The sequence below is a fragment of the Mustela nivalis genome, assembly GCF_964662115.1.
Source record: "Mustela nivalis genome assembly, chromosome: 14".
Taxonomy (NCBI): domain Eukaryota; kingdom Metazoa; phylum Chordata; class Mammalia; order Carnivora; family Mustelidae; genus Mustela; species Mustela nivalis.
The window spans coordinates 2149410-2293588 of record NC_139033.1 but is presented as its reverse complement, the minus strand read 5'-3'; the positions used below and the strand labels follow the sequence as shown (position 1 = coordinate 2293588).

Below are 144179 nucleotides of genomic sequence, written 5' to 3'. Positions count from 1 at the left end.
AAAGTTGCAAAGGGCTGGTGTCAGATCTCCTACAGCTTTTGGAGAAGTCTGAAGTGACTTTGTACTAGACAACAAAACTAACTGATTTTTTTTCCCCCCTCGGGGCAGAGGGTAGGAAAGTGAGATTAGGAGAGCCTGAAGAGATGGGAGACAGAGGAGACACAGCCAGATGGGGAGGGTTGGAGTTGAGTGAGGGAAAGGGGGCTTGAATCACCCCCATCACCACCACCAAACCCAAAAAGTGTTGATCCAGGGATTTTTGAAAAATCCTCATGCCTAGTGTTCCATTTGGAAGCTGTTCTCACTAAAGCAATGTTGACCTTGACTGTCTTCTACTCCGCCCCTGAAATCTGTGGAAAATTTACTATCCTCACAAATTGTGGGTTCCTTCCTTCCTTCTTCCTTCTTTTTCTTTTCTTTTCTTTTCTTCCCCTCTTTTCTTTTGATTTTTTTTCTTTTCTTTCCTTTCCTTTCCTCTTTCTTTCTTTCTTTCTTTCTTTCTTCTTTTGTTCTTTCTTTCTTACATAGAACTCAAGCAGGAAGCGGAGTTTCACCTCCGGAGGGATGTGGAACTACCAAGTGTGGAGGCAAGAACAGTAAGCACCTGAATCCTTCTGAGAACTGGCAAAAATCTTGAAGGAAGCTTTGAACTTCTCAGGCTGCTGCTGAGCTAGCATTGTATTAGGTATTGTATTATTGTATTATGTTATAATATAATACATTGTATTATAACTTCCACTTAAATACCACCCCCCCAGTCCTTCTGGCAAAGCAGACTGCCAGAGAGTTGGGGTCCTTCCTCTCTGTTGGTATCAGCTCTGTAACAAAAAAGCAGATTGAATTTAGCTCAAAAGCAAAGGGAGGGTAAATTGGAGAGTTACTGCAAGCTCACAGAATTGAAATATGAGATAAACAACAGGCCACAGAAAGGCCAGTAAGCGGGGCAGTCCCAGGGACCTTAGCAGCAAGAATAGTGGGCTGCCTCATCCAGATGGCCAACAGACACATGAAAAAGTGCTCCATATCACTCGGCATCAGGGAAATACAAATCAAAACCACAATGAGATATCACCTCACACCAGTCAGAATGGCTAAAATCAACAAGTCAGGAAATGACAGATGCTGGCGAGGATGTGGAGAAAGGGGAACCCTCCTACACTGTTGGTGGGAATGCAAGCTGGTGCAGCCACTCTGGAAAACAGCATGGAGGTTCCTCAGAATGTTGAAAATAGAACTGCCCTATGACCCAGCAATTGCACTATTGGGTATTTACCCTAAAGATACAAATGTAGTGATCCAAAGGGGCACATGCACCCGAATGTTTATAGCAGCAATGTCCACAATAGCCAAACTATGGAAAGAACCTAGATGTCCATCAACAGATGAATGGATCAAGAAGATGTGGTATATATACACAATGGAATACTATGCAGCCATCAAAAGAAATGAAATCTTGCCATTTGCGACAACATGGATGGAACTAGAGCGTATCATGCTTAGCGAAATAAGTCAAGCAGAGAAAGACAACTATTATATGATCTCCCTGATATGAGGAAGTGGTGATGCAACATGGAGGCTTAAGTGGGTAGGAGAAGAATAAATGAAACAAGATGGGATTGGGAGGGAGACAAACCATAAGTGACTCTTAATCTCACAAAACAAACTGAGGGTTGCTGGGGGGAGGGGGTTTGGGAGAAGGGGGTGGGATTATGGACATTGGGGAGGGTATGTGCTTTGGTGAGTGCTGTGAAGTGTGTAAACCTGGTGATTCACAGACCTGTACCCCTGGGGATAAAAATATATGTTTATAAAAAAAAAAAAAAAAAAAAGAAAGGACAAATACCCAACTTTTGTAGCAACATGGACGGGACTGGAAGAGATTATTATGCTGAGTGAAATAAGTCAAGCAGAGAGAGTCAATTATCATATGGTTTCACTTATTTGTGGAGCATAACAAATAGCATGGAGGACATGGGGAGTTAGAGAGGAGAAGGGAGTTGGGGGAAATTGGAAGGGGAGGTGAACCATGAGAGACTATGGACTCTGAAAAACAATCTGAGGGTTTTGAAGGGGTGGGGGGTGGGAGGTTGGGGTACTAGGTGGTGGGTATTATAAAGGGCACGAATTGCATGGAGCACTGGGTGTGGTGAAAAATAATGAATACTGTTATGCTGAAAATAAAAAATAAATTAAAAAAAAAAAAAAAAAAAAAAAAGAATAGTGGGCTGCCTCAAAGGACAAATAAATCCATTCCTTTTGTCCCTGGAGCATCTGCTCAAGATTCAAATCCCCAAGAAAGGGCCTCGGACTGGCCTACCTCAAGTTACTTGGCTACTCCAGCATCCGAGGGATAGGGCTCAGTGACATGACATGGTGGGGGTCGGGGAGGGACAGATAATTCCCTAAAGAAAGGGGATGGTGCTGTTCTCAGAATAATCAGAGATGGGATATGGGGTTCAAGTACGTGTGCACACACACTCACACACACATTCTACCCCCTGCCTGCCCAGCATCCATCCTCCTTCCCATATGTACAAATTTTAAGTCACCTTCCTCACCTGATGCAATTCTTCCACCTGCAGCTACAAACATGCACACCCCTACTCAATGACAAAAGGGCAAATGAAACAGCCCGTTCATCTGGAAATGCCACTTTCTGGAATAAGAGTCACAATTTCAGGAAATCTGTAAGAATGTTCAGGTAGGAGGTGAGGGGGAGAAGGTTGGGGGCCGCTCTCCGATGAGAATTACCCAACCCGTAGTCAGCCCATAGGAAGACTGCAGCTCTGGGGAAGATGGGGGTCCTCAGGCCATGTATGGGGGCCACTTGCTCCTCAGTATTTTTGGCTCTCAGAGTGGTTACATCAGAGAGGAAGCCGTGCCATCCAGTGGGTCTTTCCAGCCCTTGGAAGACACTATGTGGGGCACTTGGAACTGGCTGAGGAGGAATTTTGCTTGAGTTTACAAATTCCTCCTTGCTCCTGTGTCTTGGCATGCTCCTGGTCCTAAAGGAAGCAAGTGCACAGGAGCAAGTAGACACTGGGAGTAAAGAATATTGGCGTGAGGTAGAACTAGCTTCGAGTCCTCACTCTTCTTGCTGGTCACACAGCTTCGGCCCTCAGTCTCCTCAACTGTGAAATGGGTCGATGTCTCTCTCAGAGTGTCACTCTGATGAGCAAGGGAGCTAACGCATGTACTTGTAATAGTGTCTGGTAAAGGCTCCCTACATAGTAACTCTGATTTTTCTCTCTTTCTGCCTGGCGAGGAAGCTGAGACTCAGAGAAAGATGGAATTTGTCCATGGGACTGTGGAGGTCATCAGATTTCATGAAGCAAAAATATAAGAGGGAAAGGAAGCAACAGACCAGTGTCATTCAACAGAGAAATAATGAGAGTCACATATATAACTTTAGATTTTCTTATAGCCACATTAAAAAAACTAAAAAAGAACAGGTGAAATTAATCTGATGAACATATTTTTGGGGCACCTGGGTGGTTCAGCCATTAAGCATCTGCCTTCGGCTCAGGTCATGATCCCCGTGTCCTGGGATTGAATCCTGCATCGGGCTCCCTGCTCCGAGGGAAGCCTGCTTCTCCCTCTTCCACTCCTCCTGCTTGTGTCTCACTGTGTCTTTCTTTCAAAGAAATAAATAAAACATTTTTTAAAAAAGAATATTTTTACTTAACCCCAGTATATTGCAGATAATATCATTTCAACATGGGACCCATAGAAAAAGTTACTGAGATGTTTTCCACTCGTTCTTTTCTGGTAGTCACATTAAAAAACCTAAAAAGCATTTGCCATTAGTTTTCTAGTATATTTTATTTAATCAGATAGATCAAAAGTGTTGTTATTATTATTTCAACACATCATCCATATGAAAAAGCAATAAGGAGTTACTGTCCATTCTTATTATCAAACACCTTGAAACCCACTGTGTACTTTTATATTTGCCACGTGTCTCAATTTGGACCTGCTGCATGTCAAGGTCTGGGCCATGGTAGGTCGTCTGCATCTCCTTCGTTGAAACTTCCCAGGAGCCCTGTGAGGTATTAATAGACCCATCTCCTAGATGAGAAAATGGTCCCTGAGGTCAAGTGACTTGCCTAAACTCATACAGTCAGAAAAAGAGCAGAGCCGGGTTTGGGGCTGTCTGATCTGTTCCGATATAACCCTTCTGGGACTTCTGGAGCCCCAGTGCCTGCCTCCCGATTGCCCATCCCCAAACTATCGATTACCACCATGATTTATGACCCTCCGGCCAGGCAGTCCTGGAGATGGAAGTAATTTGTTTCTGACAGAGGAGGCGTGCCTGGACACCTGCACCTCCCCATTCTGCCTCGGCTTCCAGCCCAGACGATCGATGGATTCCCTGCTGGTCAATGGTGCCGAGGAGTAACCTACAGCGGCAGTTAGATTCGCTTAATCAGGCACTTGCTCAGAGCAGCCCATCTGACAATTTTATTGGGCCAAGAGCATCATATTTCAGTTTCTGTTTCCGCCCGGGGCTTTGGTTCCTAGATCAGCCAGGGTTGAGTCTGTTGCTTTTTGTATTACAGCAGAGTCTGCGCTCCTTCCCTGGAAGAGTAAACCTACCGGCTGGAGTATAATCGATCCTCTGACCTGGAAGGGGTCACCTGGCATCCCACTGGCATTTAAGGAGAAAAATCTGTGAGCTCAGCTCTCAGTGACAGTGTTACTGACAATAACACCAGTCGCTATAACAACAGTAATACTTAACATTTATTTAGCCCTTACTGTGTTCCAGGGACGGTTCTAGTGTGTTGCACACAGACACACAGTATGGTAGTGTTCACTGGAAAGCAAAGGGAGGCTTAGGAAGGTGAAGGGGCTTACGCAAGACCACAGAGCTGGAGAGGGATTTGAAATCTAATCTCAAGCAGTCTGAGGTTTTCAAGAGTTTGGTGAAGTGGCAAGATATATACCTCCCCCCCCAAAAAAAAAGTGTGATGAGTAATAGAAAAGAGAAAGCAACAGGGTCTACTATTTCTGGACCAACAATTATAGTATCACAGCAAATACTTACTGGAAAGCTTATGAAGCGCCAGCCTGTGTTATAAGAGCTCCACATACCATATCTCATTAAAGCTCTACAAAACTTTGAAGTAGGGACTATTAGCACCTTATTTTACAGATGGGGAAACTGACAAAGAGGTCAGATGGTTTGGCCAAGGTCATGATGATGTAACCGCAGTGAATGGACAGACGATCCCGCTGTGATGTTTACCTATATATTTGGCTTGTTTCTGATCCCTGGGCTATACACCCCAAGGCTGTAAGGTAAGGCTGACACCCCAAGAGAGACGTCTGAGTGGGAAGAAACTGGCATTGAACTGGGCACTCCCAACTGACACAGCTTGAGTAGTGATGACATTTTAGGATCCATGAGGAAATATTTCATTGGATTCTCAAAAAAATATCTGCTTTAAAGGGTTATTTGGAGGAAGAAGAGGGGTTTGCCTGTCAATGGAAAGCACTGAATAAAGCAGTAAAGAGGCTGTGGGACCTGGAGCCAGACCTGGGTTCAAATCCTGTCACTGTCACCAAATAGTCACATGAACATGGGCATGTCAGTTACCATTCCTAAGCCACGCCTCCTCCTCTCTCGCATGGGGGTCAGAATGGCACTGAGTTCATAGGGTTGTTGTTGTAGGATGTGCTATAAAATGATGTGCTGTGGACTGGATGTGTCCCCCACCTCCAAACTCATATGTTGAAATCCCAAACCCGATAAGATGATATTTGCAAATGGGAGCCTTAGGGAGGTAAGGAGGTCATGACAGTGGAGTCTTTGTGATGGGCTTAGAGCCCCTATGTGAACAGAGAAGAGCAGAGAGCTTGCTTCTTCTCACTCTCTCCACCATCTGAGGACACAGCAAGAAGGCAGTTGTCCCTAAAGTAGGGAGCAGGTCCTTAACAGACATTATACCTTTTTTTTTTTTTTTAAGATTTTTATTTATTTATTTGTCAGGGATAAAGGGAGAGAGAGCGAGCGAGCACAGGCAGACAGAGAGGCAGGCAGAGGCAGAGGGAGAAGCAGGTTCCCTGCCGAGCAAGAAGCCCAATGTGGGACTCGATCCCAGGGCGCCGGGATCATGACCTGAGCCGAAGGCAGCTGCTTAACCAACTGAGCCACCCAGACGTCCCTGGAATTATTTCTTACTAGCATCTTTGTACCTCTTTTTCATGGCTACTTTTGGTGAAGTCATTTTGTACCTTTATAGACAAGCAAAGGGGAGGATTAAAAAAATAAAGCTCTGTCCTCTCACTGATCAGAGTCTCCAGGGAGAGAAATTAGGCAAATAATTCTTACTTAAATATTGTCCTTGTGCTAGCAAAGCTCAGGATGGGTCCCCGAACGATCTCTATTCCTCGGTCATCTGAAGCATTCAGCTAATGCGGGAGAGAGAAAGCAGAGTCCATTAGAAACACGTTTGTATGTTATCTACGAACTTATTTACCTTTCATCCACCCAGCTCGGCAGGCTAGGTCTCCAGGTCTAACGACAGCTGTGAAATAGACACTATTAAAAACCAAGATCACAACTGTATTTAAAACTCACAACTCACTACACCATTACGTTACGTTCTGAAAGGCAAATGACTGTGTTTCCTTCCGCACTGGAAGAAAACCACTGACATACTCTGGCAGAGTAACTCATTGGCCTGACCAAAGTGAACAGCACCTCGGGCATGAACAGAATCATGCTGATTTGAGCCACCTCAACCCAGAGCAACCCAGAAGTTACCAGTCTTTAACATACTGAAGGAAGAACACTGGTGGCAGGAAAGTTCTAAGAGCTATGATGAAAAAATTAGTTAGACATTTTTTTCTTGCAATAGACAATATTTGCAACTTTGTAATCTAAGGGTATCAGTCCACTCTCAGAGCAAACAGATGGCATTCGCAAGTTCAGGGATTTGAAAAGAATGACATGTAGAGAGATTTGAAACGGCGGGGGGGATGGGGAAACCACAAGAGCTGTGCAACTCCTCTGCAACTGCTGGGACCCACTACCAACCCCAGGTCTTAAGAGGTGAGTGGGGGAGTGGTGCTCAGCTGGAGAAGGCTGTGGGATCTGCCCAGCAGGTGGGGATGCTGTCAGCCTGTGGTGACCCCCCAGACAGAACCAGGCACCGCTCTCCTTCTCCCGACTCCTGCCAGGGCCCCTATTGGCCAAACGTAACCGGGGGAACCAAAGGACAAGGCAGCCTGTAGTCAAGACTATTCAGCCTTCCAGGGCAAGAACGGGAGGGAGCCACATGGAGACGAACTCTGGATGGGCACGTGGAAGACAGCAAGCCACCAAGTGACCACTCACTGAGGCACCCCAGAGTGTTTGCGTGCAAGCTGGCAAAGGCAAAGAAAAATATCCAGCCCTACCACTGCCCTCTAGCTAATGCCAACTCAGGCCCAAATGTCGACTCTAGACAAAAGCCACTCGAGATATTTTGTCTGTTTCTTTCCCCACTTCCAGCACAGCAACTTACTTGTAAAGTAAGACAAATCTAAGAGAACTAAGAGACTCGAGTTCTTTGCAGAGTGAGAAGAATCCTCTTACTTACCTCCAAGACCATGGAGCCAAATTCCTTATCTTTGTACAGCTGTTTTGCACAGGCCAGGATGGTGGAGGTCTTTCCTGTCCCCGGAGGACCATAGAGAAGCAGGTGTGGCAGGCGGTCTTCACTAATAAATTTCTGAACTGAGGATTGGGAAGAAAGAGAGAGCCCATCAGTTTCCAAGAGTTGCCTTATTCACCTGGGCCCTAGAGTTGGCTCGAACGCACTTCAAGTCCACATTCAAATAAGAGGCAGACGCAACAATGAAAAATCTGAAGGGACTCAGCTCTTACAACAACATTCCATAAAGCTCAGTCAGATACTTCAAGGTTATTACTCAGCAGAGACATCACCAAGAAATTTATACAGGTCCTCCAACTAGAATGACAGCAACTGACACACGGATGCTTACTGGTACTCAAAATGTCCTGATGAGAAATCAGATCGTTCAGTGTCTGTGGCCGGTATTTTTCAACCCTGAAATAGAATGTAGCATGGATTACAATACACACAAATGCCAGAACATGCTGTCACATGCAAAAGAATCCTTTCATATCCTAATGAAAAGAGAAAGGGAAATAAAATCCTTTAACTTTGAATACAGACCACTGGTTCTCAACCAGGGACAGTTTCATCCTCCAGAAAACACTTGGTGATATCTGGAGACATTTTTGGTTGTCACATTTGGGTGGAGGGTGCTACAGGCCTCCAGTGGATAGGCACCAGGGCTGTCACTAAACATCCTACAATACACAGGACAGCCACCATGCCTGCCCCCAGCAAGGTTATAGCCCAAATGCCCACAGCACTGCTCTCATTTTACCTTTCCAGCTATCTGCCTATAAATAATCTCAACCTGGATGGGCACCTACTATTTCAAAGTAAATTAAAAACTGGACTCACTGGGGAACGTGGGTGGCTCAGTCGGTTAAGCATCTGCCTTTGGCTCAATTCCTGATCTCAGGGTCCTTGGATTTTGCCCTGCCTTGGGCTCCCTGCTCAGCAGGGAGTCTGCTTCTCCCCCTCATGCTTGCTCTCCCTTTCTCAAATAAATAAATAAAATCTTTTAAAAAGATTGACATCAGACATATACATCAGAAGATGAATGGGCAAGTAAGTGGTGGTCGATCCATACAATGGATTATTCACCCATAAAAAGAAATGAAGCAACCACACCCGCTACAACATGATGAACCCCAAAAACATGATGCTGTGAAAGCCGCCAGTCTCCAAAGGCCATACACCGATTCTATTTATATGACCAGCCACAATAGGCAAATTCAGAGACAGCAGATTGGCAGTGCAGGAAGGGGACGGTGGGGATGGACAGTAATTGCCCATAAAGTATGGAGTTTCCATCTGCGGTAAAATGAAAAATTTGGGAACTAGAGAGTGACACAGTAGCACAACATTCTCAAAGTACTTAAAGTCACGGAATTATACCCTTTACAATGTTTACAGCTGGAAACGGTATGTTATGTGTTTTTTTCCACGATAAAAACAAACTGATCTCCTTCTTAGACAAGACCAACTTGGAGCTTTCACAGACATCAGGACGGATCCCATCAGTTTCTAAAACAACACTCAGAGGCAACTATGAAAGCAGGATGGTTACAAGTGCAAGCTCTCACTTCGCCTGGGTTCAAATCCCAACCTGTTTCTAGCTCCGGACCTGAGGCAAGTCCTTTAACCTTTTGGGTTTATAACTAGAATAATAACTACCTCCCTTCTAGGGTCTTTGTAAAGATGGAACGTCTAACAGGGTCCCTGCTAATCTAATAAGAAGCCATTTAAATACAACTTAACTGGGAAGCCTTATAATCATCATGATCATTTCAGTTTAGGATTTGAGCAATAATTGCATCGAAGATCCCGGCAAGAGTAGAGAGCATTTTGGTACGGAGGCCGATGCAAAGTCAGAAGATGCGGGATCTAACCCCAGTGCTGTCACCCGCAGCGCGTAAAAGGAATGGGGGCGATGGGAGTAGGGCAGCGGGAAGACCTGGCAAACGTCCTAGAAGAACGGAGGGGGCTGAGGAGCTGGGGATGTCAAGGAGAAAATCTGGGGCTCCGTCCGGGCCAGGTCGGGGGCGGCAGGACGAGGTCCGGCGGGCGGCGGCCTGGCCGCTGGCCCACCCCGGTCACCGATCCCCTTTCCCGCGGCAGACAGGCCTCCTCCTACCAGGGCAGGTTTCTGATCTTGGCCGCCACCGGCTGCTGCTGCTCCTGCTGCGCTGAGGTCTCCATGGCGGGGTGATAAAGGTGTCCAGGTCTGCCGGGGTCGCCGCGGGCCCCGGTGACCTGCACAGTCACCAGCTGCGAGCGGGCCCAGGTACCCGGGCACTCAGAGTTCGCGCGCAAAAGGAACTCTCGCGAGACGTAGCCTCCAGCTTCCGACTTCCTCCCTAGGTCCCGCCCCCTCCCCGTTGCCAAGGCGCCGGTTACTAGGTTACCGAGAGGCGCCGGGCGCCCGACTCCCTCCGGGTCAGCCCTTTCAGCCCAGCGCTGCCCTTTCGCCGGTGCGACGGGGCTTCCTGAGGCCGGGGGAAGCAAGAGAGGCCGGGTCACCCCCTGCAGCGGCCAGTCATCGTTACAAACTAAAGTCCCACGGCGAAAGCCAGTTCCAGCTACCCCCAAAGTTAACACTTAGAGTTCGAAGGAACAGAGAGCCTCCAGCGCGGAAAAACCCCGCCCGAGGGAAAACAACCCGAAATGACGGGGCCAGGTCTTGAATATAGATGCCCTAGGGAAAAAAAAGGCTCGAAATAAGCTGGGAGGTGAGTACTTCGAATGGATAAACAACTGCAAACACGCACAGCTCCGGTCTACCTCCCAGTCCGTGCCCCTCACCCAACACAATGCGGAGAGCCCAGCTCCAGGAGCAACCCCAGAGTGAAGACCAAAACCAAGCTCCCAGTTAGTTTAATAGCGTGTAACTGGAAAGGGCTAGCTACCAAGCACAGAGGACAGGATCCCTAGGATCGGAAGATAGGGGAACGAGTATTGACATTTTAGTGCCTTTTTCTGCAATGAGATGATTTTGGACCACTTTTATTTCTTTCTACTTTGCTGGTCTGTATTTCCCAGCCATGAGTATGACGAGTATGTATTGCATCTTACAGATTACATACTTTATCCAGAATAAAGCTTTTTTTTTTTTTTTTTTTAACTTGTGAGAAAGACAATAGGGAGAAAAGAGGAGGCTGGCCTGGGGTCAGAAGGGTTCTGAATCAGAAGCGGCTGCTCCCTGCACCTGATTACATCTGTGGCAGCTGCTCTAGGAGCAGAGTAGAGGGGCAGTGAGGCAAACACAGGAGGGAAGTTATACTTGAGGCTGGCCCCTGCCTGGGAATTCGGAAGCGGAAAGGGTCATCTGTGGCTTGTGGTGTGACGGTGGCCAGCTCGGACTCTGCGTGTTCAGATCCTTCGTCTGCCCCTTTGCCACCAGCTTCTCTCCTCGTCCTGTAATCTCTACTCCAGAGGTACCTGCCAGGATCAAACAACCCGTGTAAAGCAGCCGGCAACCGCCTTACTCTCTCCTCCCCTTCTAGCACACTCTCCACCCACCCTGTTCTTGTTTCAAATGTTTCCTCTCAGGCAAAACCTACTCAAGAATCGGCGGCTGGTGTGACTATACCCGCGAGGGCTGATTTCATGCGTCCACGTGACTGGACTCTGGCCGCCCAGAGAGCCGGTAACATATTACGCCGGGGCTGTGTCTCGGAGGGTGTTTCTGAAAGTGGTCGGTGTTGGAATCGGTGCACTGAGCAAGGAGGGCCTCACCGGTGCTGGTGGGCATCATCCAGTCCACAGAGGGCCTGAATAGAACGGAAAGGCAGAGGATGGGCGAATTGGCTCTCTTTTTGAGCTGGGGTATCCATCTTCTCATGCCCTCAGACACCAGTACTCCTTTTTCTGAGGCCTTTGGATTCAGACTGAATCACATCTCTGGCTCCTGGGTCTCCAGCTTGCAGACAGCCCATTCTGGAACTTCTTGGCCTCCATAATCATGGGAGCCATTCCTAGGATATATAAAATATAAACAGGAATATAAAAATATAAAACATATTTAAAACACAAAATATATTTTATTATACATAAATGTTATTGACATAGAAAACATATATATCAATATTACATATACAATGTAAAATATATTGTAAGTCTACATAATAAAAAATTAATGATGTATATATAGTCATTTTGCTAAGGGACCTTTGTCTTAGAAACACGGTGCCACCACCTCTTTGAGCTGGAAGATGTGACTGAGACTAGACCGAGTTCTCATAAAATTCTGTGTGCAGCTGCTACTCGGTTTGCTTGGAATGCAGAATTCTTCTGTGTGGCGTTATCTTATATATTTACAAGGTCATTTGTTGTGTGCCTCCCCAGTGGGTTGTAAGCTTCTTAGAAGGCAAAGCATTGATTTATTTGCCACTATATTCCTAGTGCCTGATGCATGGCTCAGAGGAAGCAATCAATCAATAATTGTTCCATGAAGGAATGAACAATAATAACTAATACTTCTTAGAGAGTTGCTAGGGGCCGGACACTGTCCTATGTACTTTGCTTTACATTTATTATACCCACTCAGTTGTTGCAATAAGCCTAAGCTACTATCATTAGCTCCATTTCATAGACTAAGTAACTTGCCCAAAAGTTTAGTAGGTTTTCTGACTTGGTATAATGGTCACAACTGGATCTAACCAGGACAAGAGCCCAAATTCTTAGCGAGCTCAGCTAGTGTGGTCCCTGGACTGGCAGCAGCAGCAGCCCCTGGGAACTTGTTAGAAATGTTAATTATTCTTGTCCCTACCCCAAACCCACTGAATCTGAAACTCTGGGGGTGGACCCAGCCATCTGTGCTGTAACAGGCCCTCAAGGGGATTCTGATGCACTGGCGTTTGAGAACCACCGTCCTCCACTCCCACCGCTTCTCAGTCCTGGAGCTTGCCATCTCTTTCTAAGACAGAGAATGGGTACTCACACGCATACGCCAGAAAAACAGAGGTGTCCATTTAATGTGTGTCTCTGCAGTTTTGTGTGTTTCTGGTTTTGTTATTAATTGAATTAATTAAAGGCATAGCCCTTTGGGCAAGTTACTTAATATGTCTTTGGTCCTCAGTATTGGCATTTGTGAAATGGGCAGGCCGATATTCAGCCATGAGGAATGGCATCTGTAAGTTGCCAGGGTGTACAATTTTTTTAAGGGCCATCAAAAATTTAGATTTTTATGTAAATTACCGTATGTTAAACATTGGCACCTAATTAAAAAAAAAAAAGAACTGCTGGTAAAGCACAAATGTTGGATCATGTGAGTTTTTCTTTCTGAAATACAGATGATCAGGCAGAAGACGCAGTCATTCCTTCTGACCCTCTGCCTAGATTGTAGACCTTCTGGAGAAATAAGGATAAATAAAGCCGGTAGCTCCACGTGAATTGTGACACTGATGAACATGGGCACAAACTTTTCTTATGTAATCAGAACCAGATTTGGAAATGCTTTAATAAAACCGTAGGTCCTAGAGATGGCAGGATCAGAAGTTACAAACAAAATTACCAACGAAAAGCATTTGCTCTTAAAATTGACTTAGGGGAAGGGAGCCCTGGATTTTATTACTCTCAGCTTTGGAACAAACTTGGCTTTGGACACAGCACTTACTGCCTTAGTTTATTTTTAAGATTTGTTCTTATGAGAGAATGGGATGCGAGGCTATCTTTGGAAGATGCTGGCAGAAGAAAATCAAACTGGGTCTTTCTCCTGAGCATGTTTGTACTGGTGAAATCATGTTTAAATGAAGAGCAAGGACTTGAAGGAGGAAAAAAATCTCAAAGGGGAATTCGAAGAGTTTGTGTAGAGGAAAGGCCATTTTCTTTGGTGACCACAGCCAAATCATTGACTGATAAGGACTGTAAATTCCTCAGCTCTTTTGGGGGCACTCGCTGCCTTCAAGGACTTTGTCTTTGTCGGAAGCCCCAGAAAGCCCCTAAACCCGACAGGGTTTAGGGAAATCCATTCATTGTCCCCTAAAGTGTGTTCGTTGAATAATTAAGGAATGGTTCTTTTTTGATTCTCAAATCTGATGCTCTTTAACTTTGAGATTGAAAGGGTGATTCATATGAATTTGCTCCATGGGCTCAAAAAATTTCACATTTTTTAATTTTTCTAAATTCCATAGAATGTGGCTCAAGGTCCTCCACCGTCTCTTCCTCAAACCAAGGGAGTGTGGAAATTCATTCTGTGGGATTTGGGTTCCTTCGGTACCCTGGGGTCAAGAAGGCAAAGAGGTTGTAGGGAAATAGGCCAGAATATTTGAGGAAGGGCTTTTTGTCTTCAGCTGTTCCTAAAGTCTGTTGGCATAGATGCTCTTTGTCATCAAGTTTGAGGCTTAGACTTCCCTGGGCCCCTCCTTTGAAATTCTGCCACCTTCTCCTTCTCACCCACTTACTAACTCAAAGCGAGGTTCCAGAACCAATAGTATCAACACTCCTTAGGAGCTTGTTAGAAATGCAGAATCTCTGGACCCACTCCAGGACTCCTCAATCAGAATTGCATTTTAACAAGGTCTCCAAGCAGCTGGTGTGCAGATTTCAGCTGAGAAGCCCCAGATACCACATAATGTATCTCTCTCCCACCACCTTGTTCCTCACCACTGTTCTGCATCACTAAGTATGGAATTCTTCAGGGAGCAGGACCACTGGCCTCTCACATAACACTCCCAACCTCCTCCCTGCTAGGGGCTTAGCATTTTGATCATTCAACCCCAAGTCCAAAAGTTCCTAGGCGTCTAAGCTCCCCTGAGCCAGGCAAACCCAATGCTCCAGGACTCTGAGGCTTAATTGCTTGGGGAAAAGGAAAAAAATAAAAATAAAAAACAACCCTTAGTTTTTGGTGATGAGTCCGCAGTGGAAAGTAAGTCCATTAATTTCTCCATCACATTATTCTGTCACACTAATAATAGGCCCTCTGGGCTGGTGAAATTTTAAAAATATTTCTTCTTCTGGAGTCTTCTCTGTTTCCCTCTAGTTTGAGCCCAGCATCATTGCCCTGGACTAGACTCTGGGACCATCTTGATTGAAAAAGAGGAAAAGGTGTTAATAAGGAGGGGATGGAAGTGTAGTTCCATTACCCTGGCTCTGTTCGGTACTGGTCCAGGCATGGACCACACTGCCTTTGGTTCTATGGGACAGAATTGCAAGGCAAAAAGCATTTGGTGTGTTACCTGTTGTACAATCTGCGTGCAAAACAAAGGGACTGTTTCTCTCCCCTCTCTCAACATAGCAGGGACCCTGGGGATGTAGCGAAGTAAGAAATAGACCTTAATATTGGCAAAAGACTGCAGATTCAATTCGAGGATGAATAGTAATAAGAAAATGCAAATTACTTTCATTATTTACGTTGCATGGCAGAGTTACACAACACTTTATTATACAGTAGATGCTACAGAAAGAACTATTTATAGACATTTTTTCCTGTTCCCCCAACCCCCCTAAACTCACTCTTTCAAAGCATCTGGCCCAAGTTCAATGGCAATGTGTTTTAAAAAATACACTTATTTTAAATAAATGCAATACTGAAAAGTAAAGACAATAGTACTGAAAATTGAAGAGCCAAGGCTATCCCAAGTCAACATGAAGAATTTTTAAACTCGAAGATATTTTAAGTGTTTCAAAGAGATAGATGTTCAAAATATACTTTTTTTTTTAAAGATTTTATTTATTTATTTGACAGACAGAGATCACAAGTAGGCAGAGAGGCAGGCAGAGAGAGAGAGAGAGAGAGAGGGAAGCAGGCTTCCTGTGGAGCAGGGAGCCCGATGCGGGGCTCGATCCCAGGACCCTGAAATCATGACCCGAGCCGAAGGCAGCAGCCCAAACCACTGAGCCACCCAGGCGCCCCTCAAAATATACTTTTAATGAATCTTTCAACTTAAGAGAAATTGTTTGTTGTTTTTTTTTTTAAAGGACACACCTTAGAATTCAGTCTTATTCCAATCTGAAGATGTCCAATCTTGGCAGATGTGCAGGAAATTAAATTATCTGGCATGTTCATCAGTATGAAGATTGGACAATTGTGTCTTGAAAAAGTCTTAAAATTTAAAGATTGTTCAAAGTACAGATTTTTAAAAAATTAACGAAAGCAAATTTCCTTCTTAAAGGATTAAAGTTTCCTGAATCTCATGGGAGTAAATTATTTTGTACCCTCTGCTTTAATTTTTTTCTTAAAATTTTAAGGGATATTGGACAAAAACAACATATTCAGTATGTCCTATTTTGGCAAATGTCAACCAGAACTGGCTTGTTAAACATGGGTTATCTTCAGTTTGTGCCAATTAATTAACTTAAGATGTTTTCTTAATGCTAAATTCAAATAAGTTCTTGGTTTTGATATAGCTTCTAATTTTCTTCTGTTGTTCAGGTGATTTGAAATTATAATTGAGAATAAATTTTGCAAAATTAACACATAAAAAGGCATCACTGGAAACGTTTTCCATTGCATAATTCCAAATGCCATGGAAATAGTTGGCATATTTGGATAGTCATGGAACTTAATTCCATACGTACATATTTCAAAATTATCCATCTGCTTAACACCAGGAAGGGTTTCAATGGTAAGATCTTGGTGTACCCGATTGTGGAGAACTTGGTGTGATAAAATTTGCAAAATCAAAATCGTGTTATTTCTTTAAAAAACAATTAGTGGGATTAGAAAGTTGGTCCAAGCCTGCAATATGGTGTTTTGAGAACAAGAAAACAACAGCATTTATTCATGTCTCCCTGTACCCCACCAATGTGACCGCCAGGGAGAAGACATGCACCGAGGCAGTGAACTAAAGATCCCCCCCAGATCTTAAGGACTAGGTGACTTTAGCTTAAGCTTTACTGTTTTAACCAAGCAAGACCTTCTTACTTGAAATTGTAAGTGCAGATAAAGAATAGTGACATTCAAGCTCTGCCCTAAGCTTATTTATATTGGGAAAATACCTTGACGTCTTTAGTCTCAACTACAATAAACTGTCTCAATACTGATACTAAGCTATAGTTGATAAACTTCTCCTTTGATTTGTTTTGACTTTTTAATCAGAATGGGTGCCAGTTATTTATAAATGCATTAATAAAGTAACCATGGTAGATTGTCTGCAAAGATGGTTGCTGCCCATTTCTCCCATCCCTAGGGGGTGCATGCATCTTCCCCTCCCAAGAGCTGGAGTCTTTTTCCTCACTCCTTGGAGGCTGTTCTTTGACTTGCTTTTACCAAAAGAACTTGGCGGCAATGCTGTTCCAGAACTTTCAAGCTGAGGCCTGGAAGTTTACACGTTAGCTAGAGGGAATACCATCTGCCATGACTAGAAGTCCAGGCTTTTCTGTTGGAGAAAGGGGACTCCAGGAACTCAGGTGACAGCAGAGGGCCCCAGAGACATAAAAGAGTCCAGCCAACACCACAAGGAAGGAGGCCCAGCTGTCCTATGCAGTCCTCAATTGTTCAAGCCATTTCAACGGAAACCCTACGAGTGAGGCCATCTTGGAACCTCCAGTCCCACACGAAGCCACCTCAGCTAACACCATGTGAAACACAGGTGAACTGTCCCTTTGAGCCCTGCCCTACTTCCTGCAGATTCACGAGCAAATAACATGATTGTTATATTAATCCATTACATTTAGCTGTGGTCTGTTAGGTCTGTTACGCGGTAGCAATAGGGACCATCACAGCAACAATTTTCTCAAGTTTTTAAAATTGGGATTTACCAACTCTAAAAACATTTTAGAGGTTGAAAGGAAGAGGCAAGTAGAATATTCATTAACCAAAGCTGTCATAACTAAGGGAGTTTTTTAAAAGTCCTTTTGAAAAAGTTTTGTGGTTATGCTTATAAACTATCCTAGTTGCTGATATTTCTGTCACAGAGAGTGATTTATTTATAAGTCAGCTAATGTGTAACCTTGACTAGAACAATGACAAAAGTAGTTTCTTCAATACTCATCTCATTTTTACTTGGTTGTTATGTCAATGAGAAATTCCAAGGAAGCTATGAGTAAGGAGGAACAGCCTTACAAACCAGACCCTCTGTGAAGCACTCCAGGGCTGCAAATATTATCTGTATAAAGTACACTTGATGTACTTGCATATCAGTAGAAATACTTGTGTCGCATGTATTCCTAGACCTAAGACCAAAGGAAATTTATCTAGGCCTAGACCATGTTTTAAGCAAGTTAGAATTTTTATTCAAATTAGAAATATGTCTTGCAGTACTAGTACTGAATTTTAAAAAACTGGGCCACCTCATGTTACCAAATTTGCCAGCGTTTTGACAATGGTATGTATGGAAACATTGCTAGCAGTTTTGTCGACCTCAGGATTTTTTTTTTTATCTGCAAAATTAGGATAGTGTTTTGTTTTTTTTTTTAAGAAAAGAACATTTAAATTAGCAGGTGACATATGGATCAGATACTAGCTATATTTGGTGTCTGTTCACTAGAAAATTACATAAAAGGATAGTTAGGAAAGGAGGTGAAAAAGAACCAGTAATAGGAGCCAAATACTAAGGGGAGAAAAGTCTAGTTTATACATGAGACATTATTAGCATAAGGCATTTTGTTCTGTAATGTAACTGTTGTAAAAGTAGGGAGAGAATAAGAGAAGAGTGGTAAATATACAGAAAATAGCAGGAGAACAACGTGACTTTAAAAAAATAAAAAACAGACTCAAGCTCACAGATGGAGGGCAAGGTCTATAAACTAGTCTACTGGGTTTCTATTTTTGGGCATTATTTTGGACTAGATAATGTAAAAACTTTCCCCGGTTAATAGTCGTCTAGATAATGCTGGGTAAAATATAACACCACCAGAAAACAGGAATAATCTCAAGGAGTCAGAAAAACAGATGGTGAAAACTAAACTGGTAGGGTTTATCTGCATGAAGCAGGGGAGGGGTTTCAGTTGTAAAAGTCCCAAAGGACAGGGGACAGAACTTTGGGGGAAGGGCACTGTGGCCTCCACTCAACGACCCTCAAAGAGCTATACCCTTAAGGGAAAGGGTGGAAGGACTAGAAAAAGTCATCCAGCCAACACAGGGAGATAGCAAGAAAGCCTATTTCTTTTACTCTGGACCTTGAGTGGGAAAGAAACGCCCCCTTAGAATTGTTCACAGTAGGACTCTACTCATGTAAGGTTTAGGGTTCAAATTTACTTTGGGAAACCCTTAAGCCAAGAAATGAGCTAAGCAAACTCTTAAATGCAAACCTTCAGTCTAGATGTCCTGGATTCCCACAAATAAAGATCTCTGTGTTCGAAATTACAAAACACACAAGGAAACAATCCACCATGAGCAAGAGTCAACAGAAACAACAAACCACAAGATCAGATCCCAAATGCTTCAGATAACTGGTTTCTTAAAGACCCATTTAAAATAAACTGGTTCACAATGATTAAAGCCACAAATGAATAAACACAAGAAAAGAACAATCCTTAAAATAGATGAAGTGCTTTTGAAAAAGAAACTAGGATGTCTTCATCTTGGTGATTTTTTCTCTTTATCATTATCAGTGGAACCAAATATTCAACATGAGACTGCACCTACGCATTGTATATTAACCAGAAGCAGTAAAATTTCCCCATGAGTCATTCATTATCACTCGTTTAGCAAACATTTATCAACACCTGCAATGTGCCACCAACTGTGTGATGCCTGAAATGGGGGTGTGTTGGGGGGGGTTGTTCAGCAGGTGAAGAAGACAGACCTTCCAGTGGGGCAGAGATAATTGCAGGCAAAACAGACTTGCAGTTAAATTCTAGCATAACGTATGTACCCAGGATGAAGGAAAGAAAAGAAAGATGCAGGCTGAGAAGGGCCTAAGAAAACCTTAAGGAAGTGAGGCTTCAGCAGAGACTCAAAGAGTGATTAGAATTTATCCTGATGGAGGAAGGAGAGAATGCTGTCCAGAAAGGGAAGAGAAATATTGGAAGGCCTGGATTCAAGGCAGGCTGGTGCAGTTCAGAACCTGCAAGAAGACCACTATGGCAGAGTACAGAAAGCCAGTGGGAGGTCCGGTTTGTATGTGTAGGACCACCATGGGAGGCTGAATAGCTCTAGGGGCCAGATTCTGAAAATCCTTGTCTGTTAGGCCAACCAGAGCAGATCTGAGTTTATCCTTCAGGCAATGGGGAAATTTTGGAGAGAAGAGACCAGAAAATTTAGGCTTTGGAAAGACTATTCTGGGGATGGAGTGCCAGATAGTTTAGTACAAGGTAGACTTGTCACTCCTCAAGGTTGTTGTAACCAAAACAAAAGGAAGTTCTTATCCTGTAAGTTTTGGGGGAAAACACTTGAAACTAGTTTTGATGAGTGTCAGTAAGGGAACAAAACATTTAGTAGGAAGCCAGTTTGGAAATGCACCCTACTTTGCATTCCTAAGTGGAAAGACAAGCATAAGAATATATATAGAACATGCTTCCATTTTTAAAAAATGGAAACAAAACCTAAAATCACCCCTACATATGTGTGTGTGCACAGTAAATATATATTAATATGGAAAAAAGCCCCAAAGAGCTTCCAGCCTCCTCTTCTTGTTCTTCAGATTCCTGTTGTAGATAATTGTCCAGAAACAATAATAATGATGCTTCCTGTTTTCAAATTCATTGCTGATGGTCCAAAGGGATGGAACAGGAGGGAAATAAAAAATTACTCTAAGGTCAAAATCATAACTCCCTCACTGGAAAGTGAGCTCCCTGGAAATGAGCCACATGTTTTATTCATCTTTGAATTTCTCCAGTGCCTGGCACATAAATGCCCAATAAAAGTTTATTGGATGTGAGAATAAGAATATGGGAATTGGAGAATACCCTAATGGTTGTGTGGAAACTGGAAAGATTAAATTTTGGAGAATTCAATCTAACAAGTATTTATTTGAGCCTTTGTCGTGTGCCACCCTGACCTGGCATGTAGGGTGAGGGGAGGTGGTTGTGTTGAGCAGCTTAAAGACCTAATCTTAGCAACAAGCAAAGGAGGGTTAGAAAGATATGGTCTAAGGGTACCAGCTTTGGAGTCAGGCAGACCAGGGTTTAAATCAGGATTCTTCCATTTACTAGTGGTTTGACCAAAAGCAAATAGCTTAACCTCGATGGGCCTCCACTTCCTCATCTGCAAAATAAAGATTATAATGATAGTACCTACTTCAGAACTGTGGAGAGAAATAAGTGAGATATTCACATCAAGCACTTAGCATAGTACTTGAGTCAGAGGAATCTCTGGATTTACATGAGATATTATTGTAGACAAATGTAGGGATCAAACTAGGGTATCTGGTTGGTGCTACTTTTAACCAGCTACTCTAGAATGTCTCTTTGGTAATTTTGGTAGTCAGAATGATGTCCCCAAAGATATCCATACCCTAATCCCTGGAACCTGTGAATATGGTACCTCACAGAGCAAAAGGGACTTTGCAGATGGGATTAAGTTAAGGATCTTGAGACGGGAGATTATCCTAGATTATCCTAGTGGTCTCTGTGTCATCACAAGAGTCTTTATAAGGGAAAGAGGGAGGCAGGGGAATAGTGAAAGTGTGACAGTGGAAGCAGAGGTTGGAGTAATGTGTTGCTGGCTGGGGGTCATGAGCCAGGAATCGTGAACAGTCTTTTGAGGAGGGGAAAGGCAAAGCAGTGGGTTCTCCTCTGGATCCAACACCTTGACTTTAGCCCAACGAGATGATTTTGGACTCCTGACCTCCAGAATTGTAAGATCATAAATTTGTTGTTGCTTTGAGTCACAGTGTTTATGCTAATTTATTATAGCAGCTATAGGAGACTCAGACAGTAATGATGGACAAAGAGATGGGCTGCCCAGACCCTATTCAAGCAAAGACTTGCTGTCCCATTGCTGGGAGTACAGTCAAGAGATGGGCTCTGCTCCCAGCTCCTTGGGCTTCAAGCCACAGCTGTGGAGAGTTGTTCATCCAAGGTCACGTCCTTTCTGGGACAGTTCATACTGAGTGACTAAGGGAAGCAAGAGTGGGATGGGGCTACAGGAACTTGTTACTTTGGTCCAACTCCCACCAACCCCGACAGGCAATCATCACTGTAGAGTGTCCCGTGGTTTTGGCGGGGGCGTTATCGGGTGCATGTCACAGTTGGGCCTTTCTCTCTGCCCAGCTCTGCTTTGTTTAGAAAAAAACCAGTTCTCCCTCCAGTGTGTCTCACTGACTCTCGCAGGACTACCGCACTCACGACACATCTGACACCAGAGATGTGGGGGTTTTCCCCGCGCCAAGCAATTCTGCAACACCAGCTGGGTGTCCTACAATTCAACTCTGTTCTGACACTATCTGCGGATAGCATCAGATCCCACAAGTTCAGGGCTCGGTCCCACAAGACTATCTCCTCAACTCCCACTTCAGATGCCTGCTGCAAGTCTAGCTCATCAGCTGTACTTCTCACTGATTAGCTATAAATCAGAGTTCCCACAATCCCCTTCTCAGGTTCAATTAATTTGCTGGAACATCTCACAAAACTCAGGGAAACAGCTACTTATATTTACCAGCTTGTGAGAGGACACGATAAAGGATACAGAAGACAAGTCAGCTGAAGAGGTACATAAGGTGGGGTCTGGAAGTGTCCTGAGTGTAGGACCTTCTGTCCTCAGGAAGTTGGGGTATGCCACTCTCCCAGTGTGTCGATGTGTTCTCCAGCCTGGAAGCTCTCCAGACCTCAGAGTATTGGGATTTTATGGAAGCTTCCTCATGCATGACCAATTATTAACTCCCATTTCCAGCCCCTCTGCCCTCTCTAGAGAATAGGGGGTGGGGCTGAAAATTCCAAGCTTCTAATCCTGGCTTGGTCTTTCCAGTGACCAGCACCAATCCAGGAGCCCATCCAGGAGGCCAGAGTCACCTCATTAGATCAAAAAATGCTCCAAGAGCTCATCATTTAGGAAATAACAAGGGTTTCAGGAGCCCCATGTCAGGAACTGAGCGAGAGACTTGCATGTATATGTTCTATTATCTCACAAGCTTCCTTCTGCTGCTGCTTCTTTTTAAGATTTTATTTATTTATTTTACAGAGATCACAAGCAGACAGAGAGGCAGGCAGAGAGAGAGAGGAAGGGAAGCAGGCTCCCTGCTGAGCAGAGAGCCCAACGCAGGGCTCCATCCCAGGACCCTGGCACCATGACCCGAGCTGAAGGCAGATGCCTAACCCACTGAGCCACCCAGGCGCCCCTTCCTCCTGCTTCTTTTCACAGATGTTGAATGCTAACTCTTGTTCTTCAAACTCTGTTTCCGTATTCTTCCAGAAAAATCCACCTGTAGCAGAAACCCATCTGAGAGTGAAGGACAGTGCCTTTGAGATTACAGACCACTATTTAACTGTCTGGATTTTGTTTTGTTTTGTTTTTTTAACTCTTAAATTTCTTTAAAAATAGAGACTACTAGGGGCACCTAGGTGACTCGGTTGTTTAAGCATTCAGACTCTCAGTTTTGGCTCAGGTTGTGGCCTCACGGGTTGTGGGATTGGGCCCTGTGTCAGGCTCTGTGCTCAGCAGGGAGTCTGCTTGAAGATTCTCTCCCTCTGCTTCTTACCCACCCCCTTGTACCTCTCTTTCTCTCTCAAATAAATAAATAAATCTTAAAAATAAAAATATAAGTAAACAAATAAAAATACAGAATACTGGTATTTTATCCATAATCCTTTCACAAATGCATTTCACTACGCTTCTATCCCTTTCTTAAAAATAAACTAAAATAGAAATAAAAGCAAAAATCTGATTTAGAGCAGGGACCACATATCCTGCATATTTTTTAAAGCTTTGTTTATAATGTTTTTTGTTCATAATGTTTTTTAAACCTTTGTCTATAAACAGGAAAACCAAGTCTAATTGTGTTTGTAATTTTATGTGCATAGGAAGCAATTTCCCTTGTTTAGGTGTTAGCCAAGTTAAGCTGAGGAGTATAGCCCTCACAGGAGAGTATAAAGGTGGTCTTCTCTCCTCAGACAAAGAGAAAAGAGAGTACAAAATTCATCCTTTGGAGACCTCACCTCTGTTCATATGCATGAATATTTTATAGTATAGTATTTTATAAATAAGCCATTGTGGAATTTCCAATTAAAACCAGCATATTGGGAGGCACCTTTATTTCCTTTTCCTCCCCAAATCTGGCTAAAACACAATAAAGGGATGAGAATGTACTAACTCACCAGGATAAATAAAATGAGGGGAGACAATAGTGGATAAGAGATTTCAACAAATATTGGGAGACAAAAGGTTGTTGGAGGGATTTCCAGTTAAATACGAAAGGCTAAATACTTTGCCTTTTCCAAAAACTTTACTAAGACAATATTAAACCTGGCTGGCTCTGTCCATAGAGTATGTAGCTCTTGATCTTGGAGTCATGCCCCCCACTGAACATAGAGTCTGACAAAAAAATGTTGGGCCTCTCAGTTGGCTCCATCAGTAGAGAACACAACTCTTGATTTTGAGTTCAATCCCCATGTTGGGTATAGAGATTACTTTAAAAAAATCTTTTAAAAAATTAAGGAATAAAAAAATATGTGTTAGTTATAGATGTGCCATACCTGAGGGGAGAGCAGTCACCAGCTTTCCAATCTAGAATTCTATATCTAACCAAACTATCACTGGGGATTAACATCAGAAAAAAAAATTTTCAAATAATACACTATATGTTAATAAAAATAGCTTAAAAAATAAACAGAAAGGTCTTCTATTTCAAAAAAAATATTTTCAGGCATTCAGGGACTTAAAAAAACTACCTTCCATTTGCCCTCTTTCAATAAGCTTTTGGAAATGTACTCTAACAAAATGAGAGTAAAATAAGAAAGAGTGAGACAAGACTTGAAGGAAGAGGAGATTCACAATGGGCAATAGGCAAAGGAAATTCAGAGGACAATGGCAAAAAGATGATTCAAAATGACAGCTGTGCAGTAGGCCCTAGAGAACAACTTGTCTTGATTGGAGCAAGAAAACAGACTCTGAGAGGAGATCCCCAGGAAAAACATGAAACTGATTCTTAGAATGTAGGAAATATTGTTGACAGGCCTATAGCAGAGATGTTGGAGCCCTTGAAAAATTATATATATATATATATATATATATATATATATATATATATATATATGTATAAAACAATACTTGGAGAAATTAAAAACCAAGTCAATTATAAACTCTAGGAAAAAAAAAGGGTTTTATAAGAAAGGAAACATAGTCACAGTTCATCTACTTGGTTTGGTAGAAAACAAAATTTATCTGGTCATAATATAAACATTTCTACTCCCAAATGGCTGTATAATGATGTTGGAGAGATCCGAGGAGGGTAAGTAAGGAGTGGTGTTAATGTACAAGAAATGAATCAATAGGCGTTCTAAAACTGATACATCAAGAAATTGTAGTATTAGTTTTCTATCTAGAAGGACAGTAATAAGTACCAGGGGAAAAACTATATGGTTTGAGGGTGGTTGCCTCTGGGGAAGAGGACATGAAAGCTGAGATAGAGGAGGGTAAGATACAGGGGTCCTTTAAACCATGTGCTTTTCAACTCTATTCTTTAGAATAAATTATTAAATAATTTGAAGATGGTAGTATATACTGTATTTGATTATAATAATGAGTAAATGATATATTGAAATTTAAAACAATTAAAAAATTAAAATTTGCTTTTTTGCACTTTTAGGAATAGAATCATCTCATGAAACTGAAGACTTGACAAAGTGTTCTCAGCCTAGTGGTAAAGCACACAGACTTTGGAGTCTCAAACCGCTTTTTAGCTTCAACACTGCTATGTGTTATGTGATCTTGGATAAATTATTTAACTTCTTGAACCTTGATTTTTCTTGACAATACAGAGGGGATATCAATAATACCTATGTCATAAGAATGATTTCATAATTAAATTTAATTAAATTAAATGAGATAAAAATAACAAAAATAACAACTAAGGAACCTATGTACTTTGTATATATTATCTTTTTTTTTTCTTTAAAGATGTTATTTATTTATTTGACAGAGAGAGAGAGATCACAAGTAGGCAGAGAGGCAGGCAGAGAAAGAGAGGGAAAGCAGGCTCCCTGCCAAGTCAAGAGCCTGACTTGGGGCTGAATCCCAGGACGCTGAGATCATGACCTGAGCCGAAGGCAGAGGCTTTAACCCACTGAGCCACCCAGATGCCCCTGTACATATTATCTTATTATCTTATTGAATCTTATTGAATATCTACATATTACTTATTGAATCTTCATAACCTGTCTATTTTATGAAGAGATTTGTATCATAATACCTAATTATTTAATTACTAATTACTCAATAAACATTAGCAGTTTTCTGTTAGTATTTTGATGGGAATGAAGACTAATAAGAGAAACAATGAAAAAACTCGGGAACATTCTGGTTATTCTGAGACTAGATTGGTGATATCCCCTGTCCCCCTATTACACATAGTCTTGAACCTGAAATAAACAGAAAAAAGTCGCCATGGCATCAAAGTTCTATTCAAAAGTGACAATTGTTGGCTTAGCTCTACATTCTTTTTTTTTTTTTTTAATTGTAAGGATGCCTGGCTGACTTAGTCAATCCCAGGAACCTGGCATCATAGCCTGAGCCAAAGGCAGACGCTTAACCAACTGAGCCACCCAGGTCCCCCTGTTGCATAGATTTTTCGAAATAGAATTGCTAGGTCAAAGAGTAAATGCCCTGCAAAAGAGTTGTACCCACTTATACTACCACTCATTAGAGTATGAAAGTGCTTATCTGCTATTCTCTCTTTGTTCTTAGATAATACTGCTCTCTTTAATATTTGTGATGCCGATGGACCAGAAATACCTCAATGTGTGAATTTGTATTTTTCTTTTAATTTATTTATTTGAGAGAGGGAGAGAGAGAGCGAGTGAGCCTGAGTGGCGGTGGCGGGGTTGGCAAAGGGAGAGGGAGAAGCAGACTTGATCCTAGGACCTGAGATCCTGACCTGAGCTGCGTGCAGCTGCTGAACTGACCAAGCCTCCCGGGCATCTCGGTATTTTTCTGATGACTGTTAGAGTATCTTTTTGCACTTTGATTGGCTACCCATGTAATTTTGCTGTGTTTTAATCCGTTCTCTACTGGGGGGCATTTAGCTTGGTTATCAGCCCACTGCACATGTGGAATGCCCGAACAAAGAGGTGACTATGGGAAGGTGTTAGAAATGCATCCAGTGACAATAAAACGACTGCAGAGACGTTCAAAATGATAGCCTTGAGTCATCAAGTTTCACTGTATTTAGGAAATAGAAGAGCGTTCTTCAAAGAGTTCTATCAAAAATGGTTAAAAATATGAAGTCTTGGTAATTTCTGAAAGCTACCATTTATTGAACAGCAACCATGCGTCATCCTCTGCGTTAAGGCTTTTCAAACGCCATTTGATTTCATCTTGGCGTGAGCAAGTATCATGTCATTTTATGTTGTAGAAAGGACAGTTTCTGGAGACTAGCCCAAGGTCACAAACCACAGGCAGTGGGTCGGTGGATCCGAATCCAAATCTGTGACACCCTCACCCTTTGAGAGGGCCTTCTGAGGGAGGTCCTGGAGACTCACGGACTGCGCATACCATGCTTACTGGTGTCTCAAGTAGCCTGGGTCATTGTGTTTGTTTTTGTTCTTACTCTTTTTTTTTTTTAAGATTTTATTTATTTGTTTGACAGACAGAGATCACAAGTAGGCAGAGAGGCAGGCAGAGAGAGAGGTGGGGGAGCAGGCTCCCCACTAAGCAGAGAGCCCGATGTGGGGCTCGATCCCAGGACCCTGAGATCATGACCTGAGTCGAAGGCAGAGGCTTTAACCCACTGAGCCACCCAGTGGCTCCCTGTTCTTACTCTTGCAAATCCAGAGTCAGTAGACTTCAGGAGAAGGCTTTATTGGAGTTCTGTACCAAGTGCGCCATGACTCACGAGGAAATGACTTTAGGTGGTGCTTAGACACAACGTTCAATGGCACTGAATCACCCGGTGAGGAAGTTACTCTCCTTTGAGTCCCTCTCAATCATGTCATCAAGGAGAAAGTCTGTAAGCGGAGCTTCTAGTTCTGGAACACCTCTCTGGTGCTTGCTGATTTCTTCCTATTTAACAAATACTGCAGCAGATTTCAGAGCTCCAGCCAGTAACAGTGTCTAGGTAGAATTTAATAACATTATTTTAAAAAATGATATTTACTCTTGCGGTTATCATCTAGTTATGGCAAGATGTCTGTTTCTCATTTGCAGTAATGAAATAAATTTCCCCTTTAAAATGAATTTGCTTTCGTAAAAATAGTGAGTCACGTAAGAGAAAATTGTAGGCATACGCTGTTACCAGTTGTCAAATAACTGGGCAAAATTGTGAAAAAACGTAACGTTTGAATGGTGTTTCAGAGACACTGCTTTCCTAGATTCATGAGAGCAGGCTCTAGGCTCCACGGGTATCTCTGTTTGTTGATTCTAATAATACTTTCCTGACTTGAGGGTACATTATATCACATGAGATGTTTGTTAAGAATTCAGATAGCCAGGCCTTGAACCCCAAAGAGCCTCTGTAGGTCTGAGACAGGACCTGGGCTTTGTAATTTTGATTAAGCAATCCAAGTGGTTCTGATGCGAACTAGTCAGCACATGGCACTTGCAGAAATTCTGAATTGGATCTTTCCGTTTTAACCCAATATCAGAAAAAAAAAAAGTTTATTTGTTTGTTTTGGGGGGGCAGAGGGAGAAAGAGAGTCTTGAAGCAGACTCCCCACTGAGCACAGAACCCCATGAAGGGCGCAATCTCAGGACCCTGAGGTCATGACGTGGGTGGAAACCAAGACACCCCATTTAACACACTGAGCCACCCAGGAGCCCAAACTATAGATTTTTTGGAAACAGATGAGGAAGAATGCCACATGCCTCTAAGTCTGGCAGGACACAGTGTGCTTCTGCCTTTGTGGGACTCCAGTGGGTTTGGTTTCCCGGGCAGAAGCAGTCACATCTAATTTTCAGGCGGTGGTCTAGGCACTTCACACGCATTGAGTCATTTCATCCTCAGCACAATCCGAGGAGGCAGATACTGTTACCTTCATTTTAAGGGTGGGGAAACCCGGACACAGAGAGGTGAAATCACTTGCCTAAGGTCACAGGGCTGGGAGGTGGCAAAGTTGGGATTTAAACCTGACCATCAGCTCGTGCTCAGAGCTCACATTCTTCCCTGCAGGGGAAGTTCCCTCCCCTGGACCCACCTCTATGTGTGATGATGAAGGTCCTGCACCCCCTCCAATTCTGCAGATTCCTGTTGTCCTATCAGTAGATCAGACTCTTTGCTTATAATCAGAAATTAATTGATCATTGAGTTAAATGAATACAAGAATACGAACGAGGTTAGGGTCCCTGGTCCGAGGTCTGTAACCTTTCTGCTCAGTCGAAACCGTGGACTAGGCCTGTCTTTCAAAACAAAAAGCCAACATTTGTACTTCCTATGACAAAAATAAAACACGTTCTCAATTTACCAGGTAGACTAAACTGGTACTGATTTATCTGATTCTGTGCACAAAAGCCCAAGACAGGGGAAAACTTATGATCTGCCCCACTCAGCATTTCTCATTTTTTCCCCATTTCTTCAAAGAAAAGGAAAGTCGAGAAATCACAGAGGAGACTTCTAAAGGGCCATCAGCTCCCGTGTTCAGACTCAAATACAAAAAGAGGCTCAATGAACTCAGGGTCTGTGCCTTCCAGAAGGCAATCGAATTGTGGAGGATTTGAGGCTCGTCCAGGACAATGCGAGCAATTTTGGTCATTTCTTTCTTCTTTTTCTTTTCCTCCCCCCCAACCCCCCCAACCCGAAGTCACAGATGGGTGCTAGAACACGGGCCAACCCTGGGCCACGAGATGCAGCCGACCAGCTGTGGTACAGTGTGCGTAGCAGGTGCACGAGGCGTGGCCCGCGGCCTGAGCTGGCCGGGCGGGCGTGGGTTTCTTCTCTGGCTGGGAGAACCGCGGAATGCGGGAATGGCATGGGCCAGGGAAGGTAGCACACCTTCAGGATGTCCAGACTAGGGTACAGGTTTTGTTTGTCCTGCCAGCAGCTGCTTTTTCGTCCCGTTGGGAGAGCCTGGTGGACCGCTCACAAGCAGGGGCCCATGGAAAATGCACGGCCAGGATGTCAGTGACAGCCTCACAGTGGCACTCTGGAAAGGGGTGATCACTTTGAACAATGCACACAGGTTCATGTGACAAGCCATTAAGACTCCAGCCCAGGTAAACAGCATGTGTTCTTTTTTAAAATTTAAAAAAAAATATTTTTTTAAATTTTTTTTAATTTATTTATTTGACAGAGAGAGAGAGAGAGATCACAAGTAGGCAGAGAGGCAGGCAGAGAGAGGGGGGAAGCAGGCCCCCAGCTGAGCAGAGAGCCTATTGTGGGGCTTGATCCCAAGACCCTGAGATCATGACCTGAGCTGTAGGCAAAGGCTTAACCCACTGAGCCACCCAGGAGCTCCTAAATTTGTTTTTTAAGATTTTATTTATTTATTTGACAGAGAGAGAGAGAGAGATCACAAGTAGGCAGAGAGCCAGGCAGAGAGAGAGGGGGAAGCAGGCTCTCTGCCAAGCAGAGAGCCGGAAGCGGGGCTCAATCCCAGGACAATGAGATCATGACCTGAGCCAAAGGCAGAGGCTTAACCCACTGAGCCACCCAGGTGCCCCAGCATGTGTCCTTTATCAGACTGTTTCCTTAGTCTATGGCACACTATGTATAGGCAGGAGCCCTTCACGTCAGTGACACAAAGGCAGGGTTCACTTTCAGGTTTTTATGAGGTGCTTTCGATGCTGTTGTTGATAAGGAGGCCACGGAGTCCCCTACCAAAACGTAGATTATTTAATTCCTCTGCTTTTTTGTCTCCGTCAAGATAACTTCGGAGCAGCTGAAGGTAGCATATGTTTGCCGGGGTAGCTATCCACAACAACAAAAGACACTTACTTTAAAGTAAAAGCTGTAAAGATTCTCAACGTGTGTGTGTCGTTTGCTCTGTGATGTCTGAGGCCAGAAAAGGGGCCCTTCTTGAAAAGGAAGATGTAAAGCCGTAGGTGTCAACTTGGGCTCAACATCAGAATTACCCTGGGGAGCTTTTAAAAATCCCAATGCCGCCCCAGACCAAATAAATCAGAATCTCTGGGGGCGGGGGTAGGATCTAGGCACCAACATTTAAGAAAAAAAAAGTTTCCCAGGTGATTCCTACTCATAGACATTGCATGAAGGGGAAATTTCCTTACCCTTTGGAAAGTCGTGTAAGACTTTTGGGAAGCGGAATTCACTGACCTCTCATTTCTGGAGGAATGAAAATGGAAATCACCACATCAATTGCCTGATTTCCATATTTTAGCATCTGCCTTTCTTCTCATTGTTCTGTGCAAGTACTGGAAGTCCTGCCCTCTAGTGCCTTGGGACCAGCAGGTAGAGCAGATGAGGACCTCAGGAGAAAGCTTGGGGAGCAGAGACTGGAGTGGGGTGGAGACTCTGGGCCCCAAAGTTGAATAGCCTTTCCTATGTTGTGCACCCATTACCTCTATCTAGTTCTAGAACTTTCTCATTACCCCAAACAGAAAACCAATACCTCTGAATCCCCTCCCCCACCCCCCCTTGCAACCCACCTGCTTTCTCTCTGTGGATTTGCCTATTCTGAATATTTCTTATCAATGTAATCCTACAGGCTGAGGCCTTTTGTGTCTAGCTTCTTTCCTTTGCATAATGTTTTCAAGTTCATTGCCCATTGTAGCATGCCTCAGTGCTTCCTTCCTATTTACGGCTGAATACAATTCTGTTGTATGGATATGCCACACACTGTTTGTCCAGCTCTTTAGGTGACAGGTAGTTGGGTGGTTTCCACCTTTCAGCTATTATGACTACTGCTGCTGTGAACTTTTGTGGACATGTTTTGTTTCAACAGAGGGATCATCTTTACATAACAGCTGCCCCCACAGCACTAACCCCAACTCTGAGCCCACTCATACGTGTCCACGAGGCAGGGACTTAAGAATAGGGGGACCAAACCGTCCCACTTTGCCTTGGATTGTCCCAGTTTTAACACATCTAGTAAACCAGTAGAGGGAGGTCTGGCAGTGGTCTCATCCACCAGCAAAAGCCTTCTCAAGGCAAGGCCAATAGTTTTAGTATTTTTGACCGACTTCAAAAATCATTGGGACAAGTCTGTTTCTTGCAATTGTGTCTAATGGCAGTGACTTCAGGAAGCTGGGCTTTGGCACAAGCTTCCTTGATGTCGTCTGGAGGATTCCTATTCCTTATTCAGTCGCAGCTTCAGACTCATGCCCACGACAGAGATTCCCAGAGTCTCTTCCCTTGCAAAGGGGTAATGGATTCCTCTCCTTTATTCCAGAAGCATCGTATAATTACAGGATGCATTTGCATGGGTATCCCCCATTAGACCATGACCCCCTCAAGGATAGTGGAATGTGGTCAAGGCTTTGGTCTGCCCAACATCCATTCCCTCTTCTGACAATAGCATTCTTCTTTTCCTTTAGGGGCGCCAGCCGTCCCCTAAGCTCAGACAACACACTTTGGGTGGAGTGGATACCAGTCCTCGGCAACCCAGACGTGGCCGGTCAGCACATTCCATCTCCTTGGTTGACACAACTGGCTCAGGAAATCGTGGCCTGAACCAGGTTAGTGTGCAATCAGTCCTGCAACTTAAGTTAACTGGAACTAAACCAGAAATAAGGAGGAAGGAACTCTACTTCTGATAGGGTTGCTAAGCTCTCGGTGGCCATCTTAGCCACGACCTGGGGGAGAAACCGCCTTGAAGGGAATCCTCCCTGGAAGAAAGCAGGACTGAGGGACAGGGACAGAATGGGAACAATGCCAGGCTGCAGCGAGTTTCCTCCCTTCAACTTCCTGGTGATGTGAATCACTTTTTTGCTCATTTTGGGTTTTCATCTCTTCCAACTGAAAGAAAACTGAAGAATGCACTGTTCTTTTTTTAATTAATATTTAAATCTTATATTATTGCACCATCCTGGCACGTGATAGGCACTCAAGAAATGCGTGTGTGCGTGCAGACTTTGCTAGGTGTCCCGTCACTATGTTTTCTCAAGAGATGCTGTCGATGCAAGAAGAGTCAGGAGGGGAGGGTGTGGAAAAGTTGGAAGCCTCCCACGTTGCTGGGGGAATGTTAAATGGTGCAAACAGCTATAGAAAATAGTTTGGCGGTTTCTCAAAAAGTTAAACTGAATTATCGTATGACCATCATCCCTGCTCCTGGATATACAGGCATATATCGTTTCATTATCCTTCCCTTTATTGAGCTTTGCAGATATTGTGCTTTTTTCTAAATCGAAGGTTTGTGGCAACGCTGCATTGAGCAAGTCTGTGTGTGCCATTTTTCCAACAACATTTGCTCACTTTGTGTCACCGAGTCACATTTGGATAGTTCTTGTAATATTTCAAGCTTCTTCTTTTTCTTTCTTTTTTTTTTTTAAAGATTCTATTTATTTATTTGACAGAGAGAGATCACAAGTAGGCAGAGAGGCAGGCAGAGAGAGAGGGGGAAGCAGGCTCCCCGCTGAGCAGAGAGCCCGATGCGGGGCCCGATCCCAGGACCCTGGGATCATGACCTGAGCCAAAGGCAGAGGCTTAACCCACTGAGCCACCCAGGAGCCCCAGAGGCAGAGAATCTTTAAGCAGGCTCCCTACTGAACATAGATCCAGATGTGGACTCAATCACATGACCCAGGAAATCATGACCTGAGCTGAAACCGAGGCAGAGGCTTAACGGAGCTACTCAGGCATCCCAGAAATAAAGTATTTTTTAATGAAGGTATATACATTGCTTTTTAAAGACATAATGCTATGACACTTAATATCTGCAGTCCCCTGTAAACATAACTTTTATATGCACGGGGAAACCAAAAAATTCACGTGACCGGCTTTATTGCAACATTTGTAATATTTACTGTAGTGGTCTGGAACCAAATCCATCTCCAAGGGATGCTTGTATGCCCAAAAGAATTGGAACAACTTGTGCACAAAGTCCGTAACAGCACTATTCACAATAGCCAGATGATGGAAAAACTTAAATATGCACCAGCAGATGGCCAGGTGTCAATATGGTCTTCCATACAGTGGAATATTACTCAGCTGTAAAAAAGGAACAGAGCACCGATCCATGCTGCAACATGGATGAAGGTCAAACACATTCACTAAGTGAAAGAAGCAAGACACAGAAGGGCTGATATTGTAAGATTCCACTTCTACGGAAAATCCGGAAGAGGTAAACGTCCACAGAGAGAGAAAGAAGATTAGTGGTCCCGAGAGGCCCGAAGAAGGCAGAAATGTGGAATGACTGCTAAATGTGGACGGGACTTTCCTCTGGGTGACAAAAACATTCTGGAAGTATAGAGTGGTGATGGTTGCACAATCCTGAGTGTAATAAATGTCACCAGTGGCAAATTTTATGTTATGTACATTCAGCTGCAATAGAAACCAAACAAAAGAATCTGGAACTTCATCGGGGCTGCCACAGATGGATGCGTGTGCGTTGTTTCCTTTGTCAGGGGCCCAGACTGGGGGCAGTGGCCATGGCCTCAATCTGTCCCACAAGCCGTGACCCCCAGTACCCAAGCAGAGCAGATGATTTCTTTGGAGTGCAAGATGGTGTAAGAAGTAAGCAAGTTTGGGGGGCACCTGGGTGGCTCAGTGGGTTAAAGCCTCTGCCTTCAGCTCAGGTCATGATCCCAGGGTCTTGGGATCGAGCTCCACATCGGGGTCTCTGCTCCATGGGGAGCCTGCTTCCCCCTCTCTCTCTGTCTGCCTCTCTGCCTACTTGTGATCTCTGTCTGTGAAAGAAATAAATAAATAATCTTAAAAAAAAAAAAAAAAAGGAAGCAAGTTTGGTCAATGGCCTCACTTTACTGCAACTTTCAGCGAAATCCTTCAATGTACACTAAGGAGTTGGCCGGTGTCACAGTATACATCGTCTTCCATCCTGAGGGTGCTGTCTCTGAAAAATTCACTGCATTGTTGAGTGCTTAATTTGTAAAGCTAGCATAAATCACCGGACTAAATTGTCCATTACCGAGAGCTCAAGTTATCTTGCCATCAAGTGAGGGATCCTGTTGCTTTGCCTGCACTGGAAAATTAAGAAACAAAGAGGCAAAAGGCCAAAAGGAGGAGAACTCTAGAAAAAGTCCATTTTCTGATGTTGGAAAGACTTCACAAGGTTAAAGATAGGAGCATTCTGCCGGCACTCCTCAAAGGTTTTTTTTTTTTTTTTAAGCCATTTATGTTTTGGGGATCACTGAGTTAGAACAGAACAATAATAGTCCTCTCACAGCTATGGAAGATTCGGTTGTATCCTGGGGGCTGGCGTCCTGAGATTGATCCCCCAGCAAAGAATCAGGAGGAAAAAGGAAAAAAGAAAAAAGAAAAGCAAAAAAAGAAAGAAATGCCCTGGGAAGGCGGTGTGTCGAGCCCTTCAAGGAGAAGTCATGTCAGTTTTGTTATGTTCAGGGGCGTCGGCCACCCCCCCTACTTCCTAACGCGCTACTTTCCAATTTGGGTCCCTATTCACCAGGCAACTTAGAAAATATTGGGGACAGCTTATCGCTAATATAACGAGATGTGGAATGAGACTTTTCCTGTTGACCCAGAACTTCAGCTAAAGCTTCAAAGCTGAGGGCAATGCGTAACAATACTTCCTCCTGTCAAGAGGTGACCAGACCGGTCCCTTGACCGTCAGTAACCATCAGCTTCCAGCCTATATAAAACAAGGTCAGATTTTATCCAGAGAATGTTTCTCTGACAGGTCTTTGTAGGTGGTTTTCTTCTCCCCTCTGATCTCCAAGCCAGGAGAGGAGAGCTCAAAGCAGAATCACTCATGAGACTGGGAACACCAAGGGGGGGGGGCGGTGACCGGCACCTCATTGCCACCTGAAGGTTGCCTGGGGCTGTCCATGACAATAGGGCAAGAAGCAAGGGCAGAGGGCAAAGGTGCACCCTATATCCCAGGGGCCCGAATATGTGTGTAGGTCTGAGTCATCCTGACTCACCCAAGAGGACTCAGCCAGGACCTCAGAAAAAGAATGTGGGGGTGCTTCCCAGGGTCTGAATGGAAACGAGGTGTGCAAGAGGTCACCCAGCAATGCACTGAGCGCTCACAAGGTCCCGACAGGGTTCTCCAAAGATCTCCCAGTGCAACCAGCCCTTGTCAGGCCAAGGCAAGCAGTGGGGGGCATCTGACACCCAAGAGAACTATACCCATTCTCAGCAAAGGGTCCCTTTTCCTCTTGCTCTCCTGCTCCTATGCTCCGGCAAGGTGAGTTGGGAAGGGTCAGGAGAGGACACACCTGCGCTCATCTCCACTGCAGATTCCTGAGCCACCTGTGGATCAGAGCTGAGGGGGTGGGCAAGAGGTATTAAACCGCATATGAGAGTACAGTTTTGATCGGACTGGACTGCACTTTTAATATGGCCTGTTCTTATAGCTGAAACTCAGAGCTATGGGGTCTGATGTGATATTTCCAAGCTCAGATCCTTTCATAGCCCAGTAAGAAGAATTTATTTCCACTATTGTTAAAGGCACTGTGAGGGGGGTGCCTGGGTGGCTCAGAGGATTAAACCTCTGCCTTCGGCTCAGGTCATGATCCCAGGGTCCTGGGATCGAGCCCCGCATCGGGCTCTCTGCTCGACAGGGAGCCCGCTCCCCGCACCCCACCCCACCCCACCTGCCTCTCTGCCTACTTAAGATCTCTGTCTGTCAAATAAATAAATAAAATCTTAAAAAAAAAGGGGGGGGGGATAAAGGCGCTGTGAGACATGCAGCATCCAAAGTGCCGAGCACTTTCCAGAATGAAGTCCCAGCAACCATAGCACAACGTGCAGCCGTCCGCTCCTGTTCTCCGACCTTGATATCCGCAAGATTTCTGTTGCTCTGGGGTGCAAACCACTGTACGCTATCCCAGGGGCAACCAATGCACATGCCAACAGGGGCCAGGCAGGAGATACAATGAATGAAGGGGGTTAGGTGGGGGGGGGTTAGGTGGGGTCCATGGTGAACTGGAGAGTCTGTGTCCCAGGGAGAGAGACAGCTATCTCTCAGATCTACCAGTTGTTGCCCAATGAGGCCACATCTTTCTGTTTTCCCAGATCCATTTTTGAAAGTGTCTCCTGATGTCAACATTATTGGTAAGAATATAGGGTTCTTTGTTGCAAAGGACACAGTGTACTACTCCAGGTGGATCAAGTACAAGTGGTTTAACGGGGGTACTCTGCACTGAATTGGGTCCCCTTCAAATTCACACGCTCGAGCCCTAACCCCCTCAATGGACCTTTACAATGTTTGGGAGGTCATTAGGGTTTTGTGAAGCCAAAGAGTGAGGCCCTAATTCAAAAGAGCGATGGCCTTATAAGAAGAGGAACCATGGGAGCTGTGTGGACTTGCTGTGTGGACACAGCAAGAAGACGCCCTCTGACCTCCAGGAAGAGGGCTCTTATCAGAACCTGAATGTGCCGGCACCACTATCTCCAGCCTCCAGAACTGGGAGACAAATAAATTTCTGTCATGGAAGCCACCCAACCATGGTATTTTGTTATGTTAGCCAAGGCAGCCTAAGACAGGTGGCGGAATCTCCAGGAATCTCCAGGAAGAGAGGGTTAGGCTCGGACTGTCCAGCTGGGAGTGATGCCCACACCGCTCCATCAGACGGCCCCTGTGAATGCCAGGCCATGCCCCTCAGCACAGATCCCATGCTTACACAGGGGCCGAACAGCCCGACACCGACGCACTGGCTGCCACGCTCACTATCAGATAGGCAGACTCCTCTTTGTCGTTCGCTTTCAAGTATAAAATCTCATGTGATGCATGGAATGGTAGAGTCCAGATCACATGAAACTTGGTTGCAAGGAAGGTTCTCGAAGAGTGCTTTGGTTTCTCTTACGGAGAGGTGGGACTCATAAGGTGGGCATTTTCAAACACAGGGAAGGTCTTCAAGGGGGCTGGATGGATATGAAGTGTAACAATTGTCCACTCTTGCAACTAATTGGAAAGACCTGCTGGTGGTGATCAGATGGGGAAAGCGGGGGCAAACGGAATGCCTTTGTGTGCTGCTTACAGCCCTGCCTGTTGATGACTTCTGAACTATGGGCTACCTCCATTTTTAAAACTTCTGCTTCCCCCGAGAACAACTAGGAAAGCCAAGTCAAATCATCATCATCATCATCATCACCTACTTAAAGGCGTGCAGAGAGCTGCCAAAGCAACCAGAACTAGAGGGGCCAAGATTCTGGAACGTTGACGTGGGGGGACAAACTGCAGCCACTTTTTCCCTGGGGCATTTGCAAATTTGGGCCTTGAAATCTAGACTTTTCCCAGGCAAGGATGCTGCTGCTGGGGGCCAGAGAAACCGGCAGAATTCTGGTGGTGTCTTAGGGCTGGAGAGACAAAATTAGGGACTATCCTAGAGAGAAGGGAAAGGTAGAAAAGTGGTTTTCCTCTTAAGATATTTGGCAATTCTGCCACAGTGCAGGCCAAGAGGCTAGAAGCCAAACAGAAAGCCCCTGAAGAAAAGCAGTGTATCCAGCATTCTTCCCATGCTACGGCCACAAAGATTAGAGCACAGGACCAGGGGAAGGACCTCAGTGAAGACCTAAAGTTCTCATTTGGAATCTCTGAAAGGCAAAGCCTTAGCGGTGGGAACCAGAGTTACATAGGAGTCTTATAAAAACTGCAGCCCTGGGGCTCCTGGGTGGCTCAGTGGGTTAAAGCCTCTGCCTTCGGCTCAGGTCATGATCCCAGGGTCCTGGGATCGATCCTTGCATCGAGCCTGCTTCCTCCTCCCTCTCTCTCTGCCTGCTTGTGATCTCTATCTGTCAAATGAATAAATAAGAATCTTTAAAAAAAACAAAAAACAAAAAACAAAAAACTGCAGCCCTGCCTCCACCCAGCTCAGCCCCTGACTGCATTAAAGTGCTCAGTCCCCATGCCATCTGGTTGCAAAGAAACGGTGAGCCCTCTCCAGGACTCCTGGAGATCACCCAGAGACTTGGTATATATTTTTCATATACAGATGTTGTATGGCATGCAACAAAAATTACAAGGTCTGCCAAGAGACAGGAACAAATCCCTGAAAACAAATAGAAAACAGGCTATAGAAACAGAGTGTGCAGGTGATCAAAGCCCTGAAATAAAATCAGGGCTTTAAAATAACCATGATTGGGGCACCTAGGTGGCTCAGTGGGTTAAAGCCTCTGCCTTCGGCTCAGGTCATGATCCTGGGGGCCTGGAACTGAGCTCCACATCAGGCTCTCTGTGAAGCGGGGAGCCTGCTTCCCTTCCTCTCTCTCTGCCTACTTGTGTCTCTGTCTGTCAAATAAATTTAAATAAATAAGTAAATAAATAACCATGATTAATATGTTCAAGAGACGCAAAGCCAAAGAAGGAGAAAAGAGTTGAAAAGTGAATTTTACCAGAGAATTGGAATCCATGAACTTCCTAGTTCAAAAGACTAGGACATAGAGAACTCACTTGAGTTTCTCATCGACAGAGGGCTTTTGAAAATGCTGATTCTGGGGCGCCTGGGTGGCTCCGTGGGTTAAAGCCTCGGCTCAGGTCATGATCTCAGGATCCTGGGATTGAGCCCCACATCGGGCTCTCTGCTCAGCAGGGAGCCTGCTTCATCCTCTCTCTCTGCCTGCCTCTCTGCCTACTTGTGATCTCTGTCTGTCAAATAAATAAGTAAAATCTTAAAAAAAAAAAAAAAGAAAAGAAAAAGAAAAAAAAGAAAAGAAAATGCTGACTCAGCTCTATATGAGCTGTAAAACCTCATGGTCCACAGTCTTAAAAAAAAAAAAAAAGCTTGCCATCACTGGCTGTCGTTCTCTTTACTTTTCAAGTGGCTTCCTTTAAGGGACACATATTTTACCATGTTTTCTGAGTCACTCTGCTCCATAAACCCAGTTGCCTGGCATGGAGCTCTGTTCACCGGGAGAAAGAGGAGCCTTTTGCTAATTATCCTGAACACATCCTTTGAGCAGTGGGTATTGGGATTGCCAGTAGTTAAGATGATCAGGAAGACGAAGGCTCTCTGGGATGACATTTGAGTCGACACTGAGTGACAAGGAACCAACCAGGAGAGAATTTGAGGGAAATGTGGTCTGGGCAGAGTGGATATAGAGAGCAAAGAACTCTGAGGCAAAAATATGTTTGGTGATTTGGTCAGGGGTGGGCAGACTTTTCTGGAAAGGGCCATAAAACGCATATTTTAGGCTTTACAAGTCATACAGTGCCTGTTGCAACTACGCACTTTTGCTGTGACAACACAGCAGTAAACAGACATAGAAAAATGTCTGTGCGATCCTACTGAACATGTTGATCATATTGTTGACAGGGTTGGTCATTCCATCTGGACGTGGAGGTTAGTGATGGCCCTGAAGATTGTGCTTTTTATAACATTGATTATGATGTTGGTGTGGACCGGGTTGGTGACAAGAACCATAATGTTGCTAGTGATGACAGTGCTGGAAAGAGCCATGTCAGTATTTGTGATGTGTCCACCGCCAGTTTGGATAGCACAGGTGTATGCTGGTTATGACGCTGCTATGGACTATGTCGGTTATCGTGACAATGACAGTATCGCTAACCATGAGTGATGGTGTTTACATTAAGACAAGAGTGGCAATAAAAATGGAAGTCGTTTGGATGGTAAAAAAAAAAAAAAAAAAAAAATGTCTGTGGACCACTGTGGCAGTGGTCCAATAAAACTTTGTGTATGGACACTGAAATTAAAATTTTTTTATAATTCCCACACATCACAAAATCTTTTGATTTTTTCCCCAACCATTTAAAAATATAAAAACCATTCTTAGCTCTGGAGCCACAGTTTGCTGGCCTAAGGTCCTTTAGGTAGGTGGGGATCAGATAGTGCAGGACACCTAGGGCATAACAGTCAGATTAAGGCAAAGCCCCTTTCCCCCTCCAAATGGAAAAGCCACCCCTCTGGGTAACTGCAGGCCGGGGTACCAATTCCGGGGTTGGGCAGCGTCCTACGGCTCATGGTTTGTTTTACTTTGCCCCAGTAACAAGAAAGGACAAAGGAACACACACACACACACACACACCACACACACACGCACGCACCCTGGGAAGCAGCAGCCTAGAGCTCATGGAAGATTATCAGATTTGTTCTATTTTTCTCCAGTAACAAGAAAGGACAAGAGACAGAGAGACAGACGCACACACGCAGGGCTCACGAAAGATGATCAGGTTTGTTTCGTTTTACACACACACACACACACACACACACACACACACACACACATCCCCGAGCCAGAAAGCCAGAGAGGACGTGCCCAGGTTCACGCTGACGTTTCCCCAGCACGCACTAAGGGTTTGAAAGTTGGGTGCAGGGGCGCCTGGGTGGCTCAGTGGTTTGGGCTGCTGCCTTCGGCTGGGGTCATGATCTCAGGGTCCTGGGATCGAGCCCCGCATCGGGCTCCCTGCTCCGCAGGAAGCCTGCTTCCCTCTCTCTCTCTCTCTCTCTGCCTGCCTCTCTGCCTACTTGTGATCTCTGTCTGTCAAATAAATAAATAAAATCTTAAAAAAAAAAAAAAAAAGAAAGTTGGGTGCACACCTGCTCCCAGCCAGAGCGCACCTGCTGAGCAGCACTCCGGCCTCGTCTCGCGAGAGCGTGCCGTAGTAGTGGCCCCCCCACCCCCCTCCCCCCACCGCCGCCCCCGCGCCCAGCCCCCGCGCCGGGGCACACTCCCCGCCGGCTCCCCCGCCGCGCGCGCCTCCCCCGCGCTCCCGCCCGCCGGCTCGCACGCACGCCCGGTAGTAATTGCACTCCGCCACACGAGCTCCGCATCCCCGCGAATCCCGCCCCCCCTCCGCTCCCCTTCCCCCCTCCTCCCCTCTCCCCTCCCCTCCCCTCGCCCCGGCCCGCGCCGGCCGCCGGCCCCTCGGCGGGCAGGTGCGCGAGCCTGCGCGCGCTGCGGCCGCCTCCTCCGGCGGGTCCCTGGCGCGCCGGGCCGGGGCGGCTGCGCGCACGGCGCCGCTCCACCAACCCGCTCCCCGCAGGTCCCTCGCTCGCTCTCCATCCCTCGCCGGCGCTCGCTCCCCCCCGCCCTTTGATTGACAGGCAAGATGTCGGTGTGGAGCGAGGCAGGAGCGAATGCAGCAGCCGTCACCCCCGGAGCCCGGCGGCGGCGGCGGCAGCAGCAGCAGCAGCAGCAGCAGCAGCAGCAGCAGCGCGAGGAGGAGACAGCAGCCAGCCGCAGTCGCCGCCGCAGCCGCGGGAGCAATGCAGACAGCATCTTGAGGACGCGCTAAAGCACTCCAAACGGTGGACAATGCCCTGTCACTGCAATTGGGAGGGGGGCAAAGCAGATTTTTTTTGACATAAAAGCCAGCCAGCCAAAAATATATACATTTGTCCTTCACGGAGCCGGTGTGTAAAGAGTGAGCGCTGTTTTCCTTCGCCTCCTCCTCTCCTCTCCTCTCCCTCCTCCTCCTCCTCCTCTTTTTCCTCCTCCTCCTCCCCCTCCTCCTCCTCCTCCCTAAGTGTACAGACAGCATCACATCACCTGGTTTGCTTCGGAGAAACAGCATCTCTCCTTTTCAGGGACCAGAGACTCAAAAAGAGGAGACATTCGAATGGAGTCTGCTTGATACCCCAAAATAAAATAATAAATTTTGGCTCTTGTCCCCTCCTCCCACCCCACCCCCTCAACCCTGTGTGAGATGTTGGGTTTCTTCTTCATGAGACATTGTTGAGAAGTCGCAGTGGTTGGAGAGCGTAGGGGGTAGACTACCTCTACGCCCCCCCCCCTTTTTTCTCTCTGGGAGGAGGAGGAGGGGAAGGGGGCTTGCCGAGCAAGCGATGGATGAGGAAAACATGACGAAAAGCGAGGAGCAGCAGCCTCTGAGTTTGCAAAAAGCCTTACAGCAGTGCGAGTTGGTCCAAAACATGATAGACCTGAGCATCTCCAACCTGGAAGGGCTTAGGACCAAATGTGCCACCTCCAACGACCTCACACAAAAAGAGATCCGGACCCTGGAGGTAGGTGTTGCCTGTGGAAAAAAAAAAAAAAAAAAAAAAAAAAAGCAATCTTTCCTTCCCTCTCCTTGCTCCCCACAACCCCCCTTTCCTTTGATTCTGTTTGTTGGGGGACGGGAGGGTGTGGGAAGGTATCGAGGTGGGCAGGATTTGGTTTTCTGTGATTTATCTTCTTTGCAAAGCCTGCCCTGGGTGTCCCTTTACTGTACCGCTGTCGTCTACGCTTGGCTGGGTGGTGGTAGTAGTAGTAGTAATTGTGATTCCTTATGTATTATTATTCTTGCGGCTGTTATTATCATTCGCTTCCCCTCGGAGGAGGGAGTTCTCTCTTTTTTCCGCTTGTGGGTTTGTTTATATGCCATGGGGGCTTGTGTGCTGGGTAAGGCATTAAGGCGCTGCAGAGAACCCACGTGACCTTGCGCATTCTGCAGGTGGTCAAAGGTGGTTTTTGCTCGCAGAATGGGGCTGCCTATAAATACAGACCTCTTCAGCGCTCAGCCTCCTTCCCTGGCTCGCTTTTGCCCCTTGGATTTTGTTTTTGTTCTTTTGTTTTTGTTTTTGTTTTAGTTCAGTGGTATCCATGTCAAGGGGTAAAGAGGAAAAAAAAATCCCCATTGAGTTTCCAATCAAACCGTTTGATGCAGGGAGCTGTTGCAGGCCTGAAACGTGTAAAAAGATAAGAGAAAATGTGCCTGCATCGGCACACGCAAGCGGTATGGGAAAATACTCTTGAATCCGTGGTGGGACCGCGGGGAAAGGGGTCGGAGGAGGAGTCATCTCTGGCGAGTTGTAACATTGTCTCCAACAGAACTTGAGGGCGAGTTTGAAGCAGTTTTGGGGGATGGGGTTGGATGCAAAGTTACTCAGAAAGAAGATGGCAGAAATTATTTCTTCCCAAGGCAGCTTGGTCAAAGGAGGAAGGTTTCAGGAGCTTTAGAAAATGTCTGGTGTGCACGTAACCACTGGGCATCCACGTCGTTGGAAACATCTGAAGGGTTCCTCTACTTCTCCCTCAAAACAGCTGTATGCATGGCTTAATTAAATTTGGGAACTCCCATTAGCTGGCCTTTGCTGAGGGTAGTGGCTGTGCAGGCTGGGAGCATAGGAAAGGGGTTCTCCCTCTGGAGAAGTGGGCATGTGTGGTGCTGGAGGTTCCCTCTGTTTCTACTCCAGGAGTTTCCAAGGCCCGAACTTTTCCGTCCCTGCTGAATCTTTGAGCCCTGTGCCCCCGTTCCTGCCTGGATAAGTTCCACTCTCTGATTCACTTTAAAGTTGTCCCCCCCCCCCCGCCCCATGATTTTAACTTTGGCTGTTTGGAAGGTCATCAATTTGAAAGGAGAGAGAGAGAGAGAGAGTGTGTGTGTGTGATATGCTGTTTGGTCCCCTAGAATACATGTCTGTGTGCACCTGTCATGTGGGAAAATGATCCTCAGAAATGAAATAAAATACGTGTCAAGAGGGATCAGAGGAGTGGGGACTCTGTTGGGAGACCAGGTAGTTGCTTTCTCGGAGTTTGGGGAGAATAGTCTAGGCTAGGACTTTGTGGCTGCAAGAAAAAGTGTGGGATGCCCTGGCCCACCTTTCTGTCTCTGTGTGAGCAGTGAACTCACAGAACGGCAGGCAGTAAATAAATAAGTAACCCAAAAGGGCCACCTCAGTCCTCTTTGGTCCTTTGAGTCAGGAGTCCCAAGTGCTCATTTATGTATCCCTGTGTAAGTTCCCCTGGTTTAGTTTTCAACTCTTCTCAACATGGCCCATCCTCTGATAGCTTCTGGAATGATGACGATGGTCCCAGTGGACCCTGGCCTCTGTGGCTTCTTTCCTGCACCGTGGTTTTCTTTGAAAACCGGGGGTGGAGTTGCAAGAGGTTGCAATTACTTGGAGCGCATCTGGTTGTCAGTTTCCTGGTCCCAGGACACCAAAGAGCATGCCCACCACTGCTTTACACATATTGTGCAGGGAAGGGTCTCCAGCAGTCTTGCCAGCTCTATGCTTCTCCCGGGTCCCTGGGGCGAGGGGGGGGGCACCGAGGAAGCGCTGGTGACTCCTGGTACAGCCAAATCTTGCCAAACCTCGCCTAGGTTTTGGACCAAGGTTCTTTATCAACCAAATATTTCTGTATATCAAAACCGCCCAAGGGAACTTATTAAAAATGTGCCTTCTCAGCCTCTAACCCCAGAGGTTCTAATTCAGGTGGGACTGGGGGTCGGGGGCCGGGGGAGAGGGAAGGCCCAGGAATCTGCATTTAAGAAACAGTCCAAGTGTTTCGATGCATGTTTTCACATTGACACTCTGAGGAATACCCACCGATTAGGACATATTTCTGCAGTTTGATGGTGAGAACTCCCTGCTCACAAACACTGAAGTAAGCAGTACATGGAATGTCCTGGAAAACTATGATAATAAGCAAAATTTGGTAGCATGCCTATGACCCCATGACAACAAAAATATACAGCGTGGACTGAGCCTTCCAGAAGGGTCCTGCATGATTAGGGAGACAAGGCTCACAGTATAGGTGTGAGAAATAATGATCAAGTCCAAACAGCAAATGATACGGGAGGGCAGCATGTGGGTCTGTGAAGAATATTTTCAAACTGCATGAAATGGAAATTGCAACCACATGTTCAAGGGAACAGTGGCTTCTTTTCCTTGTGTGGCATCAAGTCTGGAGGGATGTGGCTGCTTGAGTTGGCTCAAGTAAGATAGTAACGTCGGGGCTGTCGTCTCTTTGAGCTGTCAGTGGCCTTTTTCTAATGGTTGCAAGTTTCAGCCATCACACCCAGGTTCAAGGTAGGGATGGGGGACGCCAGGTGAGGAGTGTGCAGATATAAAGGGTTCATGTCTTTTTTTTTTTTTTCTTTTTTGCTTCCCCAGAATACCTCTTGCTACCTAACCCACAGATGATGTTTTATTTTATTTTTTTTAAAGATTTTAGTTATTTATTTGACAGAGAGAGAGAGAGATCACAAGTAGGCAGAGAGGAGGGGGAAGCAGGCTCCCCGCTGAGCAGAGAGCCCAATGCGGGGCTCGATCCCAGGACCCTGAGATCATGACCTGAGCTGAAGGCAGAGGCTTAACCCACTGAGCCACCCAGTGATGTTTAAGAATGTCTTATTGGCCGAAACTTGGTCGGATAGGTAGTCCCAGCTGCAATGCTGGGAGGTGGGGAAGCGGGAACAGCATCGTGAGTGGTTTAGATGGGTCGTGGTCCATTGCCTTGGTTGACCTGTTGTCACTCCATACACAGTCAAGGTTCTGTCAAGAAGGGACGTTGGGTGGACAGCCAACAGGACTGGCCATGGCATGTTATCAGGAGGTATTCTGGCAGAGAAGAAAGGCCATGAGCTTTGGAGTGAGACCAATACAGTTTTAAATTGTAGCTTTTCTGCTTTACTTTATCTTGGGCTAGTAATTTAAATTTTCTGACCCATGGTTTAATTTTTGGCACAATGGCAAAAAAAGATAACATTACCCACTTCGGTGGTTATGAGGACTGAAAGACAGGACATTTTCAAGGGTCTAGTGCTATCTCTAGCACAGCCCGCAGGGGTTGAATAAATCATAGTTATGATGATGATATGATTAGCATTATGTGGTGTGGGCTAGATGACATGGAAGGGAACAGCTCAGATCAGAGGGAGAGAAGGAAGAGTTTGAGCAGCATTTTCAAAGTATGTTCTGTGCAACCTTAGTTCTGTGGTCTGGTAGCATTTTCCATTCTTCTAGCACATACTAGTGATCTAGGCACTGTGCTAGATGCTGGTGGTCAACCAGTACTCTGAAGACAAGATGAATTCCTTGGGTGCTAACACCCGAGAAAGGTTGTGTTAAACAAAGGGAAACAGACTTCTCAGAGTCTTCTCAGAGTCTTACTATACTAACTATGGGCATGGTGACTCCAAGAGAGGGTTGGGTCCTTTTTCCAAGGATATCCCTTGGGTCTGATGTTCCATAGAATACACCCAGGGAAACATTTGGCAGAGCAGTTAGGGTAGCTTTCTTGGTTGGGGAGCTGGGGACCCTGAACGGAGAGAAGGATGGGGAAAGGCTTAGATCACAGTAGGTTGGGAGAGCCTGCAGCAAGACAACAAGCTGAAGGCGTTTCGTGCCAGTTGATGCCTTCGTGGGGCTTCAGGGAGACCAGTGGGTCCAGAATGGAGAGTCCCTGATAGAGTGTCCAAGGAAATGAATTTAGATCACAAGCTCTTGAGATCTGACTAAGGACAAGGGAGTCAGACTGACAAAGCTTCCCTCCTTTGAGGATGGAGGTAGAAATCTTCAAAGGTTTCGGAGTAAATACGATAAAAATTTGTTTAAAGGTTAGTCCGATGGCAGCCTGCAAGCAGGGCCTGACAGCCTTTTTTGTCAAGGGACAGAGAGTAAATAGTTTAGGCTTTGTGGGTGACGCACACCCACGGCCCATCACAGCCACTCAGCCTTGCTCTTGTCCCGCGTAGTAGCCATGGATGAGCTATATCCACAAATGAACGTTTCCCCGTGCGGTATCATTTATGGACCCTGAAATCCCAACTTGAAATAATTTTCCCATGTCCTAGAAACATTATTTTCTACTTTTTTTTTTTTTTTTTACATTTAAAAATGTAAAAACTATTCTGAGATTTGGGGACTTACGAGAACAGGTGGTGGGTCAGATTTGGCCCATGGACGATAGGTAGCTTGCTGATCTCTGATCTGTAGGGTGGACGGCCTAGTTCTGCTGATCTTTCCTGGATCACTCATGTGGTTGCCATCACTGGGCGGCTCAGCTGTGCTGGACGGTCCAAGACGGCCTTGCTCACACGGCCAGTGGTTGGTCGGGGTGCCTTGGTTTCCCTCCCCATGGTCTTTCCAGCAGGACAGGCAGATTCCTTCCCTGGTGGAAGCAACAGTGTTCCAAGACAATACACCCTGTCGCGCAGCCCCTCTCAGGGCTCTGCTTCCATGACCTTGGCCGGTGTCCCATTTGCCAAAGCAGGTTAAGTGGGTAAGCCCAGAGTCAGTGTAGAAATTACTATCTAAGGGCATATATTCTAGGAGGTGTGGTTCAGAGGGGCCAGTGAACAATCTAATGTAACAAGGTAGCGTTGCTATGGGAAAACCTCCCCCCCAAACCCAAAATAAAACCAAAATAGCATGGGAAAGAGGGAGGGTCATGGCATCATCTGCAAAGGGCCCCCCTTAAGGAGGTTTTACTGACTTGAGGAAGCAAGCCGAGACCTATCTGGGAAATGCACCAGGAAGAGGGAACAGCGGATGCAAATTTCTTGGGTGGGAACGTGCTTGGAATGTTAATAGAACAGCAAGGAGACCACTGTGGTTGGAGTGGAGTGGGTGGGCAGGGAAGGGGTGAGGGCACCGTGGGAGACAGAAGCAGGGCCCTGATCATAAAAGACTTTGATAAGATACTTGGATTTTGTTCTAAGCACGAACAGGGAGGTGACTGATCTATCTATCTATCTATCTATCTATCTATATTTTAAAAGATTTTATTTATTTATTTGACAGAGAGAAAGAGAGCACAATTAGGCGGAGATGCAGGCAGAGAGAGAGGGGGAAGCAGGCTCCCCGCTGAGCAGAGAGCCCCACGAGGGGCTCGATCCCAGGACCCTGGGATCATGACCTGAGCCGAAGGCAGAGGCTTAACCCGCTGAGCCACCCAGGTGCCCCTGAGTTATGTTTTTAAAAGATCTTTCAGACTGCTGCAGGGAAAATAGACTGTGGGGTGTAAGAATGGGAGCAGGGAGACAATTTGGGAGGTTAGTGTGGAAACCAAAGCCAGGAGTGACTGTGCTTTGGACGGTTATGCTGGTTGGGGGAATGGGGCAGGTGGCTGGATCCAGAAGGTCAGGTGGACGGAGGTGCCTGTGAATCAGATATGGGGAAAATAAAGGTTGGAGGATTATGCCTGGGCGTTTGGCTTAAGAACAGAGTGACTGGTGGTACCTCGATTTGAAATATGGGGAGTAGAGGTGGAGTAGGTTGGACTCGACAGTCAAGTCCTATCTGGACATGTTCCATGTGTCAGGTAGACAACTAGGTATTTGAACCTATAGCTCTGAGGAAGGCTGGAGCTACACAATGCACTTAATATGTCAGGAACTTCTCATAGTATTAAATATTTTTTAGTGGCTGTGGGATAATACATGGATGTAGCACGATTTAACAAATTCTACTGTCAGATGTGTATGTTATAACTTCCCATTATTATAAATAATACTGTAGTAGACATCCTTGCAGTTTGTATCAGTCCTTCAGTTCCAGGGGAATTGCTGAATTCAAAGATATGCAAAGTCTCAGGACTTACGATAGGTTTTGCCAAATTATTGTTCACCAGGCATGTGAAAAGGGCCTGTTTTCCCCTATCCTCAGTATGAGTTTATGCTTTTTTGAAAAAGATTTATCTGGGGCACCTGGGTGGCTCAGAGGGTTAAGCCTCTGCCTTCAGCTCGGGTCATGATGTCAGGGTCCTCGGATCGAGCCCCACGTGGGGCTCTCTGCTCAGCAGGGAGCCTGCTTTCCCCCTCTCTCTCTGCCTACTTGTGATCTCTCTCTCTGTCAAATAAATTAAATCTTAAAAATTTATCCACTTATTTTTATTTACTAAAAAATCTTTAATCCACTTATTTGAGAGAGAGAGGGGCGAGGGAGAGAGAGAGAGCAGAGGGGCAGAGGGAGAGGGAGAGAGAATCTCCAGCAGACTCCCCACTGAGTGTGGAGCCTGATGCGTGGCTCAGTCCCACAACGCATGAGATCAGGACCTGAGCTGAAATCGGATGCTTAACTGACTGAGACACCTGGGTGCCCCTGGCTTTATGTTTTATTTTATTCTTTGGTTGCCTTTTTTTTTTTTTAAGATTTTATTTATTTACTTGACAAACAGAGATCACAAGTAGGCAGAGAGGCAGGCAGAGAGAGAGGGGGAAGGAGACTCCCCGCTGAGCAGAGAGTCCCATGTGGGGCTCCATTCCAGGACCCTGGGATCATGACCTGAGCCGAAGAGAGAGGCTCCAAACCACTGAGCCACCCAGGCACCCCTGCCTATGTTTTGATGACTAAGAGCTCAGGGTTAAAGAGGCAGTTGCCTCGGGTTAGAATCTCATCTTTCTGTTTCTAGTTGGGAAGGATCTGGGGACTTGTGGACACAAGAGGAGGACTTGGTTTTCCACACCAAGTGGCCAGCCTGTGAAGACCTAGCCTCGCCCTTCTGCCTTGTTCTCATAAAGATATGGCTGGGGGGTGGTCTCACAACTCTGAGTCAGTGGTGAAAGTTGTTTCTGAAGGGTTCACTCTCCCTTTTGGGTTTTTGGAGTGGATTCTGTTCTGGAGCAGAAACTTCTTCTTCTAATGGACAGAAGACTGGGGAGTCTTTCTCCTCCCCCAGACCATCAGCCATTTTCTGGGCTCCCACCCACTGGGCTCCTACTGTTGGGACCTGGCTGTTCGTCCTCGCCCCCAGAGTGCCGCTCTGGAGCTGGGGAATGGGGAGGGGTTCGGGAGCTGAGGAAGACAAGGGACACATGGCAGCTGGGACGGAGGATGGAGAAGCCGAGGAATGGGGAGGAGACAGTCAAAGCAAAGAATCACTGTCAGCCGGACTTCTAGGACCCTTGCAACATCCCTCCAGTGGGCAGTGACTGCAACTGTGGTTCTTCCTGCTTTTCAAGTGAATTTACTGAGGTTTAAAGTCACTGATTTGTCCCAATCTGGATGCTAAGACAGCTGCAGATCCAGAAAGAGGTTTCCTGCTCTACTTTGGGTGCCCCAAAGGGGGCATGGCCTGGAAGGGAAGAAAGGAAAACGAGAGCAGATAGAAGGTGAAGGGGACGTGCAGGTGATCACGGTGAGCTGGTCGGAGGTCATGGCTCTTGGTTTAGCGAGAACCATCATGGTGGCGCATACTCTGTCACTCAGATACTTTCATTTCACGGTAGGCTTTTTTCTTTTTTTTAAAGATTTTTATTTATTTATTTGACAGACAGAGATCACAAGTAGGCAGGGAGGCAGGCAGAGAGAGAGGGGGAAGCAGGCTCCCCGCTGAGCAGAGAGCCCGATGCCGGGCTTGATCCCAGGACCCTGAGATCATGACCCGAGGCGAAGGCAGAGGCTTTAACCCACTGAGCCACGCAGGCGCCCTCGTGGGTAGGGGGACCCTTAAGATGAAAGCTATTGGGGAGAAATGCAGAACCAATGGAGACCAAGCAGGGCATCCACAGACACAAGAAAGGATGACAAAAAGAGGGAAACAGACTCAAGGATGTCCAACCAGTTGCCACCTTGGCTACTGAGCAGTTGAAACCTGGTGACTTCTGACTGAAATGTGCTGTTGGTATCAAATCCACACCAGGTTCTGAACTCTTAGTATGAAGAAGAGAATAGAAAATATCTCATTAATCATGTTTTATATTGACAGCATGTGGCCATGATGTTATTTCAGACAGATTGGGTTAATGAAATCTGTTCAAATTAATTTTACCTGTATCTTATTACTCTTTCTTTCCTGAGGCTACTAGAAAATTTTAAATTACGGAGGTGGCTCGCTGTGTATTTCATCTGGACAGTTGCTGCTTTTGGCCATTGAGGTGATTTCTCTGTTTTGTTGGAATAGAAATTCTGTTCTTGGTAAAGACTGAGAATATGGGACACCTGGGTGACTCAGTAGGTTAAGCCTCTGCCTTCAGCTCGGGTCATAATCTCAGGATCCTGGGGTCAAGCCCCTCGTGGGGCTCTCTGCTCAGCAGGGAGCCTGCTTCCTCCTCTCTCTCTCTCTCTACCTGCCTCTCTGCCTACTTGTGATCTCTCTCTCTCTTTCAGATAAATTAATAAAATCTTAAAAAAAAAAAAAGACTGAAAATATGCCACCCCCGCCCTGGGGGTTACTAGGCAGTCGTTGATTAAAGCAGTGGTTGTGTTCCAAAGACGCATGCCCTCAGTTTCCTGGGACCAGTGGAAAATTGAGATGAAGACTCAGAAATAATAATGTAATTGAGTCTCTAGAAATTTTCGTGGTTGCTTAAAGCAGTATAACCTAGTGATTAGGTGAGCTTGGGATCTGCCAATAAGATTGCTTGGATTCCAGTCTGAGTTCAAGTTACTAGCTAAGTAACCTTGGGCAAATGAGCTCTCCTTTCTCAGCTTCAGTTTCCTTGCTTATAAAATTAGGATCATGTTACATAGGATTATTATGCTGATTACATGGAATTGTGGATTAAGGAGCTGAGCAGGGCACTTGGCACACGGCAGATGCTTCCAGCATTCCCTTCAGTAGGTTGGCATGGGGAGGTTAGGACATCTCAGCCTTTGGGTGGGGGTGCCATGGTTGGGTGTATCATTCATTCATTCAATGACTCTTATTGAGCTCCTGGTGCATGAGAGCAAGGTGTGAGAAGAAGAATCCCATAGAAGCTTTTGATGGGATAATGGCACACCTGTGGGGCTGCAGGTGACGTAAGTGAACAAGATTCTGATACTAGGTCTGGGTCTTTGAATTCGCCCACAGATGACTGACTTCCCATCAGTGCCTGGCAGGCTTTAGTCTTTAAACCATGTGCTCATCCACCTCTAAGTTGGTTAACAGTTCTGGGGTTGGTTGGGCCTTATACCTCCTGAACTTCTCTTAAGCTTATGTGATAGAAAGAACCATGGTATTCCAATTGCTTGAAAATCTTATCTTTTAAAGGTAGGGGGACCCTTAAGAGGTTGGCTAGGGTTACCCCTTGGCTAGTGTATAGCTTTGGCATGGTGCTTTGGGGTGAGCCCCACCTCATAAGGCAGCCTTTAATTTTTTTTTTATGGTGGTAAAATAGGTATCACACAATACTTACCATTGTAACCATTTTAAAGTGTGCAGCTCAGGTGGCATGAAATACATTCACAATCTTGTACAACTATCATCACTATCTATCTGAGGAACTTATTCATGATCCCAGATAGAAATTCTGTACCGATGAAACAATAACTCTCCCCAGCTGCATGGTAACCCCCATTTCCTGTGTGCATGAATTTGATTATTGGAGGAAGGTTCATCCATGTTGTAGCTGGTGTCAGAGCTTCATTCCTTTTTTATGGTTGTCTAATATTCCACGGTACATAGAGACCACATTTTGTTTATCTAGTCGTCTGTTGATAGACACTTAAGTCATTTCCATCTTTTGACTATGGCAAACAATGATGTTTATGAACATTGATGTACAAGTATCTGAGTCCTTGCTTTGAATTCTTTTTGGGTCTGTATCTAGGAATGGATTTGCTGGGTCATATGATAATTCTATGTTGGATTTTTTTTTTAAAGACTTTATTTATTTGACAGACAGAGATCACAAGTAGGCAGAGAGGCAGGCAGAGAGGCACTGCCTATGTTTAATTTTTTTAAAGATTTATTTATTTAGGGGCACCTGGGTGGCTCAGTGGGTTAAGCCTCTGCCTTTGGCTCAGGTCATGGTCTCAGGTCCCACATTGGGCTCTCTGCTCAGCAGGGAGCCTGCTTCCTTCTCTCTCTCTGCCTGCCTCTCTGCCTACTTGTGATCTCTCTCTGTCAAATAATTAAATAAAATCTTTTAAAACATTCATTTATTTTAGAGAGACAGCCTGTGTCTGCAGGTGCAAGTGTTTGTGGGGGAGGGCAGAGGGAGAGGGTAGCTTGGACCCAGCAATGAGGCAAGTAGGTATAGAAAAGAACTCTTCCATCAAGTGGGACATTCAGGGACCTTGTTTTTACTGGGAGGCAGAGCAAGATTTTGTTTTTTAAAAGATTTTATTTATTTATTTGCTTGTTTGTTTATTCAAGAGACACAGAGAATGAGAGAGAGAAAGTGTGGGGGGGAGAGGCACCCAGGGAGAGGGAGAGAGAGAGAATCCCAAGCTGCCTCCATGCCCAGTGCAGGGCCCAATGTGGCACTTGATCTCACGACCGTGAGATCATGACCTGAGCGGAAACCAAGAGTGGGTCACTCACCTAACTGAGCCACCCAGGCGCCCCAAGAGGCAGAGCAAGTTTAGATGCCACATTTTTATTTTTACTTTTATCTGGCTTGGAGGAACAGTCCTTTGTGATAAACCCTAAAGGCAATATTATTCTTTTCATATGTTGCTAGATTTAATCTATTAATATTTTGCTGAGGAATCTTCGAGTCTGTGTTCATGAAGGATATTGCCTGTGGTTTCCTTTCTTGCGCCATCTTTGTTCAGTTTCAGTATCAGGGTATCAATGGCCTCATAAAATGAGTTGGGAAGCTCCCCCCCCCTTCTGTTTTCTGGAAGGCACTGGAAGCACAACTGATGTTATTTCATCATGTGTTGAATGGTGGTAGAATTCAGCAGTAAAACTATCTGGACCTCGAGATTATTATTGTTATTTTTGCACGTGGAAGTTTTTTTTAAACTACAAATTCAATTTTAAAAATGTATTCTTCGGTGAATTTTGGTAGTTTGTTGTTTTTATTTATTATTATTATTATTTAGATTTTATTTATTTATTTGAAAGAGACAGTGAGAGAGAGACTGAGAGGGGAGAAGGGCAGAGGGAGAAGCAGACTCCCCATGGAGCCCGGAGCCTGATGTGGGATTCGATCCTGGGACTCTGGGATCATGACCTGAGCCAAAGGCAGTTCCCTAATCAACTGAGCCACCTAGGCGGCCCAGTTTGTGGTTTTTAAGGAATTGTTACATTTTATCTAAATAATTGAATTTATGTGCCTAGATTTGCTCATGGTATTCCTTTACTATCCTTTTGGTGTCTGCGGGATCCTTTATCCCTGATGGTGGTAATACGTGTTTTTTTTCCCTTTGATTCTTTGCCTGTCTGGCTAGAGGTTTATCAGTTTTATTCGTCTTTTCAGAAAACCAGGTTTGGGCTTCATTTCTTTTTCTCTGTTTTTCTGTTTTCAGTTTGATTGGTTTTTGTTTTCGGTATTATTCCCTTCTGCTTACTCTGGGTCTCTTTTGCTCTTTTTTTTTTTCCTCTGTTTTCTTGAGCTAGATGCTTAGATTGTTAATTTGAGACCTTTCTCCTTTTCTACGTATTCATCACCATACATGCCCCTTGAAGGATTACGCTAACAGCATCCCACAAGTTTTGGTATTATATTTTCATTTCTTTGGTTTCTTACTCTCGGATGCATACATCCTTTAATTAATGAATTAATTAAAGATTTTATTTATTTACTTGACAGACAGAGATCACAAGTAGGCAGAGAGGCAAGCAGAGAGAGAGAGGAGGAAGCAGGCTCCCTGCTGAGCAGAGAGCCCGATGCGGGGCTCGATCCCAAGACCCTGGGATCATGACCCGAGCCGAAGGCAGAGGCTTTAACCCACTGAGCCACCAAGAGGCTTTAACCCACTGAGTCTGATGCATACACCCTTCAGACTCGCGTTAATTCCCAAGTGTTGTGGTTATTTTCTGGTTTAATTCGTTTGGGGTCCATGAGCACATTTTATATGCTTTCAATTATTTTAAAATGCTTAAGGTTTATTTTTAGGACCCGGAATATCTTCCCGCTCGGTGAACGTAACATGTGTCCTTGTGAGGAATGTGTGCTCTGCTGTTGACAGGCCCAGAGTTCTCCAGCCATCAATTAGATCCAATTGGTCGATGGTTTTGTCGAGACCCTCTACATCCTTGCTGACTTTCTCTCAAATTGTTTTATTGATTACACAGAGAGGAGTATTGTTAGCACCTACCCTCACTGTGGATTTGTCCAATTCTCCTTACAGATCCGACAGTTTTTGCTTCGTGTATTTTATTTATTTATTTTTAAAAGATTTTACTTATTTATTTGACAGAGAGAGTGAGCACAGGCAGACAGAGTGGCAGGCAGAGGCAGAGGGAAAAGCAGGCTCCCTGCTGAGCAAGGAGCCTGATGCGGGACTCGATCCCGGAACGCTGGGATCATAACCTGAGCCGAAGGTAGCTGCTTAACCAGCTGAGCCACCCAGGCGTCCCTGCTTTGTGTACTTTAAGCTGTTTTGTTAAGCGTATACACATTGGGGATGGTTTTTTTTCTTAGTGACTTGACTTTTTTTCGTTATGTATAGTTACTATTCATGCCTGGTACTCTTCACAGTGAAAACGATTTCTCTGATATTGATATAGCCACGCCAGCTTTTACTTTTTACTTTTTTTTAAAATTTAGGTAAAATTCACATAACATAAAATTTACCACATTGTCAACTTCACGGTATACAATGAGGTGGTTTTTGGTATATGCTTAATGTTGTACAGCCATTGCCCTTATCTAATTCTAGAACATTCCCATCATCACAAGCATGCACACATAAATACCTTGTACAGGCGCACCTCGGAGATACTGCAGGTTCAGTTCCAGACCATGGAAATGAAGTGAATATCACAATAAAATGGGTTGAATGATTTTTTTTTGGGTTTCCCAGAGCACCTAAAAGTTATGATTATGCTACACTGTGGTCTGTTAAGGGTGCTATAGCATTATATCTAAAAGAGCAATGTGCATATCTTAATTTAAAAAATCCTTTATTGGGGCGCCTGGGTAGCTCAGTCGGTTAAGTGTCTGCCTTTGGCTCAGGTCATGATCCTAGGGTCCTAGAATCAGGCCCCCTACATGGAACTCGCTGTTCCGCGAAGAGGCTGCTTCTTCCTCTCCCTCTGCTTGCCTCTCTGCCTATTTGTGTTCTATCTCCCTGTCAAAAAAATAAATAAAATCTTTAAAAAAAAACACTCTTAAAAAATAAAAAAAACCTTTATTGCCAGAATATGCGAATCATCATTTGAGCTTTCAGCAAGTCATCATCTTTTTGCTGTTGGACAGTCTTGCCTTCACGCTGATGGCTGCTGACTGGTCAAGCTGGTGGTTGCTGAGGGTCGGGGAGACTGAGGCAGTGAGGAAGTTTGCTGTATTGATAGACTCATCCTTTCACGAATGATTCTTTGGTTGCGAGCGATGGTGTTTGATAGTGTTTTACCCACAGCAGAACTTCTTTCAAAATTGGAGTCTGTCTTCTCAAGCCCTGCTGCTGCTTTATGAACCGAGTGTGTGGAACATTCTGAATGCTTTGTTGTATCAACAGTCTTCCCAGCTTCCTCACCAGGAGCAAATTCCATCTCAAGAAACCATTTTTCTTTGCTCATCCATGAGAAGCAACTGCTCATCTCTTTCAGTTGTATCGTGAGTTTCTAGCGATTCAGTCCCATCTTCAGGCTTCATGTCTGATTCTCATTCTCTTGCTCTTCCCACCCCATGTGCAGCTACTTCTCCATGAAGGTTGGAATCAGCTTTTTCCAAACTCCCATTTATGTTGATATTTTGGCCTCTTCCCACAAATCACAAATGTTCTTAATGGCATCTAGAATGGTGAACTCCTTCCAGAAGGTTTTTGATTTATTTTTCCTAGATCTATCAGAGGAATCACTGTCTATGACAGTGATAGCCTTAGAAAAGGCTTTCTTTCTTTCTTTCTTTCTTTCTTTCTTTCTTTCTTTCTTTCTTTCTTTTTTTCCTTCCTTCCTTCCTTCCTTCCTTCCTTCCTTCCTTCCTTTCTTTCTAAGATGCTCCATGCCCAGTGTGGAGCACAGCATGGGGCCTGAACGCATGACCCTAAGATCAAGACCTGAGGCAAGGTCAAGACTCTAGATGCTCAACCAACTGAGCCACCCAGGTGCCCAAAAGAATGTCTTTCTTAAATAATAAGACTTGAAAGTTGAAAGTTGGTTCACGGACTGCAGAATGGATGTTGTGTTAGCAAACATGAAAACAACATTAATCTCGTACATCTCCATGCCATCAGGGCTCTCGGGCAGCCGGGTACACTGCCAGTGAGCAGTGGTACTCTGAAAGGCATCTCTTTTTTTCTGAGTAGCAGGTCTCAACAGCCGGCTTGAAACATTCAGGCAGTCTCATTGTGAACAGAGGTGCTGTCGTCCAGGCTTTGCTGTTCCATTTACAGAGCGCAGGTCGGGTAGACACAGCATCGTGCTTCAGGGCCCGAGGGTTTGCAGAACGGGCAGTGGCTTCTGCTCCGAGGCTCCAGCTGCATTAGCCTCTCACAAGAGAGTCAGCCCGTGTTTCGCAGCTTGGAAGCCAGGCACTGACTTCTCCTCACTAGCTACCAAAGTCCTCCACGGTGTCTTCCTCGGATAGGAGGCTCTTTCTTACATGGACACTGAAAATCATGTTGAGTGGAGCCGCCTTCATGGACCATCTCAGCTGGAGCTTCTGGAGAACTTGCTGCAGCTTCTACACCTGCTGCTGCCCCTCACGCTTCTTTGTTATGGAGACAGGCGTCTTTCCTTAAACCTCGTGAACCACCTCGGCTACCTTCAGACATTCCTGCTGCAGCCCCTCCCCTCTCTCAGGTTCAGAGAGTGGAAGGGAGTCAGGGTCTTGCTCTGGGCTCGGCTTCGGCTTCCATCCAGACCACACACGCTTTCTCCAGATCAGCAAAGAAGACGGTTTTCTTTCTTTATCATTCGTGTGTTCCCCGGAGTAGCGCTTGTCATTTCCTTAAAAATCTCTTCCTTTGCCTTCGCCACTTGGCTAATGGTTGGCATAAGAGGCCAAGCTTTTGGCCTCTTTTGACTTTTGATGTGCCTTCCTCACTAAGCTTAATCATTTCCAGCTTTGGATTTAAAGTGAGGAGACGTGCAACTCTTCCTTTCACTTGAGCACTTAGAGGCCACTGTAGGGTTATTAACTGGCCTGATGTCAACATTGTTGTGTCTCAGGGAGTGGGGAGGTCCGAGGAGGGAGTGAGAGATGGGGTAACCGTCGTTGGTGGAACAGTGAGCACACACACAATTAGCAATTAAGTTTGCCATCCTATATGGGCGCGCTTTGTGGCACACCAGAACAACTCCAGTAGTAACCTCAAAGGTCACAGATCACCAGAACAAATATACTGATAATGAAAATGTTGGAAAAAATGTGACACAGAGACACCAAGTGAGTGAATGCCGGTGGCAAAAAGTAGTCTTGCTCTACATGGGGTTGCTACAAACTGTTAATTTGAAAAACAAAAACAAAAACAAGAAACCCACATCTGGGAGGCCCACTAAAATGAGGTGTGCTCATACCTACTTGTTAAAGTTGGTTCCAATTTCCCTGCCCTCCATCTCCTGGCAACCATGAATCAATTTTCTGTGGCTGTGCTTTTCTGTTTTTCTTCTATCCTGGGGAACTTCATGTAGATGAAATGATGCAGTATGTGACCTTCCTTGTCTGGCTTTTTTTTTTTTTTTAAGATTTTATTTATTTATTTGACAGACAGAGAGAGATCACAGTAGGCAGAGAGGCAGGCAGAGAGAGGGAGGAGGAAGCAGGCTCCCCGCCGAGCAGAGAGCCCGATGCGGGGCTCAATCCCAGGACCCTGAGATCATGACCGGAGCCGAAGGTGGAGGCTTAACCCACTGAGCCACCCAGGTGCCCCTGGCTTTTTTTTTTTTTTAAGATTTTATTTATATATTTGACAGAGATCGCAAGTAGGCAAGAGAGGCAGGCAGAGAGAGAGAGGGGGAAGCAGGTTCCCCGCTGAGCAGAGAGCCTGATGTGGGACTCGATCCCAGGACCCTGAGATAATGACTTGAGCCAAAGGCGGAGGCTTAACCCACTGAGCCACCCAGGTGCCCTTGTCTGGCTTTTTCACTCAACATAATATTTTCAAAGTTCATCCCTTTGCAGCATGTATCACTACTTCATCCATTTTTATGGCCGAATCGAATTCCCTCACATGGGTTTATCCTTACGAGGTTGTGTCCACCTTGGGGCTATTGTGAATAGTGCTGCTGTGGAATCCGTTTGGCGAAGGGAGTTGGGGCACTTCGGGAGTCAACTGACTTTCCTAGGCTGGAAACTAAGGAAACGATCCCGGGTTCAGGCTGGAACACAGTGAGGAACTCTGGAGTCCAGAGTTCCTTGCATACACTCTGTGGTTGTCCGTTACCGTCTTAGGATGCTTTCCTGGAGCTCTTGTGGGCGCTCATTAGGTTATCTATGCTGGTTGAGGAGTTGTTCACGCAGGCCTCAGAAACAGAAGTCATTAAATACAAATGTCATTTTAAACACATTTATAGACATCAAAGCAAATCATATTCATTGTAGGAAAAATGGAATACCTGCTGAATTAAAAAGAAAAATGCACACGCTTCTACTCCTGCCACCCACAGATGAACACTATTAGCACCTTGTTACACAGTCTTATAGGCTTCCTCTCATACAAACTTGGGTTTTTATGTGACTTTAAAGAATAGCTGTATTTTATGTATTTTGTAGTCGCCTCTTTTCATCTTCAAAGTCGATTTAAGGTGTGAATGTTTCTCCCTGTCAAAAGCATTTCAAATGACTAGTAACATTCCGGCATAAAGAGAGAGCATAACTGAGTCGACTGCCCCCCTTTTGTGAGTTATTTGGTTTTTTTCTTATTCTCATAAACACAGCCTTAATGACTACTTTCCAAATGAAATCTTTTTTTTTTTTTTTTAGATTTTTATTTATTTATTTATTTGACAGAGAGAGATCACAAGCAGGCAGAGAGGCAGGCAGAGAGAGAGGAGGAAGCAGGTTCCCTGCCGAGCAAAGAGCCCGATGCGGGGCTGGATCCCAGGACCCTGAGATCATGACCTGAGCCGAAGGCAGCGGCTTAACCCACTGAGCCACCCAGGCGCCCCAAATGAAATCTTTTGTAAAGCGCTTCTATTTGGTTCTTTAGGAAATATACCGAGAAGTAGAATTCCTACATGCTCATAAGGCTTTTCTACCTCTCTAGCCCGATGGTCCTTTAGAACGATCCCCGATTATAGCCCTCTTAGAGTTTCCAAGAGTCTGTCGCTTTGTGTCTTCAGGAATGACAACTGGAGGAGGGAAATGTTCCCAGTAAATCTGTGACTTAATAAAAAATACATAAAGTCGCTTTACGGCATGTGTGAATCAACTTGTAATGAGCTGAGAAGCTTGAGGCAAGGCTGGAGCCTGTAAACGCACCCTTTCTGCTGAAGGAGATGCGGAATCAGAATCAGGTCCTTGATAGGGAAGCCTAATGTGAGATGAAATCTTCTCTGAAATGACATCAGAAGGGGAGGCACGTGTTACAATAAATGAGGCTTCTGAGCTCCAGGAATCACCCAGTCGGTTGATTTCTGGGACCAGGCATGAAACAGAAAAGGGACAGAAAATAGGCCGGGGGTAGGGTACTTGGGAGGTGATGTCGGGGGCATGGTTAAATGGAGAGCTTGTGTCCCATCGACAGATATCAACCTTGCCAGTGGATAGGATTTGGGCCTGATATTGTGGGGTGTTTCCATTTTCCAAAGGAACCCCCAAATCAAAACTATAAATAAAAGCAGACGTTGTCTCACTTACCTGATCAAGAACTTTACCATCTCCCCCTTTAATTCACATGTGTGTCTATGGTTAAGACTGAGTGAAGAAAAGGAAGATACAGATAATCAACATCTCTGAAATAATTTGTGAACACCAGTGTTTTGCTAATTGTTTTTCAGGTGTTTTTCTCCCAACCCACCCACCTATGGGTTTCAAAAAATTAAGGTCATACTTCCAAATCTGGAGAAGTTAGGATGACAATGACCTCTCGATTTTATGATCTTTGCTTATTTTCAGTCTACAGTGAAGTAAGAGTTGTGCCTGGTCACACACACACACACACACACACACACACACACACTTCACACCTGTACAAAAATAGAAGAGTATAATGGACCCTTTAGGTACCTGTCACACAAATTCAACAATATCAAATTATTGCCAATAACTCCTCACACCCTCATCCATAGATTATTTTGAAGCAATTCCTAAACCATCATAACATTGCATCCTCAAAAAATTTCAATGTGTATTTCTTTTCTTTTTTCTTTTTTTTTTTTAAAGATTTTATTTATTTGACAGACAGAGATCACAAGTAGACAGAGGCAGGCAGAGAGAAAAGGGGGGAAGCAGGCTTCCTGTTGAACAGAGAGCCTGATGCAGGGCTTGATCCCAGGATCCTGGGATCATGACCTGAGCTGAAGGCAGTGGTCTAACCCGCTGAGCCACCCAGGTGCCCCTCCATGTGTATTTCTAATAAATACTGAGTACCCTGTTTTCAGCATAGCCAGACGACTCCTATTGTACCAACAATTTCTTAGTCAGATATTCCCCTAAAATTCAAATCAAAATACCCATGCACAAAAGACAACTGTGCTTTTTGAAATAGCCACAGCGGATGGCCTTAGCTTTTCCCCAGTTCTGCTGGCATTACTGAAGACATTCTCGAAAACCAGCCGTAGAGGTTGTTTTTTATTATTATTATTTTTTTGCAAGTGAACAAGTCTCTTTATTTTTTCTTTACCCTGAACAGAAAGGCCTTCGTAATGGATGTTGGATTTTCCAATGACTTTTGTCTATTTAAAACATGAAAGTATTCAAGTGTGCTCTCAATGCGTAAGAGGCGTTGCCACTGAAGCCAATCACGACTGTGTTCTGGGCACGGCGTCTGCGAGGAAGCTCAGAGAGGAGTCCTACCTTTGGTGTTGGGCTATGTCGTCAGTCATTTCCAGTGTCTGCTCTATAAGGGCAGCTGCTGGCTAGCTTCAGCATGTGTCCACCCTTCCTCTGTCCCTCCCGCTTCCTGTTAAATGCATCAGACATGCAGAAGCGTCTTGCCCCCACTGGGCTTATAACGTACAAATATGTATATTGCACATCAGGCACTGTGCTGGGTGCTGAGTACTAGGTACTGTGCTGGGTCCTGGGACACATTATTTGCTCATGGTTCTAGTGATGCGATATTTAGGCTAAGACTTGAAGGATGATGGGATTAACCAGAGATGAGGAAAGGCTGTTCCAGGCAGAAGGATGGTGTGTGCAAATGTCCAGGGGTAGAGCCATCGTGGGGTGTTGGAGGGACCAAGGAAGTCCAACGTGGCTGAAGTATAGGGTATTTCAGGTCTGTTTGAAGGTGAGGGAATGGAGCAGCTCTTTTTCCTTTCTCTAAACTGGGTTCCTTTGCATCCTTTTCCTGCCTCATCTCCTCCTCATTATAGAAAAATGAGGCGGTCTCATTTGCCAAATTGAATAAAAGTCTAATCTATGATCTCCCTTTCTGAAATACGATTTGAAAGCATAACATGAATTTATTGGTTCCCCCAAGGTGGAGGCCAGTCCTAACCACCACAACAAACACAGACCATCCCATAATAATAATATATGGACAAGACCTCGCAAGAGGGTGGGGGAGGGGAGGAAGGATAAAACCAGGATGAAGGAGGTGGCGAAATGGAAATACATTTAAAATCCCATGCTTTGTGGTTTATTATTAACAGCAGAGCAGAAAATGTCTCTACAGAGTTATGAAAAATTCATTAGGAGCGTGCTACAGGTCTGAGAAGCTGGTCATTGTTTGATCAGATTAACAATAATGAGAGCAGTCTTAAATGAACTCAGATTAAGAGGAGGGCTCTCCCCCTTACTGTTCAGTCATATGTGTGTAATCACATTTCCTCACAGCCAGTCGCCCTCGTTGTCTGCCAAGATGGGAACGGGGGGCTCTTTCCACAGGTGAGACCAGGCCGGCAGAGGGGGTGCTGAGCCCAGAAGCCACCTGGAAACCAGGGTCCCATGTAACAAGGTTCCCTGAACGCTCCCTTCCCTGTGGTCCAGGCTCCCTGACAGTGCTCTTCTGTTTGCTGGGCTTGTTTCCTTCTTTCTGGGTCACGATTTGTCGGCCTTGAGGGCCTACAGTGTGTCATGCAGTCTTCTAGTTTGTGTGTATGTGTGTGTGGGGGGGCACATCTTTTGAGGAAAACAAGCAAAGAGTCTGCTGTTGTGCTTCGTCGGGAGATAGACAACAAATAATCACAAGAATAAGGAAAACTAATAAATAAGAATAAGGAAAATTAATCAAAAGCACTAAGTATTATAGCAAAAAAAAAAAAAAAAGGAAGAAGAAAACAAAAAAGAAAGTAAAACAGGCTTCAGGCAAAAGGTGACATTTGAGCAAAGATTTAAAGGAAGTGAGCAAGTGAAGATATCCAGGGAAGGCAGAAGAAATTCAGGGTGAGGCAACAGCTCATGCAAAGGTCCTGAGGCCTTGGAGGAACAGCCAGGAAACGTGTATGATTGAAGTAGAGCGTTGAGGATCATAACAGAGCAGCAAAGTAAGACTAGTATAAAGAGTTTTATAGTTTATCGTATAAAGAGTTTTATAGTGAAATGAGGTATACTAGAGGTCTTTGAGGAGAGGAGTGACATGATCTGACTTGAGTTTGAATATTATCCTTCTGGCTGGTGGTTGAGAATAGACTGTAGGGTAGAAGCAGACAGAAGAGTCGGGAGACTATTTAGGTGAGAGACGAAGGTGGCTCAGGCCAGACTGGTGAGCCATGCTTGGATTTTGGATATATTTAGAAATTACAGCAAACAGGATTTCCAGATTAATTTTTTTTTTTAGTACAGTCGATGCACAATATTACATTAGTTTCAGGCATTTGACAATTCTGTATGTTACGCCTTGTTCACCACGAGTGCCGCCACCATCTGTCAGCCAGCCAACACCATTACAATATGTTGACTCCAGGAGGAGTCAAGATGGCGGAGAAGTAGCAGGCCGAGACTACTTCAGCTAGCCGGAGATCAGCTAGATAGCTTATCTAAAGATTGCAAACACCTGCAAATCCATCAGCAGATCAAAGAGAAGAAGAACAGCAATTCTGGAAACAGAAAAACAACCACTTTCTGAAAGGTAGGACCGGCGGAGAAGTGAATCCAAAGCGACGGGAAGATAGACCCTGGGGGGAGGGGCCGGATCCCGGCAAGCGGCGGAGCAACCGCGCACAAAATCAGGACTTTTAAAAGTCTGTTCCGCTGAGGGACATCGCTCCAGAGGCTACCCGGGGCAAAGCCCACACGGGGTCAGCGTGGCCTCAGGTCCCGCAGGGTCACAGAAGGATCCGGGGTGTCTGAGTGTCGCAGAGCTTGCGGGTATTGGAACAGGAAAGCCGGCTACAGAGACAGAGCCGACAGTAAGCTCGCAGCTCGGGGTGACCTTGAACCGGTCGCAGGCTCGGTGAGCTCGGAGCGTGGCCGGAGGTCAGGCAGACGGGAGTAACTGAGCGCGGTTCTCTGGGCGCGCACTGAGAAGTGCGGCCCTGGGCTCTCGGCTCCTCCGGGCCGGAGACCAGGAGGCCGCCATTTGTATTCCCGTCCTCCGGAACTCTACGGAAAGCGCTCAGGGAACAAAAGCTCCTGAAAGCAAACCCAAGCGGATTACTCACCCCGGCCCCGGGTAAAAGCGGTGCAATCCCGCCTGGGGCAAAGACACTTGAGAATCACTACAACAGGCCCCTCCCCCAGAAGATCAACAAGAAATCCAGCCGAGACCAAGTTCACCTACCAAAGAGTGCGGTTTCAATACCAAGGAGAGCAGCAGAATTCTAGAGGAGGAGAAAGCAAAGCACGGACTCATGGCTTTTCCCTGTGATTTTTTTTTAGTCTTGCGGTTAATTTAATTTTTTTTTTTTTTTTTTTTTGCCTTCGGGTAAAATTTTTTTTTTAACTGTTACCTTTTTCTTTTTTAACGATTTTTTACTAGTTTATCTAATACATATATATTTTTTCTTTTTTATATTTTTCTTAGGTGTTTTCTTTTTTTAAAAAAATTCTTTTTTTTTTCTTTCTCTTTTTTCTTTTTTTTTTATTGTTTCCTTTTTGAACCACTTTTTATCCCCTTTCTCCCCCCTCACGATTTTGGATCTCTTCTAATTTGGTTAAAGCATATTTTCCTGGGGTTGTTGCCACCCTTTTAGTATTTTACTTGCCCCTTCATATACTCTTATCTGGACAAAATGACAAGACGGAAAAATTCAACACAAAAAAAAGAACAAGAGGCAGTACCGAAGGCTAGGGACCTAATCAATACAGACATTGGTAATATGTCAGACCTAGAGTTCAGAATGACAATTCTCAAGGTTCTAGCCGGGCTCGAAAAAGGCATGGAAGATATTAGAGAAACCCTCTCGAGAGATATAAAAGCCCTTTCTGGAGAAATAAAAGAACTAAAATCTAACCAAGTTGAAATCAAAAAAGCTATTAATGAGGTGCAATCAAAAATGGAGGCTCTCACTGCTAGGATAAATGAGGCAGAAGAAAGAATTAGTGATATAGAAGACCAAATGACAGAGAATAAAGAAGCTGAGCAAAAGAGGGACAAACAGCTACTGGACCACGAGGGGAGAATTCGAGAGATAAGTGACACCATAAGACGAAACAACATTAGAATAATTGGGATTCCAGAAGAAGAAGAAAGAGAGAGGGGAGCAGAAGGTATACTAGAGAGAATTATTGGGGAGAATTTCCCCAATATGGCAAAGGGAACGAGCATCAAAATTCAGGATGTTCAGAGAACGCCCCTCAAAATCAATAAGAATAGGCCCACACCCCGTCACCTAATAGTAAAATTTACAAGTATCAGTGACAAAGAGAAAATCCTGAAAGCAGCCCGGGAAAAGAAGTCTGTAACATACAATGGTAAAAATATTAGATTGGCAGCTGACTTATCCACAGAGACCTGGCAGGCCAGAAAGAGCTGGCATGATATTTTCAGAGCACTAAATGAGAAAAACATGCAGCCCAGAATACTATATCCAGCTAGGCTATCATTGAAAATAGAAGGAGAGATTAAAAGCTTCCAGGACAAACAACAACTGAAAGAATTTGCAAACACCAAACCAGCTCTACAGGAAATCTTGAAAGGGGTCCTCTAAACAAAGAGAGATCCTACAAGTGGTAGATCAGAAAGGAACAGAGACCATATACAGTAACAGCCACCTTACAGGCAATACAATGGCCCTAAATTCATATCTCTCAATAGTTACCCTGAATGTTAATGGGCTAAATGCCCCTGTCAAAAGACACAGGGTATCAGAATGGATAAAAAAACAAAACCCATCTATATGTTGCCTCCAAGAAACACATTTTAAGCCCGAAGACACCTCCAGATTTAAAGTGAGGGGGTGGAAAAGAATTTACCATGCTAATGGACATCAGAAGAAAGCAGGAGTGGCAATCCTTATATCAGATCAATTAGATTTTAAGCCAAAAACCATAATAAGAGATGAGGAAGGACACTATATCATACTCAAAGGGTCTGTCCAAAAAGAAGATTTAACAATTTAAAATATCTATGCTCCCAACGTGGGAGCAGCCAACTATATAAACCAATTAATAACAAAATCAAAGAAACACATCAACAATAATACAATAATAGTAGGGGACTTTAACACTCCCCTCACTGAAATGGACAGATCATCCAAGCAAAAGATCAGCAAGGAAATAAAGGCCTTAAATGACACACTGGACCAGATGGACATCACAGATATATTCAGAACATTTCATCCCAAAGCAACAGAATACACATTCTTCTCTAGTGCACATGGAACATTCTCCAGAATAGATCACATCCTCGGTCCTAAATCAGGACTCAACCGGTATCAAAAGATTGGGATCATTCCCTGCATATTTTCAGACCACAATGCTCTAAAGCTAGAACTCAACCACAAAAGGAAGTTTGAAAAGAACCAAAATACATGGAGACTAAACAGCATCCTTCTAAAGAATGAATGGGTCAACCGGGAAATTAAAGAAGAATTGAAAAAAATCATGGAAACAAATGATAATGAAAATACAACGGTTCAAAATCTGTGGGACACAACAAAGGCAGTCCTGAGAGGAAAATATATAGCGGTACAAGCCTTTCTCAAGAAACAAGAAAGGTCTCAGGTACACAATCTAACCCTACACCTAAAGGAGCTGGAAAAAGAACAAGAAAGAAACCCTAAGCCTAGCAGGAGAAGAGAAATCATAAAGATCAGAGCAGAAATCAATGAAATAGAAACCAAAAAAACAATAGAACAAATCAACGAAAGTAGGAGCTGGTTCTTTGAAAGAATTAATAAAATTGATAAACCCCTGGCCCGACTTATCAAAAAGAAAAGAGAAAGGACCCAAATAAATAAAATCATGAATGAAAGAGGAGAGATCACAACTAACACCAAAGAAATACAAACAATTATCAGAACATACTATGAGCAACTCTACGGTAATAAATTTGACAATATGGAAGAAATGGATGCATTCCTAGAAACATATAAACTACCACAACTGAACCAGGAAGAAATAGAAAGCCTGAACAGACCCATAACCAGTAAGGAGATTGAAACAGTCATTAAAAATCTCCAAACAAACAAAAGCCCAGGGCCAGACGGCTTCCCGGGGGAATTCTACCAAACATTTAAAGAAGAACTAATTCCTATTCTCCTGAAACTGTTCCAAAAAATAGAAATGGAAGGAAAACTTCCAAACTCATTTTATGAGGCCAGCATCACCTTGATCCCAAAACCAGACAAGGATCCCACCAAAAAAGAGAGCTATAGACCGATATCCTTGATGAACACAGATGCGAAAATACTCAACAAAATACTAGCCAATAGGATTCAACAGTACATTAAAAAGATTATTCACCACGACCAAGTGGGATTTATTCCAGGGCTGCAAGGTTGGTTCAACATCCGCAAATCAGTCAATGTGATACAACACATCAATAAAAGTAAGAACAAGAACCATATGATACTCTCAATAGATGCTGAAAAAGCATTTGACAAAGTACAGCATCCCTTCCTGATCAAAACTCTTCAAAGTGTAGGGATAGAGGGCACATACCTCAATATCATCAAAGCCATCTATGAAAAACCCACCGCAAATATCATTCTCAATGGAGAAAAACTGAAAGCTTTTCTGCTAAGGTCAGGAACACGGCAGGGATGTCCATTATCACCACTGCTATTCAACATAGTACTAGAGGTCCTAGCCTCAGCAATCAGACAACAAAAGGAAATTAAAGGCATCCAAATCGGCAAAGAAGAAGTCAAATTATCACTCTTCGCAGATGATATGATACTATATGTGGAAAACCCAAAAGACTCCACTCCAAAACTGCTAGAACTTATACAGGAATTCAGTAAAGTGTCAGGATATAAAATCAATGCACAGAAATCAGTTGCATTTCTCTACACCAACAGCAAGACAAAAGAAAGGGAAATTAAGGAGTCAATCCCATTTACAATTGCACCCAAAACCATAAGATACCTAGGAATAAACCTAACCAAAGACACACAGAATCTATACTCAGAAAACTATAAAGTACTCATGAAAGAAATGGAGGAAGACACAAAGAAATGGAAAAATGTTCCATGCTCCTGGATTGGAAGAATAAATATTGTGAAAATGTCTATGTTACCTAAAGCAATCTACACATTTAATGCAATTCCTATCAAAGTACCATCCATCTTTTTCAAAGAAATGGAACAAATAATTCTAAAATTTATATGGAACCAGAAAAGACCTCGAATAGCTAAAGGGATATTGAAAAAGAAAGCCAACGTTGGTGGCATCACAATCCCGGACTTCAAGCTCTATTACAAAGCTGTCATCATCAAGACAGCATGGTACTGGCACAAAAACAGACCCATAGATCAATGGAACAGAATAGAGAGCCCAGAAATAGACCCTCAACTCTATGGTCAACTCATCTTCGACAAAGCAGGAAAGAATGTCCAATGGAAAAAAGACAGCCTCTTCAATAAATGGTGCTGGGAAAATTGGACAGCCACATGCAGAAAAATGAAATTGGACCATTTCCTTACACCACACACAAAAATAGACTCAAAATGGATGAAGGACCTCAATGTGCGAAAGGAATCCATCAAAATCCTTGAGGAGAACACAGGCAACAACCTCTTCGACCTCAGCCGCAGCAACATCTTCCTAGGAACAACGCAAAAGGCAAGGGAAGCAAGGGCAAAAATGAACTATTGGGATTTCATCAAGATCAAAAGCTTTTGCACAGCAAAGGAAACAGTTAACAAAATCAAAAGACAACTGACAGAATGGGAGAAGATATTTGCAAACGACATATCAGATAAAGGACTAGTGTCCAGAATCTATAAAGAACTTAGCAAACTCAACACCCAAAGAACAAATAATCCAATCAAGAAATGGGCAGAGGACATGAACAGACATTTCTGCAAAGAAGACATCCAGATGGCCAACAGACACATGAAAAAGTGCTCCATATCACTCGGCATCAGGGAAATACAAATCAAAACCACAATGAGATATCACCTCACACCAGTCAGAATGGCTAAAATCAACAAGTCAGGAAATGACAGATGCTGGCGAGGATGCGGAGAAAGGGGAACCCTCCTACACTGTTGGTGGGAATGCAAGCTGGTGCAACCTCTCTGGAAAACAGCATGGAGGTTCCTCAAAATGTTGAAAATAGAACTGCCCTATGACCCAGCAATTGCACTATTGGGTATTTACCCTAAAGATACAAACGTAGTGATCCAAAGGGGCACGTGTACTCGAATGTTTATAGCAGCAATGTCCACAATAGCCAAACTATGGAAAGAACCTAGATGTCCATCAACAGATGAATGGATCACGAAGATGTGGTATATATACACAATGGAATACTATGCAGCCATCAAAAGAAATGAAATCTTGCCATTTGCGACAACATGGATGGAACTAGAGCGTATCATGCTTAGCGAAATAAGTCAAGCGGAGAAAGACAACTATCATATGATCTCCCTGATATGAGGAAGTGGTGATGCAACATGAGGGCTTAAGTGGGTACGAGAAGAATAAATGAAAGAAGATGGGATTGTGAGGGAGACAAACCATAAGTGACTCTTAATCTCACAAAACAAACTGAGGGTTGCTGGGGGGAGGGGGTTTGGGAGAAGGGGGTGGGATTATGGACATTGGGGAGGGTATGTGTTTTGGTGAGTGCTGTGAAGTGTGTAAATCTGGTGATTCACAGACCTGTACCCCTGGGGATAAAAATATATGTTTATAAAAAATAAAAAATTATATTAAAAAAAAAAAAAACAATATGTTGACTCCAGTCCCTATGTTGTAAGGATTTCCAGATAGATATATTATTTAGCTTACCTGTTGATCGATGTGGAAAATGGTGGTATTTACTGGTTGAGTTAACCTGAACTCTTTTGGTCAGAAGTGACAGCAACATATGTGAAATTACTTATGCACAAAGTAGGCATTCTGCTTATATCCAACTGGGAAGTATATAGGTAGCAAAGAGCTTTAGCATGGCTGGACCCAGGGACTTAAAGAATGGAGGCAGGGCCCCTTCTCTCTGTTCTGGAGCTCTACTTTCTTGCTGGATTGCTTTCACTCCAACTGTCTATCCTTGTGGTGGCCCGATGGTCGCGGAAGAGCCACTCTGTCATCTCAAGCAGATTCCCTGCTGAGTGTAGAGCCCAACATGGGGTTCGATCTCACAACCCTGAGATCCCGACCTGAGCCAAAACCAAGAGTTGGTCTCTCAACTGACTGAGCCACCAAGAAGCCTCTTGACTACGGGTTTATGCTAAGCTGGAATTCTCGAATTTGACTGCATGTATATGTCAATCCTTTTATACCACATTTAAGAATGTTTATTTTGAGATAGGCTTCAGTTTTGGGTAACAGAGTCGGCTCTTCCAGGTTTGAGCCCTAACTTTGGGCTTCACCTTCTCAGCATCTCAGTTTCCCCATCCATCCACCTAGGAAAATGCTGTGCCCACCTCATGATGTGGTTATGATGGTCAGCTAAAATGTGCAAAGCACTTAGCTTAGTGTCTGGCCTGTGACAAGTGCTTATAAAAGTTCGATGCCGCAGGTAGAGTAAATCTATAGAGATTCATCTGGCTGGTCTAGAATAACTTGTGTTTGCTTTTCCATATTGACTTCTCAGCTCCATTTGAAAGATTTCTAGCTGAATTGCTCCTCTGGTTTGGGGTCACGCTTAGCGGGTCCAACCCCTGAAGTAGAATGACAGGATGCAGGGTTGAACTTGACATATAGAGGAGACTTTCAGCTCTGAGTTGGGGTGGGGAGAAGGGAGGAAGGGGAGGACTGTTGTTTCTAGACTCAGTGGGGTTGATTTTGACAGTCTTGACTCTACATTCTGCCCCGAGTCCCAGCAGACATGTCCTGGTTTGCAAGGTGGATGGACCTACGAGCGTGCCTTGGATCTAAGCCATGGACATGTGGTCCCCTTTTGAGTCCATGTCTGCAGCCCCGGTCTCTATTTCCATGTATTTCTCACTTGCAGGCCTTAAACAGATGCTGAGGACCGGAGTCTGAAAATTGAACTCCGGGGTCTTCAGAATTGTGTATGCGGGCTGTCCAAGGACAAGGGGTAGACAGGGCTAGCCCGAGGTTCACACTGTGTGTTATGCCTGCTTCTTTTTTGCTTGAGATCATTTAAAATGGAAATGTTTTTCAGGCTTGGTGTTTTTATCCATATGCTGCTTAGAGAGAAATGTTTTTAGATGACCGTGGGAGACACAGCCGCCGAAGTCTCTGTTCTGCAAGGCTCTTGTAGCTTCTGTAAAAAGAATGTGCTCGGGGGTTATGAAATTTCAGAGGCAGATCAAAATGTGCTCCTTTCTTCTTGAAATGAGCATTTTACCAGTGGAAGACAAAGTTGTTTGAAAAGTCTGTACCGACTTCCATGGTAATCTTGGAACCTTCGCTCGTACTTGCCTGGCTCCAGCTACATCCTGGGCGCGCGCGGGAGCGGCCCGTGCGTGCCTGCCCAAGGCATCGTCCGTGGGCGGGTGGCATCGGCGTCACGGGGGAACCAGCGAGAAACGCTGAGCCTCAGACCCTGGCTCTTTTTTTTTTTTTTTTTTTTTTAAGAATTGCATTTTTAACACGACCGGGAGATTTGTGTGCATGCTAATGTTTGAGAAGCACCAATTCAATCCTCTGAACGACACAGTGTTATTAATAACACGACAGGTCTTATGGTGGCAAAACACACACAGTGTTTATCATCTTCTTCTTTTTTTTTTTTTTTAAGATTTTATTTATTTATTTGACAGACAGAGATCACAAGTAGGCAGGGAGGCAGGCAGAAAGAGAGGGAAGCAGGCTCCCTGTTGAGCAGAGAGCCCGATGCGGGGCTCAATCCCAGGACCGTGGGATCATGACCCGAACCGAAGGCAGAGGCTTTAACCCACTGAGCCACCCAGGTGCCCCATATCGTCTTAACCGTGTGTAAGGGTATGATGGGGGGGGGCACCTGGGAATAGTATTCGGTCATAAAAAGGTGTGGGGTAACAATACACGCTACAACACAGGTGAACCCAGAACACAGCATGCTGCGTGACATAAGCCAGACAAAAGGGCAAATACTGTATGATTCCCCTAATACAACACGCCGAGAATGTGCAAGTTCGTAGAGACAGAAAGCAGAGGTTACCGGATGCTGGGGAAGGGGAGGGGAAGGTGCTATCTCACAGGGGCACAGAGTTTCAGCCAGGGATGACAAAAACACTTTGGACATGGCGAGTGGTGATGATTACACCACCCTGCCATTAGACCTCCCACCCCCGAATCATACCTTTTCCCAAAGCACCTGGGCTTTGGGAATAATGCTGTTACAAGCATGAGAGTACATGTATCTGACTCCCTGCTTTCAGTTCTTTTTTTTTTTTAAGATTTTATTTGCCAGAGAGAGCACAAGCAGGAGGAGTGGCAGGCTCCCCACTGGGCAAGGTGCCCAGTGCGGGACTCGATCCCGGGACCCTGGGATCATGACCTGAGCCGAAGGCAGACGCTTCACCGACTGAGCCACCCAAGCGCCCCAGCTGCTTTCAGCTCTTTTGGGTGTAATCCTGGGAGAGTTATCTCCCTTCACATATGAAGAGATGGGGACGCAGTGATGACAAGGACTTCCCTGCAATGACATGGCTGTGTGGGAGTGGCGCTGAGTTTCCGGATTTACACCGTCCCTTCCCTTGACCCCCAAGGCCGAATGCGTGTGTACCTTAAAGAGAAAGCTGGGTGTTCTTCTTCCTTTCTAGAGTGGACAGCACAGCCTGGTGGGAAATGCTGGGTTTGGAGTCTTCGAGATCTGAGTTCAAATCCCAGCATTTTGCCCTTGCTAAAGCTTTGTGTTGGACCCATCACCTACCCAATTTCAAGTAGGTCCTGAGGTCCATTTTCTCATCTGTTAAATGAGATGATGATGACCATTGCAATTGCTAGGAGGATTAAATGAGGAAAAAAAAAATAATCCGAGTGCCTGGCTTATAAGTATTCAACATGCAGAACAATTTTGCTTGCTAATAGAAATAAGGAGCTTCCTCAAAAAAAAAAAAAAATTCAACACAGAATTACCATCCTATGATCCAGCAACTTTAGTTCTGGGTATATACCCACAAGGATTGAAAGCAAGGGCTTGGACAGATCCCTGTACACAACTGTTCATAGCGGCATTATTCAGAATAGCCAAAAGGTGAAAACAGCCCGAACGTCCATTAAGGGAGGAATGGATAAATCGAAGGAGGTATAGACACACGGAGGAATGGTAGTGAGCCACGAGCAGGAGAGTGCCAGTGTGGAAGACCCAAGAAAACATTAGGCTAAGTCAAATCAGTCGGACACCAGAAGACATATATATATAGAGCTGACCCTTGAACAACGCAGGGGTTCGGAAAAATGATCGCCCTCCACGCAGTTGAAAATCCACTTGTGACTTCGACTCCCCTCAAACTTAACTACTGATAACCTCTCGTTGACTAGAAGCCCTACTGGTAATATAGAAAGTCAACGAACACACATTTTTATGTTGTATTATATACTATATTTATATTGTATTATACACTATATTCTTTTTTCCCCCAAGATTTTATTTATTTGACAAGAGAAAGAGAGAGAGTGCACAAGCAGGGAGAATGGCAGGCCAAGGGAGAGAGAGAAGCAGCCTCTCTGCTGAGCAGGGAGCCCAACGTGGGGCTCGATCCCAGGACTCTGGGATCATGACCTGAGCCGAAGGCAGACACTCAACGACGGAGCCACCCAGGCGTGCCTATATACTATATTCTTACAACAAACTAAGAGAAAAGAAAATATGGCAAAAATCACAAGAGAAAAACATTGACAATACTGTATAGTATTTATTGAAGAGAACTATCCATATGTAAGAGGGTCCACACAGTTCAAACCCATGTTGTTCAAAGGTCAGCTGTGCTGTATTCTTTTGTTCCTGTGAGATAACCAGCATGGTCAAGTCTGTAGAGGCAGAAAGGAGAATTTTGGATGCTTGGGGCAGGGGGCAGGGCAATGGGGAGTTAATGTTTCATGGGGACAGAGTTTCAGGTTGTTAAGATGGAAGGTTCTGGAGATGGATGGTGTCGCGTGATGGCTGGGCAACAACGTGAATGTGCTTCCTGCCCCCGAACTGCACACCTACAATCAGTCTGAACTGGGCATTTTTTGCTATGCATCTTTTACTACGATCAAAAAAAAGGAGAAAAAAGAAGGGAAGAATGACTTCTAGGTTTAGATTTTACACTGGCATGCACCCATCATCTTGCTTTCACATTAGCCATGTTTGGTTGGTGCCTGGGAAAATCCTGGTTCTTATTTCTTTTTTCTTTTGTAATAATAGAATGATAATCAAATCATTACCCGTCAATGATTGGTGTTGTTACTGGCCGCTGTCTGTGTGTCGGACACTGGGCAGAGCGCTTCCCATATATCACCCTGTTTTCGTCCACAGCTTGTTATTGGTGGAAGCAGGAATTTGGGGACTTGGGATGCACCATTCCACAGGCCACGCCGTGTTGCCTCCCAGGATGCCCACCCAAAGGCCGTTTACCAGGAGCCGTCTCCGATCTTAATCGTGCCTCTATGTCACAGGGACAGGGTAGGTGGTGAAGGCCACTGGGTCACTTCTGGCAAAAACAAGACCATCTGTGGCTTTCACCGCCGGTGGCTGAGTGATCTTTCTCCTCGGGGTTGGTGTAAACACAAGACGAGGAGATTGGATGTTCAGGGAAACTTCCTTGTTGCCGGAAAGTGCTCTTGGAAGTGCCTCCACTGGAGTCCCTTCTGGGACAGACCAACCAATTTCCTCCTTCTAAAGCAGCCCTGACATATGCAAATCCAGCTCATAATTCATCTCCAAAGCAGCTGGCCTGCAGATTCCTAATTGAGAGATGCTAATGAGGAATTATGGACCATCCCGGCATCCTTCGGTGTGCTTTGCACGTGAGGTTCTGCGCTCATAGCCTCCCTGTCGACCAGTTATCAAGACTCTCGCCTTTGTTCCAGAAAATATAATGGGCTAGTGAAGCATTGCATTGTTCCCCCAGGAGCAAAATCAGGGCTAGGATGGGGAGAGCGCTGGTTTTTCTTCTTTTTCCTCTGTTGTTTGATTCCGCATGTACAGGAGAAAGATCAAAAGGTAGGCATTACTTTGAAAAAGCGATATTGGGCCACGTTCCATAAACACGAACTTGGGAATCAGTTCTGCATTCAAATCTTGGATTTGCTGTTTATTAGCTGTGTGTCTGTGAACAAGTCTGTGTCTTTGTTTTTCCATCTGTAGAATACAGATATTCACAGGACCTTCCTCTCCGGGTCAGGATTTCATGAGAGAACACATGTAAAATGCTCGGCCTTGTATCAGGCACACAGGAAGTGATCATATCAATAGCTTATGGAGGCTGCCCTTATTCTATAATTATGTAAAATACCACCACATGTTAAAATGATCAGCATGAACTCTTTTCCCCTTTAAGGAGTAAGGCCCATGGGAGACAGTGTATTTTTTTTTTAAGATTTTATTTATTTATTTGGCAGAGAGAGAGAGATCACGAGTAGGCAGAGAGGCAGGCAGGGGAGGGGGGAATCAGGCTCCCCACTGAGCAGAGAGCCCGATGTGGGGCTCGATCCCAGGACCCTGAGACTGAGTTGAAGGCAGAGGCTTAACCCACTGAGCCACCCAGTCTCCCCAGTATATTATTTTTGAAGTCCTTTTTAACAGAAAGTTTTAACATGAAAGAAAAAAATAGGAGAACGAGCTTTGTGTATGTTTCATCCAGACTTGGCACTTGGCAAATCTTGTTTCATTTGCCTTCATCTCACTGTGTGTGTGTATGTGTGTGTGTGTGTGTGAGAGAGAGAGAGAAATTTTGAAGCAAATCTGAAAGATTATAGACTTTTATCTGTAAATATCTCAGCACACATCTCAAACAGATGAGGACTTTTATACAAACACAAAGCTTTTACCCCGGCTTACAAAATTAAAAATAAACACACCCTAATTTCTCAATATAATTTAATACACAATCCATGTCCAAATTTCTCTGGAGGTTTTGAAAATACCTTTTTGCTGTTGATGGGTTTGAATGAGGATTTGTAAGAAAATGTCACTTTGCATTTAGTTTCTATGGCTCTTAAGTTCTGAATCTTCATCGTTCCCACTCCCTTGTCCCCACAGCACTTACTTTTAGAAGAAATGGAGTCATTTGTCTTGTAGAGTTTTGGGGCTTCCTTGGTGTATGGTTTACCTTGTTCGTGTCTATTTCCTCTCTGATGATAGTGATATCCAGAAGTGGTTGACTAGATCCAGGCTTGTTTACTTATGTTTCTTTTGCAAGAATACGTCACCTGTATTTGTCATGCTCACACCAGAAGCAGTATCTGGATATTGTACTCCTAGTGATGCTAAGATTGATCCAACAGGATCAGGTTTTGTCAGTCTGATCTACCCATTGTAATGTGTCCCTACAGTCTTTTACCCAGCAACTGGCCTGCACTGACAAATGAATCTAGAGTTCTTATTCCATTAGGGGTTACAGTATGAGGCTTTTCGAATTGTCATTCCTAATGCATTTGAAGCTAGGACTACCTATAAATAACTTTTATGTCTCACCTTTATGGTTACCCTGAAACACAGTTTCTATGGAAAGGCAGGATAAATGCCTGTTCTTTTCCCTTAACTTGCCAATTTTTCAAATATAGAGTTGGTATAGTAGCACATCCCAAGATGACCAGCGATTTTTAAGAATGCTGTTGTAAGTTAATGGATTAAGAATTTTTACTTGTTATGTTTCAACCTATTGCAGTCATTATTCTTTTTGAAGCTCCAACTCTCCCATTTTTGGCCAATGGGATCCACTTTAAGTTGCCTTCCAGGTCTTCTGGATATTATCTCAGTTGGCTTGAATGGTTTCCATGCCTTCTGGTACGATAAGTTGTTCCAGGATTATTTTGTTCCCTTTACCTTGGGAATCAGCTGTTTCTCAAAAGAAGCCCTGATTCCAGGGCACCTGGGTGGCTCAATGGCCTGAGTGTCCTACTTTTGATTTTGGCTCAGGTCATGGTCTCAAGGTTGTGGGATCAAGTCCCATGTCAGGCTCCACACTCAGTAGGGAGTCAGCTTGAGATTCTCTTTCTCTTTCCCTTCCCCGGCTTGTATGTTCTCTCTCCATCTCTCTAAAATAAATGAATGAATCTTAAAAAGAAATAAAATAAAATGAAAGGAAGAAGCCTTGATTCCTTTTAGAGAGAATGGTGTTTAGAAACCACAGTTCGGCACCAGTGGTGCTCATTGCTACTGGGTTATCATTTCAGTAGATAGAGTTGGAAAAAACACACTTTTTAGAAAGAGAAAAATGAATTCATAGTGATATTTTCAACTTAAATGTAAGATTATATGATTTTACTTAACTTTTGATTTTCTATTTGTATCTCATTTCTCTTAAACTAAGAATCTTGGTTTCTAATTACATTGACCTGAATACTTACTGTATATGTTTCAAAATAATGATACTTCTACTGTCATTCTTAGAGAACTTTCTTTTTTTATTTTTTTTAATTTTAATTTTTATTTTTTTTTAAAGATTTTATTTATTTATTTGAGAGAGAGACAGTGAGAGAGAGCATGAGCGAGGAGAAGGTCAGAGGGAGAAGCAGACTCCCAGTGGAGCTGAGAGCCCGATGTGGGACTCGATCCCGGGACTCCGGGATCATGACCTGAGCCGAAGGCAGTCGTCCAACCAACTGAGCCACCCAGGCGTCCCTCTTTTTTTATTTTTAAGACAATAAACAAAACACATCCTCTTACACTGTTCTAATGGTGGAAATACAAAAAGTGCAGCATTTCCAAGGAACCTCAGACATTTTGTTATTATTTTATTAAATAAGAATACTTAATATAACTAAGATAATAGTATAATTGTATATGTTTCAAAATAATACTTATAGTGTTACTATTAAATAAAACATAATTAAGGTAATATTTAATATAATTAATTATTTTATAGTTCTTTTTGTCATTAGGATACATCCTGCTAGATACATATATACTCAAAACAGTGTAATTTTAAAAGAATTATCTGCATAGTTGTATCACCAAGTTGACATACAGATAAGCTCATTTGTTGAGTTTTTAAATTTAATTTTAGTTTTAGCCTTCATCAACAAAACAAATATACATGCATATGTTAAAACATATTAATTAATATTACCTCTTACACAAAATCTAGACTGCCATAAACACTCCATACTCTAATAATCTAAAGTAGGGCACCCCCTGTTTGGTTCTATTTCCACTCAGTTATTTGCTTCATTGCATTTATAGATTTGAATTACAGTCGATTCTCATTATTCACAGTAGTTATGTTCTATAAAGTCATCACTAAATTAATGAGCACTGAGCCATTGCTCTAGGGGATACAAGGTTGGGTTCCTGCAACTCTCTGGTCACGTTTTCACCAACAGATCGATACATAACCTTGTTATATGTGCATTTCTGTTCAAAGACACCTTACTTAATGTACATTAATTTTGAATTCATAGCCAACACTACTGCTACTCATGCTTGAATGAAGCTTCTCTAACACAAATTTTCTGTGTAAGGCACATCACAGCCTTCTTGTGCTTAGGAACACTAGACAACATGTCACCACTATGCTTGGGGACCATTTTAAACAGTGAAATAATTAAAAAAAAAAAGGCACAGAAATGTGGTTCTAAATAGACCATAGGAAAAGAGCTGAAACAGGAGGCCAGAGCATCAACTTGTTTTGACCTTAGTGGGCAAATCAAATTGTTTATTGCTCAGCATTTGTCCCCAGATGACTGAAAACACCATGTGTATTGATTTGGGGGTTACAAATCCATTTTAGCAAGTAGGCAAATCTGCTCTAGGAAATCTGTGAAAAATGGGGATGGATTGTATCTGATTTGCTTATATTAATTTTCTTTTCCCTCCATCTCCACAAAGTTGGAAGCCCCATGACGGAAGAGACCATGCTTGTGCGTGTCTCGTACACAGGAGAAGCTTACTAATGACAGATGAATGAATCCCCAAGTGAGAATGGATATTTTCTACTCTGGGTCTTACAGCTCTAAGTTTTTGGGTTTGATTTGCATTAGATGTATTTCTGTTCTTCTGAAATAGTAGTTCTTTGTCAATAAGATGCGGTCCAGCACGTTACTCATCAAATCTATGAACTCTGTTAATTCTGAGTCTTTAGAAATGACTTAAACAAAGTCAAGCTCATGTAAAATTCCCTAAGTCCTTTATTTGTAACTATTATTGACCCTACCATATAATCTGCCTGGATTTTCTATAACTAGGGAACTCTACTAATATGCGCCAACTGTGCTTTCATTTGCCTGAAGTTGACCAATGTGTACTTTTTCAGCCATTCAGACCCAGATCAAGAAGCTCATTGTCCTGATAGCTGATATTCAAGTCATGAACTTTAGCCAGTTAGAATTTCTTACAGAATTTTCTCTGAGCGGAAGTGAAAGCATTTGCATTAGATTGGCTGATGAGATTTTGTAGGATGTTGCTAATTTGAGACTCGCTGGGTTTGCCCTGTCTTCAGATAGGTGGGAACATTTCTGGGTGTGATTAGCAGCCTAAATATACCACATCAACATGCCTGCAGAGGAGCTAAGCTTCCAAAGAGCTTGGGAAGGAGCCCTGGCTTCTGTTTCTATTAGAGTCTTCATCATACTTTGTTTACATTTAGTGCATCAAATTCTAGGCAAATAAAAGTATACAGCCTCCATAAATATCTGTCACACAAACATACATTTGCAGAAGTCTTTAGGGATTTGCATTCTTATATGTAAGAAGAACATCTACAATTTACTGATTGCTTCTTGTTATTTTCAAAGGTTCAAACTACATTACTAAGGGGCACCTGGGTGGCTCAGTGGGTAAAGCCTCTGCCTTCGGCTCAGGTCACGATCTCAGGGTCCTGGGATCAAGCCCCGCATCTGGATCTCTGCTCAGCGGGGGGCCTGCTCCCCCCCCACCCCTGCCACCGGCCTGCCTCTCTGTCTACTGTGATCTCTCTCTCTGTCAAATAAATAAATAAAATGTTTTTTTTAGAAAAACAAACTACATTATTAGCTCTGCATTCTCTGTGGATGCCATTATCACATTATTTATTTATTATTATTTTTTAAAGTAGTCTTTTTTTTAAATAAAGATTTTTATTTGTTTATTTGAGAGAGAGACAGTGAGCGAGAGCATGAGAGGTGAGACGGTCAGAGGGAGAAGCAGACTCCCCATGGAGCTGGGAGCCCAATGCGGGACTCGATCCTACGACTCCGGGATCCTGACCTGAGCCTAAGACAGTTGCTTAACCAACTGAGCCACCCAGGTGCCCTATGACATTATTTATTATGCGAAGGTGTAGGGTTAAGCGAGTCCAGTGCATGGACTTAGTTGTTGATAAGAATTACTGTCACTTCATGAGTATATGTTATGAGCTAGGCATGGTGCAAAGAGCTTAATACTGATAGAATTTAATTCTTACAGCAGTTCTGAGTAGATAATACCAGCATCTCCATTTTACAGATGAGTAAGATGAGACTCAGAGAGGTAAAGTAATCCACCCAGAGTCACACAGCCTAGCAGAATCTAGGTCTTTCTGCCTCCAGAGCCAGTGTGCTAACCCTCTCCGTGACAAGTGTCTATAAAAGTTTCTTTAGGATAAGGGCTCACTGTGTGGTATCAGTGACAGCCTTATTCAACTTGCTTCATATGTCCCGAACGTTTATTATGTGCCAGACCCCACAGGTGGCATTGGTGCCATTAAGAATAAGAGCATCAGCGACCAGCACTCACTTCGTGTTTTATGTGCCCAGTGCTGTTCTGCAGATTTTATGCATATTGGCTCATGGGATCATTGGAACAAGCTTTTGAGGTAGGTCTGATTATTACACTGATTTTACAGATGAGGAGACTGAGTCCCAGCGGCGTTACACAAGAAATCAAAGTCACACCGTGAGTGACTAGCAGCCAGGATTCATACGCGGGTACCAGAGTCCCTGCGCTAGAACTCCACTGTGAACCGCCTCTCAAAGGCCGATAAAGCTCGAGCCTCAGGAGTAAGAACAGGACCTAAGTCAATGTCATTCACGGAGGTGGGGGTTGTTGGGTGCCCATATATGGTGAGTCCACAGGTTCCTAGGTTTGCCCTCCTAGAACTTTGCCACCTGTTATTCCAAATCCGTTTTGAAGAAGGTGGGCCCCAAATTCAGAAACTCTGCATCTTTTTTTTTTTTAAGATTTTATTTATTTATTTGACAGGCAGAGATCTCAAGGAGGCAGAGAGAGAGAGAGGGAAGCAGGCTCCCTGCTGAGCAGAGAACCCGATGTGGGGCTCGATCCCAGGACCCCGAGATCATGACCTGAGCCGAAGGCAGCAGCTTAACCACTGAGCCACCCAGGCACCCCAGAGACGCTGCATCTTTATGCTCCTGTCCTCCTCCCCTTCTACCCCGTTCTGGGCTATGGGCAGCCCCACGGGGAATCTGCCATCTCATACCCTAAGCACGAAGTTTACTTATTCAAGTTAAGAGACTGCATTAGAGAATGTAAACTCAGAAAAGGTGTTTCGCCTCCTCGAGTAGCCATGCCTTTATTTAAAAATCGCAGATCATAACTGCACCTCTCTCATGGGGCTGTTGGGTTTCAGGTGAATGCATGTGAAGCAGGATTAGTGCCTGGCCTCCAGTAGGTGCTCAATAAATGGCACCAATGCATTACTATTATTGATCTGTTTTATTTCATTATTTTTTATTTTTTAAAGATTTTATTTATTTATTTGACAGGCAGAGATCACAAGTAGGCAGAGAGGCAGGCAGAGAGAAAGGAGGAAGCAGGTTCTCCGATGAGCAGAGAGCCTGACACGGGGCTCAATCCCAGGACCCTGGGATCACGACCGGAGCTGAAGGCAGAGGCTTAACCCACTGAACCACCCAGGTGCCCCGTCATCTGTTTTATTTCAATATAGGCAGTGGTCTTCTTCTTCCTTTATTCCAGGTCAAAGCCACTATCACAGGACCTCCTTTATTTTTCATTCATCTAATTCATTAAAAAATTATTGATGGAATGCATGACTTATTCTCCTGGTCAACAATTAGAATATTATAAATAGTGCTAAAATATCCTTGACTGCTCTTCTAGTTATGGGGGCTTGTTCCCCATTCCCCTGGACTAATTCGTATCGCCTATTTCTGTTTCCTTCTAGACTGTTTTCTATGTATTTCTGTGTATACACAACCTTATTTTGCATGTAAATATATATTTTACACACTTATTATACACATCACTCCATAATCCTCTTTTTTTACTTAGTAACATTTCCTATTACTCCTTTTTCATGTCTTCTCTGTTCTTGCTGGTTTTGGCTAGTTCTTCTAACATTTCATTCTAACATTGAAAATAAATCAATAAATGATCCCAAGACCGCAGGACCCCGAGATCATGACCTGAGCCAAAGGCAGATGCTTAACCGACTGAGCCACTCAGGCACCCTCGTCACATTGGGTAAAGCTGATGATAATCTGAACTATTGCTTGTAATGCTCCTCTTACCTGTTATTCTGTTCAAGGCATTTAGTTGACAGCTGCAAAGAGACACAAGGTCTGCAAAGTAATCCTGTTCTTAGTACCAAGGTAGAAATTGTAACACTTTTGTGGGCCGGACATGGCCTGGGAGTAGCCCATTTTCATGCTGTGCTGCTGTGGGTGAGGGGCGGGGCAAGGGATCCCAGGCCACAAACACGAAGGACTCAGAGTATTGATTATCGTCTGATTCACCCTCGGGTCCATCCCTCCATAGGTGCCGCTCTCAAGTCAGCTAGCGTTTCTCAAACCTCTCGTAAAGGAAAAAAAAAAAAGACCTTTAGATATGTTCTAGAGATTTCATTGTTGTAATGTGATTTACGTCTCTACCAGCACAAGACTAGTTCTTAGCCAGGGCTGATTTTCGTCCCCTCACAGAGGTCATTTGGCAATGTCTGGGGACATTTTTGGTTGGTGCGGTTTGGGGGAGCACAGTGTGATATCAGCATCTAGTGAGTAGAGGCAGGGAGACTGACCAGCATCCTATAATGCGTAGGGCGGCCCCCACAATAAAGAATTATCTGGCCCCAAATATCAATAGTGCCCATGTGGAGAATCCCGACAGAAGCCTAGATATAAAAGTCCTTGGCTTAGAGATGTTAAACAATTATGAAGACAAAGCAAATTTATAAAAGTGAAATCTAAACTATTTTACAAGCCCAGTACATTCCAACAGATAACATCACTGAGGCAAATGACATTTTACTGAAAGTCACTGAAACTTGGATGGGACTCTGCCTACTCTTATGCAGGTGGTTTTGTCTTTGGTGAGTTTCGTGTGTGTTCCCTTGGTGGCTTAGTTCTCCTATAATACAAAGGAGGGAAGAGTGGTAGGCGTGACTTCATTTGGCCTTCAGTAGTGGGGGAAGGTGTTGCTCATTATCTATTTTGATTAGCTTGTGATAATTAAAGCAAAACAACTTGGCACCAAAAGGCTCCTAAATTACAGGCATTAAATTTACCAGGGTGGACTAATTTATAAAGTGGGCATCCAGACCATCCAGCAGGTGTATATTCTTTTTTTTTTTTTTAAGATTTGATTTTATTTTTTTGACAGACAGAGATCACAAGTAGGCAGAGAGGCAGACGGGACGGAGGCGGGGAGAAGCAGGCTCCCCGTCAAGCAGGGAGCCAGATGCGGGGCTCGATCCCAGGACCCTGGGATCATGACCTGAGTCAAAGGCAGAGACTTTAACCCACTGAGCCACCCAGGTGCCCCGGCAGGTGTATATTCTGTGTTCCATTTTTAAAAATTATCTTTGGCAGACCCCCGAGAATTCACCCCAGGACACTCTGGTTTCCATGCATCCTAACTTGGGGAGCACTAACATGGACAATATCAGAAGGCACTGGGTTGGGGAAAGAAAAAGGCAAGAAATGATAGTGGAGTTTTTGCTAATTGTTCAGTTGGCAGAGTGATAAATTGGCCATTTCCTCAAAGTCTGCTTAAGTAGTGGAGAAGGTTTTGGTAATTTTGAGTGTGGGGCAGATGGTGGGAGGGTGTTCTGGGTGTGTAGGTGAGAGAGCGTTAATCTTCTCTAAGTCTTGGAGAAGCTTCAAGGAGGAAAAGATATTTGAATCAGGTCTCGGGAGGAAAAAAACCCAGGAAAACTTTTTAGGATATATCTCAGGCTTAAACTTCTAAATTTGTCAGGATCCATGGACATACAGATAGGACAATGTTCCAAGGTTAAGTTTAGTCTGTGGTCAGACTAGTAGCAGAGGCCACATCAGTGTGGTGACTGTCATTCCCCCACTGCCTGGTAGGTATGTGTATGCAGTGTTTATAAGAATGCATGGTCATCTCAGCAAAGTTCTCTGTCCTAATGTCTCCATCAGGGGCTTGTTAGATCCTGAATCTTGATTCTGGGGGAGGAAAAAAAAATTCACTGCTGACATAGACTGTTCCTGCAACAATAATGACTTTGGATGACCTTGGACCCCTGCCTACATGCGATGTGCTGACTCTCACTACGTGATCTGGACTCTCTGAGCTGCTCTGCTGACCCACAGCCCTCCACACTTTGAGAATCGGTTCCTGGCTTTAGGCTGTATTTAGCTTATGCCTATGAAAATGCATCACTTGCCACTTTCACCCAAGTGATGGCAAAGCACTGAAGAGCCAAGCACTTGCTAACGCCAGGCACTGAGACAGGTGCAGGGGTGGAAGGGGCAAAACCCCAAAAATCTTGTCATCTCTTTACCGTAGGAGAAATCTGATCAGTGAGACAGCAGAAAGGGCACAAAGAGCTTTCGTTGAATCCAAATCCAGCACTCTGAGTTCTGTTTTTTCCCACCCATATAAGAGGGATAATGACTTCAACATCTCGGAGTTATTACGAGAATTGAACAGATCACAAAGTGGAAGTAGTTTGCAAACTCTGAGGGGGTAAGTAACATTTCTGGGATTTAGTATTTAGTAACTGTGAGTTTTTCTACACTGTTCCTGGAAGCCCAGAATCCTTCACTATTCTCTCAGTTCTGCTTTTGTCCAAGGCTGTGCAGATGGACCCAGGAGGAAGTGCCAACAGCAGGGGCATACACAACTGAGTAAAAGCATTACTGATTACGATAGGTAAAGTCAGTTGAGTGTTTCTGAAGGGTCAGGGGCCTCGCTGAAATGCTTTGTGTGGATTACTTCTTTGACCCGCTCCCCCATAGCAGCACATGCCCAGAATACCATGAATGCTGGTTTGCAGATAGGCAGTCTGATGGCATGCCTGAGAGTCTGATGGTATAGATCCAGGGCCACACAGCCAGTAAGTGGGCAGGACCTCCTCAGGATCCTTTTGGAGCCACTGGCCTCACTGAGTGTGAAAAGAGGAACAGAGAAGAAAAGTCAGGAGAGAGAATGATGTGTAGGAGTCAGTTCCAAGAGGCAAATCATTGGTTGGGGGGAGACTGTGGGGGAGGGTAGGTGTATTCATTTCCTGGGGCTGTTGAAACAAATTCCACCCACTGGTGGCTCAATACAATAGAAATGTGTTCTCTTGCAGTTAAGGTATCTGCAGGACTAGCCTCCTTCTAGAAGCTGTAGAAAGAGGATCCTTTCTTGGATTTTTTTTTTTTTTTGGCTCCTTCTGGCTCCTGGGGGCTCTCTTGCCTTCTGGCCGCCCTCCATCCAGCGTCCTCCTTCGTCCTCATATGCTTCGCTCTGTGTGTCCTAGTTCTGTCTCTCTTATAAGGACACTCTCACTGGATTTAGGGCCCATCCCAATTTAATACGATCTCCACTCAATTCTTATCTTAATTACATCTGCAAAGATCCTATTTCCAAATAAGGTCACATTCTGAGGGCCCAGGGGGACATGAATTTTGGGGAGACACTAAATTGTGGGGAGGTTGGACAGATTTCAGGGGACCAGAGGCGCGAAGGGGAGGGGGCCACGGCATCTGGCGGTGGCGACTGCTTCCTGGGGGAACTGAGGGAGGCTCGCAGCAGAAAGAAACCAGGTCCCCGCGTCCTGGTCTAGAAACTCACTGTACCAATCGCAGACTGTTTCTGCTTTGGGGCCACCTGGGGATCAAGCACTCTGCTTCCAAAGCCAACTTGGGGAGGGGTCAGGAGATGCCATTTATTTTCTACTCTAAGATACCACAGGCACCCCATCTTTATTCCCAGCTCCCCTGCCCCGGGTAGGGCTTCTCACCTCGGGGCTACTGGAGACTCTCATCAAAAGGTTAATTTGGAACAAACTGTTTTCAGAACTGCTGGAAACAGTGTCTACCCTGAGGGGACTGACTGCCAATGAATTTTTTTAAACTAGGTAAGCCTCTCTGGCTGGCATTTCACTATCTTTCCAGGCCCCGCTCGCTCGCTCTCTTCCTGAAATACAACATTCAAAGAGCCGCGATCAGAGGAAATTCTGTCCTCTGGGGTGCTAAGCCTCCCCTCTACTAGAGGGTGTTTTAAAATCCGACGCCTTGTTGAGCATTTAGACAGTATGCAGAAGTGTGAAAAAGTGCAGAATGGCCCCATAATCCCACCACCCAAAGGTCTTCACTGAACAATTTTGGTAGTTTCTCCCTTTTATATATTGGGGTCATTGACATGCAATGCTTTGTGTCGGTTTCTCTGGCTTAACCTCACCTTATTAGCCCTCCTGTATCATTTCAAAACTCGCAGACAACTTTAAAGTCCTGTGGGCAAACAGAACTACAGTTGCCATAAGGGTATCTATTAGAAAGCTGTCCTTTCCTACCGGCGTGGTTTTGCTGTTTCCAGAGTTCCAAATGGTCAGAAGGTCCCAGGTACATGTTTTTGTGTTTCTCAGAACCCTAGAACATACCATTCTTTGAATAATATGAATCTCTCCTTTCATTTTTACTAGGAGGCCAAAAGATAGCACTAAGCCAGGTTCAAGATCCAACCAGTCAGAAACCAGTGAAGTAGGTTTTCTCACCACGGGGGCTGCTTTGTTCCATCTTTGGAGAAGTTAATTTTCATATTTAGTCCATGTGACGTTGGAAATCTAAGACGCTTGTTTACTGCACCCCCTTCTAGAAGTGGAGAGAGGCCCAGGCCACTCACATTCTTTTTAGCTTCCCATTCTTTTGGAGAGGGGGAAAAAAAGAAAGAAAGAAAGAAAAAAGGAAAGGCCCAACAGAATCATGCAAGTTGGTGATATATTTTAAATGTTTTCACTTGGAAAATCAACATGTTTATCACACACGATACAGTGACTAATGTTTCACATGGCCTTTTGGGATGGCATCAGATGTCTGAATTGGAGCTCCTTTTTGGCTTCCGGGCCGAGGACCTCTTCATCTAAGAAGCACTAGCCATCGCTTCTTGCCAAGCAATATGTTGAGGGAATTTTAAATTTTCCTGTGTGTGCTGCTTATGCCCATAGTTTCTGAGAGTTTGTGATCACTGTGAGTCATGGCATTTCTTTGGTCAGTACTCCAATGTGTTCAGCAACTGTATTTACTGTCTGCCTTGTAAGAACCTGGAAGAGAGATGGTTCTTATCTTCAAGGGATGAAACATCCCATGAGGACATGAACTTGTAAAGAAAAAAATTTTAATATGATGAGAAGCCCTTGGTTGGATATCCCTTCAAGTACTCTCAGAAGCAGAAGAGGGAGTTCTTATTTGGAGAATGTATTAGTCAGCTTTTGCTGTGGTGACAAATAGTCCCTAACTTCAGAGGTTACTACAACACTCTTAAGATTTTATTTATTTATTTGGGAGAGAGAGACAGTGAGAGAGAGCACGAGAAGGGAGAAGGTCAGAGGGAGAAGCAGACTCTATGTGGAGCCGGGAGCCTGATGTAGGACTCAATCCTGTGACTCCAGGATCATGACCTGAGCTGAAGGCAGTTGCTTAACCAACTGAGCCACCTAGGCACCCAACATTCTTATTTCTTGTTCATTTGTCTGCGAGTCACTGCAGCCACTGTTCTGTAAAGTGGTGAGTTGGGTTGGAGTCTCCCCACGGGACTCTTATTCTGTGACCCATACTACAGGGACAGCAGCAACTGGGACATCTTCTTATGATAGATCACAGTAGTATAGGAGGTCAAGTCAAACCAGGTGTATGCTCAGTGTGGCATTGGCCACAGCAAGTCACTTAGCCAAGTCCATCATTAGTGGGTGGGGGTTATTCTCTGTGTGTGTGTGTGTGTGTGTGTGTGTGAGAGAGAGAGAGAGAGAGAGAGAGAGAATATTTGCCAATCAATAATACAATCTACCATAGAGAATATTTAGCAGAGGAGATAACCTTCAGTTGGGTTTTGATAGAAGTTTGCATAGAAGTTCATCAGGCATGGCTGATTCATGGAGGCCCAGAAACACATGGTCTCTTAAAGACAAAGTAGTGAGCCCTACAATCATTTGCTCTAGTGGGTTCTCTGTGGACTATATGGCATGGGTGTCTGGTAGTGAATTTCAGACGTGATCAGTTGTAGGAGGCACTGAGCCCTTTGGTCTTCGAGAATGACATCCTTCCCTTTGCTAGTGATAAGGCAGCATTGATGAGTACACGGATGCCCACCTCCCTTCTTAGGATCGCACCGTGGTGTGCTTCATGCTAGACTCATGCCTGCCTTTTAAACTGACACTTGAAGAAAGATTTCCCGATACAACATACTCTGGAGCCTCCTTTTTAAGAACCCCACGATGCTGTATAACACCATGCCCTATAGTAAGAGGTGAAGATCTGGGCCTGCCTGTGGTACTCAGAACATTTCTCTAGCTGTCTACAAGGGATCTTGTGAAATCTTGAAGCTTTTCTTTCTTTTTTTTTTTTTTTAATAATTATTTATTTATTTGACAGACAGAGATCACAAGTAGGCAGAGAGGCGGGCAGAGAGAGAGGAGGAAGCAGGGTCCCCGCTGAGCAGAGAGCCCCATGCGGGGCTCGATCCCAGGACCCCGAGATCACAACCCGAGCTGAAGGCAGAGGCTTTAACCCACTGAGCCACCCAGGCGCCCCTCTTGAAGCTTTTCTAAAGGCAACGTAAGTTTAAATTGTGATACCATAAAAAATCACACCATGGCTGGGGACATGGCCTTGGAGGGCGAGGGCAATTATTCAACCCTGCCTTCCTGAGCCTTAGGCAGGAGTAAGTACAAAGTAAAATCCCACTGGCCAGCGTGGGCTCTTCTGTGTCAGGCACTGTGCTGAGCTCTCTTCATGCAGTCTCTAGTGTGAACCTCACAGCCATCCTACGAGGCACGTATTCTTATTGCGAATGAGGACACTGAGGTCGTTCCTTGTTTAGAAGGAGATTAGCAACCACTGGGGAGTTGTTAAGGATATAATAGCACTAAACTGAGACTTTCTTGGTATGAACTTGATGTGAGTGGAAAAGAATTAGAAAAGGGAGTAACTTTCATTCCACGTGAGTCAGGGTTTTGTAATGCCCTGGGCACCTTCCAGCTACAGGCTTCCTTGATATTAACAGGTGTACACACACCATACTCAGGGAAAATGGCATCTTAGATCATTGTGCTGGAGGATAAAGCCTGTCGAAAGGCATTGGGGCTGGGGTTGGGAGCAGTGGAAGGGGATCTGGAGAGGCCTTGCTGCCATCCTTTTGGTAAACAATGTCAGGCAACTTAGACCTGGTACGGAGGGAATTTGTTTTATAAAAGACAACCGGAGGGGGGTGCCTGGGTGGCTCAGTGGATTAAAGCCTCTGCCTTCGGCTCAGGTCATGATCCCAGGGTGCTGGGATCGAGCCCCGCATCGGGCTCTCTGCTCGGTGGGGAGCCTGCTTCCTGCCCTCCATGCCTGCCTCTCTGCCTACTTGCGATCTCTGTCTCCCTGTCAAATAAATAAATAAAATCTTAAAAAAAAAAAGACAACTATAGGGGTAGGAAAGTGATGTTCAATTCTTGTTCAGTCTGTAGAGTCCTTCTTTCCAGAGTGAAATCTTAGGAAGACTCCAACATATAAAGTAGGTAAAGTACAGCTACTTTAGCTTAAAACTGTTGGGGGTATTGGAATCCTGCCGGTTAGCCCCTGCATGGAACCCCTGAGGGGTCAATGGAACCCAGTTTGAAAACCACAAGTATAAACCATGCATTTTGGTCTTGGGAGTCAAGATCAAGTATGAGGCTTGGTACTGAGATAACTTGCTTCTCTCTCAACTGTCCGTGTCCTGCCCTTCCTCTGTGTCTCCCTTTCCTCACTTGCAAAATCGGGTTGGCTGCCCTTTTAGCTTCAGTATTCTCTATAGTGATAGACCACGGTGAATTAAATACAGGAGCCAATAGGACGTTTCATTACCCAGCTACCTCATTGCCTGATTGGTTCCAAGGAATACCCTGACACTGGGTTTGCAAACCGAGGTGTGACTTACTCATATATAAGTTTAAGATTTAAGATTTTATTTTATTTTAAGATTTAAGATTTTACTTATTTATTTGACAGATACAGATCACAAGCAGGCAGAAAGGCAGGCAGAGAGAGAGGGGGAGGTAGACTCCCTGCTGAGCAGAGAGCCCAAGGTGGGGCTCGATCCCATGACCCTGGGATCATGACCTGTGCCGAAGGCAGAGGCTTTAACCCACTGAGCCACCCAGGTGCCCCCAGGTGTGACTTATTCAAAGCAGATAGCTTTTCTCTGTGTTGTGTTAGAAGCTTGGCAGTAGAAGGGGCCTTAATACGCTACCCTCTCCCATTCCTGTGTGAGTCAGAGTGAGTCTCTGTGACCTCAGAACTCTATGGATTCTGCATTCAGATCTCAAAGATGGAGTATCGTGTTTATGTGTTTGTGTCATCGTGATCCTTTGGAGCTACACCGAAGTCATCTGCAGGTAGTGGAAAGGGCAGCTTTCATGAGATGGCCTCTGTTTACAGTTCTACCCCCAGGGCTGGTTGCTTAGGAATATTCTGTCTTGATGATGTCCCTTAAAGGTGAAGGTGGGTGTGCATTTCCACATTTGTTCAGACTTTAGAAGGCTTGTTTTTCTCACAGAGCAGCCTCGCTCCATAAACATGCCAGCGGATTCGAAAAGGTAATCCAGAAGAAAGCTAAACTTCAATAAGTCAGTCATTAGTCTTGCAAAAAAAAAAAAAAAAAAGCATCCACGGAGCCACAGTTAATGAGTTTTCTAGTTATTCGTGACTGATGTGTATTTGGAAATGCATGTAAAATGGATATATGACAAGCTCATGTAAATCGATTCTGTGCTTTGCTTTTCCATTATGAGTCATTTTCATTTCAACACGAAATACAAATTGAAGTTATTGAAACCATCTTGTAAATTGATTGCTGTCAACCACTCTGTCTTGCAAATACCCACACCCAGTGTTGTTTTTCTTTTTTTTTTCCTTATTATCTTCTTTCTTGGGAACTCATTATCACTTCACTTTTAGCCAACCTGAATTTTCCAGTATTTTCCAGCTCTCGCCAGGAGCCTCCACTTGCTTCTTTTCTTTCTAGAAGACACGTAGTGTGATGGTATGGAATACCTTCTCCGTGGGCAAAGAGGGTCAGTGGAGGGATGATTATGAAGTCGGTGTTCTATAGCTTTACAGGAAGAAGAAAAGGAGACTTAAAAATGCAAGAAAGGGTGGCTCAGTGGGTTGGGCCTCTGCCTTCAGCTTGCGTCATGATCAGGGTCCTGGGATCGAGCCCTGCAGCGGGCTCTCTGCTCAGCAGGGAGCCTGCTTCCCTTCCTCTCTCTCTGCCTGCCTCTGTGCCTACTTGTGATCTCTCTTTGTCAAATAAATAAATAAAAATCTTAAAAAAAAAAAGAAAAGAAATAAAAATCTTAAAAAAAAAAAAGAAAAAGAAAATGCAAGAAAGGTGTGGCTGAAATTCCCCTTCCAGATATTTCTGGAAAGAGATCCCCTTAATTTCTCTTCATTTGCATTTCATGACTAAATAGTGTGAGGTCAACTTACTTTAACCTTGTACTCTTTAGGTGGTTGGTTTGCGTGCAGATTTTTCCATTCCCTTTTTCTGATATTCTCTCTCTCTCTCTGTGTTCTCTTAATCTCTAAACAGGTCAGGGCAGGAGAGCAGTTTCCACTGGGGCTGACGTCAATCCAGCCCGGCAGATTAGTTAGCAGAGGGTGTTGGGAGAGAGGTGCAGCTGGCGTGTCTTCACCTGGAGACCAGAGCTCACCTGAGGTGCCTGCCGAGTGTCGTCTTGGGCTCCCAGATCTGGCGCATCCGGCTTTACAGGATGGAGGACACGTTTCTTTGAATTTTATAAATTCTGGCTGAAAGAAAGCGCACCTGTTTCGTCTCTGCTGAGTCAGCGTGGCAGAACTCCCCATTCTAAACAAAGGCAGATCGCAACGGCTGATCTCATAGACGTCAGAAAGAACCAAGCATGAATCTTGGTGTGTTGATCTGATGGAATAATCTGGCCCCTCCGAGCCTCTATTTTCTGATCTGTCCAGTGAGGGGAAAAAAATGCCCCTACCTCATAGACTTGGGGAAGGGCAGTGGCTCTCTAGGTGGGATCCCCGACCTGTAGCATAAATTTTCATCACCTGGGCACCTGTTAGAAATACAGATTTTCAGATCCCACCCCAGACCTACTGAATCAGCAAGTCTAGAGTGGGGCCCAGGGATCTTTTTTGTTTGTTTGTTTGTTTTTGTTGTAAGATTTTATTTATTTATTTGACAGAGATCACAAGGAGGCAGAGAGGCAGGCGGAGTGGTGGGGGAGAAGCAAGCTCCCTGCTGAGCAGTGAGCCCGATCCGATCCGAGGCTCTATCCCAGGATCCTGGGATCATGACCTGAGTGGAAGGCAGAGGGTTAAACCACTGAGCCACCCAGATGCCCCCAGGGGGTCTGTGTTTTAACCAGCTTTCCAAGGGATGGAATTTGCTTTAAATTTTGAGCCAAAAAAACCCAAAACAAAACCCCCCAAAAAACCTTTGAGAGCCACTGCTGTAAGGAGTCAGCAAGACCATGGTGGACACATCCAAAGCTTATACCTGCCCAGAGTCGAAGCCATGTGAAAGCAAGCGATTTAAAAAAAAAATTTTTTAGTGCCAATGTATTAACACAGTGTTACATTAGTTTCAGTTATACAGTATAGTGATTCAACGCTTCTATATGTTGAAGGCAAGTGATTTTTTATTTTTTATTTATTTTATTATTTTTTTAAAAAGATTTTATTTATTTGAGAGAGAGAGAGAGCCACCAACTCATCCACCCAAGTGTCCCAGCAAGTGATATTTTTTTTTTCTTTAAGATTTTATTTATTGGGGCGCCTGGGTGGCTCAGTGGGTTAAGCCGCTGCCTTCGGCTCAGGTCATGATCTAAGGGTCCTGGGATCGAGTCCCGCATCGGGCTCTTTGCTCAGCAGGGAGCCTGCTTCCTCCTCTCTCTCTGCCTGCCTCTCTGTCTACTTGTGATCTCTCTCTGTCAAATAAATAAATAAAATCTTAAAAAAAAAAGATTTTATTTATTTATTTGTGTGTGTGTGTGTGAGAGAGAGAGAGAGAGCGAGAGATTGCATAGCTGGGGAAGAGGCAGAGGGAGAGGGAGAAGCAGGCTCCCCGATGAGCAGGGAGCCCAATGTGGGGCTCAATCCCAGGACCCAGCAATCTCAGGTGCCCCTTGGTGAGTGATTTTTAAATGTTTATTATTCATGTGTTCTCAGCACCTGGAACAGTGCTGGCACTTTGTAGGTACTTGTAAATATTGTTGGAATTAATGAATGAATGTTAACTGTGATCATGATCAATCACCCTATTGCCATTTTTATTACTGATTATTACATACTATCTTCCTACTTTTTAATTGATGTATTTATTTTTTTCCCCTTCTTTTAAAATCATGGAATCAGGGGGTGCCTGGGTGGCTCAATTGGTTAAGCGTCTGCCTTAGGCTCAGGTCATGATCCCGGGGTCCTGGGATCAAGTCCCTCATGGGGCTCCCTGCTCAGTGGGGAGTCTGCTTCTCCACCTGTCCTCTCCCCCTACTTGTGTGCTCTCTCTTTCTCTCTCTTTGTCAAATAAATTAATAAAATTTTAAAAAATCATGGGATCAGATCAGAAGAAGGGGAACTTGGCATAGTTTAGTCCAAATCTCTACAGAAAGACATATGATTCCTACTTTGTGGGTTTTCTTTTTCTTTTAATTTAGCATTTTCCTTTTGTTATGACTCCGGGTCTCATCCCCAGGCATAAGGCAGAGCTGCGATTCCAGCCCTCTTCCCCTCACTCTTCAGCATAATGGGTTTTTCTGCTACAAGGTGCTGTCCTTGCGGGGAAGAGAATATATATTCACAGCAGTTCTTGGTCTGCATAACTTTTCATTGCAGTGTACCACAGCTGGGGTACCAGCCCTCTCCTCCCTCCTCTGGACACCTGCCCTCCTGCATTGCTTTTCCTAATTCTGGAGTTCTGAGCATCCCAGAGTGTGGTGCCCTGACCACTGATGTACACACAGGAAACTGGACCTGGGGTGTGGCACGTGGGCAAAACATGTTGCATCTTAATCGCCACGTGGTCTATTTGTATTAGAAAATATATAATTAGCATGTCAAAATGATGGCTTCTCGGATATTATTATGTAGGCCAAGGCTAACATGAGTCATGATAGTAAGTCTGCATTAACTTGAACACAAATTTTATTTTATTTTTCATTTTTTTTAAAAAGATTTTATTCATTTATTTGACAGACAGAGATCACAAATAGGCAGAGAGGCAGGCAGAGAGAGAGAGAGGAGGAAGCAGGCTCCCCGAGGAGCAGAGAGCCCGATGCGGGGCTCGATCCCAGGACCCTGGGATCGGGACCTGAGCCAAAGGCAGAGGCTTTAACCCACTGAGCCACCCAGGCACCTGAACACAAATTTTAAAGAAGTAACAATCACTGATTTTAAATAAACAGCAGTGGCAGGGTCAAAGGTTACGAAGGTGGTAAGCAGGTAGTAAGGTTGGAAAAGTCCCATGGGCTGAGAGCTTCATTTTTAGGGTTTTGACAGAGCTGGGTTTGAGTTCGGGATCTGCCGTTTATCAGTTCTGGGACCTTGGCTAAGCCATTAAACATCCTTGAACAATATGTCCACCTTCATAAATGTGAATAATAATAATATCCCTCCTCCCAGTGTCTAGAAGCTGCCTCCCTGCTTGCCGTATGTTACTATGTCACTGGAATCCGTTTTCTAATTTTTTTAAAAAAAATTTTTGGTAAGATTTTTAAAATTTATTTGACAGAGATCACAAGTAGGCAGAGAGGCAGGCAGATAGAGGGGGAAGCAGGCTCCCCAGCAGAGAGCCCGATGCGGGGCTGATCCCAGGACTCTGAGAGCATGACTTAAACTGAAGGCAGAGGCTTTAACCCACTGAGCCACCCAGGCGCCCCTCTAATTTTTTTTTTTAAAGACAGCCTGCATTTAAGCAGGGCATTGAGGTGGAAAACATTAATATGAATGGCGTGGGCTGGACTTCTGAATTCTTCTGTCATTTTAGTCTCCACGTGGTTGGTTGAGAACAGAGGAGACTATGGGTGTATATACACGGACCACCCACAGTAATCCCATCAGCTGAATTTCAATCTCATTCAATGTATTTAGATACTGAATATGGCAGGAGCAGCCCCTCAAGGGGAGGAGCTCCCCTATGAGGCTGCTGTCCTGTTCGGGAGCCCCTAGGGCCTGGGGAAGGGGGCTACTATCCTGTCCCCTGTCAGTGATTTTCCCAGGCTTGCGATGATCACTCCGCCCGGGACATGCCAATCATTTTGGACAAAGCATTTCTAAGTGTTTCTTTCTTTCTTTTTTTTTTCTCCTGTATTTCAAGGAAACATTTTTTGGGCCCCTTCAACAGAAACGATAGGACAAAATGTAACCTTTGGTTATTGTCCTCATCATTAACCGTATGGAATATACACATTCACCTACAGTGATATCGTAGGGCTTAGACCAGATCATTGAACTCTTTGCCCCTGGGTAGGGTTGCAAGGTCCAGTAAAAGATGAACCATCACATGTGAATTTCAGATAAACAGTGATTTTGTTTTGTTTTGTTTAAGGATCTTCCATGCAGTCTTTGAGACATATGCTATTAAAAAACAAAAACAAAGGGACGCCTGGGTGGCTCAGTGGGTTAAGCAGCTGCCTTCGGCTCAGGTCAAGATCCCAGCGATCCTGGGATCGAGTCCCATATCGGGCTCCTTGCTCAGCAGGGAGCCGGCTTCTCCCTCTGCCTCTGCCTGCCATTCTGTCTGCCTGTGCTCGCTCCCTCTCTCTCTCTCTGATAAATAAATAAAATCTTAAAAACAAAACAAAAAAACTATTCACTTCTCTGAAATTTAGATTTAACTAGATGTCCTCTATTTTATTTGCTAAATCTGGCAACTCTCCCAGCCTTACACGATTCGCCACTGCACTGTTGGATAGGAAGCACACTCTCTTGTCCCTTAGATGTAGAAACCAGGGCCAGCTCTTGACCCGTCCTGTTTTATGACCCCAGAGAATCAGAAGATGTAAGTCAAACCCTTATTTTTAGATGTGCTTTATTTATAAATTGTCGTCTTTCTTCACTATGACTTTATCAAAACTGGCGACAAATGTAACTGAAAAGAAAAATCAAAGGGAAATGTCTTTATAAATAAATGTCTTTATAAATATGTATTAAGTATGAAAACCAAGCTCTTGGCCTGATTCACACAGCTCACACTTGTCAGGGGCTCACTCTGCACCAGGCTCTGTTCAGAGTACTTTAAATGTATCCTTAAATCCTCACATCAACACTGTAATCAGAGAGCAGGATTATCCTCTGGTTTTTTTTCAGCTCAGAGAGGTTAAGGAGCTTGTCCAAGGTCACACAGCTCCTAAGTGGTCATCAGGGTTTGAATCCAAGCAGCCTGACTCCAGACGCTGTGGTTAACCCCTCTGCATTGTTCAGTATATGTTTATGATAAATCCGTAAATAAAATCTTTGGAGCCTTTGGAGGAATTTTTCCATCAGGGCTGGCTTAGCAGAGACATTTATAATAGGAGTCTCTTGACATTTGTAATGAAGATTCCCTTTTTCCTTTCCTGGAAATTCACTTTTAGCAAGCAAGCATAGACAGGCTTCGGTACATGCAGAATTTTTAAATTTGCAAGCCAAGTTCAAAATTATGTTCATTATGTTTGTCTATTTAGTGTTTGTAAAGATAGGAGTCTTTGACTGTGCAGTGCTGGCCGGGGGAGAGGTAGTTTTGACGGTTCCTCTTAGTGCCGAGCAGAGCCCTGTTGGGACAGGAGGGAGAAGGAAAAATGTGTTCCCCTATACACCTTTATCAAAATATCTTCCCATACCCTGAATCAAGCGGGAGAGTTAGTCAAAGCTTTGCAATCAAAACACATGACGGTAGGGAAAGCCAGGCATGGTCTGGTCTGTTTGCATACTGTTGTCAGCCCTCATAAACCTGCCCGCTGGAGGACATGGCAACCTCGTGGGTTTAGGAACTGTCAGCCGACTGAAAGGGACAATTCCCATTACACAGTCATACAGGATCTTCAAAAGAACAATTAACTGCTGCCTTTGTAAAAAATTTGAATATTTTGTTCATCATGAATTTTTTTTTTTGCATTGATTTGAATTTCGAAAAGCATTGCATTCAAATATTGTGCATTTTATTTATATTTTCATGTTTTTTGTTGTTGTATTATGTATTTAATATGAATGTATTTATTTATTATATTCCTAATATCCTTTCCCCAAAATCTTTTGGTACCGCTCAAACTTTGCACCCAGGGTGAGTGGGTGCCTGGCTGATCCCTTTCCTCACCCCAGCTCTGGTTCTCCACTTCAGTGACACCCCCCCACCCCACTGCATGCTTTTTCCTTCTTGAACATTCGTCATGATGGTAGTCTCTTCACAAGCTGACTTTTTGGGAAGAGCCCTTGGTGCTTCTGAATTTATTATGCCAACAGGTTCTTTGCTGGGAAAGACAAAACCATCTTTTGGTCTTAATGACTTGATGTCTTGCCATGCTGTTCTAAGCACTTTGAAGGGAAAAGATGCCTTTGTCAGAATCACTGTTGGTTTGGAGGCCTGTGAATTTGCTATGTCAGATCGAGCATTTGTGTAGCCCAGAGCTTGTCTGCCTCACGTGCTGGCCCATCCATTTGCTTTTCATAGTTAATAGTAGGATCTAACTAATGTCAGTTGACTCAACACCTTACCAGAGTTGGGTGCATTCTTTTTTTTTTTTTCTTTTAATAAGATTTTTTTTTTTTTATTTTGAGGGGAAAGGCAGAGGGAAAAAGAGAGAGAGAGAGAGATCCAAGCTGAGTGTGGAGCCCAATGAGGGGCTCAATCCCATGATCCTGAAATCATGACCTGAGCTGAAACCAAGAGTTGGATGCTTAGCGGACTGAGCTCCCTAGGTGCCCTGGCGTTGGGTGGATTCTTTTTTTTTTTTTTAATTTTATTTTATTTATTTGACAGAGAGAGATCACAAGTAGACAGAGAGGCAGGGAGAGAAAGAGGAGGAAGCAGGCTCCCCGCCGAGCAGAGAGCCCAAAGTGGGACTTGATCCCAGGACCCTGAGATCATGACCTGAGCCGAAGGCAGCGGCTTAACCCACTGAGCCACCCAGGCGCCCCCATTGGGTGGATTCTTAAGTACGGGTGTTGGTCGTGATACTGATGTTCTAATGATATGAAAGATCATAAAAATAGTGGGTTACAAGTTGTAGGTAGGGTTTGCCTATTTGTGATTGCTCAAAAATCCAATCGACAGCAATGATAACCAACCAGTTATGCCTACCATGAAGATGAGACATGTAATGTGTAAAAAGCCCCTAGCACTGTGGCTGACACATGCTGGATTTAAAAAAAAAATAGTAGTTATTATCATTTTGCATTTTATGTATATTTTCTGTTTTTCTTGCCTTTCTTGTGATGCATCCATTAAATGTTCTTCGAGTACCTACTGTGCGCTAAAGACTAATTATAGCACCTTTGCTTAGAGTCAAAGAGTCTCTTTCATAGAAGGTTTGTTCCTTATGGGTATGTCTTTTTAGAATTATGTTTCTCATTCATTGTGTCCCAGAGAAATACACACCTGAATTTAGGTATTAACTAAGAGTCAGTAAGCCTCTGTATTAGATAGTAGGCAAGGGTTAGTAAACTTCTGAGTATGTAGTTAAGGGCCTCTGTGTTAGCTTTGTATTGCTGTCTATAAATTGTCACCAATGTAGTGGCTTCAAACAATACATATCTATTACTGCTCAGTTTCCATGGAGCCACCAGTCCAGGGATGGCTTGGCTGGGTCCTGTGCTCAGAGCCTCACCGGGCTGTAGTCAGGGTGTTGGCTGGGCTGCATTCTCCTCTGAAGGTTGGTCTGGAGAAGAACCTGCTCCTGCGCTCATTGATGTCATCGGCAGAATGTTATTTCCTTGTAGCATTTTGATGGAGCGCCCCGACTTCTTGCTGACTATTGCCTGGATGCCACCCTCACATCCTAGAAGTCGCTCAGAGTTCCCCGACCATATGGCCATCTCTGTAGGCAGTTCACAACATGGCTGTTTGCTTCTTCAAGACCAGCAGGGAAGCCTTTCTCTCCAATCTGCTAAGATGGAGTTTATGTAATAAGTCCTAATTATGGGAAGGACATCCTATCATCTTTGCCATATTCTTTGGGTGAGAAAGCAAGTCCCATGTTCTGTCAGGGTGTTAACCCATGAAGGGCAAGGCTTGTACAATGTCATAACAGCTCATGAGGTCATCTTAGAACTCTTCCAACCACAGTGTCCTTGGAGAAAACACCCTGATGTTAGTGCCTGGGCTTCAACTTCTCACAGGACTTCATTTACAATGTACTTTGTGATTGTGTCTGAAAGGGTTGGGGAGTTCGTGGATATGTGGCCTTGGGATAATTAGAGAATTGTCTGTTTTTATGACATGCTCAGTGTCCATGATACACCAATCACATTTATAAAACTGTTGAGATAATATGCTTACAAGATGTTGGGATTCATAGGATCAAGGTCCTATGTGATGGAAGACATTTTTTGAAAGTTTCTAATATCTGGTTAGCATACAGTGTAACAGTATTTTCAGCCGTACAATATGCACGATTCGGCACTTGCATACTATACCTGGTGCTCATCCCAAGTGCCTGCCCTAATCCCCATGACCTGTTTCCCCCACCCCACCCCCTACCTCCCCCGCTAACCATTAGTTTAGCTACAGCTCAGAGTCTGTTTCTTAGTTTGCCTCTCTCTTTTTCCTCTTTGCTCTTTTGTTTTGTTTCTTAAATTCCACAGAGGAGTAAAATCGTATGGTATTTGCCTTTCCCTGACTGTCTTATTTCCCTTAGCTTTATACTCTCCACCCATGTCATTGCAAATGGCAAGATTTTATTTTTTATGGCTGCGTAATAGTCCATTGCACATTTACACGGTGCTGTCGTTACCCATTCGTCAGTTGATAGACACTGGGCTGCTTCCTTGATTTGGCTATTGTAGATAATACTGCTTATAAACCATAGGGATGCACGTATCCCTTTGAATTAGTAGTGTTTTTGTATTCTTTGGGTCAAGACCCAGGAGTATGATTGCTGTGTTGTAGGGTAGTTCTATTTTTAGCTTTTCGAGGAACCTGAAACAGAGGGACTTTTAACAAGAGTTTACACAAAAGGAAGAGCCTTCCTCCCGCATCCGAGTGGGGATTTACTTTAGATAGAACTTAGCTTTCCCAAACAAAAAGAATCTAGGAGACAAGACAACCCTTTAAAAAACCTCCTCCTGTTTTCTTCGAGAAAGTGGAAAAAGAAAAGCTTCACGAACCCCTTCTGAGGTTGGAGGACTTTTTGAAGTGTGATTGCTTTTGGCTCTGCGCTGAGACAGTGGTGGGGAGGCGGAGGGTCGACCATCGGTGTCTGTTTCACAATCCATCACCCTTGAAGTGCATCTGAGTCTCCTAACCCTCAAGCCGAGCTGGGGGACCTGGTTGCCGGGCGGGTGATGTGGAGAAAGCTGGAGTCCGCAGGAAGCAACCCAGGAGAGGTGTCGGGTTGCTGAGCAGAGCGTAATATAGGAGTGTTTGCATGCGTGAGCGCAGACACACACACACACACACACACACACACACACGGTGTGCACAACACACTGCCAACCCTTTTGTGTGGGTGGACATATTCTCAAGCCAACTGAAACTTCTGCGGGGGTGTTTTCATAGGCGACTGCAAAATAAAACTGTATTCCCAACAATTTGGGAACTTGAGCCCATTCTGTCCGTGGGGCATCTGCTTGCTGGCTTCTGCCGCATTAATGATCTGCCGTCACTGGGTGTCTTCGCTCTGCACAAAGCTAGCACCCAAGTCGCCTTGTTCACATTAAAAAAAAAAAAATAGGAAAATTACCAACCCGGTGCTTATTTTTGTACCAAAGGGGATTTCCACGGGGGGAGAAGTTTTCCTCTCCTCTGAAGGCCGTTGCTACCTCAAAGGCATGTCTGTTCAGCCAGGTAATGGGGACGCGCACGAAGACAGGAGGAAGCCAGAACACGGCCCCTTGCCTGAGACTCACAGGAGGTGCTGGCAAGGCTTTGATTGTATTTTTGGACCCTGCAAAGCTGGTGTGGTTTCCTAGTCAACCTTTCATGCCGCCTGATAATGGAAGCTGCTGGGCAGACTGGAGTGCTTTCTTTTTCTCTTAAAAGAAGCCGAGATCTCAGACTTGCTGGGTCAGGGAAAGCAACCCCTTCACCTTTCTTCTGCACAGCACGCTGAGCACCAAAGCTATTCTTAGTTCACGTGCCTTTCCTTGGCACCCATGCCTTGGGGTTTTTTTTTTTTTTTTCCTCCAGATCATTCCTGCTGTGCATAATATAGCTTGAAATTGGCATTTGCCACTGCTTGGGAGATGGATACTAATGAGGCATTAATGCCTGATAATGAAAGTGTGGGTGCTGCCTTCCCCCCCACAAACCTCCGAGCTGAACACCAATCTCTGTTGACCTGGGCAAAGAGGAACAGGGCCGAGGGCAGGAAACCACTCCCCCCTAGCACCTCCTTGTTAGTGGGGGAAGTGCTGCCTGGCACTGTACCTGTCCTGTCAAGCTCTCTGTGTCTAAATCCTAGCAGAGCCTTGACCTTGCCCGAGAGGGAGCCAACTACCAGCATACCCATTTTGTAAAGATGGAGACTGAGTCCCTTGGCTGTGTGTTTGAATTGCATGGGAACTTTTTTTTTTTTTTTTAGATTTTATTTATTTATTTGACAGAGATCACAAGTAAGTAGAGAAGCAGGCAGAGAGAGAGGGGGAAGCAGGCTCCCTGCTGAGCAGAGAGCCTGATGTGGGGCTCTGTCCCAGGACCCCGAGATCATGACCTGAGCTGAAGACAGAGAGGCTTAACCCACTGAGCCACCCAGGTGCCCCATGAAACTTTTTTAAAATTGAGATATAATTTACATCCTATAAAATCCCCCTTTCTAAAGCGTATTGTTCAGTGGTTTTTAATATATTCACAGGCTTGTGTAACCATCACCACAATCTAATTCCAGAACTTTCCATCACCCCAGAGGAAACACCACACCCATTGGCAGTCACTCCCCTCCATCCCTCCCGCCAGCCCCTGGCGGCCACTCATCTACTTTCTGTCCTTCTGTATTTGCCTATTCTGGATGGTTTGTTGAAATGGAATCCTATAGTATGTGGATTTTTGCATCTGGCTTCTCTCCCTTGGCATAACGTTTTCAAGGTTCATCCTCATGGTAGCAGGCGCCAGTGCTTCGGTCCTATTTTATGACCAACTAGTCTTCCATTGTATGGCTGTGCCCATTGCCATGCATTTCTCAGCTGATGGACGTTTTGGCTGTTTCCACGTTTTGGCGACTGTGAACAGTGCTGCTGTGTTCATTCGTGTACTAGTTTTTGTACAAACATATGTTTTCATTTTCCTTGGCATATCGCTCCGAGTGGAATTGCTGGGTCATGTTTAGCTCTATGTTTAGCTTTGGAGGAATTGCCAAGCTGTGTTCCACAGTGGCTGTGCCTTGTTACATTCCCACCAGCGGGGGGTACAAGGTTCCAATTCTCTGCATCCTCGCCAGCACTTGATACTGTCTCTCTTTTTGATTATAGACACCTTAGTGGGTGTGAAGTGGTCTGGAGAACTTTTTAAAAATACCAAATGCCCACACCACCGCCTCTTTACTTCTGATTAATTGGATTGGGGTAGAGTGTAGGCATTGCTTTTGTTATGGTTGTATTTTTAATTCCCCTGGTTGATTCTCATGTACTCAGCTAGATTTGAGAACTACTGGGCCAGAAAAAGGTTCTAGTACAAATAAGATAGTTATATAGTCTCCACCCAGGAACGAGTCTCAGCAGTTTCCTCAAGTGCAAAGTTTAAGGAGCAAAAGAGAAAAAAAAAAAGAGAGAGAGAGAGAGAGAAAGTTAGTGATCAGGATATATCATTCATTATCATATATCATATGTCGATGTAATATTTAAAAATCAAAATTGGGGCACCTGGGTGGCTCAGTGTTAAGCGTCTGCCTTCAGCTCAGGTCACGATCCCAGGGTCCTGGGATTGAGCCCTGCATCAGGCTGCCTATCCAGCGGGGCACCTGCCTCTCCCTCTCCCACACCCCCTGCTTGTGTCCCCCCCTCTCTCTGTCAAATAAATAAATAAAAATCTTAAAAAAAATCAAAATTAATGCAAAAGTTCATGATAAATAAAATATCAATATTTGATGTAGAGAAAGTCTACATCCCAGCATCTGCATAATTTACCTCCCTCTGCTTACCCTAGACTGGCACAGTTTGATCATGTCTTTATTTAAAATTGTGGAAGTTTGTTCTTCATGGATTTGGGGGGCAATATTAATTTTTGGTTTAAAATTAATTACATTAAAATAGAATTCAACTTGATTACTGGTTGATTTTTTCGGGTGCTCCCTTCAATTTCATACCCGGGGGTGAATGCCTCATTGTTCTCACCCTTCTCCTAGCTCTGCCTTTGTCTGCCTCCAGATACTTCATGAAGCACCCACTCTGTTTGGGTACTTTTAGTTACTGTGTGTGATCTCACTGCATCACACCTAATTCTTGCAACAATCCATTTGAAGGGGATGATAGAATCATCAGTTTATAGACGAAGATATAAAGTTCAAAGAGATAATGTGCGGTAGCCCAAATCAGAGTTTTGTGTGGTCCGTCTAGAGTTAGCGTGTGGGCCATCTAGATTTGGACCCAGATTTTTGTGCCCAGAGATTATGCTTTTTTGCACAGCGCTGTGTTGCTGTCTGTGAGGATATGTGACATGTTCAAGTTCATAAGCCTCTACCATGCAAAGTATGAAGAATGGAAGGTGTCAGTCCCCATCTACAGAGGAGAACACTGAGCTTGAGTCTCTAATTCACTGGACCCTTGATCACCTTTTTTGGAAAGGGTTTTTTAGTTTACATAGAATCTCATTCCAGGTTTTCCTTAAATTTCATTAGCAATTCATTAACTTGGCTCATCATTTTTTTGTGTGGCCTGTCTTTTGTGGATTATGGGTCAGGGACCACACAGCCACCATCCTGCATGTAAAGTAGAGATGTAGTACTATTTGATAAAATTCACTTTACAAGCAACTTCTCATGAAATTGAATTTTTTTTTTTTTTTTTTTTTTTTTGGTATGTAGAACAGGGGGCTCCAAACTTTCTGTAAAGAACCAGATAGTAAATACTTTAAGCTTCCCAGGTCATGTAGTCTCTATTGCAGCAATTCAGCTCTGCAGTTAGAGTATGAAAGCAGCCACAAACAGTATCTAAACTAATAGGTGTATCTGTGTTCTAATAAAACTTTATTTATAAAAACAGGCTGAGGGCCGGATTTGGCCTTTGGGCATTAGTTTGCTGACTCCGTGTGTAGAGGAAGGTGTCTCTTTAAACAGAAGCCAGTATAGGAGAAAATGCTTGGAAGAGTCTGAAGTTGGCTGATGAAGAAGAGAGAATCTTGAAAGGCCGGAAACAAAGTGGGAAGGATCCGGGGTATAGCTCAGTGGAAGAGCATTTGACTGTAAAGTAGGAAGGATCCTAAAGGGAAGAAATAGAAGAAGTGGGAATATTGTGTTGTGAGGAGAGCCCTCAGTCTGGGAGGCACAAGAAATTAAAAAAAAAAAAAGCCAATTGTTTTGTTTTTGGGGGTAGGAAGTTGCTTTTAATTTATTCTTGAGCTTTATTTTTTTATTTTTAATTTTTTAATAAATTTTGACAGTGAGATTTGAGCGAGGATGTGGTACTATCAAAGAATGGATTTTTTTTTAAAGATTTTATTTATTTATTTGGCAGACAGAGATCACAAATAGGCAGAGAGAGAGGAGGAAGCAGGCTCCCTGCTGAGCAGGGACCCCAATGCAGGGCTCGATCCCAGGACTCTGGAATCATGACCTGAGCTGAAGGCAGAGGCTTTATAACCCACTGAGCCACCCAGGCGCCCCTATTCTTGAGTTTTAAATAGGAAACAAAGAACATAAGTTAGAAAAGATATGTTTAAAAAGACATATAAGCTGCTGTTTTTTCCCACTTCGACACTCATCTTCCTTTTTAAATTATTATTAAATTTCATTGTTGTAAGGACATTTGACATGAGAACCACCCTCTTAACAGATTTTGAGGGTACAACACGGTGCTGTTAGATAGATGTCTGTAGGCACAATGATTACAGCAAATTCAAGGAGTTATTCACCCTGCTTAACTGAGATCTTATACCTGTTGGTTAACAACTTTTCATTTTCTCTCCCCTACCCTCACACCAGTGTTTTAAAAATCATTTCAGATGTAACAAGACATTCCTAATGTAAAAAGTGAGCTCTAGCGATCGAGACTGTAGGGCTAAGAATGTAGGAATCTCATGTCCCCCGCTTTGCACACTTCTCCTGTGACCTTTGAATAATTTAACTTTTCTCAAGTGAGAGATGACAGTGCTTAACCACGTAGCAAGGTGACCCAGTGGTAATTCCTCGTCAACAAGGGAATCCAGTAGCCCTTCGAGGTAGAAGATGGGATGTTGCAATATTCCACTCTGAGACCTCCTTCTCCCATCTCAAGTCTCCTGGCTCCCGGTCCAGCATTATTTCCATTACACCATTCAAGTGTGATGCAAGTTTTGGCAGAAAAATGTCCCAGGGTGGATCCAAGTGGGAAGAGGGGAAAAAAAAAAAACCCACTCTAATTTATGGATATATAAACAACTTCAAATGCAATAAAATGGATCTGAATGAAGCATGAGGGAGGGGTCTCCACGTAAAGCTAATCGGGCATGACACCATGGATAAAATATTTCTTTTATAATAAGTTTTTAGAACCTGCAAAGGGGCTTTAACACAGAGAGGATTTTTTTTTTAAGAGTTTATTTGTTTATTTGACACAGAGAGATCACTATTAGGCAGAGAGGCAGGCAGAGAGAGAGGGGGAAGCAAGCTCCCTGCTGAGTAGAGAGCCCGATGCGGGGCTTGATTCCAGGACCCTGAGATCATGATCTGAGCTGAAAGCAGAGGCTTTAACCCACTGAACCACTCAGGCACCCCATACAGAGAGGTTCTTTTAAATAGTGATCTTGTTCAAAAAGACTTCATTTATAAGTCACGTTTCCAGAATACTATGGTGGAATTCTGAGGCTGAGCCCACGAATCCGAAACTTACAAGTTCCATTGAAGCGGTTGATCTCGGCTGGAGACAACACATAGCAAAGGCACCATCCTGGGCTCCTAGGACACTTGGCTGAACGCTGAAGCCTATGGGCACCCAAAGTGGCTTAATGTTGTGCCAATCTGGGTTTGAATACTGGTTCTGTTGGTAATAGCTGGAGTGACTTTGGACAACACTTGTCTACCCCTTCGAAGTCTTAGATCTCGCATCTCTGATATAGGAAGAACAGTGCCGCTGCCCCCCAGGCTGTTGTGAGGATAACCTAAGACAGTGTTTCTCACGTTATCGTCCCTGGACCAGCAGCATCAGCATCACCTGGACACTTGTCAGAAATGCAAATTTGGGCATCTCCCCAGACCTGCTGAATCACAACTTTGGGAGAGGGGGGGGATGCAGGGGTCCAGCAATCCACTTTTTTTTTTTTTTTGGAAGGAAAAGATTTTTTTTTTTTTTTAATTTAAGTATGGCTGACACACAATGGTGTATAAGTTTCAGGTGTACCTTTGCTCACCTCGAGTGTTAATAACATCCCTCACCAGACAAGGCTACTATAATACCACTGACTTTGAACCCTGTGCTGTGCCTTTCTATCCCCATGACTTATTTATTCCAGAACTGGAAGCCTGTACCTCCCATTCTCCCCTTCATCCCTGCTGTCCATGCCCCCCACCACCTCAGCGATCTGTCTTAACTCGCACTCCGGGGGATTCTGATGCACGCTCAAGTTGAAGAACCGCTGGCCTAGGAGTGGGTTTCTCAACCTCACCACTATCGATATTAGGGGCTGGTGGCTTCTTGGTTGCAGGGGAGGAGGTGCTGTCCTGTGCCCTCTAGGGGGTTGAGCGGCAGGCATGCTTAGGCTCTACTCACCAGATGCCAGCAGCGACCTCTCCCCAACCCACCAAGTTGTGATAACCAAGAATGTCTCCTGACATTGCCCGATGTCTCCTGGGAACTGAAAATCACCCCCTAGTTGAGAACCACTGGTTTAGGGTAAATCGAGCTCCTGGCCTACGGCAGGCTCAAAGTACTAATTATCTTTACTTTCTTTTGCAGTTTGGCTTTTTGCATTGTGATAGGAAAAAAAGAAAAAAGAGGCAAGATGAGAGCTTTTTTACTTTTGCGAGCAGGCTGACACTGTGGCCTGATGTCTCATTTAAATATAGTCACACCCTTAAAACTTTCTAACAAAATTTTCCTCTGGGTTAAAGCTAAACATGGAAAATCTCGGCCCCAGGGACTCGCGTTAATTCTCCCCCAAGAGCTAAGTAGCCTCGCATGGGGATTTTGGTGGAAAGTTTTAGGCCACCGTGACTGTGGAGTTTGCTGCCCAGAAGTGCGGGCACGAGCTCCCTCCACTTCACCTTGGGTTTCTCTCCCGTGAAAACCACAGCTGGCTGCCTCCTCCTGCTAATAATAACCACATGAGGTCTGTCTTCTGCTGGCGAACTGTCTCTCATGCTTGGATTATCCTTCCATGTGAGACCTAAGATTGAACAGGCATCTGAGGCTGGGAATGGGGGACATTGTCCCCATGTGGTGCCTTGGAGTTGGGTGACCCGGGTTCCAGTACTTCTGCTGCTGCCAGATTGCAGCAGAGATGCTGGGCAAGTCATGCAGGGCCCTAACTGGGCTTCCGTGTTCACATCTGTAAAATGTGCATAGCAATATAAAATATGTTCTTTTTTTAAGATTTTATTTATTTATTTGACAGAGAGATCACAAGTAGGCAGAGAGGCAGGCAGAGAGAGGGCAAGGAGGAAGCAGGCTCCCTGCAGAGCAGAGAGCCTGATGCGGGGCTCGATCTCAGGACCCTGAGATCATGACCTGAGCCAGAGGCAGTGGCTTAACCCACTGAGCCACCCAGGTGCCCCAAATATCATGTTTTATATAATAACATAACATTGATCATTTTAACCATTTCACGGGTGCAGTTCTGTGGCGGTAAGTGGATTCACACTCTTGGCTGACCGTGACAATCATCCTCTCTGAAACTTTCTCCACATCCGGATCTGAAACTCTGTGCCCATTCTCCATAGCTCCCTGTCAGCTCAGGCTGCCCTAACAGAATGCCACAGGCTGTCATGGTTCTGGAGACTGGAAGTCTGAGATCCGAGACTAAGGTTCCAGGCACAGCCCCCTTCCTGGGCTTGTAGACGAGGCCTTCTATGCCTTCACATGGTGGACAGAGTGTGTGCGGATTTCTTACTCTTTTTTTTTTTTTCCTTCTTTAGCTTCATTGAGACAGAATCAACATGCAGACTGCATCAGTTTAATGGGTACAGCGTAATGACTCGAACACAATAAATTAACATCCCTCATCTCATACAGATGCAAAAGAAAACATTTTTTTCTTTTTTGGCTTTATGATAAGAATGTGTAGGGTTTACTTGGCAACTCCCCCCAACCCGTGACCTCTGGTAATCACAAATTTGATCTTTCTCTATGAGTCTTTTTTTTTTCTTCAAAGATCCCACATAGAAGTGAAATCATACAGTATTTGACCTATTGCACTTAATTCGAAGGCCATCCATTTGCTGTTGCAATTGGCAGGATATCCTTCTTTTTTATGGCTGAATGGCATTCCGTTGTGTATACACCCCATTTTCTTTGTCCATTCATCTGTCGATGGACCCTTGGATTGATCCGTATGTTGGCTGTTGTGAATACTGTTGCAGTGAACATGGCGGGAGGTATCTCTTTGATGTAGTGATTTCGTTTCCTAAGGGGGCATAGCCAGAGGGGGTTTCCTGGCTCCTAGGGTAGTTCTATTTTTAATCTTTTGAGGAACCTCCATACTGTTTTCCACAAGGATGGCGCCGATTTCCATTTCCACCAACAGTGCGCGAGGGTTCCCTTTTCTACTCATCCTCACCAGTATTTGTTGTCTCTGGTCTCTCTGAGGATAGCTCCTCCTCTTCTTTTACTTAAATTTATTTTTTATTTTTTAAAGATTTATTTACTTGAGAGAGAGAGTGAGAGAGCAGGGGGAGGGACAGAGAGAGAGAGAGAGAGAGAATCCCAAGCAGATTCCGCGTTGACTGTGGAGCCTGATGTAAGCCTCGATCTCACGATCCTAAGATCATGACCTGAGCCAAAATCAAGAGTTGGATGCTTAACCGACTGAACTACCCAGGAACCTCTCTACCTCTTCTCATAAGGTTGCTTATCCCATCTTGGAGGCCTGACTCTCACAACCCCATCTAAATCTAAGTACCTCCCACAGCCCTCCTGCCCCTGATCCATCTCACTGAGGATTAGGGCGTCAATGTATGGATTTAGGGGCGACACAAACACTCCTTAAGACTCTCCACCCATCACTGTCTTCTGGCAACCTCTAAACTATTTTCTGCCTCTGGGATTTTGACTATTCTAGGAACCTCCTACAATATTTGCCCTTTGGGAGAACATACTTTTGAGATGGCAGAAGCTTTTATTCGTAGCATTGATCCCCTTTGAGTTTTCCCAGACGCCTCATCCCGGGCTGAGTCTGACCTCCAGTGAAAAGTTTGGAAGTGCCCCGGGGAAAAGCCAAAGGTCAGATAGCTGAATGAAAACAACAAAAAAATGAAAATAAAAATAAAAATAAAAATAAAAATGCTGGTGGTTTTACAGTTATCCTCAATAGGGATTTAGGCCAGAAGTTATTTGGCGTTGGAAAAGAGGCTGCAAGCCATGGGAAGTTTGGCCCCAAACACTCTGCTTTTCTTTAGGCAAGCACCGAGTGCCATCTTCACTCTCGTTTGCCTTTCCAAAGTCCTGTGCCTTCCTTCTTGCTTCCCAAATCCTACTCTGATTTTGTTCTGCTTCGTTCATCTGAGTAGCATGCCCCGAAACAGCTCACTCAGGACTGGTCTAAGCCAATGACATTCTCCATGCAGTTGGTTGACCAGAGCAAGTCCCCCTCCTCGTCCTGTGGAAGTCTCATGAAGGAGGGCTCCTGGCAAAGGTTTGTGTCATTCAGAGATGCATTGGAGTAGATGCTGTGCACGTTTTTGTTAGGCTGGAGTTGCTGCAGCTGTTTTGTGCCCGTAGGAGGGAAGTCATTGTACCTAGTACCTTGAGTCCTTGATATTATCCATGAGCCACTGGATGGACCAGCACTGGCAGTCACTGCGTTTCGGGATTTCTTGCTCTGTAACTAAAAGATAAGTCTGTTGAAGCCACTTTTATTTTTATTTTTAAAAGATTTTATTTATTTGATGGAGAGAGTGAGAGGGCACAAACTGGGAACAATGGGGATTGAGAAGGGAGCCCCATTTGGAGCTCGATCCCAGGGATCATGACCTGAGCCGAAGGCAGATGCTTAACCATCTGAGCCACCCAGGAGCCCCATGAAGCAACTTTTTTTTTTTTAATTTTTATTTATTTCCAGACAAGATCACAAGTAGGCAGAGGCAGGCAGAGAGAGAGAGGAGGAAGCAGGCTTCCCGCGGAGCAGAGAGCCCTATGTGGGGCTCGATCCCAGGACCCTGGGATCATGACCTGAGCTGAAGGCAGAGGCTTCAACCCACTGAGCCACCCAGGTGCCCCCATGAAGCCATTTTTAATAAGCAGTTTGGGGCATCTGGTTGGCTTAGTCAGTTAAGCATCTGCCTTTGGCTTAGGCCATGATGCTGGTGTCCTGGATTGAGCCCCATGTCGGGCCCCCTGCTCAGCGGGGAGCCCGCTTCTCCCTCCCTTGTTCATGCTCTCTCACTCTCGAATGAATAAATAAATAAAATCTTAAAAAAAATAAGGTCTTTAGTTTCCTAAAATAGGGTATTTTACTGACAGTTTGGGTTCTTAGGAATTGGTCACTGGCCCTTATACTCTGTGCCCTGTATGTACTGGCCTTTGACCAAACTGGTCATCATCATGGGCACATCTTGGGCACCCCTCCCCAATCCTTGCCTATTCTTAAAAGACAGGATATTCTTTCTCTTTCCTAGGGATGACTTTTTTTTTTTAAGATTTTATTTATTTATTTATTTGACAGAGAGACAGCGAGAGAAGGAACACAAGCAGGGGGAGTGGGAAAGAGGAGAAGCAGTCAGGGAGAAGCAGAGCAGGGAGTCCAATGCGGGTCTCGATCCCAGGATGCTGGGATCATGACCTGAACTGAAGGTAGACATTTAATGACTGAACCACCCATGTGCCCCTCTTTTTTTTTAATAACCCAGATAATAGAGATTTACAACATAAAATATATATATAACAAAGACAAAGGATACATTTAATAATTACTTACACATATCTGTATGTGTGTGTAAATTACATACAATGCATGTATATTATATATATGCAGATTATATGTATACTTTAATATGTGTATATATATATGATTTTTTAATTAAAATTTTAAAAAAGATTTTATTTATTTATTTGTGTGACAGAGAGATCACAAGTAGGCAGAGAGGCAGGCAGAGAGAGAGGAAGGGAAGCAGGCTACCTGCTGAGCAGAGAGCCCGATGTGGGGCTCGATCCCAGGACCCTGGAATCATGACCTAAGCCAAAGGCAGATGCTTAACTGAATGAGCCACCCAGGCATCCTGACTGTAATATGTGTATATTATATATTATATGCATATGTGAATGTGTGATTATAGGTATATCATATATGTAATGTGCACACACACACACACACGCACAGACACAATTTTTCCCCCAGAGGGAACCCTGGCAGGGTGGTCTAGTGGTTAGGTATCTGGGCTCTGAGCTAGACCTTCTGTTTTCAATTCCTTGCTCCACCTTTCCTGGCTGTGTGATCTTGGGCAAATTGCCCCTCGTCTCTGTCTACTTCCTCAGTGGGATGAATCATAATACCTACTTCACAGCGTTGTTGTGCGTGCTTTCATAGGAGACACACACGTAAAGTGCTTAGCATGATGCCCACATGTGGTGAACACTCATGACATAGGGACAGCGGTGACAGCTACAACCTTCTTCAGAAAGACCCAGAATCTCAATCCAGCTCTGCCACCTCTTAGCTGGGTCAGCCCAAAGGAATCATTTTGCCTCGCTGAGCCTGGGCGTCTCTGTGTCCAGCAGGGCTGTGGCGATCGTGCCCATCGTGGTGGAATCCAAGACCCACATCAGTCATGTGTCCTAGGACACTCAGCCGAGGACCTGTCTTCCCTTTTCCCAGCAGGGACCTGCTTTGCTGTTACCTGCTGCGCCTTGCAAAGGAAGACAGAAAGGCCTCAGTGACATGCGTGTTTTCTCTGTGGCAGGAGCTATGGTGGCCTCTGCCCCGCTTCATTGCTGGGGAGGCTTTTAGGCAAAGAGAAGGACTAGAGCAGGTGGTAGAGAAGAGGGTGACAGAGAAGGGAGGTGAGTTCTAGGGCCCCATTCTCCAAGCTGGGCTGCCCAGAGATCAGTTCAGTGTAGCCTTCTGTCATTTCTCCTCTCTGCTCAATCTTCAACAGCCTCGGGCCAAAGGATATATATACATTGAGTTTTTAATCATTCTCGCTGGATTATTTTTCATAAAGATACAATAAAGTGCACAACTGGGGCGCCTGGGTGGTTCAGTTGGTTGGGAGGCTGCCATTGGCTCGGGTCATGATCCCGGGGTCCTGGGATCGAGTCCCACATCGCGCTCCTTGCTCAGCTGGGACCCTGCTTCTCCCTCTCCCTCTGTCTGCTGATCCCCCTGCTTGTGCTCTCTCTCTCTCTGTCAAATAAATAAATTAAAAATTTTAATTTTAAATAATTTTAAGAAAAATTTAAAAAAATTAAATAATTTTTAAATTGTTAAATTATTAAATAAATAATAATTTTAAAAACTCTTTAAAAAATAAGTAGATAACATTTTTTTTTAAAAATAAAGAAGAATAAAGTACACAGCCCACAGAAATAGAAGATGGTGTGCTTCCTCAGCTGGAGACGGCATTTTGGATGACATCTCTCCTGATTATCACCTTTCGGTGGAAACAGAAGATGTGGGTCTGGCTGGCCATCAGGCTGCTGGGATGGCTCTCCCTGTCCACCACGCCAAGAAATGGGATTTCAGATGTTTCTGAAATTCGTTCTAGCAATAGCTGACATAGCTGAGGGTTCTGACTCTCTGGTGCGCAGCTCCTAATGTCCATTCCAGCTCAAGTCCATGCTCGGGAAAGAACGTCGTGCAGAGGCCTCTCTGGAGACAGGATTTCTCCTCATCCTTGGTCTCATGCCTTCTTTGCTTCTCTCTTTTGTTGTGTTATTTTGCTGTGGGACTGAGGATTGGGCAAAGGGGTCATCTGTGGGAGGGGCTTCACCCTACAGAGGCAGGAAGGGGCCCAGATGGCTAGAATGGCAGGTCAACTAACTGGTGCCTTGCTTTGTCCCTTTGTGAAATGGGCATGATGATGATATTGGCTGGGAGCATCTCTCACAAAATTACTTTGCGGGACAAATGATATTTTTTACCTATTTTGTCAAAGAATGTCACTTCACACTTCTAAATCTTCTGCAATTCCCTACCACATAGGAGTGAAATTCACCTCCTTGCCATGACTGTAATAGGACCTACATGAACTGGTCCTTGCTTTTATCTTTGACATCATCTCTTCTTCCCCTCACCCATGATATTCCAACTTTCAGTTCCTGAAACATGCCAAGTGCTTTCCCAGCTCAGGACCTTTGTACATGCTGTGCATGGCCACCTGGCTGCCTCTGTAGGGAGACTTCTTTGGCTGGACCAGCTAACAAACCATCCTTCTCTGCTATGGGCTCCAAGCTCTTTGTTGAAACCATAGCATTTATCACAATCTGTGGTTATCTTATTTATTGTCTACTTGTTATCTCTTTTACCCACAAAAATAGAATTCCCATATGAGCAGGGATCAAGTCTACCTTGTTGTCCATTTTATCCCAGGCCTTAGCACAGTGGTTGGCATTTACAGGAAATCAACTATTTATTCATTGTGGTCTATGTGTCAGGCACTATGAGAAGCACTGGAAAACATTATTTTATTCTATGTGTTTGGTTACAAACAAACCTTATTATGAAGAGTAGTAATAGAAATCTATATCAGTTGGATGTAACAGCTACACCTAGCATGAAGAGCCCACTGTGATGTCATTTATGTTAAAAATGGGAGTCAATCCTGTCTTCCCTGTGTTTTTGTTAAATGGTGCCCAGCAAGTATCATGAGTGAAATGGTTATATGGTGGATAGATAGCTGCATGGATGCATGGATGGGTGGATGGACAGATCGTGGGTGGACGGTTGCATGGATGGATGAATGGATGGATGGGCAGTTGGTCGATGGATGGTTGCATGGATGGATAGATCGTGGATGGATGGTTGCATGGATGGTTAGATGGGTGGATGGATAGGGGTAGATGGATGGGTGAATGGACAGATGGTGGATGGATGGTTGCATGGATGGATGGGTGGGTAGATGCATGGATGGGTAGATGGATGGTTGGATGGGCAGATGGTGGATAGTTGGCTGCATGGATGAATGGGTAGATGGATGGACAGATGGTGAGTGGATGGTAGAATGGATGGATGGGTGGGTGGATGGATGGGTAGATGGGCAGATGGTGGATGGATGTTTGCATGGATGCAGTGGTGGAGAGAAGAATAGTTAGGTCCCATATCTCTGAAATCATGGGATCCCAGGGTTAAAAGGAACCCTAAGACTCATCTAATTCAACCTCCCATCCATGCGTGATTCTTGTCGGCTCATGTGGAAGCCAGGGTAGGTATGTTTGTGGATGTGTAGCGGACAATTGAATGGTGATTTGGAACACAGGAAATTATAAGTATCTGTCAAGGCCTGTTTTGGCTGCCACCTCCTCCAGGGAATTATCTCAGATTGTCTGTCCTTCCCAGACATCATATCTCCATCCTTGGAACACCTTGCTTGTGCCTCTACTGTAGCTCCCACTGCCCCTTCAGTCAGATGAAGTAGCTGTGCATGGACCTCTTCCCTTCTCTACATCCTGAGCTCCTTGAGAGGGGGTCCTTGTTGGGAGCTGCAAGGTGTTTTCCACTTTAGGTGGTCTGGCTTTTTAGAGCTGCCCAGTTGTTTTCTTGCTGAGGTCTGTAGGTACCTCTACAGGGAAATGTGTGCCCTCTATAAATGTGTACAGGACCCCACAACCTCCCCTTACAAGGTCCCTGAATAGGATTGTAGTACAGAGGGTGGGACCCCATAAGCTATTGAGTCTCCTATTCTCTCTGCTCTTATGACCTTAAAAGATATGAATTATTCTAAGATGCATAGTCCCTAACTGACCTTGTTGGACTTGAATCTACAACCTTGGCCTCTGGTTCCATCTCTTACCAACTCAGCTGGCTGTGATGGCTTGTGGAAGGACTGCAGCTTTGGAGCCAGATGGCCTTGGGGCCAGCTGTGCCACTGCCCAGCTAAGCTTGTGCCAAGCAAGTCCATTGACTTCTTCTTTTCCTCATGTTGACAGTGAGGCCAACCCATAGGTTCGAGAGAAGATACATAAAGAGCCTGAAACATGGAGACTGCTGTCACAATTTCTCAACTGTGGAGACACTTGGGAGGAGAGGAACAGCAAGGGCTGGGGGGGTGGGGCACAGTGGTAGCATGTTACCATATAAAAAGGGTCCCAATTGGACCCAAGATGTCCCATAAAAGGACTCAAGAAGTGTCTCCCTCTTTCTCTGCAGAAAGTAGCTTTTCACTTCTCTCTGCTCTCAACAACCTCATTGTTAGGTTAGTAGCAGATGGCAGGAGTTGCCAATCTGTTGTGTTTGTATCTCTTTTTTCACCAAACCCCCTCCACGCCCCCAAACAAGCCAAAACAAACAAAACAAAGTAATCAGGAGTCCAGGCTGGGAATCCAAACCCAGGACCAATGAGGCAGCTGTGGGTTTTGTGCATGGAGAAGGCCTTTCATTTGTTCCTGTGGGCACATCCTTCATTCATTCATGAATCCATTGTATGGATTAATGATTTCCCAGCAGGAAACCACTGTGTTCATAGTTGGGGGAATTCAAAGATGACAAAGACAAGGCCACCTGCCCTTCGGTAGGTAAAATCTGGTGGGGGAATCAGGACATGAATATAAATAACCCTAATATAAGGGAATATATTACAGGTGGCTAGCATGAACACTGTGGTTTGGGTGGTGAGGGTGGTGAGTTATAATTCTGGGTTTGGAAGAGAGAGCTTCCAGAGGGAGTGAGCATTTGAGCTTGAACTTGAAGGATGAATGGGAGGTAAAAAGGCAGGGAGGTAAGATCAGAAGTACACAAGGGTCTAGAGCAGGTGCTCTCAAACCAGAACGTGCATCAGAATCACCTTATAAGGAACTAATTGCTATGTCACTCCCACAGTTTCATTTGGTCTTCTTGTGGACTTGGAGTAAGGGGTTGTGGGGTTCGTGATTGGGGAGAAGTGGGCAGGGCGCTGCAGGCCAGGTAAGGCATTCGGATGGTACTCAGCATGCATTGGGAATCTATAGAATACATCTTTGGGGGGAAAATGGAAAGCCTTGAGGCCATGGGAAAGGAAGGTCTTGGGTGACATTGTCAGGACCTTGGGCCTTTGTCCATAACGGATCTGAGTGGGAGAATGCCCCAAACTTGGCTTGACAGAACCACCTCACATCTCTGAAGGGACCTTCTCTTAGCAAATCCTTCCCTCTCTCTAGTCATCCCTTTATTCAACCCCTAAACATACCTAGAGAGTAGAAAAGACTAGATACAGCTTTTGGCTGAGGGGGAAGAAAATAGGGAGAAGAAACACTATGGAGAAAACGTTACATCTTGCTTCTAAGATGGTAGCCACTGGTCAGTGGCATATGGCTATTTGAAGCCAAATTAATGAATATTAAATACAACTTTGGATTTAGCTCCTCAGTTATATGCAGTAGACACATTCCAAGGATTCAATAGACACATGTGACCACTAGCTACCATCTTGGACGGGACAGTTGTAGAATATTGCCACCGTCACAGGACGTCCTACTGGACAGCACTGGCTTAAGTGATTGCCTGAGCAAGGTTCTAGCATCTTGGTCAGGAGAGAGCCAGATGGCAATCCGGTCTTCTGAACAACTCCCAGCTTGGCACTCTTCTTGCTTTGTGATTTCCCTCTGCTCATCCATGGTAGGCATGGGTGTGAGAGTCTCCCGGCTTGGAGCTTACTTTGTTTACAATGCAAAACCAGGAGGCTCACCCCCCAACCCTGAGCCCTACCTGCCTGGCGAGTGTTCTCTTTTGAACACAGTTGCTAAGGTCCCAGGTGCAGCACAGAGACCCGCAAACATGCTTTTCCTTGCCCAGCAAAGCTGAGACTAGTGTAAACCTTCAAAGGATACTTTTGCCCCTCCCCCATTGGCATCACCTACAGGAATAATCCTGGAATTTTTGAACTTGGAGTCACTCTGGAGAGCAACCATTTTTTAACCTCTCATTTAATGGATAGAAAAAGGAGCCTGTGAGAAGTCCCACAGCAACTTAATTGCCGAGCAGGGAGCTGAGTGCCGGGCCCCCACCTTTGATTCTAGTCTTTTCAGCGTCTGTGCATTCAGAGGACTTAGTGATGTTGTATGGTTCATCTTGGCTGGACCATTTTCTGGCTAACCTGGAAATTTCCAGCTGTATTTTGGGGTCAGAATCTTTTTCTGTGTGTGTGAAATTTACCAATTGGAGGGAAAAAAATCAAAATCTCTTGAACCACTTCCTGATTTCCCACCCAAAGCTGCTCAGTATTGAGTGGAGGTCAAGGTGACAGTAATACTGAGAATTTGCCAAAAATCCTCCTATCCTTATAAAATAAAATGGAGAGGGGTTAGTGGATATGTTTATAGCTTTTGACCTTCCTTCTCAAGGATTTTATACATTTCTCTTCATTCTGGGGTAAATTTTACGGCCAGTGTTCCCTGCTCTGTTCTTAACCTCTCCCACTCAGGTTGTCTTTGTATATACCTGTCTCGTGTCCTTGGGGGGCCTTCGTTGCATTTTCCATTGAGGCAGTCCTGCAAATCTTTTTCTTTTTCTTTTTTTTTTAAATTTTTAATTTATTTGTCAGAGAGAGAGAAAACATAAGCAGGGGGACAGCAAGCAGAGGCAGAGGGAGAAGCAGGCTCCCTGCTGAGCAAGGAGCCCGATGCAGGACTTGATCCCAGGACCCTGGGATCATGACTTGAACGGAAGGTAGATGCCTAACCAACTGGCCCCCCAGATATCCCAGCCCTGCAAATCTTGGAAAAAGTTATATTGTGCATTGAGGAGAAAGGGCTTTGGAGTGTTCATTCCCAAGAGCTCTGCCAAAATTATGTGTGTGGTTTAGAGGAACTCCCCCTCCCCCATGAGATGATAGATGTATTCTGTATCTGTGGGGTCCAGCACAACAGCCACGGGCCACCGGCCACATGTGGCTACTGAGTGCTTGAAATGTGGTTAGTGCACCTGACACTGAGTGTTCACTTGCATGTAATACATTTTGGTTTTAAAATTAATATTTAATTTATTAACGCCATGTCCTTTACAGAAAAAGTTACATGCCCTTCTTCCCTTTATGTTTTTTAAATAACATTTTAAAAGATTATATTTATTTTTATTTTGAAGATTTTATTTATTTATTTGACAGACAGAGATCACAAGTAGGCAGAGAGGCAGGCAGAGAGAGAGGGAGAAGCAGGCTCCCCACGGAGCAGAGATCCTGATGTGGGGCTCGATCCCAGGACCCTGGGATCATGCCCTGAGCTGAAGGCAGAGGCTTTAACCCACTGAGCCACCCAGGTGCCCCTATTTTTATTTTGGAGAGAGAGTGTATGTGAGCAGAGGATGAGCAGAGGGAGATAACCCCCAGCAGACTCCTCATTGAGCACAGAAGCCGACACGGGGCTTGAACCCAGGACCCTGAGATCCATGCCCTGAGCCAAAAGCAAGAGCTGGTTGTCCAACCAACTGAGCCACCCAGGTGCCCCTCTCCTTGTGTTTTTAATTCAGTGCATATACAGTATTATTGTGTTTGTGTGAGTCTAGGAAATTTCAGCAGTCACATCCAGGGGATTTTGTATCTTCTTTGCTTCCACTGACAACTGTAGTGAATTAAACATCGCCAAAAAATGTAACCTCTATTTACAAATGTGATATACAGGAGTTTTTTAAAAAGTGCTCTAATTGTTGATATACAAGCCTTCCCAACTATTTACATAGCACATAGAAATCTAAAAAAGTCAAACTTGCAAATATGCTGGGCCTTAAGCCACTTCCTAATAGTGTATCTACATTGAATACAATTTCAATGTCAAATGCACATATAAATCAGTTATTCAATGACATGTATCAAACAAGAAAGGTGAATTCTTACTCTAACTGGCCAAATTGCTTAAAACCTTAAGAGAATAGAATATAAATATTCCAAAGGCACGGACTCTTTCATTCAAATAGCAATGCTGTGGGTTTAATTATCTTAAATATGTCTGTTTTTAAAATTTTTTTTTAGAGATTTTATTTATTTATTTGACAGACAGAGATCACAAGTAGGCAGAGAGGCAGGCAGAGAGAGAGAGAGGAGGAAGCAGGCTCCCTTCAGAGCAGAGAACTCGATGCAGGGCTTGATCCCAGGACCCTGAGATCATGACCTGAGCTGAAGGCAGAGTCTTTAACCCACTGCGCCACCCAGGAGCCCCTTAAATATATCTATTATTCCTTCTATATTTTCTCAGAATTTAAAGGTGCTAACCCATTAAGGAAACTAGTTTGTCTCACACAATTCTAAGCTCCAATTATAATGACATTTTTTGGGAGTTGAATTCTGTGATTGTCTGATGTCACATAATGGCCATGAGGGATGCTTTCTGGGTTTTTGGTCAGTGGGGTCCATAGGATGCTCTCACCCTGTTAATTTGCTATGTTAAATATTTGTGTAATTTTAGTTCATTTTTATTTCCCTGTTCATCGCCACATGTGCTGAGTGGCTGGTCTATCGAGCAGTGTGGGACTGGGCAGAACAGGTTTCCATGGTCAAAAGGAAGAATTTGCCCAAAAGAGACTTACTTTTAGTGCATAAGTGTTTTGTGGTTTTTTCCCCCTGATATGTCTGGTCTTTATTTCTGGGGTCTTAGTTCTACTTCTCCTATAGTTCGGGCAGTGGATAATAAGGCAATGTATTGCTTAGGGCAGACCCTTCACATATGTTTTTGGTTACTAGTGACATCTAGCTTTGTCCCCCCAGCTGTCCAGGGACCACAGACATGGCATCCCAGAACTCCTGCCTGAATCCTCCCCAGCTATGTTGCTTCTAGAGCAATGCCTTCCCCATCCCTCCCCTGACTTCCCCTCCCCTGGCTTCCTTCTTTCTTTTCTATCTATCTTTGCTACGTGCCAGGAGGTCTCATGGTTCAAAATGTAGGTACAAAAGTGGGCCCCTACCCTACGAGCTTATGTTTCTCTGCACATCTTGATCCCTGGTGAATGATTAAGGAGGGGGTCGGGGAGATGGGCAGTGGGAGGTAATTTAGACGGACTGTTTGCTCTCCCCAAAGTCAGCCCTGGACAGAATTCGTGTTATTACTTATTACTCTTCACGAAGGCCCTCCCCGTTCCAAAAAGATTGGGAGTGGTTACACCTGTGGTCACATCTAAGTTTGTCTTAGGGGACCTGCGTCTTATTTTCCTCCCCACGTCTTCTCCTTTTTAGGATCGTTGGTCCTACGTACATCACTTGGAACTGCCCTCTCTGGAATTTCAGCCCCTCAAGACTCATTAATTTAATCAGATCACCTAATTGGCACTGCAGTGGTAATGAGTGATTAAAAAAAAAAAAGTGAAGCCAGTGGTTCTGGACTTTTTGCCTTTGTCAGAATTATCTGGGGACCTTGTTTAAAAGAAACGAGAAGCCCCCTTGTCCCCAAGAGCATTGGACTCCGCATGTGTAGGCTGCGGGGAGCGGGGACTCTGAATGTGTTTTTTTAACACTGTCCCGAGGGGGTTCTGCTGCAAGCTGCCTTGGACCACTTGAAGGTGTGGTGTGGAAATAAGGAATGGGACAGGCTCCGGCCGGCGCGGGGACTATCTCTGGTCCTGCCTGTTTTCCATGTGACTTTCAGGCAAGTTGCACTGTTACTGTGTGCTTCCTGTTTCTCACCTTCATCATGGGGATAATTGGGCTCTCAGCCCTTTGTGTGTGTATGTAATAAACTTAGCACAGTGCTTGGCACATAGTAAGTGCTCAGTAAAACTTAGCTAAGGTTATGCTTATGACTTTATTACTGTATGATAGCGTACTGATGGCAGCATCATTGTAGTGAAACAGGCACAGGCTGGCATTTAAGAAGGACCAACAAATGTCAGTTTTACCATTAGAAGTACATACTATATGCATATAGTATACATACTGTTATATTTCTAATTATATGATGTATTATATGTCTATGAACCCCTATCTATGATTTATGTGCAAATATATATTATACAGTATATAGATACACTACTGTATTCGAGAGTGTTCTGTTATAGCATAAATATTAAAATTGTAATAATGACCACGTGAGAAAGTTGCCAGTGGGCCTGGCATCTAGTAAGTGCTAACTAAATCAGTGAAGTTGCCTCCATTGTTTGTCATGTTTGTTAGTAATAATAACGGAAAGAAAAGGAAAGCCACCAGCAGCCTTGAGGGCTTTACCCCCAAGTAGCGTGCAGTGGGCATTTTCCCCTGAAGACAGAGTAGGCGTGGATCCAGCATTCCTGGGGGACCACCCCCCACTGGTAGTGGGTCCTGTCTGCTTTGGACCGAGGGATGCTGCCGCCCTAAGGGATCTGGGGTAGGAAGAGAAGGAAGGGTGCCCTATCCCAGGCCTCCAGCCCTCAGCGACGAATTTGCCTGTGGATGCAAATCGGCCAGTTACTTGAGACGTTAGCGAGTCAAATCATTCTCTCCCCTGTCAGCTGGCCCCGGGAGCCCAGCGCCAGGGATGTTATGACAATGGTTGTCCTGGCAACCGCGGGAAGGCGTCGGGCGTCTGGCTGGGCCCCGCAGCAGCCCAGGGAACGCAGAACCTTGGCCGCAGAGCCGGGTTGGTGGGGGGGGGGGCGGTTCTGAACAAGCAGCACCCTCTGGAAAAGGGGTTGGGACTTCCTGGGAGAGGCCTGGCCCCCCCAACCCCCGCCAAACCCCGTTGAATCACCCAGAAAAATGTCCCGGGGACTGACTGTGTGCCAGACACAGCTCTGCACGCTTGAGGCCAAGCCTGTGGTGCTCTTTGGAGCTGGCATTCTGATGGGTGTGTGTGTGTGTGTGTGTGTGTGTGTGTGTGTGTGTGTGTGATGGTGCTGATGGGGGGCGTAACCATGGAAACCAATCAACAGGATCATTTGTGGGCTAAGGATAAGTGCTACAGAGGAAGAAAGCAGGGTGGTGTGATGGTGACACGGGGTGGGGGGGGTGGCGGTTGGGAAGGGGTGGCACCCGAAGGGTAGGAAAGTGCCATTTGTGCCTGCAGCTGGAGGAGAGCGCTCTGGGCAGCGAGAAGAGCACAGAGGCGGGGACGCTGTGGGTTCGCGGCTTCAGCTCTCTGCTGCGAGCCGAGCCGGTGCCTGTCTGCCAGAAGGCAGCGATAGTGGGCTGTTTGCTGACAGGCAGCCCTGAGGGGGGACAGGGTGCTGTGGAGTCTGCCTCTTCATCTGTGGGATTTTAAGGCCAGTTATGCTGCATTTCGGAGCCTCAGTTTCCTTATGTGTAAAATGGGTGGGAGCCGAGGTGCTCCCCTAGACAATGGCCATGTGGTTTACAGGAGAGATGATTTGTGAAAGATCACACAGATCTTCTCTGCCTTAGCCTTTCTTTTCTTCCTTCCTACCTTCCTTCCTTCCTTCCTTTTCTCTCATTCTTTCTTTCTTTCTTTATTTTTAAATAGCACCTAAGGGACACTTGGCCTGTTCAGTCCAAAGAGTATGTGACTCTTGATCTTGGGGTCCTGAGTTCCAGCCCATAGTGGGTGTAGAGAGTACTTAAAACAAATTAAACAAAACAAAGTAGCACGTAAACAGTGATGGCTTGGGGCTAAGCGAACCCAACCCCAGGGTCTTACCCACGGGTCCCCGGGTTTATCTTGCTTTAGAGTCTAAGTGAAAAGTTCCCCATTTCACATTAGAGATTTCAGACATGATTATTTATAGCTCAGTCACATGTCTTGACTTTAAACATTTTTTTTTTGTTGTTGTTTATGCTGCTAAATTTACCATCATGCTAATACGGAGTACGGTAATAAGACACTGAGGGTGCTCGCATCCAGGAGGGTCTGAGAAATTTTTCCATCTGCGGTGGAAGGTGCCAGGCTGCCCCCTGGTGTAGAGTTGGAGAACTACATCCCTCTGTCCTCTCTCTGAAGACTTCTGGGATCCTTCCCACCCCAGGGGCCCAGAGTCCTTATTTTGCACCCAGGCAGGGCAAGGCGAGGGCAGGTGGCGGGCTCAGCATGGCTGTGCTATTTCCGGGAACCCTGTGTTTCTTCCCTTGAAGGTGGACCCTTTGGACATTTTGCGGTTCGGTTCTGCATGGACTTGAATTGAGGGTGACCTAAAAATCAATTAGGACACCTGGCAGGGTGAGGACATACAAAGACACATTTCCAGTCGTGCTTCTCAACCTTGACCTCTAGGCTGTTTGGGCCCTCTGCTTCTGCAGAGAGCTATTGCTAAGAGGGCACATGACTTGGTAATCGGACCCTGAGTTTAAATACTGACCTGGTGTTGCTTTAGTCCTGTGAGCTCGGGCAGGATTCCAATGGCCCTGAACTTTGGTTTCCCATCTGTAGCATGCCCATAACAAGCTAACACCGACTTCAGCATTGCTGTGGTGCTCTTAAAGGCAGAATCCTTGGAAGGTTATTTAGTGATGTAGGGGGATTCAGGTTCCTCGCTGAAATTGTCTGAGTGTGGAGGTCAGTGCCCATCCTGCCCTCTGGGGTGAAGAAACAGCTTTTTTGTTTTCCTGGTACTTTGTAGCCAATGCTTTTGTAAGATAGGATAAAATGATGTAGCAGAAAATGAAGGAGACCGAAATATCCAAACAAAATACAAGCCTCACTTTGAAGGTACTAGCTTCAGCGGACAGAAAAGCACTCAAACAGCTCTCCAGGTAACTAAATGCTCTTGGTTTCGGCACTCATCTGGAGGAGCCCAGCCTTCACAGCCTTCAGAGCACGAGTCTTCAGGCCACACTAGCAGAGCTGAAGAGCCCTGCCCTAGGACGTGTAACTGATTTCATATCCCTCGCTCTTGAACCCCCAAACACACACACATACACGCACTTGGGACGCGCACGTGTGTACACAGAGTAAAAGAATGAAGGGCGGGCCTTGCTTCTCCTAGAATAAACATAGAACTCCCATCATTACCATCCTGTGGTCATGGCGAGTTGCTGTCCACGAGACCGTTCTCTTCGTTTTGCATCCTTGGGGCCGGTGCTGAAGCCTGGCTGCCCTTCCGTTCTGACTCCTCTCATCCGGCCTCTTGATTCGTGTTGGCACAGCAGTCTCTGCGCCACTGGGAGCCCCTGCAGGCCTGGCTGGAGGCAGACAGCTCTTCGAATTCCCCGGGGCCCTGGACAGGGTGTTGTCCCTTGGAGCTGCGCAGTGAATGCTTGCTGCCCACAGGAGCCCACCGCTCTGGAAGGGGGCTGCTCGCCCAGGTGCCACACTGGCCTCCAGAACTAGGTTTCTGCCCCGGTTTTATTGTCCAAGGATCCCGATGCTTAAGCTTGTCAGAGAAACAAACTGCTTTCATTCCATAATTTAGACCGTAGATGGGTGACTGACTCACAGTGTCATTGGGGTACGTGTGTTTTTATGAATTCTTGGGGCCTCCCAGATTCACTGAACCAGGCTTCCTAAGGGATGGGCCTGGAAGGTTGATTTTTGAACAGACACGTCCTCCAGATGATTTTTATGGTCAGGGAATGGGGGAAAGAGGAAACTTATATGTAAAATTATCTGATACCTTGGAGAGCTGCTAAAGCTCAGTGGCCCTCAGTCTCCTCATCTGTAAAATGGGCATATCTTCGGGGTTGCAAAGGTTAAATGAAATAATGCATATGAAATGTTCAGCAGAATACTTGATATCTTATCTATATATCTATATATCTATATATACTGTATATACTATATGCTTACTATATAAAATGTATACTAAGTATAACATATAGTATATATAATTATATACAGTTTAGTTATATATAATTGTCAAATGTATAATATAGGGTTATACAGAAACTTTTATATACAAACCTAATGAAATGGTTGACACTGTATGTATCATATATATATATACACCAAGTATTGCTTAAGTGCCTTAAATACACGATTTCCTGTAGTCTTCACATATGTGGTGTCTAATCGAACCATTCCCAGCTAGCATTGTTGCATGGATTAAAAATGAACTGCAGTAAAACTCTAGAACATATTTAATGAAGTGGCTGACATTGGCCATGGTCCCACATGTTTTTATTGTTGGTAAGTGTCTGATTTTCATGAGGTTTGTAACTAGTTATCCTATAAGCAATTCAAGCTTAAGAAAAAAATGATAAGATATACACGTCCAGAAATAAGCAAATACATCTCACCTATGATAACCCAGAGATGGAATTTAACTTTTTCTGAACTTTATTTATTCTTTAAGATTTTATTTATTTATTTGACAGAGAACGAGAGATCACAAGTAGGCAGAGAGGCAGGCAGAGAGAGAGGGGGAAGCAGGCTCCCTGGTGAGCAGAAAGCCTGATGCAGGGCTCTATCCCAGGACCGTGGGATCATGACCTGAGCCGAAGGCAGAGGCTTAACCCACTGAGCCACCCAGACGCCCTTTTTCTGAACTTTAAATGGGGTCAGTAATTAGACCTACATCATCATGTCCCTGTGCAGACTAAAGACAATTCGTAAGAAGTGTTTATTGCAGCACTTGGCTCGGGGAGAACCCCTGTTGGCCAACAGCTGCAATTTTCCGATGCCACCAACCCTGGGGACCTGGAAGGGGAAGCGGCTGATTGCCAGAGGAATGCATCCCATTTGGGAAGTATTGCTTGACTTCTGCCTAGTCCAGCTTCACACTCGGGGCAGGTTTCTGGGTTCTTCCCTGCTCGGATTAGCTGCGCTCTTGTCCCGAAAAGTGACTCTTGTTCCTTTTTTGCCTCGAGGGGCAGCCCTGGTCCTGTAGCTTCCCTCCCTGCCTCTCTTCCCTACTCTATCTGCTTCCTGAACCCGTCTCTGTCTCCCTCGTTCCTAATGCATCATAGTGGGGGTGCCCCTTGATTCTTGGTCTTGGGCAGATGTAGGTCCAGTCTCGGGGTGATGCTGAAAACACCTCCCAGAATTCAAGCATTCCTTCCACAGCCAGGACACGGAGCTTGGGTCGGAAGAGGGCTCAGGCTGCCTTCTGCACAGACAGCATCTCCTGTGATGTCTCAGCAGGCCTGTGAGGAAAGGTGGTATATGCCCATTTTACAGATGAGACAGTAGAGTCTCAGGGAGCAAACATGAATCACCAAAGCCTCAGAACTGGAATTTAGAAACTCACCTCTCCCATAATACCTGGAAGCCTTTCCAAGATGAGTGAGGCGTCCATGAAGGCTTTGGATTTCCAGTCCAGTGGGAAGGACCCATGAGCATCTCAGTGCAGCATCCTGGTAAAGGGAGAGAGGTTTGGGCTCCTGCCTTGACTCCCCAACTTCTATAGTTTTGTGGATCTGGGTTCATGATTTAAACTCTTGCCACTTCAGTGTTCTCGTTCATAGAATGGGCTCAGAATGCCCCCTCACAGCACCACTGCATGGATTAAAACAGAGCAGGCACATTCAAAGCACTTATCCCACTGGGTCAGGCTCACTGCAAGCAGTTAGTAAATGGTGGCTTCTCTCGGGGCTGTTCTTCCTGAAAAATGCTCTGTCATAGCCGACATAGATGCCCCCAGCGGACATCACAGAACTGCTCACATCATTGGCTTTTGACCCTGGAATCAAAGGAATCCCTCATGCAGAAGATTAAAAGCAATGAGTTAGATCTGTGTGAACTAAAAGGGAAAGATGCTCAAGGCTTGCAACTGGGTGAAAAAAGTAAGATTCAATTTATGTGGGAAAAAAACCCACAACCCTACACATCAACTACATTGCAGAGTTTACAACCCCCACCCCACGCACACACAAGTATGGACGTGCAGAGAGGCGTAGAAGAAGGTCAAGCTAGTCTCAGTGGTTACCTCCATTATGTCCAGGGAGAAGAAGACCACAGAGGAAGCTTTGGCCTTATCCTAAATGGTCTAGCTTTTTCCACAAGGAAAAGACACACAGGTGCTTGTTAACTAATTAACATTAAATTAAATCTATCCTTTCTGCAATATTGTGGCCTTGGAATCAGGTTGGGTTTCATCTTAGCTCTCTACTTAACTAGCTGTGAGAATGTGAACAAAAGGCTTAACTTCTCTGTGCCTAATTTCTCCATTTGTGAAATGTCGATCGTAACAGCGTCTAGCCCCTGGGGGTTTGTGGCTGTATCGACATGAAGTGTTCAATAATGGTACCTTTATTTCTATTATTGTTCTTATTTTATTGGTGCTTCCAAGTCTGGAAAGGGCTCCTCAACCCTTTAAAATATCCAGTGTCTTCATTATTAGCCCATTATACTGCAAGAAAAAAAACCATGGTAAATGTTATAACGGAGTTAAGTGAAAAATGCAATGCCAGGGGAGGTTTGATAAAGACTTGCTGGAGAAGGTGATGTTTGAGATGAACTTTGGAGAAAAAGTCAGATTTCTCGGAGTTGATGGGATGGTGTGTAGGTCAGCTGTGCGTCCCAGTAATGCTGCCTAATGACCAACCATAAAACCTTAGTTGCAGGGCGCCTGGGTGGCTCAGTGGGTTAAGCCGCTGTCTTCGGCTCAGGTCATGATCTCAGGGTCCTGGGATCGAGTCCCGCCTTGGGCTCTCTGCTCAGCAGGGAACCTGCTTCCTCCTCTCTCTCTGCCTGCCTCTCTGCCTACTTGTAATCTCTCTCTCTGTCAAATAAATAAATCTTAAAAAAAAAAAAAAAAACCTTAGTTGCAGACGACGTGACCGTTGGTTGACCATGCGTCTGGGGATCGGTCGCCGATTCCCCGGCTCTTCTCATCTTGGCTGGGCTCACTCACGGCCAATAACCAGGTAGCAGTAGGCTGTTGTCTGACATGAGAAGGCTGGCTCTGTCTGGGATGTCGGGGAAGACCTAGCTTTGCTCTCCATGGTCCTCCTTCAGCGGATTAACTGACTGGCACGGACACATTCTCATGGACATGGCTGATCCAAGGCAGCAAGTAGAGCCATGCAAAGCCTTTTTCTATTGGCTGAGGCAAGAACCTTCCGGTTGGAGGATTGTGGGCATCGACTCTGCCTTGTTTGTGAGTGAATTCTCTCCTTTTTTTGAAGATTTTATTTGTTTGACAGGCAGAGATCACAAGTGGGCAGAGAAGCAGGCAGAGACAGGAGGAAGCAGGCTCCCACCAAGCAGAGAGCCCAATGCGGGGTTTGATCCCAGGACCCTGAGATCATGACCTGAGCTGAAGGCAGAGGCTTAACCCAGTAAGCCAACCAGGTGCCCCTTGTGAGTGAAATCTAAAGGCACATTGCAAAGGGTATGGGGGCAGGAGGTGTAGAGGAATCAGGGCATCTTTACAACCAACCACATGTGGGTACGGAAAGCACTTTTAGATGGGGGAACCTGGACAAAATCATAGAAGGGGCACATTTGAGGTGATGTGTTCAGGGCATCACACGGAAAAGAAAGAGGCAAGGGAGAAGAAATGGACTACAGTTGAGCCCTGAATAATGTCTGAGTCTGAATGATAGCCTATAGAACAGCATTTCCCCAGCTCATAAGTTTGACACCATGACCGCGCTTTTTGCCATGTCTGTGTATGTTCTTGAAACTGACTCAATTCTTCAAAACACACATGTATTTAAATAAAACACACATTCAAAACACTTATGTGGGGCGCCTGGGTGGCTCAGTGGGTTAAAGCCTCTGCCTTCCGCTCAGGTCATGATCCCAAGGTCCTGGGATGGAGCCCTGCATCGGGCTCTCTGCTCAGCGGGGAGCCTGCTTCCCTTCCTCTCTCTGCCTGCTTCTCTGCCTACTTGTGATTTATCTGTTAAATAAATAAATAAAATCTTAAAAAAAAATACAAACCTTATGCAACTATTGTAATGGAAAACTAGTATCACTTGCCATGAATGGAAGGCAATTGAGAAAATTTAACACAATAAAAACAGTAGTATCACAAGACACCTGGGTGGCTCAGTCGGTTAAGGGTCTGCCTTCTGCTCAGGTCATGATCTCCGGGGTCCTGGGATGGGGTCCTGCATTGAGCTCCTTGCTCAGCAGGGAGCCTGCTTCTCCCTCTGCCTGCCCCTCCCCCCTGCTTGTGCTCACCCTCTTTCTGACAAATAATAAATAAAACCTTTAAAAAACAACAACAGACAAACCAGAAAAACCCAGGGTCATTGCATCACGCTCGCTATTGTTACCTGTCCAAGGCTATGAGTCTGTGTCCTGCTCTCTGTTTTAGAGAGAGATCAGCACATGCTAGATGTTAAAGACAGCATCACTGGACAGAAACTGTCTCCTTGATATAACCCATTGTCACTCAGTGCCATATCTGCAGTGATCGTTGTGACCCATACTTGGGAGATCTGCCCTTCAAGAGTGTGTTTGAGCGGGGTCGTGGCATGGCTCCTTGGCCCCATCCAGCCTCAGTCTGGTTTTGCAGTCTTCTGTGATAATGAAAGCTTAATCAAAAGTGGGAGAGACTGGGCACTTAGTTGGCTCAGTCAGTGGAGCGTGTGACTCTTGATCTCGGGGTTGTGAGTTCGAGCCCCACACTGGGTGTAGAGCATACTTAAATAAATAAAAACCAAAAAAAAAAAAAAAAAGGTTTGAGAGATAGGATGTCACTGGCTCTCTGACACTGCTTTCTTTCTTCCTTCCTTCCTTTAAGAAACCACATTGGTTTTTTTTTTTTTATTATTATGTCAAGAAACCACATTCTTGGGGCGCCTGGGTGGCTCAGTGGGTTAAAGCCTCTGCCTTCGGCTCGGGTCATGATCCCAGGGTCCTGGGATTAGGCCCACATCGGGCTCTTTGCTCAGCGGGGAGCCTGCTTCCTCCTCTCTCTCTCTGCCTGCCTCTCTGCCTACTTGTGATCTCTGTCTGTCAAATAAATAAATAAAATCTTAAAAAAAAAAGCCACATTCTTATTTCTTTTATCATATTTGAAATTCAACACGAGCCTATATAGGCATAAAATAATAAACAGAAAAACTTGATTTATTTAGGTGAAAAGCTTGAGGAAGTTCAGTTAGCAGAAATTCCAAATTTATAGATATTGTTAATAAAATAAGCATGTATTCCTTTTAAGCAATTTCTGTAAGTTGGTTCGATTTAAATCCTATGAATTTCAGAATGAGGATTTAAATAATGAGTCAGGGAGACAGATTTTAGTTTAATCCAACTTAAAAGTATTTCTTTGCAGTATAACTGTACATTTTAAACATTGGAGAAAGGATACATTTGTTAAGGAATATATATTTTGACACAGATTAACTTTAATTTATTAGCTAAGACTTTTGCTGGTACTGAGAGTTGGTAAGTTTGGGGCAGGACCCCTCCAAGGAAACTGTGGCAGATGCTTGTGAGTTTGTGGGGCACAAAGTCAGCCTCGTTGTTGCTGTGACATTCAGCACAGCTTTGCATGAATAATTCCTTTAAACTCTCCCCACAGTCCCGTGCAGTAAGGGACACTTAAACCTCTGGTTTCCAGGTGACAAAACCGAGGTGTAGAGCAGTTTTGAAACTTGCTTGAGGTCATTCATAGTGGGAATTGGAGCCCAGTGAGGCTGAGGAGCCCAGGTTAGCCTGATTCTGGTGCCCAAGATTCCAGCCCCTTCCTGACGCCGAGTGGGAAAAAAAAAAATTAAAGACTTTATATAGTAGAGTTCTTTTTCTGGTTCCATACTTTGCTCTTCTATTTTTTATTATTATTTTTATTAACATACAATGTATCATTTGCCCCTGGAATACAGGTCTGTGAATCATCAGGCTTACACATCTCACGGTGTGCTCTTCTAGTTCCGCATTTACTAATAAGCCCGAACTTAAATCAGCGCAAAGGAAGCACGTCTGCCGGCACGTTTACTGCGAGTAAGAAATGGCACCATCTCAGGGTCTGAGAGATTCATTTTGCTGTTAATTGCCAGAGTTTCTTTTCTGCACGGTGAAGGAAGTTAGAATTCTGAGGTCTTTTCTGTCCTCAAACTTACTAGAATTGATAGAGAGAGTGGTAACTGCTGGAGACAGGTTTCATAGCAAAATCTACCTTTTTTTTGCTTTTAAATTCATAATGTACTTTATTTTTTTTAATTAAATTAAATTAAAAATTTTTTTCAGTGTTCCAAAATTCATTGTTTTATGCACCACATGAAAGTTTATACAGGATTCTGTCCTCTGGATGGGCTGGAATTCATTCATACTTAATTTTTGGGTTAATGTACCTTTTTATTTTTTAAAATATTTTATTTATTTATTTGAGAGAGAGCCGGGGTGGGGAGGGCAGAATGAGAGCGAGAGAGAAGATCTCAAGCTGGTTCCATGCTGAACGCAGAACCCCACGTGGCTTCGATCTCACCACCCGGAGATCACGACCTGAGCTGAAGCCAAGAGTCAGATACTTAACCGACTGCGTCCCTAGGCACCCCTTGGTTAACGTGCCTTTTTAAACCTTGTTTTCCAGAATTTATTTATTTATTTATTAAATTTTATTTATTTATTTGACAGACAGAGATAACATGTAGGTAGAGAGGCAGACAGAGAGAGAGGAGGAAGCAGGCTCCCCGCTGAGCAGAGAGCCCGATGCGGCGCTTGATCCTAGGACCCTGGGATCATGACCCGAGTGGAAGGCAGAGGCTTAATCCAGTGAGCCACTCAGGTGCTCCCAGAATTTATTTTTAAGTCATCTCTACATCCAACATGGGGCTCAAACCCACAACCCCGAGATCAAGAGACATGTGCCCCACCAACTGAGGCAGCCAGGCGCCCCAACACACACAGAGTTTTAAAAATACAAATGTAATCACATTATATTCTGTCTTTGCAGATTGCTTTTTCACGGAAGAGGAAAATCTTGGAGATTTTCCCAACTCAATATGTATCAGTCTACCTTTTCAAGTTTTTAAAATTATTGTGCTGCGGTAATGAGCCATTTTATCCTATGTACACACACAAATAAGTCTTTTTTAGGGTGGTTTTCTAAAAGTGAGAATATTAAAATGTTGAGACAAAAATTGGATTGCCCGCCAGTGGCATTCTCAATTCTCAATGGTTTCTCTCATTCTTGCTGACACTGGATAGCATCAGTGTTAAAGAAATTTTGCCAAGCCCATCTGAACATTTTCCCATTAATAAGCAGATGATATATATATCTTGTATTTTCTAATTTTGTTGTAGAGAAGCAAATAGAAAAAAATCTCTATCAATAATCTTAATATTTATTAATAATCTTAACTATAATAATTATTAATGTGAGTTATCTTCATCACCTATAATCTCACTCTCAGAAATAGCTACTGCTCATATTTTGTTATATACCCTCCCAAGGCTTTTTCTGTGCATCTGTACATGTATAGTTTTATAAATTTTTAATGCATTATTTGTACATTATATTATACTTATTGATATATTATTTTTAATGATATGCCATCATATAGATATATTTGTAATGTACTTACATCACCCCCTATTGTGGAAGGTTTGGGTGGTTCTCCACTTTTTTGTGGCTATTTTCCATTTAGAGCAAAGCTTTGTGAATATTCTTAATTATCTCTTTAGGATAAAGCCCTACAGCAACACTGTCCTTAGAAATACATTGGAAGTGACAGATGTGTGCCAGATGTTGTTAGTTTTTACAGAACTAGTTTTCCTTTCTCGTGTCATGGCATCTCTCCATAGCATGAGTTCATATCCATCTCATTCTAAAAGTATTTGTGGATTTGTGAATATTTGCATGGGAGTTCAGATTCACGAAGTACAAAAAGGATTTCCGTGAAATGTTTCTCTGCTGTACTTTTCATCTCCGTGACTTATTTCTTTTACAACCGGAAGCTTGTACCTCTTACACCCTGAAAACTACAGCCTTGGGAATAGAGTCAATACCTTTGTAATAACTTGATGTGGTGACAAATGTCATTATGCGTCTCTGCTGCTGGTAGTGAGCCCTGCATCGTTGGATTTCCAGGTTGTACGCTTGATGCTAATATAATATAGTGTGTTCACGCTACTTCAAGTACAAATTAAAAAAAGTAAGAAACAAAAAATGTTTCTTCCACACCTCTTCCCCACGTCCCTCTTCCCTTTCCTAGATTATTAGAAATCCCAGAGAGTGGCTGCATTTACAAAGATACATAAAAGTAGACATTGACATCTCCCGCATGCCTGGAGAGTATTTCTGTGTAACAATGTATCTTGGACGTGGTTCTGTACTAGTACATAGCGCGCTTCCTTATTTTGTTATAGATGCCTAGTGCTCCCTTGTGTAAAATTCCCTGGATAGATCAGTCTCCTGCTGATGGACTCTCAAGGTGTTTTCAGTCTTTTGCCATTGCCAGGAGAACTGGAAGAAATATTCTTTTACAGTCATCAGGCCCAGTGTGGCGTCTGTAGGTGAGTTCCTAGAAGCGGAGTCCTTTGGTCCAAGAATCTGTGCAGTGGAAATGTACATGACAGCAGCCAAAAGTCCCCCCTGAAGAAGTGGTACCTTTTGCTTGCCTCTCCTCCCTGCAGTTAAATCCATCTTTAGAACAGGCTTTGGATGGGGTTTGGGCAGAGAGGGGGCCGTAGGGAGGTTCCTGCTTCTCCTCCCGTGGCTGTGCCTCTGAGACCCGCTCTCTGTCCTTATCTGTGTCTCCACAGAGCAAGCTGGTGAAGTACTTCAGCCGTCAGCTGTCCTGCAAAAAGAAGGTGGCCCTTCAGGAACGCAACGCTGAGCTGGACGGCTTCCCCCAGCTCCGGCACTGGTTCCGGATCGTCGACGTGCGCAAGGAAGTCTTGGAGGTGACCAGAGACGGCCCCCTGCCCCCTGCCCCCGATCGGACAGAAACAGTGTGTTTTTGCCTGTGCCTGGCACATAGTAGGCCCTAAAAAAAAATGTGTTGGACGAAGGTATAGAGGATCTTTGATGCTGTCCAAGTGGGTTGTTAAGAGCTCAGCCCCGTCTTCCTCCAGCTCCGCTACTCATGAGCTCAGTCACCTCGGCCGAGTCACATTACCTTTTAGAATGGGTCTGTCCAGCAGAACTTCTGCAGTGATGCAAATATTTTGTATCTATGCTCTCTGATGCAGTGACCGCCAAGGGAGCCCTTGAGTGCTCGGAGTGTGATTAGTGCCTGGAGCTGATGGATGGAATTTTTTACTTATATTTAATGTTAATGAATGTGGCTGGTGGCCACCATAGTGAACACTACAGACTGAGGGTATTAGGTTTCTCATCTGTTTTAATTTAATTTAATTTTATTATTTTATTTTATTCTATTTTATTTTTTCAGGGTTCCAAGATTCCTTGTTTATGCACCACACCCAGTGCTCTAGGCAATACGAGCCCTCCTTAATACCCACCACCAGGCTCACCCATCCCCCACTCCCCTCCCCTCCAAAACCCTCAGTTTGTTTCTCAGGGTCCGCGGTCTCTCATAGTTCCTCTCCCCCTCCAATTTCCCCCAACTCACTTCTCCGCTCCATTTCCGCTTGTCCTCTGTGTTACTGTTTATGCTCCACAAGTAAGTGAAACCATATGATAATTGACTCTTTGCTTGACTGATTTCCCTCAGCATAATCTCCTCCAGTCCCGTCCATACTGATACAAAAGCTGGGAATTCATCCTTTCTGATGGAGCCATAATACTCCATTGTATAGTTTTCTCATCTGTTAATGGGGGTAATGATTGCCTCCTCTTCTGAAGTGACTAGAATGATAAAATGCCATGATCCATCCAACATGTTCCACGCAGTCTGGCACCTGATAGCATTCGGTAAATGTCAGCTTGTTCTTACTGTTGAAAGCTCTGGAAGTAACCGGAGTGGACCACATCCTTAAAATCCCAAGGACAAAGAGATTTTCCTACCTTCTTGGACCCCAAGGCCTCATTGTTTCCAGGGACCAGTCCAGTCCTCATAAAAACCGGTCACTGAATATTTGGGGCCAGGAGCTGTCCTAAGGGCTTTATAGCCAGGATCTCAACGATTGAGACTGTTCAGACCCTCACAATGATCTTTGGAGGTGGGAACAATGATCCCCCTTGTGCAGAGCAAGAATCTGACGCTCCGAGATGAAGCGACTACTCCTGCTAGGGAGTGGATGGGGCTGACAGGAGAAAGCAGCTCAGACGGACTCTGGGGCAGGTGGGAAGCTCTGCGCTTTCTCCTCCTTTTTCTGTTGCTGGGGACTCGCTGAGCTGGGTAGACAAGGGGGTGCTCCCCTTGCCTGCGGGACCAAGTACCATTTCTCACGGCACACCCTTCTCGCTTGAAGAGGCCTGGAAGATTGTCTTCCACCTTTTGTCTTTTTCAGACCTTGACCTCTAATGTGAGCTCTCCTAGAACCCACCAGATGCTGAGCTAGACGGAGGACCCACAGGTTCCTCTGTCCCTGCCCCTGCACTGCATGCATGTGCACTGGATGCTGTATGACTCTATGTTCCTTTATCTCATTCCCAGGATGGAGTTTCTTTCTTTTTTTTTTTTTAATTTTATTTATTTATTTGACAGATCACAAGTAGGCAGAGAGGCAGGCAGAGAGAGGAAGTGAAGCAGGCTCCCTGCTGAGCAGAGAGCCCTCTGCGGGGCTCCATCCCAAGACCCTGGGACCATGACCTGAGCTGAAGGCAGAGGCTTTAACCCACTGAGCCACCCAGGTGCCCCCCAGGATGGAGTTTCAATGTGAATAGCCTAAAAATGAAAGGTCACGTATAACTAGGGACAGTTCATTTTATTTGCACGGGCCAGTCCCCTTTTTGGAGGCTTTGGGGACTGTTTATTTATCAAGTGTGGTGAATACAGAGACAAAATCTTCTCAGCTAGGGGTTGAAACCTGGCGGCCCCCAAGGTATCCCTTGAATCTGATGCACAGACATTTTTTTTTTGTCTGATACGGTGTTTGCAAAAAAAAATTTTGAGCCAATATTTAAAAGCTTAAAGAGTTTGCATTAAAAAAAAAAAACCCAGATCTCTGCCTTCTCGAAAAAGCCAAATTTTTGAGCACACTGAGCTGAATTCCTGTCCAGTGGCAGTCACCTGATTTCTGCTGCCCCTTCGGATCCTGCAGGCTCTGGCTTTTTGGGAGTTTTGCTCATTTACCTGGCCTGCAAGTGCCCCAGCTCTGGCTCTTAGTCTGTTAGAATCCCGAGTCCACCAACTAGGGAACGCTGAGGTTCCAGCTCTCTGCCTGCAGCTCCCGCCTGCGTCCACCAGAGGCCCCTTTCCGAGAAGGAACCAGCAGTATGGCCAAGGCTCCCAAGTTAACAGCTTGGGTTCAGACTTACTTGCTGTGCGTCCCTGGGCAAGTGGTCTAACCTCTCTGAATTTTAGTGTCCTAATTACAGACCAATGATGATGATGAAAGTACTACTTTACTGGGTCTTTGTGGCATTAAAAGAAAGCCCAAAAAACACTTAAAACAGTGCACCATTCATTTCATTTTCGTTTATTATCACTTTATTGAATGGAAGTGAATCTGCTCTGTTAGTCCGGGTTTCTTTAGGCTTTGTCCATTTTTTATGTCGTTATTACTAATGTGATTTTTTTTCTGTGACCCCAAATTTTAGGGAAATTTGAGTATTTGGAGAGTAAATGATAGAATTGAAATGCACAAGTGAATTCTGCAGCAAAGAGGAGAAATCTGTCAGGTTGTGAATAAGTCCCTCTAAATGTGATTTGTTTTGTACCTTCAGTTCCTGGACCATCACTTTTCTGAAAGTGGAGTTTATTGAGCCATGTGTCCCTATTTGAGAAAAACCCTAAATGACTCAAGTGTTGTTTTCTCCTGCTCCCTGCCCTAGTGAGTTGGAAAGGCACTGATCTGGCTTCATGGCCTTTGCCCTGCATCTGTTTTGAGGCAAAAAAGAAGTTTTCCTCCTTCTGGCTGCCAGTTAAATGTCTGTATTGGGGGTTGGTGAGGGGGTGGGGGGGAAGGTATTAGATTTTGTTGTAATACACAGATGTGGCCACAAGAGGGCAGCAGTATCCCACAATAGGACACTAGACTCTCCATCTTTAGGTGTCTAAAATTCTTATTTAAATAATATGTGTAAAAACATTGAATGCCATTAACTGCTATAAATGAAGTCTCTCTATTATGTATATATATATGAATATAGATGCATAATATGCATAAATGCATAAAGATGCATAAATATCAAAGTCTGACAAATGTCATGGTATCCCGGGACACATCATTTTGGGAAATGGGGGGCAGGGGAGTGGTTGCTGCTGGTGGTGAAGGGACATTTGTAGCTGGCAATCCTACCATTTCTGTTCTCAGTCCATCTCTCCAGAGGTGTCCTGGTCCCCACCTCATGCTATACTCCAGTCTTACCACTTTGTCTTAGAATGCACAGGCTTGCCCCGTTGGGCTCAGAAGAAAATCCAGGTTCATTTCCAGCACCGAGCTACACATAGGGTTCCAATTTACCACCCCTTAGGGTTCCTAAACCCCCAGTCTAGACGGGAATGGCGGGGGAGGACAGCCATCAAGGGACTAGGCCTATCCAGTGTGCTCTGCTCTGAGATCATCCTGTATTTGGGGTAAGCCAAGCTGAGCAGAGGGCCATCCAAAGACGAAGGAATTGGAGACTGCCCATAAGGAGTTCAGGGAGGACATAATTAACTGCCACCATCTATAGAGTACTGGCTGTGTGCTAACAAAAGGGGCTACTTCACAAAGTATGAACACTTAAGACTCCCATTGTACAGATGAATAAAGTGAGGCTCCCAGAGAGGGTAAGTGACTTGCCCAAGGTAATGAGTGGCCAAGCTGAGAGGCAAGCCCAGGCCTGTTCCCCCTAGCTACCGCTAGGCGGCAGTGTGGAGGCTCAGCCCGCTCTCCTCCCCTCTGGGCTCCTGAGATACTTCTTTCTCCCCTGCTCTAGGAGATCACCCCCGGCCAGCTGAGTCTGGAGGACCTCTTGGAGATGACAGATGAGCAGGTGTGTGAGACCGTGGAGAAATACGGAGCCAACCGAGAGGAGTGTGCCCGTCTCAATGCCTCCCTGACCTGCCTGCGGAACGTCCACATGTCAGGTGAGCAGGCCTTGGGGACGGAGGCTCGTCCCCAACACGTCATCCTTGGTTCCTCCAGATTTCTGCACCTGAGCTGCAGGCCAGGATGAGACAGTCAGCTTTGGTTGGGAAATACCAAATTCACCAAATTCCTCAAAGAGGGGAATTCCGAAGCCGGAGGGGGTGAAGGCAGCTCTTGGAAGCTTGTGCTCAAGGGAGTGCGGAGCTGGTAGGGCATTTGGTTCTGGATAATAATGGCCCAGATATGGAAATCCGGGAGTGCAGAGCTGGTCAGGGTACTGGTACCTTAGACATTCTTTTTTTTTTTTTTTTTAAAGATTTTATTTATTTGACAGAGAGAGATCACAAGTGGACAGAGAGGCAAGCAGAGAGAGAGAGAGAGAGAGGACGAAGCAGGCTCCGGGCGGAGCAGAGAGCCCGATGTGGGACTCAATCCCAGGACCCTGAGATCATGACCCGAGCCGAAGGCAGAGGCTTCAACCCACTGAGCCACCCAGGTTCCCCCGATACCTTTGACATTCTTTTTTTTTTTTTTAATTTTTATTTATTTGACAGAACACAAGTAGGCAGAGAGGCAGGCAGAGAGAGAGGAGGAAGCAGGCTCCCTGCTGAGCAGAGAGCCCGATGCGGGACTCGATCCCAGGACCCCGAGATCATGACCTGAGCCGAAGGCAGCGGCTTAACCCACTGAGCCACCCAGGCGCCCTACCTTAGACATTCTTAAGTGCCTTTGCATGTTGGGTCCACATCCAGCTAACTTCTTATTTTCTTTACATAAATAATAGACTCTCAATGTAAAACAAAGCAGAGAATAGATAAACAAAAAGAAAAGAACTATCCCAGGCTCTGCCTTCTAGGGAACCTACCGTTGTCATTTTGGTAAAAAGTTTTGGTGTAAGTCTTCCAGACAGATGGGTATATGAGTCCTGATTTTAAACAATATGATTACGATTATCCATGCACATTTTGAGACCCCCCCCCCCAATTAAATAACCTCTGGGACTTGTTTTATCAGTTTGGGATCCAAATTGTTAAAAAAAAAAAATCAGCTGAATGAGTTGGAGATCAGTTATGAATCTGCCGGAATCCCTTCCAGCACGCAGAGAAGTCGTTTTTATAGGCCAGAGGGTGAGGCACGGGAGTTATTAGCAAAACAAAAGAGAGGGTTGTTTCCTGAGAGGCTAAAACTTCTTAAGTTTGGGTTTGCTATCTTGTGAGGGTGAAAACTCCTTTTGGAGATTGTTTTGTTTTGTTTTGTTTTGTTTTAGTAAGCCCCCGTGTGGGGCTTGAACTCACTCCCCTGAGATCAAGACTTCTGCGGAAATCAAGAGTTGGTCGCTTAAGCGACTGAACCAGCGTGTACCTTAGACATCGGAGGCTTGTTTTGTTTTGTTTTTCTTTTTCACATCATCTTTTTTTTGCTCTTTCCCATTCATCGCGCAAATCCCCATTTGCCGCTATTAGCTCCTCTTGAGTCTCCCTGCTTCTCTCTAGCCTCATGATCCCCCCACAAATTCTGGGGCCTTTGTAGCTGGAAGGGATCCGCTCTGCAAACTCGAGCTAAATCCGGTCCATCGGCATGGTTGTTTCGGTTTCCGCCACTAGGTGTCACTGTAGAACCTCAGTCTGGAGCAATGAGGCCGCTGCTTGGCCACAGAAGCCTTTGCTGGGTTCAGCATGGAACGTTCAACAGGTATTTCCTGCCTGCTGTGTGCCAGCAGGGCTGGGATGTAGCAGGGAATGAAAGAGAGAACATATTTGAAACAGGTCATTGGCCCGAATCCCTGTGCACGCCCTCTGGTAGTCCTTCTTGCTGGCACATCCTTACCAAAGCTACGGTCATCCTCAGAAGGGACCCTGACTCAGAGGCTGTCGTCTCATTGAACGATGTTGGCAGCATCCCTGGGCTCAGTGATCTGGTGTCAGTATCATCCTCTCTCCTCCCAATCCTAGTTAGGACAAACAAAAATGTCCCCAGATAGTCCGGTGAACGTTACCAAGTAGCTTTCCAGAAAGTTTGTATTGATTTCTACCTCTGGTCTCTCCTCCACCCCCACCCCATATAATGCTCTTCACCTTCCCGAGGCTGAGCACTCACCCTTGGTGACATCCTGGGCTGCATGAAACCCTGTGCAGGCCTCTAATCTGCCGGTTTTCAGTTTTGGTCGAGATGCACAGAAATGAATCAGATTTACATGACAACTCTGTACACACACACCCCTATGCACATACGCACCTGAAATGAGTCTCGTGAAAGAAAGAATTGGCATCAAACTCATTCTTACTATATGTGGTATTTTGCATTCTTTTCTATTTCATTTCGTATCATTTACCCGACTCTGGTAATGACCCATCACTTTCAGGTCACACCTCACTGGTTGTGAGCCGTGGTTGAAAGACAGGGATCTCTTTGATCCTCGTGGGGGAAAATTTTTCTCTCTCTACCCTTCTGGGTCCTTAGATGAGACCACCACCAGATGAACAAGAGAAAACAGAGGTTTGCTAACATGCATACCTCCTGTATTGTAGAAGAGCCTTGGGGAAACTGAGTCACTCTTCAGAGTAGCCCTAAGACATCATCTTAAATCACATCTCTAGCTAAAGTCAAAAGAGAGGGTTTTACACTCAGGGGGTGGGGGGAGGCCCTTATGGGCGGTGACCAGGAAAAGCACAGTCAACAAGGGGAAGGTGGTTGTACAGAAATCTCTGCCTTCTCCACTGGTAGAAGTTTCTAGAGATTTAATAGTCACCCTTCTGATACCGAGTTGGAGACATCCTTATCCATGGAGGTTTCCCTTATCAATGTCAATGCCTTTTACAAAAGTACAACTTCTACTCGGGTACCAGAGCTTCCCCTCTGTCTGCTGTTTCTTCAAAATAATCAGCCTAAAATAGCCCTTCTGCCAAAGGGATGTATTCTGGGGTGGCAGATTCCACTACCCTTCATCCTCCTGCCTCTACCAACCCTTCCTAGGCAGCTCAGATCCCGTCTACAAGGTCCTGCTCTGTTTCCAGCCTTAGGGCCACTGGGACTTTGACAATGGTGGCCAAGTCCTGCACGTTTGTCAAAATCCTATGGCTCTTGGTGCTGAGGTCAGAATGGGGAAACACTCAACTCAGTGCCATGCATTAGGTCGCACAACCCAAGGTGTTGGAAGCAAAGAACTTTGTACGACTGTTTATAAAGAACGAGGCAGGGGGATGGCTGAGCACAGCCCCTCCCAACAGCAAAATCGGGGGACTTTTAAGCTGCCAGTGCGTGCGTATACACAGAGGTGCTTGGCAAAGGACAGTTCAGTCTAGAATTGGGGCAGAAGCTATCCTAAGGGGACAGGAGTCCAGCTCCTAGCTGGTTGAAGTCACAGACCACCTCGGGTCGGCTCGTCGGTGCTCTGCCTGCACTTAGTCCCGTGTTTTTGCGCTCAAAGGGGTTTAAATCCTGCAAAAATGACCAAAACACTGCCCAAGCATGGGCAGTAGGTCAGTCTTAACTTCTGATAAAAGCACTGGGAGCTTTACTGAGGATTTATGGTCTCTGCTGTGGTCAGACTATGTCCTGGCTTGGGAGTGGTTGTTTTTTTTTTATGTTCTTTTGTTCCCTGAAAACCATTAACTGCTCAGGCCCCCCCTCTTTTTTTCCTGCAATTTTAATGCATCCCGGGAAGTTCTGCGAAAAATGTGCTTGTGCGAATAGCGCCGGCCAGGCATTGCTCACAGACCTGCCGGGGTCCTCACATGACTTCTCTGATGTTAAGAAAGCTGCATCTCAGCTTCATTTTTCTGGGGACACCTAACTCTGTCTTGTCTACTCACCCAGCTCAGCTCCAAACTTCCCCAGAGTCATACTTTACTTCTGCTTTTCCTGTCTGTGGCGGGGCTGCTCACCACTTTTTTTTTTTTTTTTTTTTTGCTCACCACATTTTAATTTAAATTTTAACCTTTTGGGTGGAGTGATTTTTTTTTTTTCTTTAAACAATGGGTGTCTGTCTCCTCACCAGACCATAACCTGCAAAGGATCGGACCTCTTTCTGGTCATCGTTTTATTCCCAGGCCTGATATCAATATCTGATACACTGTAGGAACTCAGTAAACATTTCTGAATTAAAAGAATTTTTTTTAAGTTTTATTTTTTTAAAAGATTTTATTTATTTATTTGATAGACGGAGATCACAAGTAGGCAGAGAGGCAGGCAGAGAGAGAGGGGGAAGCAGGCTCCCCACTGAGCAGAGAGCCTGATGCGGGGCCCGATCCCAGGACCCTGGGACCATGACCTGAGCTAAGACAGGGGCTTAACCCACTGAGCCACCCAGGTGCCCCTGGATTAAAAGAATTTTTAAAAAAAGACTTAATTTGAGAGAGAGAGAGAGCACACAAGCAGGCGAATCAGCAGAAGGAGAGGGAGAAGCAGACTCTCCTCAAGCAGGGAGCCCAGTGCGGGGCCGGATCCCAGGACCCTGGGTTCATGACCCGAGCTGAAAGCAGATGCTTCACT

The 144179-nt window shown here is 44.8% G+C and overlaps 1 protein-coding gene, 1 long non-coding RNA gene and 1 pseudogene across 3 annotated transcripts; 2 read left to right on the top strand and 1 right to left on the bottom strand.

Annotated features, from left to right (window-relative positions):
• Positions 1 to 6075: 6075 nt before the first annotated feature.
• On the bottom strand, positions 6076 to 9966 carry LOC309848476 (replication factor C subunit 5-like). The gene is made up of 4 exons (XM_082700128.1): positions 9763 to 9966; positions 7993 to 8057; positions 7587 to 7723; positions 6076 to 6414 (listed from the first exon to the last, which is right to left on the bottom strand). Exons 1-4 carry the CDS (start codon positions 9825 to 9827, stop codon positions 6331 to 6333), a joined length of 351 nt encoding a protein of 116 aa, XP_082556254.1. The 5' UTR covers positions 9828 to 9966; the 3' UTR covers positions 6076 to 6330.
• A 44-nt stretch (positions 9967 to 10010) lies between these two features.
• Positions 10011 to 25513, top strand: LOC309848478. Its single transcript, XR_014303064.1, has 3 exons — positions 10011 to 10357; positions 11178 to 11274; positions 25253 to 25513. It is a non-coding gene; the product is annotated as an uncharacterized lncRNA (long non-coding RNA).
• A 15836-nt stretch (positions 25514 to 41349) lies between these two features.
• Positions 41350 to 139776, top strand: LOC309847620 (kinase suppressor of Ras 2 pseudogene; annotated as a pseudogene). Its single transcript, XR_014316568.1, has 4 exons — positions 41350 to 41387; positions 41634 to 42615; positions 135309 to 135449; positions 139537 to 139776. The product of XR_014316568.1 is annotated as a kinase suppressor of Ras 2 pseudogene (transcript).
• The last annotated feature ends 4403 nt before the right edge of the window (positions 139777 to 144179 follow it).

Excerpts from the sequence above, each read along its gene's own strand:
- LOC309848476 (XM_082700128.1), bottom strand. The coding sequence starts at position 9,827 with ATGGAGACCTCAGCGCAGCAGGAGCAGCAGCAGCCGGTGGCGGCCAAG. Across the intron at positions 8,058-9,762 it reads AAGATCAGAAACCTGCCCTG|GGTTGAAAAATACCGGCCAC; the intron begins GTAGGAGGAGGC and ends ATTCTATTTCAG. Across the intron at positions 7,724-7,992 it reads TCAGGACATTTTGAGTACCA|TTCAGAAATTTATTAGTGAA; the intron begins GTAAGCATCCGT and ends CCCAATCCTCAG.